Source organism: Antedon mediterranea, chromosome 10 (genome assembly GCF_964355755.1).
Source record: "Antedon mediterranea chromosome 10, ecAntMedi1.1, whole genome shotgun sequence".
NCBI classification, from domain to species: domain Eukaryota; kingdom Metazoa; phylum Echinodermata; class Crinoidea; order Comatulida; family Antedonidae; genus Antedon; species Antedon mediterranea.
Window position 1 is genome coordinate 22800644 of NC_092679.1, and position 135723 is coordinate 22936366.

General features: G+C 33.9%; 4 protein-coding genes across 4 annotated transcripts; all 4 read right to left on the reverse strand.

Moving 5' to 3' along the window:
• Positions 1-2124: 2124 nt before the first annotated feature.
• Positions 2125-4041, reverse strand: LOC140061056 (cystatin-POGU1-like). The gene is made up of 3 exons (XM_072107470.1): positions 3825-4041; positions 3335-3409; positions 2125-2914 (listed from the first exon to the last, which is right to left on the reverse strand). The coding sequence occupies exons 1-3, from the start codon at positions 4035-4037 to the stop codon at positions 2822-2824; spliced, it is 381 nt and encodes a 126-aa protein (XP_071963571.1). The 5' UTR covers positions 4038-4041; the 3' UTR covers positions 2125-2821.
• A 504-nt stretch (positions 4042-4545) lies between these two features.
• On the reverse strand, positions 4546-7326 carry LOC140060305 (uncharacterized). The gene is made up of 3 exons (XM_072106454.1): positions 6755-7326; positions 6505-6567; positions 4546-6048 (listed from the first exon to the last, which is right to left on the reverse strand). The coding sequence occupies exons 1-3, from the start codon at positions 6950-6952 to the stop codon at positions 5926-5928; spliced, it is 384 nt and encodes a 127-aa protein (XP_071962555.1). The 5' UTR covers positions 6953-7326; the 3' UTR covers positions 4546-5925.
• Positions 7327-14959: 7633 nt separating this feature from the next.
• On the reverse strand, positions 14960-75661 carry LOC140061324 (transmembrane protein 151B-like). Its single transcript, XM_072107834.1, has 2 exons — positions 74859-75661; positions 14960-16678 (listed from the first exon to the last, which is right to left on the reverse strand). Exons 1-2 carry the CDS (start codon positions 74883-74885, stop codon positions 14960-14962), a joined length of 1746 nt encoding a protein of 581 aa, XP_071963935.1. The 5' UTR covers positions 74886-75661.
• A 12002-nt stretch (positions 75662-87663) lies between these two features.
• On the reverse strand, positions 87664-133077 carry LOC140061189 (TOG array regulator of axonemal microtubules protein 1-like). The gene is made up of 20 exons (XM_072107680.1): positions 130975-133077; positions 126225-126378; positions 124104-124226; positions 120862-121035; positions 114631-114857; positions 114008-114222; positions 112974-113257; positions 112484-112594; positions 112014-112144; positions 110792-111227; positions 110200-110320; positions 108408-108539; positions 107765-107957; positions 106415-106563; positions 106002-106160; positions 105188-105314; positions 103324-103638; positions 102833-103049; positions 102193-102279; positions 87664-92082 (listed from the first exon to the last, which is right to left on the reverse strand). The coding sequence occupies exons 1-20, from the start codon at positions 132880-132882 to the stop codon at positions 91832-91834; spliced, it is 5514 nt and encodes a 1837-aa protein (XP_071963781.1). The 5' UTR covers positions 132883-133077; the 3' UTR covers positions 87664-91831.
• Positions 133078-135723: the final 2646 nt, after the last annotated feature.

Sequence of the window (135723 nt, forward strand, 5' to 3'; positions counted from 1 at the left end):
TGTCATCACAAATATTATTATAGATAATTAACAATATATATATATATAAATTCTATTTTTTTTTGTTAATTAAGTAAATTTGTACTATTAGTATTGATTGTAAAAACAGTTTACCATGGTCACTCACTTTATATAAATTTTAATAAACTATTGTTAATAACTAAATTAACCGTATCTGGAATCAAGGACAATAAACAATTAACAATAAATATTCAAATTACCTTCTCTTTTAATTAAATTTGTATTGTACGATAAACACACCTCGGTTTCATTATCATTAATTTATTGGCTGATTCAGTTTTACGTGCCGAAAATTATTTTGATCCACGATCGATGTTTTTACGTTTCCTTTGAATAATACGGGTCAAACATTGGATATATCTGTCTTTTTTTGCATAACTTATATCATCCATTGGCCTTGGTCGTCAAGCGGGTCGTGTTTAAATATGAACATCCTTGATTATGTATAACATAATAATAATAACAGGATTTTTATAGCGCACATACCACTCAAGAGTGCTCAAGGCGCATTCAAAAAAATGAAAACAAATCATACAAATGCCTGACAAAAAAATGCAATTTCTTTGGAGGGTCCCCATCCGTTCTCGTTCTGTCGCGGTCCCGGACCCCTACCTAGGTGACCAAACAAAGGAACAGGATACAAATTTGCCTTGCCACAGACGACCGGGTGCTCAGAGACAACAACCAAGACAGAGGCACCCCAAAGATAATGCTGGAAAAAGTATACTATACAATTCTAGAACTTTAAGAAACCTCATGATTTCCATATGCCTTAATGAATAAATGTTTTTTTAAATAATTTTTAAAAGTATCTGAAAGTAAGAGTATTTGTACACTCTCAGTAGGGTTTTATTTTTATCAGGAAATACTTTGTCAATCCTCCCCGACGGTGGAGGGGTGGCAGCTCTCCACGAGCCCTGCCCCCTCCCGTTGGCGCCACCAGTGTGAGAGTTCCGGTCAATTGGACAAATCTTTTTAGCACGCCGCGCCTTTGACCAATATTTTGTTTCGTTCAGATTACCTTATAATTACACTTTGAAGAATTATAGGTGATCTTTTTGATAAATGATACCTTTTCCAAAATTTAATGAAAACAAGTATTGTGTAATATTTCGCGCCCGAAGGCAATTATTAGCATCAGTAGGCTTAATATCACAGAGACCTGGCTAGAAGCCATTGACACTGGAAATTATATTGGGTTAGTAATGATAGACTTGAAAAAGGCTTTTGATACAGTAAATCACAGTATTCTTATCAACTAAGATCTTTCAATTTTCATTCAAATGTTATTCAGTGGTTTGAAAACTACCTGCATAATCGTGTACATATAACCAATGTAAATGGTGATTTTTCTGATGAAAGTCACATACAGTGTATGTGGAATTCCTCAGGGGTCCATCCTAGGACCATTAATGTTTCTCCTTTATGTTAATGACTTGCCTAATGCTGTAAATAAATGCTCTCTTTCTATGTATGCTGATGACACTGCCATATACTACACTTCCAATAATATTAATAACCTTACTGAAACAATAAATTCTGACTTATTGTGTCTTAAAAGATGGCTCATATGCAACAAACTTAGCCTAAATGTTAAAAAAACTGAATTTATGTTAATTGGAACAAGACAGAGGTTAAGTAAACTATCTGACTTACAAGTCAACATTAACATAGATGGAGAACCAATCTCTCGTGTAAATAAATGTAAACACCTTGGTGTGATATTAGATAATAATCACAAATCGATAATGTAAAATCTAAGGCTTTGCAGAGCTTGTACTACTTAAAAAAGACTAATAATATATTTCCAATAGAAATTCAATGCAAACTATACAAATCACTTATGGCTCCTCATCTTGAGTATTGCCATGTTGTTTGGGGACGTTCAAATATAACTCAAAGTAAAACACTACAAGTTCTTCAAAATCGCGCAGCAAAAGTTATTACAAACAAATCTCAAACCGACTCTAGTACTCAAGCTCTACAAAGTCTAAATTGGATGAACTTAGATGAAAGATTATATATAAATGAAGCTATTGTTATGTTTAAGATTATGAACAACCTTGTACCTCCATATTTATTAAGTAAGTTCAATATCAAAAACAATTACTATAATATTAGAACTAAGCCAAATTTAATAGTACCAAAACCAAAAACAAACTACAAAAAACGTAGCTTATCATAGAGGTGCCAAGGTTAAGAATGAGCTACATGAAGATATTAAAAATGTGAACCCTGTCTCTCTTTTTAAGAAACTGTTAACTGCTAATTTCATGTAGCTTTATTTAAATGTAGTGTATTATTTAATTTTATAGTTAGTAAGTGTATCCTTGTTTTTTTATCTGCTTTTGTTATTTTGCTTCTGTAATTGTTTTATTATTTGATTTGATATCTACTTTTTACATTTATTATTGTTAGTGTTTTCCTTTGAGCACGGTCTTACTGAAAAACAACTTTTAGTTGAGTTAAGTATCCGTGATTAAATAAAGCTTATTATTATTATTATTATTACTTATTACCAGTAGGAATTTAGCAGGATTGCAGTCGAAAGCTTGGATTGGACTATCCTGAATTGGTAGCGGGACCGAGTTCGGTATGCTAATGTAACAAGCTAAAGATGTTACAAATTAAAGTACGATTAAATTTAGCTGATTTAGAAGATTATTCACCGTCATAGAATTATGAGTTGTCGAAAAATGAGTAAAATAATGAAATTATTATGTAAATGACGAAATAATAAATGTTGGACACACCCACTAAGGAAAAACACGAACGTAGTAATTAAGGTATCATAATTTTACTAAAGAGGGCTGCAGTTGTATTCTTTGAGCACATTATCATTCGGAGGTGAAAGCCACATTCTCTTCCAAACAGTCACATTGCAAGTTTCCATCTGTAATACAAAATAAATTTTGTAAAATTATTAAAAAAAAGAAAACACAAAAGGTCATGTGAATGTAACTAGTAGTAAATAACTAGTTAATTAACTAGTAAATAGTTAATTTATGGAACTAATGGAATCAATTCAGTATATACAATTTAGGATTAATTAATAATCTGACCTGTATGCCGGATGCAAGTTGCCCTCTATAGGTTAGTGGAAATTTCATGAATATTGATCTTCCATACAGAAGCATAGTGGCCAAATCTAGCTATCTTACTATTATGATAGGCTTAATTTTAGGAAATCTAGCATACAAAAATAATTCTGAGGAATATTTCCCATTATTATGTTTTTTTTTTCCTTTCCCTTTTTTTGTTCTGGCCACAATGTACGGAAGTGGTGAACATTACAACAACGATTTCGACTTACAGGAACATTCCAATCACAGAGATTTTTAGTAATACACGCTTGAAACTCGATACAGTAAAGCATTCCTGTTACTACCTGGAAAACAATAATTTATTGGTTTTTGATAGCTGCGTGTTTTTTTAAAGTGTACGAACAAATACAAGTGTTGTCTATTATTACGCTTATCAAATCGCTTGTAATGTTACTAATTAGTTTATTATGAATTCGGTTGTGAAGTTACACTCAACATAACCGAATATACTTAGGCATATAGCAGGGAGTTGAAATTACAACTTTCTGCTTATAGTTATCGACCGAATTATTCTATGTGAATAGTTTATGAAACAATCAAAGAATTAAGAATCAATGCAAACAGAATTTTAGATGTCTACAAAATAATAAGCAATTCGTTCAAACGATTATCATTGTGTTGTATGTTTCTTAGACTGAATGGCAGTTAATCGATCTGCATTGCGCCTACACTTACGTCGTTGTTATGTTGTACCTTTACCTGTTTAGTGGCTGCGAATATTTCAACAACTTTATATTTCGCTGTGTCCAAAGACGATGCTTCCTTTAAATTGATTTCTTCAATTGCAAAGGCCATGGCTTCTTTAACGTCATTGTTATCGGCCGGCTGTACTTCTCCAATGCCCATTACTTCACTAACAGTAATAAACCCAAACGGAGTCACCAATAACAGAAGGAGCACCAAACGTGCCATATTCATCTAGCAATACTAATGAGCTAAAATGCCAACACTGGCATACTAAACAGACTGATTAATACAATAATTATTCTGATATTGTACCCTTTTGTTAACCAAATTATAGTTCTTGTTATTTGTGAATGTCAAACAGCTTACTAAGCCAAAATGATGAAATTAAAATAGTAGACATGGTTGACTAAAGAAGATTAAGTTGTATAGAATTTTAAATATTTATGACAATGATTAGAAAAAGTACATAAAGACGACCATGGATCTAGTGACAAAAAAGGACAAAAAGTGATTAATTTTAACAAACTTTTGAGAACAGAAAGAGTTTATGGCTCACGCAATGACAAATTAAGAGTCAAACTAAATATGCCATCACAGGTTTTCACTGCCGATATCAACGTATAACTTAGATATTCTAAATAACGGAATTCAAGCTAAAATACGTAATGTATGCAAACCGGGTTATCTCACGTACGACAAGAAAATTCACTTCAAACTTAGACTTGCTGTATTTATTGTCTTTTTAGTTAGTTAGTCCAACAGTCGACGTTTCAATTTTTGTCTGTAAATACAGCGCAAGTAGTATACGTATGAAACGCCATATGTGTAAAAAATATTTATCTTTTTACTAATATTAAGTCAAAACTCCCTCCATGGACTAACAAAACACATAATGAACAATAGGAACAAGTGTACACCGTATTTCCTTATAAGTATTCACACTTATAATACGAATAATTACACAGCGCCATCACAGAAATTGTATTTATTATAATAGACAAATGTTGTTTAAGTCAACGTCTGACTCCATTAAGCATTGCCGATATATTTTAAACCTAAGCTTGTGTGTTCCTTGTTTTGTATGCGTAGGTAAAGAACAAAATCAACGACTCATACATAAATGTAATGTAGCATTTTCTTTTCAATCTGATCACAGATCACAGGCTGAAAAATTACGTTTTTTTATTTTTACAGAAAGTGATAGCTGAAACAATATTTATTTACATTACCTTGGTGTGTATCTATTTTGAGACAAAATAGATACATTTTAACATTTTGTGTAGTAAGTTGGTTAAAAAGATGGTATAAATTATGTATGGTTTTTATTAAAAAACCTATCATGTTCTATGCTTAAATTTAAAGTGTTCAATTGGGTTGATGTTAATGAAAATTGTGCATAGTAATGGAACAATAGTTAATTAAGGAAGCTTCGAAGTTTCATTGAAATAAAACAATTAGAATACCCTTTTGCTAAGGCGTAAACTGTGTTACTTAACTTTAAAATCATTTCTTTAAACACTAATTGTAACAACCAAAACTTTAGACTGAGATATCTCTGGAAGTAGATATGGTATCAACATTTTTTTCAGCATTTTAAATCTTGGATTATGTAGTTTCAGTATTTGTGGAAATCTCAATTTTTGAAATTTCGACTTATGTCTGGTTTCCCTTGCATGTGCCACAAATGCGTCTTTTTACTACTTTACTGTAGAGCAGAGCGAAAAGTGCTATATAGTTCTAGCCAACTACCCCATCGCGCGGCTGGGGGCCACAATCTAATATCTCGCCGCACAGATTTTGAAAGTTTGAAATTATACTCTCCTGCGTCGTACGTATATAGGGCGCAAACATTTGTTTTTCAATTTTAATTCGTAATGTAAAAATATTATGACCTTACAACAGTTGGCTTATTTACGGTGCTTATATACATTAGTGGGGTATTTGACAATAACATTTTAGGTACCTAACTGGTCATAGGTTTAGGATACCATATTTGTGCAATAGAAACATATAATATTGTCTACTAGATAGACAAGATGAAAAAACAATTTCTTTATAATTACTGTTCACTCTGCCCATAATAGTACCCGTATTAACATCAAACAAACAAAGTCTAAGCTTTCTGGAAACTAAGCAAATAATCCAACAGCCTTCGAGCCATGCTTGGAGCGGGGCATTCACAGTCAATCAGTTGGCCTGTATGTCTGTCCCACACAGTCACATAGCAATCCGCTGTCTGTAATTGAAAATAATATATCAAAAGCGTACAGTAACAGGTATATGGGAATATGTTGGCATAAGAGTTCGACGTGAAACTTTTAGATCGCCCTGATAATTAAAAAATTAGAAAAGATTTGATGGTCGGACGTAATTTAACAAGTAAACCCCATAAGCGTAACGAAAGCAAGTTGACCAATGACAAGCGACAGTTCGAATAATCCAACATTTGTGATTGGTCAAATCACTTAAGCTTGGTTCTCATTAGGACGTAACGCAAGGACGTGACGCAACGCAAGCGAGTTGACCATTGACAAGCGACAGTTCATTGGTCTCAACTTGCTTGCGTAGCGTTTACTCCTTTCGTTGCTTTCTAGTAGCATCAACCCAACAACTCTCTCCCAAGGCTCAATCATTTCAATATCGACTGCACTTACTATATGGCTGTGTGTGAACGGCCGTTAAATAAACTTACCCTTGTGCACCCGTAATCTTGGTTCAAATCGAGATACAATTCGTAACGAGTTCCGTCTACAATCTATAAGCACAATACGGTCATTACTAAATTATATGAAAAAACTGTCATGGAAAAAACTTCGCAACAAAAGCTCCTTTAATCCATCCATATATAGATATCATTATTCTATCCAAACAAACCAGTACTCATTAAAAAATACTGTAATTAATATTATTTAACAACAAGGGATTCAACATAATCGACCTACCTGTTTAGTGGCCTTAGTGATGGCAGGTATGCAGGTCTCTCCTGCGTTTTCTGAATCAATCAAGCATTGGATTGCAGGTCCGTAGATTAAATAAATAGAGGGATCTTCTTGGGGATTAGACACGACTTCTTTTCCAGTTATTGGATTACAACTAGCCTGGAAAATAAACGACAACAGCAAACACCAAATAGTAGCCATCTTTCTCTTCTGTCACTTAGTAGCGCTTGCTCTATGTCACTTGGTAGTGTCGCTTTGCTCTACTGTCACTTGGTAGTATCGCTTTGCTCTACTGTCACTCGGTAGTGTTGCTTTTCTCTACTGTCACTTGGTAGTATCGCTTTTCTCTACTGTCACTTGGTAGTGTCGCTTTTCTCTACTGTCACTTGGTAGTATCGCTTTTCTCTACTGTCACTCGGTAGTGTCGCTTTTCTCTACTGTCACTTGGTAGTGTCGCTTTTCTCTACTGTCACTTGGTAGTATCGCTTTTCTCTACTGTCACTCGATAGTGTCGCTTTTCTCTACTGTCACTTGGTAGTGTCGCTTTTCTCTACTGTCACTTGGTAATATAGTGAGCAAACACAAGGTGACTTTAGTCAGTGATTTGGTTATCAATGGTAGAAATTACCATAAAAAAAACGTTTTATAAACCTTACAATGTTCTATAGAATTCTATAGAGCTCTATGCTATTCTAAAGTATAGCACCATTTCTATATAAGCATATTATTTCAAATTTATTTCAAATTTCAATTTCTATAGGATTTATTTTTGTCTGACTTGTTTCTTCTTTTCTATATAGAATCTATAAATTTATGAATTTAATTTGAATCTAATTAGTTAGGCCTATTATTTTTAAATAGATTTTCTTACCATTATGGGATGATCATGTAATGAATTGGATTGATAATTGTATTTTATTTTGCCATTAACAATAATACGTTTGCTTTTTAATCGTTTAAAACATTTTTGTGATAAGCAATTTTGAATTTAAAAGAATAGGATATTGCTATACCAGTTTATAGACTGCCAAATAAAAATCTGAAAAATATAGACAAAACCGTAAAAACAACGCAACACTATTAACATGAAATAATTATTTATACTGTATACGGTATTTGAATTATATAGACTAATTTTTTACTCTATATCATCGATTATTATCATTAAATGCAGTCTTCTCGGATAAGGACTATAAACCGCAGGTCCAGTGTACACAACTAGCTCGTGTGCACTTTAAAGAACCTAGTACATCTTTCGAGACGAGTAGGGGGTTACCCCGGTGTATTAGTACATCACAGCCACTGATCACCAACTGGGCCCTCTGGGAGATCAGTCTTTGACTGAAGAGGTCACCCAGTATAAAAATGAACAAACAAACAGGAAAAGCTGTTTTCATTTGTATGGTGGTTGATATCGCAATAATAGCTCAATTAAACAACGGGGTTATCCTTGTTAATCTTTTCATATCATTGAAAACAAAATCCGTTTTGGGTTGCCGTAACCTATGTAACCTACTTAAAACCATTCATTTAGCGACTATTTATTCTCACAACGGTTCTCACCTTTCCTTCTATTTATTTTTAAACTTGCAAAAATTTCTATGTGTATGTATACAGTATATTTATTTATATACTTTATTTAAAAAAAATAAAATAAATGTTACAACTTGTGGTCAATGGCCAGATTGCGTGTAATCCATAATACAGACTCTTAAAAATATAAAGAAACACCAATATACAAAATAGGCCTACATAAAAAGATGAAAAAGGAAAAAATACAATGGGATCAGGCATTAAGCAGGTGGATGAAATAGAGGATTGTGTCGTTCAAGTGGGCAGTTCTGGATGGTAATTTGAATATTTGGTTCCTATTACTGAGCAATCTTCTGTAACTCTATAATTATATACACGACAATTGGCCTGCGTTATGGCAGTCACGTGATTTCGATTGATATTTCGATTAGCAAATATCTGATAGATTCACAATGAAGATAGAAACTGGATACTCTTGTTTAGTTTTACTTCAATCAGTCGTGAACGTAATACACATTATTACTTAGGGTAGGCTACTAAAAGCCCTCTTGCAATGTCACAATGGTGTAATTGGTGAGCCGTCGTGAACCATGGAGCGAGTGAGCCACATCGAACCCTTGCCGATGTTATGGCTACGAAATTACGGTTCCACTGCTTTAACTGTTCGGGCCACTCAATCACTCACTCACTTATCAATTTCATGTATTTAATCAATGTACTTTTATCTGAGAAGAATGTTGGGAGGTTGTAAGATCTACATATTTCTCAATCTATTTTACCTGTTTCTCTTCATATCACTTTGTATTTTTGGTCGTACACAATAATATACAGTGCGCAACTGAAAGGGTCAGTTGGCATACAAAAAAAAACTACCTGAATAGGAAACATAAAAAAAGAACTAAAAAAGTACATCAATTAAAAATGACCGTCGGGCCACCGTAAGATTCATGGAAATGATTCTCGAACATAATTTCTACCAAAGACGAATAATGTACCAGATGATGTTGAAGATTAAGATGTTTTAGTGTTGGTATAAAATGCATTTTATTTCTAAAAAGCTGTTTATGTCATATTGCAACTACATTTTTTGGAAATTAGATAGTTATTGGTCAGAGGGAATTACTAATCGAATATTAGGCCTTGTCGTAAAAGATTATTCAGCTGATTATGATTTCTGCCCTAGTATTTTACTCCCACGGAATTTCATCATTGTTGGAAAATGAATGTTATGTTGTTAGCTTAATTGTTGGTACACGATTTGAACGATTTTCAAAACAAAAATATTTCATTGTAAAAATTGTAAGTGGAACACTACAAAAACACTCCTCCGCTTCAGCATACCATAAATACCTAATATTCAGACTACAATGTATCTTTATTAAGTTTTTCTATCAATCCATTTTCATATCACGCAATCCATTTTACAATTTAATAGTTGAATAGTGATGGATAAGTTACAGTGTTTAGAATTTCAATAAACAATCGTTAGGCCTAACTTTGCCGTCACACTTTTTCAATTTACTGAAAATCTAAACTGAACTTGCTGTCATAATAGTACAAAGACAGTTATTCAATCAAAGAAACGCTCTACTGCACATGAGAAATAGACATATTGTGATGTCGGTCGATAAACTTCTGACGACAAGTACAAAATAATCGGCTAAATGCATTCGTACTTGTACAGTATTTACAAAATCTCTGGCTTGTTACATTAGCATCGAATAAGCAGACAGCAGATACATTATAGATTAATAAAAGTTTAATTATTCATAATTCATCCGTATCGTAACTCATTCCAAAACACAGTTTTATTAGCCTAATTTCTCATTATAACTTAAACTAGCAGAAATATTGTTTGAGAAACATGTGCACATATATGTAATATGAAATTGTTAGTCATTAGCCTCGCAGTCCATATCGCCGATCTTTTCGACAATTGTTTCTCCCAAAGCGTCACCTCGCAAGTTTTCAACTGTATTACAAAAGAAAACACCAATATTTTAACAGTTTTTTTAAAAAAGTTTATATAAAATAGGATTTATAGTCACGATTAGCATTGAATGGAACAGTAAAGCAATGGCGTGACATTTGTGAACTAATAGCTTAATTATTCATTATTCGGGCCTTTTAACACCTCTGTACCAACATTAACATTTATTACCTAAGATGGTTGTAATCAATTCGTGCCTTGTTTAATGACTGAAATAATGAGTTGTCACCGACATACCGATGTTTACCATTATAGCTGCCAATGTGTATGTTTATTATAGCGCTCTCTATGGTCTGGTGTATTATTATAGCGCTCTCTATGGTCTGGTGTATTATTATAGCGCGCGCAAACGTTAACTTTACGCTATTTCCCAACATTCAACGCGCAAGCAGAATAATGTTAAGAAAGAAAAATAGCAGAAATTTAATTATTCTTCTATGTTTCGATACTCGTTTTCTCGACGCACATATAACTCAGTTTTTTGTAACATACTTGCGCACGCGCAAATCAATTTGTTTACAAAGTTAGCGGAGCTTCCGAGTTTTATGTTAGGGCTCATGTGAAACCTCCCTACTGATAATTATATTAATGATAATCTTGTTATATTATTTAAACCATCAGTCAAACACAGATAAACAAGATGATCTTAGTGGTAAGGATGGCGGTATATTGCTTATGATAGGCCTTAATAGCTCGATCGACACAAGTAATAGAAACGTATAATAAGCATATTGATGCAAAGATTCTTTAATCGATAAAACCCATTTTTGTTCATCCAAATAATGTTGGTTGATGGTATTTAGAGTAGCCATTATTAGGAAATATTTCCTAAGAATGCTCAAATACCATGCCTATATTCCCACAATCACGGGCCCTGAAATGGCCTACTGTTACTAAAATATCTCAATAAATTGTAGGCTACTGTAAAACTTAATAAACTTCAGAGGGATAGTTTATTTCGCCTATTCTGAATAGAAGAAACAATTTGAAGATAATACAGTAACACCACGGATATATAATTTCCTTTCCTATCACAATTGTCTAAAATGTCTAATATTCTCAACACCACCCCCACCCCCAACCCATTATTCGCATATATCAGTTCATAAATATGGTAGCTTCATATTTAACTAGGTATTTGCACCTCACTGAGGTGATGATGCAACCTTTCAGAAATGCATTCAATGCACCAAAGAACGGACTAGGCATATACGTATCCCACCATTCACGGGAAACCCCATTTATCTTGTGCCCGCACCTGGGCTCTTACGAAGTTTAACATTTTAAAACTTGCACTTACTGAGAAGGATTTGCTCGCTTTTTGTGCTAGGGTAAAAGTTACTTTCGATCGTCTGGGATGGAAGGACAGTGTCAATAAAAAAAGGCCAGTGCTTGGCTAGGCCTACCCTACATTAAGTGACAACAAACTGTGCGATTCAGTGATGACGGTACGGCCTACCATTTAAATGAATCTGCTACGGTTTTCTGATTAATAACTGTACCTATGTTTTCTTCTAAAGTGAGCGGGCCCACCTTGCGTTGAATAAGTAAATTTAACACTCAAGTGTATGTGTGCCATAATGGAGAGTTCAGTTTTCATTTTCACATGTTTTTACCATGTGACATGAATATAATACAACCATCATAAAGGAAGCCCAACTAAAAAATCAAGTAGCACTTCTTATTTTATAATATTTGTCCTTACATTCAATTAAGGACCTGCCTTATGCATTTATTATAATTATATAATATATTTGTTTCAATAGTATTTAAACAACTTTATCAAAAAAATGTAAAAATAAGGAAATAGTTCCTTCCCATAAAACCCAAATACGATCACATGAATTGACTCACTGGAACATAATAATGTTAAATACTATATACATTTACATTTTAACTGAAACTTATTAAAAACTGTAATTAAAGAATTTAAGGATGTTTATTAAAAGAAATCATATTGCACAGGAAGTAGTCTTAAACAATATTCAGTATAAATTATTTTTAAAAATACGTAAATTCCCAAACAAACTAAAAAATGTTGATTCTTTCATAGTTTTTTTATGTTAATACAAAAATGTGTTTATAGAATTCTATTAAAATTATTGATATTGCTAATCAACAAAATATCAATCAATACCAATGGATATCCATTATTTTTATTGATTACGATTGATCATCATAATTACTGATTTTCTATTAGATTATTTGTGTACACTGTCTAATCAAATTAAACTTTATTTCTACAATAATAACATAATGAAAGAGGTATCTGGAAATTCTCATCTCATTATTATATTAATATATTCGTTTGACAGTAACTATTTTTAAACTGCTGAACAATTGTTTTTGTAAGGTTTAATGCATAGTAATTAAGAAAAACAAACACATCAAACTATGGTAATGAATCAGGATGTACAATATTGAATTATCAACCAATTATAATAACCAATTATCTGGAAAACAGTCATAATCAAAACCGGAAACACATTATCAAAAGTCTTTGTACTGTGTTTACTTTTATACAATTGGCATATATTTATTTATTTTTCTTTCATTTTTTTAGTACGGTTCAAACATTTAAACTTTTATTAGTTTTACTGTGTCATTTATAAATAATAGTACATTTAAGTTTGTTATAACTCTAGATAATTCCTTCATTTCACTCTTGTTGTTCATAATTGTCCTTTGCAGCTTGTTCTAGTCAAGGTATTCGATCGACTTCAAGGTATAACGTATACTAAAACACCTTACAATTTCACTATAAGAATTCTTTACATCAATTGTAAATGTAAAATAATGCATACCGTTGTATTATTGCATGATGATTACAATGTAAATTGTTTATATTATGGTATACATTTCATCATATTCAGTATCTACATATTATGACACAACTCTACTTAACTGTTCTGTCCTTTGAAAATGTCCTCATACATGCATTATGTGTATGTAAATGTTAAATTATATGGGTATTCTCATATTTTCTTCTATGAGTTTAGTTTGGCCATGGACACAAGAGAGAAGGACTTACATTGGGCTTAGATGTTGCTATATTATTAACTAAAGCCTTCTTACCTGCTGCGCATGCGTCGTTGGATTGACGTAAATTTACTTTATGAATTTTGCGAAAAAATATGATTCAAATTTAAAAATTACATATTTTGATAATATTCTCAGTCGTCAGAAAATGAACTTTTCATTGTCCAATTTTGACCAAATAAAAATTGACAATGTATTTTCAATTCACATGCATGTCAATAAAGCAACTATACTTCCCAAATAAAGAAGCGACATGGTGTTCAAAGAGACTTGTTTGATTGGCTGAGAACAGTGCATTAGCATAGGCTAGCGGATCGGAATGATCTTTGATCTTACCGACGATGCACGTCCTCTACAATTACAACTTTTCATGACATCTGATTTTATAAAGTATAAAGCTTACATTTCGTCCTCAACCCATCTTTCCTCTTTCCACAAAAATAGTAATAATAATTTAGTTCAAAAATTAAAACTCTTTTTCTAATTTGTTAAGATATATTTGGGTAATGATACCGGAACAAACAAGAGAATGTGAACATGACACTGTACTAGCGACAGTTGAATACAGTCCCAGCGGCAGAAAGTTCATATTTTAAGTAAGTATACGTACAATACATTATTGAATCTAAAAAAATCAATCTCAATTCGAAAACTGCGTGGTAATGTCTAATTTACAGAGGATACAACAAGACACCATGCATAAATCAGCAATCGTGTCACTGAAAAGGACCACTAAGCTACATCATGGTTGACGCTAATGGAATACATGTTTTATAGCATTATAAGAGAAGATAGCAAGTCAAATTCTGAAATTATCTAGGCCTGAAGCGAAGTAGTATTAATAAAATGAAAATTGCTTCAGCCCGGCAACGAACTTCACGGCTTCACTACCTGTGCTTACGGGTAGGGAGACGTTGGCGATACCGTCTGAATTGGACTCATTTTTCATACAGATTTTAGTTTGGGTTTGAATGTAATTGCGCATGCTTGTGCTGGTAAGATCTGAAAGCTATCTAATATCTTTCCAAACATTTTCCAGCATGACTAATACCCCTTTCACACCAAAACTCCGGAGTGTCTCCGGAGACACCCCGGGGTTTATGACCATTCAAAACGTCGAGAAACTCCGGAGATACCCCTTTCACACCAACCTAGCAACACCGGGGTTTATAAAATAAAATTGTAAATGTCGCCCTCTATTTTGTTTGTTTACATCGTTGCAACGATCATTAGAATAATTTTAATTAACAATATTTTTAATTTAATAATTACTTTCAAAAGTCTCAGAAGTAATATAATATTTTATTGATACTACTTATTATTTTTTAAACCCGCTATATATTTTGTACAAATATTTAAAGTATTTAAATAAAACTAAAGCAATGAGTGATCGTGTGAGGATGACCTTTTGACCCGAAACACTCCGGAGTTTGATGTTGGTACCTTTCACACCAAAACACCGGGGTGTCCCCGCAGTTCGCTCTCCGGAGAATGTTCAGCTGTTCAACCCCGCAGTTTTAAACTCCGGAGTTGCTTGATTTTACCTTTCACACCAAACAGCGGGACGTCAACTCCGGGGTGTCTCCGGAGTGTTTTGCTTTTGGTGTGAAAGGGGTATAAGGAACAAACTACTGTGTTTACTGTTATTATAAAGTTGTTTCAACGTTGTTAGTACTATCCTTTGGATCATTATGTGAAAATGATGTAGAACCCGAAGCACCATCAGTAGAATCACTAGGAGACAATAACTCTCCAGTCGGCTGCAACATGTTCATAGCTACGTCGTAGCAAGGGGGTGGAGAAGCATGGATGACTGTTGGGAATTCTTGACTATCAATTGGAAGCGTTGTAGGACGGGCAATTGTTATCGACGGCGCGTTTTCACTATCAGTATTTAAATCTGTCGACAGCAATGAAAGACTCTCGTGGTGCTGGTTACGCTTATTTCCACGCCTTTTGGTCCGTACTGAATTGCGCTGCAACCTACGATCATTGTCGTCAATTGGAGAAGTTAATTTACATAGCTGCGTGTCAGAAAATGTCTTTCGCTTCACTTTGGAAAGCTTTCGTTTCCCTTCGTCATCGGTTGATATAAAAGCCCCGAGTGTGTTGTAAATGAAGGATGAAATGTCTCTAGTGAGACGCCTATTTGCGCTAATATCCTGACTCCCACCGTCATGTAAACTTAGATGCCCCTGTGAGGAGCGGAAGATTTGTCCATTCAATGTTGTGCTTCCGTAAGAGTTATTATTGCCCATAGCATACGCAGACGTTGATCGAACATTTCGTATAGACCGCGTTCGCCCATTGGCATTAGTGGCTCCACGGCCGCCGTTCACAGCTTCCATGAGCAAAGCCTCCGAGTAGCTAGGAATCACGTGTTTATTGTTTCTTATCGTCTGCTCCATACTAGTTTCGCTACTTACAGTAATATCGCGTGGTATAGTTCGGTTTCTTCCTGGTCTTAACCGATCATTTGGATAAGTAAAGGCAAAGTTAGTTCCAAAAATCTTCTCTACCTGGTAGTGCACATGCGCAATTTTGTATTCTATCCATACGCGATATGGCCAAGATAGTAATGTTAATGAAAGTACCCAATAAACGCAAAGGTTGAAATACCAAGGAAGCTTATCTGAATAAGCATACGAAACGGTTTCATCACTAAAATCAATATCTGTTAAACTTAATCCTTCTCTTGTTTCCATATATTCATCCCTTCCGTCATTATCATTAAAGAATCGGAATCTTTGAGAAAGGTACTCGTTTTCCGCCTGTACATTCGCGAAGATAAACGTTTTTGAAAATACAACCTGTGTCATACAATGTTCTTCCAAGCCCGCCAAATTTTTGGAAACATCTTTTACTCCAATATCGCTAAAATCAAACGCACTGGCCGCAGAGTGGGTGTTTATCCGTTCAATGTATTCTTGTGTGCTAGTGTACGAATCGCCATAGCGATACCGTGTAACATGGCGCGTGTGGCGGGCGTAGTGATACGAAATCGCCCGCCACCACACGACGGGATACGCTTCACGCATTTGAGTAATTCGTTCGTATACAACGTCGATCTTTTCGCGGTATTGTAATGCCATGCGTACGTCGCAATACCAGCACTCCACAAAATACACAAGGTATAAAAGAACCAGGAAAGCTATTGGTATGTAAAGATATCCGTCTTCACACGGGCTACCCCATTCATCATGAGGCCTTCCAGTGATCTCGTCTGTCATGATGTAGTTGACGAGTTTGGTTTCGCACCAGCCTACGACAGCAATGCTGCCGCCCATTAGAGCAGTCAGGATCAGACATTTCCAATGTGTCTCCCGTCTCAACGATGAACAACATCCGTTCTTAGAGGGAGATTGCTGAAAGACATAAAGTGGTATACAAACGTAACTATTCAATAGCTTTAAAACAATTTTTACCAGACAATAAACCAATAGCGGCTTAACAAACACAAAAACAAGATATCGACGATTATATAGAGCACTGCGCAAGATAGTTAACTGTTGCTAGGTCCGTCCCATTCTACAACACTATACGCTCCCTGCAACCATCTGGGTGTTTTGTCCACCCGAGTGGCGTCAAAGTTGTTTATCTTGGTTGTACCCAGTCATACTGATCGTTTGGCGGGAATACTAGTTGTCTGGTAGCATTTTATATAATGTTGTCAGGAAGAATAAAGGAAGGAACATCTACGGTATCATTTTTGTGAAAGAAACAAAATTGCATGCCTAAACTGAATACTGTATATTATACATTTTATGCCTACACTGAATATATTATACAGTTGCCTTAATAGGGCCTAATAGCTTTCTATGCAGCGATTAAATTTAATATTCAAATCTCACACAGTGAAAATGTAAATTACAACTATGGGAAAGAAAGTCAGAAAAGGGCAAATTAAAGTCAAATTATCAGTTTTGACAGATGCTTTGTTATTTTCCAATCAAGAGTACGATCAAAGTCCATCTTCGTTGATAACATTAGGATTACCATCTAGTTAGTCATGATTTCTAACAGCACGGTTGCTATGGGTTACTATACGCCTCTATCAAGCTTTTTTTTATGGTTTAATGATCTATTTATTTATAAATGCACTACATCAAACAAAAATACGAAGTGTTTAAATGAGGTTAAATTCTTAAATCTGTTCCTCTTAGCAATGATATATTAATCAGTGGCCATGGAGAATCACTACTTAATTTATGCCATTTTCAATTCAACTATTTCGGTTTATTGCTTTCTCGTTCTATTTTTTAAAATGTCTAATTAATTATAAGTGTCACGTGTTGTCATTTCTCCATAATGTATATACCGCAGATACATTTATTTTGCCGTGAATATATAATTAAAATTGACCCATAATGCATTGCTTAAATAAATTTATTTGGTAGAAACCACGCCGTTAGCAATCTTGTGACAAACGGAAGGGAGCCCTCTATAGGTAAAGAAAGAAATTGGGAAAGGGAATTGTTATTATTGCCTAACGAGTGAGGCTTGTGTCAAGCTAGCCAACAATAAGCCAGCCAACAATAAGCCAGCCCACTTTTATTTTTTCCAGCCAACAATAACTATGAAACGCCGTTTGTGCATTCTTTACATTTTCATTGTTACTTATGGCTTTTATGGTATTAGGAATTAAATATTTGTGAGAAAAACGGCGGATTGTTCCTGGGATTCACTAGGTGGGATTATACTAGGGTACCCCCTTAGTCGTCCAGTATAAGTTAGAGTGGGACCAATGGTCCCGTTTACTCAGCCCTCATCTTTAAAATTTGAGTGTAACTCAATTACAATTTTTAAAATATAGTTAAATTTGAAACTGTATTTGTGAGAAAATGGCGGATTGTTCCTGGGAGTCACTTGGTGGGATTATACTAGGGTACCCCCTTAGTCGTCCAGTATAAGTTAGAGTGCGACCACTGGTCCCGTTTACTCAGCCCTCATCTTTAAAATTTGAGTGTAACTCAATTACAATTTTTAAAATATAGTTAAATTTGAAACTGTATTGGTGAGAAAATGGCGGATTGTTCCTGGGAGTCACTTGGTGGGATTATACTAGGATACCTCCTTAGTCGTACACTATAAGTTAGAGTGGGACCACTGGTACCATTTACTCAGCCCTCATCTTTTAAATTTGAGTGTAACTCATTTACGATTTAAAAAATATAGTGAAATTTGATACTGTATTTGTGAGAAAATGGCGGATTGTTCCTGGGAGTCACTTGGTGGGATTATACTAGGGTACCTCCTTAGTTGTCCAGTATAAGTTAGAGTGGGACCACTGGTCCCGTTTACTCAGCCCTCATCTTTAACATTTGAGTGTAACTCATTTACGATTTTTAAAATATAGTGAAATTTGATACTGTATTTGTGAGAAAACGGCGGATTGTTCCTGAGAGTCACTTGGTGGGATTATACTAGGGTGCCTCCTTAGTAGTCCAGTATAAGTTAGAGTGGGACCACTGGTCCCGTTTACTCAGCCCTCATCTTTTAAATTTGAGTGTAACTCATTTACGATTTAAAAAATATAGTGAAATTAGATACTGTATTTGTGAGAAAACGGCGGATTGTTCCTGGGAGTCACATGGTGGCATTATACTAAGGTACGCCCTTAGTCGTCCAGTATAAGTTAGAGTGCGACCACTGGTTCCGTTTACTCAGCCCTCATCTTTTAAATTTGAGTGTAACTCAATTACGGTAAACATTTTTAAAATATAGTGAAAATTGATACTGTATTTGTGAGAAAATGGCGGATTTTTCCTTGGAGTCACTTGGTGGGATTATACTAGGGTACCTCCTTAGTTGTCCAGTAGAAGTTAGAGTGGGACCACTGGTCCCGTTTACTCAGCCCTCATCTTTAACGTTTGAGGGTAACTCAATTACGATTAATATTTTAAAATATAGTGAAATTTGATACTGTATTTGTGAGAAAATGGCGGATTGTTCCCGAGAGTCACTTGGTGGGATTATACTAGGGTACCTCCTTAGTTGTCCAGTTTAAGTTAGAGTGGGACCACTGGTCCCGTTTACTCAGCCCTTATCTTTAAAATTTGAGTGTAACTCATTTACGATTAATATTTTAAAATATAGTGAAATTTGATACTGTATTTGTGAGAAAATGGCGGATTGTTCCTGGGAGCCACTTGGTGGGATTATACTAGGGTACCTCCTTAGTTGTCCAGTATAAGTTAGAGTGGGACCACTGGTCCCGTTTACTCAGCCCTCATCTTTAAAATTTGAGTGTAACTCATTTACGATTTTAAAAATATAGTGAAATTTGATACTGTATTTGTGAGAAAACGGCGGATTGTTCCTGGGAGTCACATGGTGGCATTATACTAAGGTACGTCCTTAGTCGTCCAGTAGAAGTTAGAGTGGGACCACTGGTCCCGTTTACTCAGCCCTCATCTTTAACATTTGAGTGTAACTCAATTACGATTAATATTTTAAAATATAGTGAAATTTGATACTGTATTTGTGAGAAAATGGCGGATTGTTCCCGAGAGTCACTTGGTGGGATTATACTAGGGTACCTCCTTAGTTGTCCAGTTTAAGTTAGAGTGGGACCACTGGTCCCGTTTACTCCGCCCTTATCTTTAAAATTTGAGTGTAACTCAATTACGGTAAAACATTTTAAAATATAGTGAAAATTGATACTGTATTTGTGAGAAAATGGCGGATTGTTCCTGGGAGCCACTTGGTGAGATTTTACTAGGGTACCCCCTTAGTTGTGCAGTATAAGTTAGAGTGGGACCACGGGTCCCGTTTACTCAGCCCTCATCTTTAAAATTTGAGTGTAACTCATTTACGATTTTTAAAATATAGTAAAATTTGAAACTGTATTTGTGAGAAAACGGCGGATTGTTCCTGAGAGTCACTTGGTGGGATTATATTAGGGTACCTCCTTAGTTGTCCAGTATAAGTTAGAGTGGGACCACTGGTCCCGTTTGCTCAGCCCTCATATTTAAAATTTGAGTGTAACTCATTTACGATTTTAAAAATATAGTGAAATTTGATACTGTATTTGTGAGAAAACGGCGGATTGTTCCTGGGAGTCACATGGTGGCATTATACTAAGGTACGTCCTTAGTCGTCCAGTATAAGTTAGAGTGCGACCACTGGTTCCGTTTACTCAGCCCTCATGTTTTAAATTTGAGTGTAACTCAATTACTGTAAAAAATTTTAAAATATAGTGAAAATTGATACTGTATTTGTGAGAAAATGGCGGATTGTTCCTTGGATTCACTTGGTGGGATTATACTAAGGTACCTCCTTAGTTGTCCAGTAGAAGTTAGAGTGGGACCACTGGTCCCGTTTACTCAGCCCTCATCTTTAACGTTTGAGTGTAACTCAATTACGATTAATATTTTAAAATATAGTGAAATTTGATACTGTATTTGTGAGAAAATGGCGGATTGTTCCTGGGATTCACTTGGTGGGATTATACTAGGGTACCTCCTTAGTTGTCCAGTATAAGTTAGAGTGGGACCACTGGTCCCGTTTACTCAGCCCTCATCTTTAACATTTGAGTGTAACTCATTTACGATTTTTAAAATATAGTGAAATTTGATACTGTATTTGTGAGAAAACGGCGGATTGTTCCTGAGAGTCACTTGGTGGGATTATACTAGGGTGACTCCTTAGTAGTCCAGTATAAGTTAGAGTGGGACCACTGGTCCCGTTTACTCAGCCCTCATCTTTTAAATTTGAGTGTAACTCATTTACGATTTTAAAAATATAGTGAAATTAGATACTGTATTTGTGAGAAAACGGCGGATTGTTCCTGGGAGTCACATGGTGGCATTATACTAAGGTACGCCCTTAGTCGTCCAGTATAAGTTAGAGTGCGACCACTGGTTCCGTTTACTCAGCCCTCATCTTTTAAATTTGAGTGTAACTCAATTACGGTAAAAATTTTTAAAATATAGTGAAAATTGATACTGTATTTGTGAGAAAATGGCGGATTGTTCCTTGGAGTCACTTGGTGGGATTATACTAGGGTACCTCCTTAGTTGTCCAGTAGAAGTTAGAGTGGGACCACTGGTCCCGTTTACTCAGCCCTCATCTTTAACGTTTGAGGGTAACTCAATTACGATTAATATTTTAAAATATAGTGAAATTTGATACTGTATTTGTGAGAAAATGGCGGATTGTTCCCGAGAGTCACTTGGTGGGATTATACTAGGGTACCTCTTTAGTTGTCCAGTTTAAGTTAGAGTGGGACCACTGGTCCCGTTTACTCAGCCCTAATCTTTAAAATTTGAGTGTAACTCATTTACGATTAATATTTTAAAATATAGTGAAATTTGATACTGTATTTGTGAGAAAATGGCAGATTGTTCCTGGGAGCCAATTGGTGGGATTATACTAGGGTACCCCCTTAGTTGTGCAGTATAAGTTAGAGTGGGACCACTGGTTCCGTTTACTCAGGCCTCATCTTTAAAATTTGAGTGTAACTCATTTACGATTTTTAAAATATAGTAAAATTTGAAACTGTATTTGTGAGAAAACGGCGGATTGTTCCTGAGAGTCACTTGGTGGGATTATACTAAGGTACCTCCTTAGTTGTCCAGTATAAGTTAGAGTGGGACCACTGGTCCCGTTTACTCAGCCCTCATCCTTAAAATTTGAGTGTAACTCATTTACGATTTTAAAAATATAGTGAAATTTGATACTGTATTTGTGAGAAAACGGCGGATTGTTCCTGGGAGTCACATGGTGGAATTATACTAAGGTACGTCCTTAGTCGTCCAGTAGAAGTTAGAGTGGGACCACTGGTCCCGTTTACTCAGCCCTCATCTTTAACGTTTGAGTGTAACTCAATTACGATTAATATTTTAAAATATAGTGAAATTTGATACTGTATTTGTGAGAAAATGGCGGATTGTTCCCGAGAGTCACTTGGTGGGATTATACTAGGGTACCTCCTTAGTTGTCCAGTTTAAGTTAGAGTGGGACCACTGGTCCCGTTTACTCAGCCCTTATCTTTAAAATTTGAGTGTAACTCAATTACGGTAAAACATTTTAAAATATAGTGAAAAATGATACTGTATTTGTGAGAAAATGGCGGATTTTTCATTGGAGTCACTTGGTGGGATTATACTAGGGTACCTCCTTAGTTGTCCAGTAGAAGTTAGAGTAGGACCACTGGTCCCGTTTACTCAGCCCTCATCTTTAACGTTTGAGTGTAACTCAATTACGATTAATATTGTAAAATATAGTGAAATTTGATACTGTATTTGTGAGAAAATGGCGGATTGTTCCCGAGAGTCACTTGGTGGGATTATACTAAGGTACCTCCTTAGTTGTCCAGTAGAAGTTAGAGTGGGACCACTGGTCCCGTTTACTCAGCCCTCATCTTTAACGTTTGAGTGTAACTCAATTACGATTAATATTTTAAAATATAGTGAAATTTGATACTGTATTTGTGAGAAAATGGCGGATTGTTCCTGGGAGTCACTTGGTGGGATTATACTAGGGTACCTCCTTAGTTGTCCAGTATAAGTTAGAGTGGGACCACTGGTCCCGTTTACTCAGCCCTCATCTTTAACATTTGAGTGTAACTCATTTACGATTTTTAAAATATAGTGAAATTTGATACTGTATTTGTGAGAAAACGGCGGATTGTTCCTGAGAGTCACTTGGTGGGATTATACTAGGGTGACTCCTTAGTAGTCCAGTATAAGTTAGAGTGGGACCACTGGTCCCGTTTACTCAGCCCTCATCTTTTAAATTTGAGTGTAACTCATTTACGATTTTAAAAATATAGTGAAATTAGATACTGTATTTGTGAGAAAACGGCGGATTGTTCCTGGGAGTCACATGGTGGCATTATACTAAGGTACGCCCTTAGTCGTCCAGTATAAGTTAGAGTGTGACCACTGGTTCCGTTTACTCAGCCCTCATCTTTTAAATTTGAGTGTAACTCAATTACGGTAAAAAATTTTTTAAAATATAGTGAAAATTGATACTGTATTTGTGAGAAAATGGCGGATTTTTCCTTGGAGTCACTTGGTGGGATTATACTAGGGTACCTCCTTAGTTGTCCAGTAGAAGTTAGAGTGGGACCACTGGTCCCGTTTACTCAGCCCTCATCTTTAACGTTTGAGGGTAACTCAATTACGATTAATATTTTAAAATATAGTGAAATTTGATACTGTATTTGTGAGAAAATGGCGGATTGTTCCCGAGAGTCACTTGGTGGGATTATACTAGGGTACCTCTTTAGTTGTCCAGTTTAAGTTAGAGTGGGACCACTGGTCCCGTTTACTCAGCCCTAATCTTTAAAATTTGAGTGTAACTCATTTACGATTAATATTTTAAAATATAGTGAAATTTGATACTGTATTTGTGAGAAAATGGCAGATTGTTCCTGGGAGCCAATTGGTGGGATTATACTAGGGTACCCCCTTAGTTGTGCAGTATAAGTTAGAGTGGGACCACTGGTTCCGTTTACTCAGGCCTCATCTTTAAAATTTGAGTGTAACTCATTTACGATTTTTAAAATATAGTAAAATTTGAAACTGTATTTGTGAGAAAACGGCGGATTGTTCCTGAGAGTCACTTGGTGGGATTATACTAAGGTACCTCCTTAGTTGTCCAGTATAAGTTAGAGTGGGACCACTGGTCCCGTTTACTCAGCCCTCATCCTTAAAATTTGAGTGTAACTCATTTACGATTTTAAAAATATAGTGAAATTTGACACTGTATTTGTGAGAAAACGGTGGATTGTTCCTGGGAGTCACATGGTGGAATTATACTAAGGTACGTCCTTAGTCGTCCAGTAGAAGTTAGAGTGGGACCACTGGTCCCGTTTACTCAGCCCTCATCTTTAACGTTTGAGTGTAACTCAATTACGATTAATATTTTAAAATATAGTGAAATTTGATACTGTATTTGTGAGAAAATGGCGGATTGTTCCCGAGAGTCACTTGGTGGGATTATACTAGGGTACCTCCTTAGTTGTCCAGTTTAAGTTAGAGTGGGACCACTGGTCCCGTTTACTCAGCCCTTATCTTTAAAATTTGAGTGTAACTCAATTACGGTAAAACATTTTAAAATATAGTGAAAATTGATACTGTATTTGTGAGAAAATGGCGGATTTTTCCTTGGAGTCACTTGGTGGGATTATACTAGGGTACCTCCTTAGTTGTCCAGTAGAAGTTAGAGTAGGACCACTGGTCCCGTTTACTCAGCCCTCATCTTTAACGTTTGAGTGTAACTCAATTACGATTAATATTGTAAAATATAGTGAAATTTGATACTGTATTTGTGAGAAAATGGCGGATTGTTCCCGAGAGTCACTTGGTGGGATTATACTAAGGTACCTCCTTAGTTGTCCAGTTTAAGTTAGAGTGGGACCACTGGTTCCGTTTACTCAGCCCTTATCTTTAAAATTTGAGTGTAATTCATTTACGATTAATATTTTAAAATATAGTGAAATTTGATACTGTATTTGTGAGAAAATGGCGGATTGTTCCTGGGAGCCACTTGGTGAGATTATACTAGGGTACCCCCTTAGTTGTGCAGTATAAGTTAGAGTGGGACCACTGGTCCCGTTTACTCAGCCCTCATCTTTAAAATTTGAGTGTAACTCATTTACGATTTTTAAAATATAGTAAAATTTGAAACTGTATTTGTGAGAAAACGGCGGATTGTTCCTGAAAGTCACTTGGTGGGATTATACTAGGGTACCTCCTTAGTTGTCCAGTATAAGTTAGAGTGGGACCACTGGTCCCGTTTACTCAGCCCTCATCTTTAAAATTTGAGTGTAACTCATTTACGATTTTAAAAATATAGTGAAATTTGATACTGTATTTGTGAGAAAACGGCGGATTGTTCCTGGGAGTCACATGGTGGCATTATACTAGGGTACGTCCTTAGTCGTCCAGTATAAGTTAGAATGCGACCACTGGTTCCGTTTACTCAGCCCTCATGTTTTAAATTTGAGTGTAACTCAATTACTGTAAAAAATTTTAAAATATAGTGAAAATTGATACTGTATTTGTGAGAAAATGGCGGATTGTTCCTTGGATTCACTTGGTGGGATTATACTAAGGTACCTCCTTAGTTGTCCAGTAGAAGTTAGAGTGGGACCACTGGTCCCGTTTACTCAGCCCTCATCTTTAACGTTTGAGTGTAACTCAATTACGATTAATATTTTAAAATATAGTGAAATTTGATACTGTATTTGTGAGAAAATGGCGGATTGTTCCCGAGAGTCACTTGGTGGGATTATACTAGTGTACCTCCTTAGTTGTCCAGTTTAAGTTAGAGTGGGACCACTGGTCCTGTTTACGCAGCCCTTATCTTTAAAATTTGAGTGTAACTCATTTACGATTAATATTTTAAAATATAGTGAAATTTGATACTGTATTTGTGAGAAAATGGCGGATTGTTCCTGGGAGCCACTTGGTGGGATTATACTAGGGTACGCCCTTAGTTGTGCAGTATAAGTTAGAGTGGGACCACTGGTCCCGTTTACTCAGCCCTCATCTTTAAAATTTGAGTGTAACTCATTTACGATTTTTAAAATATAGTAAAATTTGAAACTGTATTTGTGAGAAAACGGCGGATTGTTCCTGAGAGTCACTTGGTGGGATTATAGTAGGGTACCTCCTTAGTTGTCCAGTATAAGTTAGAGTGGGACCACTGGTCCCGTTTACTCAGCCCTCATCTTTAAAATTTGAGTGTAACTCATTTACGATTTTTAAAATATAGTGAAATTTGATACTGTATTTGTGAGAAAACGGCGGATTGTTCCTGAAAGTCACTTGGTGGGATTATACTAGGGTACCCCCTTAGTCGTCCAGTATAAGTTAGAGTGGGACCACTGGTCCCGTTTACTCAGCCCTCATCTTTAAAATTTGAATGTAACTCATTTACGATTTTAAAATATAGTGAAAATTGATACTGTATTTGTGAGAAAATGGCGGATTGTTCCTTGGATTCACTTGGTGGGATTATACTAAGGTACCTCCTTAGTTGTCCAGTAGAAGTTAGAGTGGGACCACTGGTCCCGTTTACTCAGCCCTCATCTTTAACGTTTGAGTGTAACTCAATTACGATTAATATTTTAAAATATAGTGAAATTTGATACTGTATTTGTGAGAAAATGGCGGATTGTTCCCGAGAGTCACTTGGTGGGATTATACTAGTGTACCTCCTTAGTTGTCCAGTTTAAGTTAGAGTGGGACCACTGGTCCTGTTTACGCAGCCCTTATCTTTAAAATTTGAGTGTAACTCATTTACGATTAATATTTTAAAATATAGTGAAATTTGATACTGTATTTATGAGAAAATGGCGGATTGTTCCTGGGAGCCACTTGGTGGGATTATACTAGGGTACGCCCTTAGTTGTGCAGTATAAGTTATAGTGGGACCACTGGTCCCGTTTACTCAGCCCTCATCTTTAAAATTTGAGTGTAACTCATTTACGATTTTTAAAATATAGTAAAATTTGAAACTGTATTTGTGAGAAAACGGCGGATTGTTCCTGAGAGTCACTTGGTGGGATTATAGTAGGGTACCTCCTTAGTTGTCCAGTATAAGTTAGAGTGGGACCACTGGTCCCGTTTACTCAGCCCTCATCCTTAAAATTTGAGTGTAACTCATTTACGATTTTTAAAATATAGTGAAATTTGATACTGTATTTGTGAGAAAACGGCGGATTGTTCCTGAAAGTCACTTGGTGGGATTATACTAGGGTACCCCCTTAGTCGTCCAGTATAAGTTAGAGTGGGACCACTGGTCCCGTTTACTCAGCCCTCATCTTTAAAATTTGAGTGTAACTCATTTACGATTTTAAAAATATAGTGAAATTTGATACTGTATTTGTGAGAAAACGGCGGATTGTTCCTGGGAGTCACATGGTGGCATTATACTAAGGTACGTCCTTAGTCGTCCAGTAGAAGTTAGAGTGGGACCACTGGTCCCGTTTACTCAGCCATCATCTTTAACGTTTGAGTGTAACTCAATTACGAATAATATTTTAAAATATAGTGAAATTTGATACTGTATTTGTGAGAAAATGGCGGATTGTTCCCGAGAGTCACTTGGTGGGATTATACTAGGGTACCTCCTTAGTTGTCCAGTAGAAGTTAGAGGGGGACCACACTGGTCCCGTTTATTCAGCCCTCATCTTTAACGTTTGAGTGTAACTCAATTACGATTAATATTGTAAAATATAGTGAAATTTGATACTGTATTTGTGAGAAAATGGCGGATTGTTCCCGAGAGTCACTTGGTGGGATTATACTAGGGTACCTCCTTAGTGGTCCAGTTTAAGTTAGAGTGGGACCACTGGTCCCGTTTACTCAGCCCTTATCTTTAAAATTTGAGTGTAACTCATTTACGATTAATATTTTAAAATATAGTGAAATTTGATACTGTATTTGTGAGAAAATGGCGGATTGTTCCTGGGAGCCACTTGGTGGGATTATACTAGGGTACCCTCTTAGTTGTGCAGTATAAGTTAGAGTGGGACCACTGGTCCCGTTTACTCAGCCCTCATCTTTAAAATTTGAGTGTAACTCATTTACGATTTTTAGAATATAGTAAAATTTGAAACTGTATTTGTGAGAAAACGGCGGATTGTTCCTGAGAGTCACTTGGTGGGATTATACTAGGGTACCTCCTTAGTTGTCCAGTATAAGTTAGAGTGGGACCACTGGTCCCGTTTACTCAGCCCTCATCTTTAAAATTTGAGTGTAACTCATTTACGATTTTAAAAATATAGTGAAATTTGATACTGTATTTGTGAGAAAACGGCGGATTGTTCCTGGGAGTCAAATGGTGGCATTATACTAAGGTACGTCCTTAGTCGTCCAGTATAAGTTGGAGTGCGACCACTGGTTCCGTTTACTCAGCCCTCATCTTTTAAATTTGAGTGTAACTCAATTACGGTAAAAAAATTTAAAATATAGTGAAAATTGATACTGTATTTGTGAGAAAATGGCGGATTGTTCCTTGGAGTCACTTGGTGGAATTATACTAGGGTACCTCCTTAGTTGTCCAGTAGAAGTTAGAGTGGGACCACTGGTCCCGTTTACTCAGCCCTCATCTTTAAAATTTGAGTGTAACTCATTTACGATTTTTAAAATATAGTAAAATTTGAAACTGTATTTGTGAGAAAACGGCGGATTGTTCCTGAGAGTCACTTGGTGGGATTATAGTAGGGTACCTCCTTAGTTGTCCAGTATAAGTTAGAGTGGGACCACTGGTCCCGTTTACTCAGCCCTCATCTTTAAAATTTGAGTGTAACTCATTTACGATTTTTAAAATATAGTGAAATTTGATACTGTATTTGTGAGAAAACGGCGGATTGTTCCTGAAAGTCACTTGGTGGGATTATACTAGGGTACCCCCTTAGTCGTCCAGTATAAGTTAGAGTGGGACCACTGGTCCCGTTTACTCAGCCCTCATCTTTAAAATTTGAGTGTAACTCATTTACGATTTTTAAAATATAGTTTAGAGTGGGACCACTGGTACAAATTTCACTATATTTTATTTTTTTAATTTTTTTTATTTATTAATTTAAAAGATGAGGGCTGAGTAAACGGAACAAGTGGTACCACTCTAACTTTTACTGGACGACCAAGGAGGTACCCTAGTACAATCCCACCAAGTGACTCTCAGGAACAATCCGCCATTTTTTCACAAATACAGTTTCAAATTTCACTATATTTTAAAAATCGTAAATGAGTTACACTCAAATTTTAAAAATGAGGGCTGAGTAAACGGGACCAGTGGTCCCACTCTAACTTATACTGGACGACTAAGTGGGTACCCAAGTATAATCCCACCAAGTGACTCCCAGGAACAATCCGCCATTTTCTCACAAATACAGTATCAAATTTCACTATATTTTTAAAATCGTAAATGAGTTACACTCAAATTTTAAAGATGAGGGCTGAGTAAACCGGACCAGTGGTCCCACTCTAACTTATACTGGACGACTAAGGGGGTACCCTAGTATAATCCCACCAAGTGACTGCCAGGAACAATCCGCCATTTTCTCACAAATACAGTATCAAATTTCACTATATTTTAAAATATTAATCGTAATTGAGTTACACTCAAATTTTAAAGATAAGGGCTGAGTAAACGGGACCAGTGGTCCCACTCTAACTTAAACTGGACAACTAAGGAGGTACCCTAGTATAATCCCACCAAGTGACTCCCAGGAACAATCCGCCATTTTCTCACAAATACAGTATCAATTTTCACTATATTTTAAATTTTTTTATCGTAATTGAGTTACACTCAAATTTAAAAGATGAGGGCTTAGTAAACGGAACCAGTGGTCCCACTATAACTTATACTGGACGACTAATCCCACCAAGTGACTCTCAGGAACAATCCGCCGTTTTCTCACAAATACAGTTTCAAATTTCACTATAATTTAAAAATCGTAAATGAGTTACACTCAAATTTTAAAGATGAGGGCTGAGTAAACGGGACAAGTGGTCCCACTCTAACTTATACTGGACGACTAAGGGGGTACCCTAGTATAATCCCACCAAGTGACTCCAAGGAACAATCCGCCATTTTCTCACAAATACAGTATCAAATTTCACTATATTTTAAAAATCGTAAATGAGTTACACTCAAATTTTAAAGATGAGGGCTGAGTAAACCGGACCAGTGGTCCCACTCTAACTTATACTGGACGACTAAGGAGGTACCCTAGTATAATCCCACCAAGTGACTCCCAGGAACAATCCGCCATTTTCTCACAAATACAGTATCAATTTTCACTATATTTTAAATTTTTTTATCGTAATTGAGTTACACTCAAATTTAAAAGATGAGGGCTGAGTAAACGGAACCAGTGGTCGCACTCTAACTTATACTGGACGACTAAGGACGTACCTTAGTATAATCCCACCATGTGACTCCCAGGAAAAATCCGCCGTTTTCTCACAAATACAGTATCTAATTTCTCTATATTTTTAAAATCGTAAATGAGTTACACTCAAATTTAAAAGATGAGGGCTGAGTAAACGGGACCAGTGGTCCCACTCTAACTTCTACTGGACGACTAAGGAGGCACCCTAGTATAATCCCACCAAGTGACTCTCAGGAACAATCCGCCGTTTTCTCACAAATACAGTATCAAATTTTACTATATTTTAAAAATCGTAAATGAGTTACACTCAAATTTAAAAGATGAGGGCTGAGTAAACGGGACCAGTGGTCCCACTCTAACTTATACTGGACGACTAAGGGGGTACCCTAGTATAATCCCACCAAGTGACTCTAAGGAACAATCCGCCGTTTTCTCACAAATACAGTATCAAATTTCACTATATTTTAAAAATCGTAAATGAGTTACACTCAAATTTTAAAGATGAGGGCTGAGTAAACGGGACCAGTGGTCCCACTCTAACTTATACTGGATAACTAAGAAGGTACCCTAGTATAATCCCACAAAGTGACTCCCAGGAACAATCCGCCATTTTCTCACAAATACAGTATCAAATTTCACTATATTTTTTAAAATCGTAAATGAGTTACACTCAAATTTTAAAGATGAGGGCTTAGTAAACGGGACCAGTGGTCCCACTATAACTTATACTGGACGACTAAGGGTACGGTGTACCCTAGTATAATCCCACCAAGTGACTCTCAGGAACAATCCGCCGTTTTCTCACAAATACAGTTTCAAATTTCACTATATTTTAAAAATCGTAAATGAGTTACACTCAAATTTTAAAGATGAGGGCTTAGTAAACGGGACCAGTGGTCCCACTATAACTTATACTGGACGACTAAAGGGGTACCCTAGTATAATCCCACCAAGTGACTCCAAGGAACAATCCGCCATTTTCTCACAAATACAGTATCAAATTTCACTATATTTTAAAAATCGTAAATGAGTTACACTCAAATTTTAAAGATGAGGGCTGAGTAAACCGGACCAGTGGTCCCACTCTAACTAATACTGGACGACTAAGGAGGTACCCTAGTATAATCCCACCAAGTGACTCCCAGGAACAATCCGCCGTTTTCTCACAAATACAGTATCAAATTTCACTATATTTTAAAATATTAATCGTAATTGAGTTACACTAAAAAACTTTAAAGATGAGGGCTGAGTAAACGGAACCAGTGGTCGCACTCTAACTTATACTGGACGACTAAGGACGTACCCTAGTATAATCCCACCAAGTGACTCCCAGGAACAATCCGCCATTTTCTCACAAATACAGTATCAATTTTCACTATATTTTAAAAATGTTATCGTAATTGAGTTACACTCAAATTTAAAAGATGAGGGCTGAGTAAACGGGACCAGTGGTCCCACTCTAACTTATAGTGGACGGATATGGAGGTTCCCTAGTATAATCCCACCAAGTGACTTCCAGGAACAATCCGCCATTTTCTTACAAATACAGTATCAAATTTCACTATATTTTAAAATATTAATCGTAAGTGAGTTAAACTCAAATTTAAAAGATGAGGGCTGAGTAAACGGGACCAGTGGTCCAACTCTAACTTTACTGGACCACTAAGGAGGTACCCTAGTATAATCCCACCAAGTGACTCCCAGGAACAATCGGCCATTTTCTCACAAATACAGTATCAAATTTCACTATATTTTAAAATATTAATCGTAATTGAGTTACACTCAAATTTAAGAGATGACGGTTTAGTAAACGGGGCCAGTGGTCCCACTCTAACTTATACTGGACGACTAATGACGTACCCTAGTATAATCCCACCATGTGACTCCCAGAAACAATCCGCCGTTTTCTCACAAATACAGTATCAAATTTCACTATTTTTTAAAAATCGTAAATGAGTTACACTCAAATTTAAAAGATGAGGGCTTAGAGTAAACGGGACCAGTGGTCCCACTTTAACTTATACTGGACGACTAAGGGGGTACCCTAGTATAATCCCACCAAATGACTCTCAGGAACAATCCGCCGTTTTCTCACAAATACAGTATCAAATTTCACTATATTTTTAAAATCGTAAATGAGTTACACTCAAATTTTAAAGATGAGGGCTGAGTAAACGGGACCAGTGGTCCCACTCTAACTTATACTGGACAACTAAGGAGGTACCCTAGTATAATCCCACCAAGTGACTCCCAGGAACAATCCGCCATTTTTTCACAAATACAGTATCAAATTTCACTATATTTTTTAAATCGTAAATGAGTTACACTCAAATTTAAAAGATAAGGGCTGAGTAAACTATACCAGTGGTCCCACTCTAACTTTTCCTGTACGACTTAGGAGGCACCCTAGTATAATCCCACCAAGTGACTCTCAGGAACAATCCGCCATTTTCTCACCAATACAGTTTCAAATTTAACTATATTTTAGAAATTGTAATTGAGTTACACTCAAATTTTAAAGATGAGGGCTGAGTAAACGGGACCAGTGGTCGCACTCTAACTTATACTGGACGACTAAGGGGGTACCCTAGTATAATCCCACCAAGTGACTCCCAGGAACAATCCGCCATTTTCTCACAAATACAGTTTCAAATTTAACTATATTTTAAAAATCATAATTGAGTTACACTCAAATTTTAAAGATGAGGGCTGAGTAAACGGGACCATTGGTCCCACTCTAACTTATACTGGACGACTAAGGGGGTACCCTAGTATAATCCCACCAAGTGAATCCCAGGAACAATCTGCCGTTTTTCTCACAAATATTTAATTCCTAATACCATAAAAGCCATAGTAACAATGAAAATGTAAAGAATGCACAAACGGCGTTTCATAGTTATTGTTGGCTGGAAAAAATAAAAGTGGGCTGGCTTATTGTTGGCTGGCTTATTGTTGGCTAGCTTGACACAAGCACGAGTGAGCCCGTCAGTACAGCACGTGACAAAAGAGGTACAGTATGTATTTTATCATCGTATGCGACTAGTTAGGTCTATATTCATACAGAAAAACCATTTAGAAACTCGGCGTGCAATGTTACCACAAAGATGTAGAACCAGTGGAGACTTGGGAAATGCATTATGCCCTCTATAGTTTACTATTACCGATTCTGTATCTATAGGGGGCGCCAGATTCATCAATCTAAAACATAAGATTTTCTTGATTCACGTATAACAAAAAGATTGAATAAATTAATAATATAAATAAAAAAAATTATCTAATTCATGAAATATTCTCTCAATATACAACTCATTAACCATCCTTTTTTGTACACTATTGTTGGCCAACACACGCTGGCAAAGCCGGAAATAGTGTATCACGTTAAGAGATATGACATTTTTTCTTTTTCTTTTCTCTTAGTATTCTACAGTACACTCTAATCATCTAGCCTATCTAGAGAATTAAACTCAGCTATTACCGAATGATTTATTTTACCATTGTCAGTAAATAGTTAGCGCTGGCCTTCTGAAGTTATAACAGCTTAATTGTATATGACAGTTCGGTTCTCTGAATTTAAATTCATCATTATTTTCTGAATAATAAAACAATTAGGTGATGTCTTCATTCTCACAAAGCAGCTTTATCGGTTATATCACTCAACTTATTTATATGACACAGTTGTGCTTCTTAAAATTAATGATAATAATTTAATGAATAATAACACTGAAAACCATTACGATCGTGCAGTACATACAGAACTTGGAAGTTAATAGCAACTAGTATTATCAAAGGTGAATATTATGACTATGTATTACTCTAGAAATGTGTTCGTTTGTTTCCAGGCAAGAAATGTTTGACATTTATTTATAGGCAGGCTACTACAACAATATATCGTCGTTCAAAGTTACAGGCGCTAAAATATGGAATAACCTACCAACTGAAATTAAATTTTAAAAATTCCTCCAACAATTGCTCCCGTTTAAAGCTAGATATCGATTTCATTTTTCCCCAATTTGTTTGTATTTAAGACAGGACCACAATGCAAAACAGGTTTTCTTTTACTTTATTGTGTAATCATGTATAAAGATTTTGTTAAATAGATAAAAATATCGATAACGATGTTAAATTTAATTGTGATTGGTAATAATAATAATGATTTTGTGGGATATATTCCCGAATGATCATAACATCAAAACGGTACTGGGCATGACAAAACCGGTCAACGATCTGTGCAGCCACTAAAATATGGTAGCATGTATCCGAGACATGACTTTTAGTTCATGGAAAGCGCACATCTTAATTGAACAAGGCCAACAGCCATAAGTCGCGTGCTAAAACGCATAGTGATACCGGACCGACAGACAGACCGACCGACAAAGTGAACTATAGAGTCGCGTCCATGCGACTAAAAATGGCCTTTGATAGTACAGTAAACTACCAGCCTGCCTAGTCTAGTACTGGTAGGCCTACTACGTAATAGTAAATAACTATACCTAGGCCAGGCTGGAAAATTGGTTATCAACCTCTAATTAATCTACAGTAGCTTCACACCATTCACACGCAGGCAGGTTAGCTTGCTTGTTATCGTCATGAACATAGACGCTTTTTCCTGCTTTTACCAACTTACACCAAATCAAAATAAGGCATGTTGTATTGATTCTAAATCTCTATATAAACAAATTAAATCTGTAGTCCTGGAAAGTTCAAAGTTTGTGATATTATTCTCAAATATTAATTCGCAAGACTAAATATGAAAAGTACTGAAATTGTCACGATTGATCAGTAGCGATATAAAGACACGACAAACATATTGTGGATTGTCGCATTATGTTGTGTTGAATTGACACCCTTTGAAAGAATGCTGAATTAATATTGACGGATTATTAGCACTGTTTCGGAACTTGCATTCACGCGAGCCAATGCTTAATTTGGTTAGAAAGTTAACACTAAGGTATGATATGGAATTCAGAAGCTGACAAAATCACACCTCGATACATTTAAACGCTAACATCTCCATCAGAGTAAATAAAATCACAGCTAGGATTTTGTGACATAGTATTGCAGGCTAAGTTAGTCTACTGGCATTTATTTACAAGTTAAAGACTGCATAATAAGGTTTATCGCAAATAGCTTGAGATCGCAAGAAATGTCATTGCACAATGCATGGTGGGAAAGAATAGAAGCGCGTCACCCCCATTTCCTTCCCATTATGCGTCGCGCACGCTATTTGCGATATTTTTGGTTCGCGAATGTATGTTAGGTTCAAAAGTTACCAAAATTATTGTATTTTACTATTATAATTTACAAAACATTTGACTTGACTTTGACTAACAGTTTGTTTCATTATTGGTGCTTACTGTATTTTGTTTTCTTCCAGTTATTCGTCAAAACAATTTTAAATACGTGCAATTTAGGAAAAATTGTTTACAACAATTTATCACGTTAGCTATTATTTGTATTTACCATGCTTTTCGGTTAATATTCAAAATAATCACAAAGTATGTGTTACCTGGAAAAATGTTTACGACATAATAAGAACACCATAATTATCATCAAAAATGTTTTTATAGCAATTCGGATAAGATGTATAAGTCTGATATATTGAAATTGCTAATTTCTCCGTCATACTTAATTCAGGCCAATCTTATAATGATTGCAAACTAAGAATGCCGAAAGCACATTTGACACTGTTCTTCTCATACGCTACCAATTAATATGTATTCATTTTGACTAATAATTATTCGCGTTGTTTTTGTCAGTAGAGAAAAATGATGTATTATTTCACATAACATACGATGTTGGTAATTAGTCTTTACTAACTGGCCGATGTTGGCGTCTATGACAGATTATGACGTATGAGGAATAACTTTCCTCCTGTCTTTAGGATATTGACCACACTACTTCAGTGTAATCAGTATAGTAAAAGTGATCTTTAAAAGAAAAATTCATTTGCCCGAACAAATTTACAGACATCACTAAATATTAAAAAAAACTGTTATCGTAATAATGATATGCACACGCAAAGAAAAGATAGGTTGATTAGTTGGAATTACCGATATGTATTTATTTCTAAACAATTAGGGAATTACATGACGTCATCAACGACATTTTAGAATAAACATGGCTTCTAAAAACAGTAGATAATACACAAACTATAAATACATAAGATATACAAGCGGGTATATGTTATATAATTTATCTTTTTATATTATTGTAAATATGAAATAATTGTAAATATTATTATAAAACATTCATAAATCAGCAATTTATTGGACATTATAATTTGTAATTTTGCTTGTTTGAATAAAATATTACATTTCTACTTATTTATGCCTAAGTATTACATGGTTCATATATCATTTAAGAACTTAAATTCACTTAAGTAAAATTCTAAATTGAATTGAAAAGTTCCAATTTCAACATCATACTTCTATTTCAATTTGGCTGTCAAATCAAATTGTTTCTCATATCGCACGCATCGAATACTGGAGGCACTTGTTCAACTTTGACATAGAAATACGGTACATCTATACAGAATACAAATCAATGTCTCGACAGAAAAAAAAATGCTTACTCTATAAATAGGGCCTTAAGTGATTTACATCATTACTATAATCACAGCAAAGAAATCATAGTCATTCGTAAGTTCGTCGAGCCGATCAGAAGTACAAAAAGACATTATGAAATAGAAAAATGCTATCCGCTGCAACAACATCTATTCCGAAGGTGATTACTAATATCCGTATCACCTGGTGATGCAGTATGCAAATGCTATAGGCATATCCGTGTTGGATTATTATATCTTCGTTTCTGCTATTGATGGGGTGTGACGTGGGTCATGCTATGACATTTCAAAAGCCCATTTTCACCGCTCTGTGATTCTAAGATATAGGCTTAAATACAAAACGAAGTTAGTTTAGTATGAGAAAATAGTAATAACTGCAATTTTAGCCTATAATGTTCCTGTAAACAAATTAATGCACACGGATTACTCCATGCCCCGCCCGCGATTTTTTTTTTCGTACATAAGTTGGGGACCCCTTCATGAAACGTCACAAAATAAACATGAATAATTCATCAGTTAAATTTTCTTGTTCCATGTGCACCCAAGCGTATAGCAACAAGAAGTGATTACACAATACATTACAACTGCGACACGATTCTAGGCCTATCTCCGCTGTGGTTGCGGCGTGCGATTTCATAGAAGAATAGCGTCGTTTTGTGTGGATTGTCGAAATAATCAGCCTTTGGTTTATGGTGTTTTTAATATAATTTATTAATAAAAAAATTACGTTATAAAATTATAGTTTCTATTAATACTATTAGGCCTAATTATTAAATATTAGTCTCTAAACCCATTTCTATTCTAGGCCTAGTAGTAGCTGTGTGGTGTGTGTGACGTGTGTGTGTTAGGTATGACACAGTCCCAGTAATAAGTCAGCAAAATTAAACAATAAACATTACACAAAAATACATTTTTTATTCTCGTGAGTCTAATCTTCCCATCTCATGTGTTCATATTATACGCGCATTTTTAAAAGTTCCTTTGAGTACATGCATATTGTTTGATAATAAAATAGCAGAATTAAAAAATTACAGTACACAAATTATATACATTTTTTATTCTTGTGGGTCTAAGCTTTCTTTGGGCTATGTCCAATTAACTACAGTACTTAGTTTAATATCTTGCCTAGCTGTCGATTAGCCTCGACACATTTTGCATAGTGGTGTGTGTGTGAAGATTAAGAAGAGTGCGCGAAGGCAATCACGTGAATTGACCTAGAATCCTGGGCCTACTGTAGAAAGAATCGTATCGCAGTTTAGTTGTGCGTGTAATCACTTCTTGTTGCTATACGCTTGGGTGCACACGGAACAACAAATTTAACTGATGAATTATTCATGTTTATTTTGTGACGTTTCATGAGGGGGTCCCCAACTTATGTACGAAAAAAAAAATCGCGCCCCGCCCCGTTTCAGTCCTGATTTTAGAAATTTCAATTTAGCAACGAAATAGTAAATAATGATCACTGATCCTCAGTACAAGAAAATAAAAAACAATGTTTTAATTTCCATGATGCAAAGTAAATCATAGCGTCAAAACACATACAATTCCGTGACAAGTAAGTTTAAATTGTTTTAATGAAAGCACAGTGCTCACTTAATTGAAAATAAAGTGCTGCATAGAAAAACATCTGTAATTTGGCCATTTTCCGTAAAGTTGTGAATTTACGTCAAAAAATCTCTTTGTTTATATTATGTACACGCGAACTTGAATGTTATATCTATGTTGTCGGTAATGTTTGTAGTGTGAATTGTTGGAGATTTTCACTTTTGTCATCCGATAAAACACGCAAAACAAACGCCTAATACGAGATGAACGTGAATGTGTACACCGTCGTGGATCATAAACTCCTTACTATGCTCTCCATCCTGGAAATTGTTCTAATCTATTCTCAATTACTATAATAATTGACACTAATTTTCCTGTTGGGACTAATTCGCTGTCGTCTGCTGCTTCACTTATAACCGAACTTTAATGATCTGTACACTGATTCTGTTTAGACAGACTAAGAAATAAAATAATTTTAGAACAACATTTACTAATTAAAATAAGTTTATAAAATATTTATATCTTTATGTTTCGGAAACATCATGGAGCATTTGAACAAATAAGTAAATTATACAAAGTAAACATCGAAACGTTGTTCTTGCTGTCGTTATATTTTATATTAAACTTAGTATTTACTAAATATATTATCAAACAAACGCATATATAATGAATCATGAAATGGTTGTTGACGAAATAAGCACAATGTTGACGCAAAAAGCACGATGTTGACGCAATAAGCACGAACGCATGATACTCTTCTAATATTTATACTGAAAACGATTGATTCATAATTGATAAGACTTTGGCTCACATTATACTAAGTCAATTGAATCATTGCTGGTTGATAGACGACAAGTAGTGCTATATCGTATATCAGAATCCATTAGTGCTACTTCCATATTAACTATAAATTAGTAAAAAATCCGTGCTTAGAGTGATATTATATACACTATTGTAAATGTCTTGTTTTATAACGATTCATCTTGCCAAATACTATCTTAAGTAAAAACAATATTCGGTCTGTCATCAGCATGTAATACATATCTGTCACGCGTCAACAAAATAATTACGTTTGTTTCTAGTTGTCAGTATGTCTAAAAGCAAGTGAATGTATCCAATGATTGTATATTATAAGAATAACATTCGAAAACAATCGAATTCAAAGTCTAGTATTTCAGTCATGTTGTTGGTTTCAGATGATATCATTTCCAGAAATTAGGCTATTATTTCAAAAATCTACAAGAAGTATTAATGTAAGATATATTTTTTTAAAAAACAACTAAACATTATCTTCTAAAAATATAATTATGGGGAATTTGCAGAATATCTTTGATAGAGAGGAGTAAGGACGTGCTTACCTGTATATTCAATTTGTTACCATATTATTTAATTTAAATATAATTATAAACCTGTAATTTATTATGAATAGTGGTTAATAAGAATAACAAATTAAGCGCTTTGAGCTAAAAAAAAACAGAGGGCGTGTTATTTCATATTTCGGCCTATATTGATGATAAAGATAACTCGAGATTTTAAAAAGCATTTTTGAAGTTACCAATATATCGATTTTTTCATAGGCCTGGTATGCAAGTATAATTATTTACACGAATAAATTCAGGACAATTAAAAAAATTGTGGACGCTATTGCACAAACAAACATGTCAAGCAAGTACGTTGTGAAAAGTTATTTACGCATGCGTACACAATTATGATATCGGTGCGTGTGTGTACGCATGCTTCAACTTGTAAGCATAAATCTATGTCGTTATTTACATTCATAAACAATCTTGTTACTTCTAATCCCTCCGACAGATCCAATCACATTTGCTTAAATTTGAATACGTCTTTTCAAACCGTTACAACCCATATAACGGCATAAATATTTCTTAGAGACTATCAATAATGTTTGTGAGAACTCCACGGTTCATTAACGTCAAATTGTCATTAAGATTGAGATATCAGAATTTACTGTTTCTGACAGACTGACAGATCTGAATAGATCATGTTGCACTGCCTGGGGCACACGTTATTTCCATAACTATACCTTTGTATAGTTCAAAGAATAGCCGGCATCAGGTGATTATCAATTTGGTTATTATTTTTTACATGTAACTAGATATTTGCCAGTCTGTAATCGATTTGTAAATTAGTTGATATAGCGTTTACTAATTTTAAATCCCTAGAATAATGACTAAACACAAACCAATTTGTTTGATTATTATAAAGATAAAATTATTACCAACACATAATTATTAACAATTAAACATCCAACATATATAATATATTTTTTAATTGTCGATGTTAACATACAAATACTGTAATTGTTTACAATTTTTACATTTTTGAATATTGTTTTATATATTTTCAAAAATAGCCTACAGCTTTTAAGACAAATAAAGTAAAAACATATATTTAAAGTAACCATAAATTATTTTTTGTTACACAATGAATGAATTATTCTTGGCATTTGATTGCTTGAATTTGCATCACATTTTACACTGTCGACTGGGAAGTAACATTTTTAGAGAATTGTGTGCATTGGAAGCTGTTTCTATACCTAAATGTTATCTAAATTATTACGAGGTTTTTTTAATTTGTTAAATTTTCAATTTTCTTGATATTTGTTCACACTATCAACATATGCTCGTCCAAAAGAATATGTCTATTGAGTTTATATCATTGATACGTGCGGTTGTCTCTGGTGGTTTTTGTAATTATTTTGTTAACTTTGACAGCAAATCATTATAATTGAAAGCGACAAATTCAGTTAATTGACGAGATTATTTATATCAACCAAATTAATTCGAACCGTCATTCCAATCACTAATTAGGTCATTAATTTTTTTATGAGATCCTAATGATTCGCCAACTAAAGATATGTTAGCTGTTGTTAATAATAAATTTACTATACGGATATTTAATTCATTAAGTTGTTGAGTTTTCCAGATTTAACGTTTTCATCACTTTGGTACAAGAGAGAAATTAATGATATAGAAGTTAAATTGAGATATTATTATTCTATACTGACACCTGTCGATAATAGATAAATACCGAATGCAGAACACATCTACTGTTCTAGAGTAAATTTGTTTTTCAATTAGTCAGCCGATTCCATCTTGAATCGAATGTCGAAGGCTAGGCGTTTGGATTTTTGCCACGGGAGCAGATTTATTATAGACGGCGCACTCTACAGATGGGGTTTCCATCGCGCGCAATATTCAAGCCTATCGCACTGCATATAAATTGAAATGTTTTAAACTAGAAGTAGCGGTCTACAAAGTAGGTATACTAATCGTTAAAAATGGAAAGTACTGCACATCACGTGATTGAATCAACCAATCAGATGACAAAGTACAATGACGTGGTTTATAACAAATCATTACATTGATTGATTGATAACTGAAATAGACATGAGTCTAAATCTCTTTGGATAAAGATGATGTGAGGTGTACAGGGCAACAAGGAGTTGGCTAAATCTACTTAATTTAACGTAACAGACTGTTTTATAACAGGCTTACTATGTCTTCTTTAAATTGATTCAAAGAGAACTTTTTATTCACAATTTTCTACGAACTATGGTACATTTATACAAATAATAAACATATACATTAATAGGGAGAATGATTAGAATATTCTATTAAATAATGTGGAGCTGAGTTGAATAACGCACCTAAACAGTTCTAAAGCAAACTTGCAGTCAACTGATTCATTGCTTCCATTTTAATCAATGTTGAAGGCACACAGTCAATTCAATACATTTTGTATATCATTTCTGATAAAATAATGACTAAATAACGCCGTAGTTGGCAGCACCAATAATAATAATAATAATAATAATAAATAATATATTTATACAGGATAAAACAATCAGATAACAGTGTATCTGTTTTACATTGTGGTCCTGTCTTAATCAAAATATACAAAAGAGAAACTTAATTAAATATAATACATGTCAGTTTTTTATGAAAAGAAATGAGATTTGTATCTAGCCTTAAAGGACGTAATTGTTGGTGCCGATTTAATATTAATTGGTAAATTGTTCCATATTTTTGCGCCTGCAACTTTAAAGGACGAATTCATTTTACTAAGGGTGTATTTAGGTATTGTTACATTCAAATTTTCTACTCCACGTGTTAAGTGGGTGTGAATATCGCGAATCAATTCAATTTCATTTACTAATCTAATTGGTGCAAGGCCGTAAACACATTTATACATTAGACATGCTAGGGAGAAATCTCGTTTCTCTTCAATATGACGTGACACTTAGGGCAGAAACATATAGTTGAAAAGTGTAACATCGAAGTCCACAGCAAATAGGGGCGACATTGTTTGTGTATGCGCTAAACAAATACATTAACATTATGTTGCACTTACAGAACTTTATTTTAAAAATCGGATGTATATGTTGGGTAGAGGATAGAGATTAAGGAAATTGATTCTTGTAGACTCAATAAGGAAAGTTAAGCAGATGTTCATCTCTCATAAACGAAGATATAGCGACAACATTTCAATGATAATAGTTACCGCTTACCGTTGTTCATACAACTCAACAGCTACAATTCAATCCGAATTGAGAGAGTGAGATCAGCAAAACAATAAAATGTATTGTCCTCCACACCCCATTTTTAGTTATTCATTTCCATATTCACTTCCAAAGAAAAAAAAGATTTCACTTATTATGAAAAGACAAAATAATCCGGTAACTTTAACAAAAAACCTATTGTCTGGACAACTGGACTATTGTTTTTTTGAACAAGTTTCTTAATTTCTCAAATCGAATATACAGAATAAAACTTCTCCTCACCATTTTTTTAAAGAATATATGTATTTATTTTTTCAAAAAAAGATATACATAATAGAGAGGGCGTAGTTGATTCGTGAACAAATAAATCTCTGCTCTTTCGTCTCTTTAAAGAAAACCAAAGAAACTAAATCTATTTTCAATCGCAGAATTTATATTTGTTGTAAATTTTAGAAACAATGATACATTGAAATAAATAAGAATTGTTTTTATTATCCAATTCCAAGCGAATTCCATTAGAAGTCCCGAAATAAAAAGTTTCTTTTTGTCACTTTAAGATATTGAAAATATATTACAATATCAGGTGAATGATAAAAATGATGTATAGTACGAATAATTAGAATTACACTTAACTTGCAGAATTCGGCCCAAGGGGCTTAAAACAGATTGATCATACTCTTACCAATTACATTCGGATCTTATTTCGTCAATTTAAATATACTTGTTTGCTCTGTATTGTATAGTGTTGAAGAGCTATTTTGCACATTGTTTGAAACTACCAATAATAAAGGAAGATTTAAATTTAGAAAAATGTATTTAAGAGCGTATAGATCTATTTTTAGATTATATAGAACATGCTATTATTATACAGTACTATAATATTAACTAAGAGTAAAGCTCTGTCTACACTATACAACTTTATGTGATAAAAAAATGTGGTGTGCCCATATATGGACATACCATTATATTTGGGCACATCACATTTTTTTGTCAAATTAATTTGATAGTGTAGACAGTGTAGACAGAGCTTTAGTTTACTATAGACATTTTATGAGCGGGTGTGTCTGTTATTCATACCACTACCATATTTGGGTACATCACACTTTTTTGTCACATACAGTTTGATAGAGCAGACTGAGCTTAATAGAATGAGGACAAATCTACTTGTAAGAAAATCCCGTTTGCATTTTCTTCTCAGTATTTACCCTAAAAGAATGTTCCTTATTTTGTTACATTTTCAGAAATGTACGTTTAAATATGAAATGTGCCAAAGGGGTGTTTTATCTACGAATATAGGCCGATTTAACTTTTCACTACAAATAAGACTGAAATGTCCTGTTAATACTAGAAAGTTCTAAATATTACAGAACAGCGACTGGAGTATTACTAAAAACGTCACAAAACAATTAAAATGCCCTTTACTACAGGAAAATAGCAAAATCAGAATAGCTGCTAAATATCTACTACTGATGGAAAATGCGGCAAGAGCTACATGTTACTAGGGCTACTAAGGTGGAAAGAGTGTAGCACAGCCAAGTATCATGTCACTCAATTATATAGAATGTCGCAAAACAGCTAGATAGGCTTAAAACAAACAAGGCGGCAACTAATGGACAACGTGGTAATGGTTCAGAAGATCAAAATATTAGAAATGTCAAATAAACCAAGAAAGGGTAAAATTACTCTTATTTCACTCTTCCCTGAATAAACCAATTATCCCGCCACTGCCGCTACCGCTGCCACCACTACATGCCAAATGGGACTGCTGACTGTTGTAGTTACAGTAATCGTATTACTTTAGCAGTCCCTGACTAATTTCATCTTTGTACATTGTATATTATTTTTTGTTGGTCAAATAAATAAATGAAATGAAATGTCACAGGAATGCAGATCAGAGAAGATCCTGCTATTAGACTAGAAAATCAATCCAGATGAACTAACTTTACATTGCCACTAATACTACAACATGTCGCATAACTTCAGAACACATAATCTTGCATCTACTTATCCTATAAACTGGAGCCAAACTTTTACATTGCCCTAAGATGAACATGTATAGTGGGTATCAATCGACTGCAAAATACTCTACAATGGCTGATATTATACTTGGATTTTGACGTTTGATTTACGCATTTGTCTAACATACACGAATCTGAATCTAACCATGGTTTTATTTTCATCTTTATGGGCACGTATTTATTATACCTCGAATATCAAATTCCATAGCGTTATTAGCAATGGCGGATATGAATCAATGTATTGTTATATTATCATTATTAAATCATCGTAATGTTTTACAGTTTAACAACACATGGTGGTAATATATTTTCATAATTACAAATTAGGACGTTTTCTACATACCTTTTACATATTTTACGTTAAAAAAAATACAGTTTGCTAATGAAAATTTCGACCTGGTATTTTGTATCAAAAAGCTAACGTTACGAGAATCTAGGGTTATTTTACCCATTAGAGACAGGCATATAGAATTAATGGCAAACGATATGAACGTTTTTCCAGCGATCAAGTTGCGAATATTCTAAAGTTAAATATGCATATAAAAAGCGACACATTTTTTCAAATAAAGCTGGTCAGTTGAAACATTGATGTTTGCTGCATGTCTCTGATAAGAGCTACTATTTTTAGCTATCGTCAATATACGCTTTGGAAATGTTTAACTGATAAAAGTTATTACTAAAATTCTGCACGATAGTAATTCATCATGTGATATTTCAAGCTTTCGAGATGTGAGAGCAAAATACAAAGTAGTTCGTCTATGTGTGTGAGTTTGTTTTAATAAGCAATTGCAATTAACGAAGTAATACGTTACGTTTGACGGTATAATGAAGGAGAGTCTTAGCTAGGCTGTTCTCGTCGAATAAACATAGTTTTTAATTGGGAACACCGTATATTAAACACGATTTTGGTAATTGCGAACATATTGGCTTTTGTAACGTATTATTCTTGATACTGTACATGGTTACTTTTTCTGTACAAGATAGTTATCTTAGAGGGTTCAGTACACACATAGGCCAATTATTTACAAAACACGAGACAATCTCCTAATCATTTCGAATAGTATATACCAAGTTCGTTAGCTTGTGCCGTATATGATCAATGTATATACACGGGACATCCAGTCCCCGAAGTTTCCCGTTAGTATTAAATACATAAATGTGCCGCTTTCTCTTGATGGATTTGTGTATTTTTCCATTTTATTTCACCCACCGATTGTTCGTAGACCTACTGTTTTAAATTTGTTTCTTTAAAAGCAAGTTCCATGATATAGCTTCGCACACCATCTCAATGTATTAGAGATTTGCCTATCACAAGATAGACCGGGAGAATCGGACATTTTACGGCAACAGAAACGCCCAACTTTTTCTCCATGCAGAATTCACCGATTTAACGTGATAGATTAGAAATGTTACCCTTTAGCAACAGTGGTGGCGCCAGCGGGGGGGCTACGGGGGCTGTATCCCCCTCGTCGGGGAGCCTAGCCCCCACGTCGGGGAACGCGAGTACTTTTCGTCGGGGAATATAATATAAAGTATTTTTTGCAAGAATTACAAAGTAATCAGTGGAATGATGTGCTATTCTCAAATAATGCGAATGTTGCTTATCAAAATTTTACAAACACTTTAAATAAAACAATTGATAATTGTTTCCCTTTAAAACGAATTAGAAATAAGGCGAACAAGTTAAAATCTCCTTGGATCACAGCTGAAATTGCCAGAGCTATCTCTCAAAAACATAAATTATATAAAAAGTACAAACAAAATAACACCACTACTAATAAAAGTACGTACATACATTTTAGAAACAAGTTAACCACTACTATTAGAAATCGGAAAAAAGAATATTATATGGTCCAGTTTGAACGAAATAAACAAGATATTAAAAAAACGTGGACAATCCTAAATGATATAATGGGTAGGAAAAAGACTACCAATTTGCCTACAAAAATAAAATTGGGTACTGAGACTTTCTCTGATAATGATGAGAAAGCTGATGCATTCAACTCTTTTTTTATTAATATTGGAGAAAAACTAAATAATAAATTTAGGCATGAATCTCAAAATGAAGAAATCACCCACAGAACTTTCTTAAAGGGAAATTTTACCTCTTCAATGTTTTTTAAGCCTGTTACTGAACATGAACTTAACCACTATATTAAAAACACAAAGAATACTTCTCCTGGCCATGATGGTATAAGTGCCCAACTCATAAAATCTGCTTCCCCGTTTATTTTAAAACCTTTATTGCATATTATTAATACGTCATTATCATCGGGCTGTGTCCCGGCTGATATAAAAATTGCTAAAGTTATCCCGGTATTTAAGAATGGTGACATCTCCGATATAAATAATTATCGGCCTATTTCCATTTTACCCCTTTTTTCCAAAATATTTGAGAGGATTGTGTATGATCAAACGATTTGTTACCTCTCAAAATATAACGTACTGAGTAAAACACAGTATGGATTTAGACAACACCATTCAACTAGTCATGCTTTAATACAATCGATTGAAAAAATCACAAACGCTATTGAGAATAAAGAGTTCACACTAGGAGTTTTCCTTGATTTATCAAAAGCGTTTGATACAATCGATCATGATATATTATTAGATAAGTTAAGATTTTATGGTATAAGAGGAGTTCCGCTAAACTGGTTCTCAAACTATCTTAAAAAAAGACTACAATACACATTTATTGTTAATACTGCATCTAGTAAAATGAGAGTAAACACTGGAGTTCCTCAGGGATCCATATTGGGTCCATTATTATTTCTTATATTCATTAATGATATTAGTCTAGCATGTAACCATGTAGACATGATTATGTATGCAGATGACACAAATGTGTTTTATAGTCACAATGATATTACTCAAGCTTTTGATACAATGAACCAGGAGTTATCTATACTTTCGGACTGGTTTATTGCTAACAAATTAACGCTAAATGTAAACAAATCAAAATATGTTATATTTAAGGCTAGAAATAAGTCAGCTGACACTACCTCACTAGAATTGAGGATGGGAAATGAATGTATAGTAAAAGCTACTGAAGTTAAATTTCTAGGCTTATTTCTGGATGAAACTTTATCGTTTAATTTTCATGTAAATGAGGTAGCAAACAGTATTTCTAGAATAATTGGTGTCTTAAACAAAGTGAAGTCTATGTTATCAAGTAAAATCTTGTTAACGGTATACAATGCACTTATATTACCTAGAATAACGTATGCTATCACAGTATGGGGTGCTACTTCTGCTACAAACTTAAACCGTATACATATTCTCCAGAAAAAAGCACTTAGAAATATTTGTCATGTTCATTTTATGCATCCTTCTCATCCACTTTTTATTTCAACCCAAACATTAAATATTTTTGACCTTTATACAAAACACACTGCTATATTTATGTATCAATATAAACATAATCTATTACCTGAATCATTTAATAACTTATTTAGTACATCTGCCTCATTCCATAATTACTCAACTAGAAACAGGTCAAACTACTGTCCACAACTAAAACGCACCAAAGTCGGACAGCAATGTATTTCCTACCAAGGAACACATATTTGGAACAATTTAACAGACTATATAAAACAATCCCCCACTTTAAGTTTGTTTAAACAGAGATTAAAGCAATATTATAACAATAGAAATATTTAAGTTAAGTAAATAACATTATGTTATTTTGGTTTGTTCTTTTTGTTTGTACTAATTGTTTGATTTTTTTGTTAGGGTTACATGCTTAAAGCACTTGTGCTTATTTTGTATCCCATTCCATTATCTTATTATTTGTATTGTATTTGTATATGTTTTTATTTTGATTATGGAATAAAAATGTCGATGAAATTGAAATTGAATTGAAAGTAAAAATAATTCGCGTTCACTTCGTAGCTTCAGCACTAGAAAACTGCGAAGTTCCATATTTGTTAAGTACGTCGGAGGGCTATTACACTTTATTATGCATGCATTATTGCCAGCGATCTAATAAACAATAGGATGCACTTGTCTGGCGGTGTCCCTTTGTACGAATCGTTTAACATTAGGCCCGGCCCATTGCGGCTTACGCGTGATATCACGTTCCACCCAGGGACCAGAATGTGTACTGTAGTTACTTTCCAGGCGAAGTTTACTGACGCGTTACGTCGTGTACTGTGTATCGACAGCAAAAGGGTACGAATTATCTTCGCGATCTATTTTATTGTTCGTATTTTCAATTTTTTAATTTACGATTACCGTGGGGTACCTGAACCTGAAATAGACGTTTTTTACTGTAGGCTCGGCCTACATTACTAAACAAAAAACATGCCATTTTCGTTTTAGCCAACATCTTATTATAGCTAAGTTATTACATTTCTAATGTCCTGTATGTCATGAACTGCTCGTACATCGAAATTCCAGATTCACATCTGGGAAATAAACTGATTTCCCCGACGGAAAATGGTCTACGCTTGTGGACGCATTCCCCTCCAAATAAAAGGTAAAAAGGGTAACTTGTTTAGGCCTCTATGTGTATAGGTGTAATTTTTGAAGACCTGCATCTCTAGTTTTTTTTAAATTGTCTTAGCTCAACCGTCCCCAATTATAGAGCTGGTCATGTATACTTACCGTACATTTTGTTTAATATTTCGATGTACAATGTACAGTCAGTGCATTGAACCTACAGCTCTATTTTTTCAATTTTTTTTATATCCATGGTAGGGCTGGTTCTGGAGATGTACCGGTATATATCTTGTTTTATGCTTCGAAGTATAGATAAGTTAAATTTCCGGGATCTAGCAACTCTATTTTTCAGAATGTTCTTAGCTCCACCCCAACCATGGTGGGCTGGACCTATAATTTCGTTTCATATTTCAATGTTTTACAGGGACCTAGCAGCTCTATTTTTGACAATTTTCTTAGCTCTGGTTCTGTAGACTTATAATTTCGTTTCATTTATCAATATGATGGGCCTATATAAGTGCAATTTCCAGGTACCCAGGTCTATTTTTCACAATTTTCTTAGCAGCTCAACCCTAATGGTAGGGCTGGTCCTGGAGCCTTATATATTTTGTTTCTTTTTTCGAAATACATTACTATAATCCAATATCCGGGGACCTAACAACTCTAGTTGTTTAAATGTCCTTAGCTCCATCTCAACCACGATGGGCTTGTTCTCTGATAGACTTGTAATTTAGTTTTATATATCAATGTATAATTGCAATTTCCGGGGACCTAGCAGCTATATTTTCCAAAATTTTCTTACAGATCAGACCCTGGATATCTCGCGCATTTACAATTTTCGTACCCCCAGACAGCAACCTGCCTACGTCTCTGCGATTATAACGATATACCTCTTGGCCCGTGGGTAGGTTTTACGTTCACGTATATTTTCTATGATAGGCATATTGAACTTAAAACTTCATTTTTAAATTTGAAAGAATGGATTTACACAGTCATCGTACCGGACCTCTTGCAATGTGTTTTTCACACAGTATATTGTATTTATGTACCATACAAAATTGAAAAAATTGGCTACCCTAAATCTGATTAAAACGGCCTCAAATTACGCTATAACGCGTTGCTTCCGGGGGATTCCCCCACCTGGACCCCCACCAGGGGCCCTTGGCGGCCCCCTGGCCCCCAGCCAAGTGATGCTCGCTTCACTCGCATAGCACCCCCCCCCCCCCGTCGGGGAATTTAGCCCCCGCGTCGGAAAGATCCTGGCGCCACCCCTGTTTAGCAATCGTTTGCAAACATTCCCTATTGCCAATGCAAACAGTTGCCGTGGAGAAGCTATGAAAAACAGCGCCGATGGGTGTGTGTGGACATGCGCAGACGATCGTAATGATCTGTTGCTTCGTCATCGTATCTCTTTCTGATAACCCGCTGAATCAACACGTTTTTCCGGTAATTGCTTTTGATAAAACGGTCAACAAATAAAATAAAAGAAATGAAATTATATTATAACATGCAAAATACTAAACTATGTTTTGGTGGTCCACTTTGTGTGTTTCTTATCAAATAGTACACACGCGTCATACGAAATGAAATAGCCATTGATTCACCATAATTCTGTGTAGGCCCTACTGTATCTTCCCATTATGGCATTATTGGGCCTACAGAGTACATTCTGTAATGACTGTATGTGTGGTGCCTGTATTATGTTAAGGTTAGGCTTATGGTCTATGATACAGGGGTCACATGTGATAAATACAGTATATGACACTGTGTTATAGAAGTTGCATGTGTTATAACTGGCGTTGTAAGAAATGATGTCGAAAAACGAAATTATGATTGTAGACATTGCATAGTATTAATCTACCTAGACCGCCGATAATGCCATTCTCTCTTAATCAGTCCACGTACGCATTTTGTTCGTCGATATATGCACAGCGAATGAATAACATAATCACACTGTTTGAATTACATTATGCATATCTAATATTTCACACTTTCATTAATCAACGATCCATGTTTCTAAATGACATTACGGATAGAGACAATACATTATGTAGGCTAATGTTATTACAAACTCATCGTTCGGCTGATGGTCACTTTGACATGCCATCCGCTTTGTATTTTGTCATTGATTGAGTGACACTTTCAAACACTGTCAAAACGGCGCGAAACGACGAGCGCTTTATAATATTGTCAGTATAAACGACGCGCGCATTCAAAAACGACGTTGACGCACGCGCACTAAAGTAATTTTTTTTTCAACGTTTGAAAGTGTTAATTGATGTATCATAATATCAATGTTTGATCGCGCGCGTCATATACCGACAGTATTTGAACGCGCGCGTCGTTTATGCTGACAATATTTGAACGTGCGCGTCGTTCATACTGACATTATCTAAAGTACACGTTACAGTATACGATACAGTGTATCACAAACTAGCAGTTCTTGACAATACGCGTCGGTGAGTTTGGTCTAGAGGGAAACATCTTAATGACAACTTTAATTTGAATATCATTTTGAATGTTCAATTATTATCAATGTTTGAATAAATGCAGATATTAAATTAGAGTTTATTCCTAAATGTGTCTTAAAATCGAGCTATGCGATTCCCTTTTAAATTGATTTTTACGAGTAGAATTATAATTACTTTGTTTCGTGTTGTCTACAGAGCCGATTGTGTATCTAAACATTCTGTATTTATATAATTATATAAATATATTTAAATATTATGTAGTACTATGTCCCATGTGACACTGTATTTACCATCAATGCCTGATAGGCTACCACTGGTTACATAAATGTTCGTATTATAGACAGATCCTCCTTGTTTGTGTGTGTGTATTTTGTGGGAGGTCGTCCATGCAATTCAGTACAGACCACGTCGTTATAATTATGTACTGTATATAAAGTTACGACTATTTAAACATGCATGATCTTTTTGTTTTCTATCATGTTAAAATAACACGTGGAAATTATGATGGTACAGAAATGTGTACATGTATGAACATAATAAGATCATTTATTTTGATAAATGGTGTCATATTCTTCCATTTAAAATTGTATAAATAAAATTTAAATCGAATAAACATGACAAGACTAAAACTATTATTGTTTTTTTTATAATGGGCTTCGGAAGTCGCGTGTATGGATGGGAGTTGCTACCTTATAATTACTAATTTTTTAACTCTTACTTGACTACAGTATTCTTGTTAAAACGTTCATATACGTTCTTACTGACGACGCAAATGATGATTTGATAAACATAAATAATGGAACATTACTTATATCAATTAATGGTAACATTCGTTGATATCTAATACGTGATACAATTAATGGTATATAGAAAATATATTAATACAATGCAATACAAGAATACATTAATGTTAAAGTACATGAGAATGTTATTTACACAGAAATCGAATTGAGAACTCTAATGACAATTTTTTAAATTACACCGAGTGGACGTGTAATCAATTACGGGGCGCCTCATGTGCATAAATCAATTAATCAATCATTTATTCTTGCAATTGAAAAGATAACACACAAAAATGAAGATTAATAATGAAAAATAAATAGGCTTACAATTAAAAAGTCAAAAGTCAAACAGTATGTCATTATTTTGATAAAATAAAAATGTCTCAAACTGAGTTCCGTAATTAATAAAAACTCAATCTACATTTAATGGATGTTTAAAAAAATGTCATGTGTTTCATGATTCAGTTATTTTAAAAGGGTTAACCTTCAATGCAATAGCCTTGATATGATAAAAAGAATAAATGTTGGATGAAATTAATTTTTAGCTTTCAACATATCCGATCGAATTTTTGAAATGATGAAATAAAATTCGAGTATGAAGAAGAACTCTTCATGGAACCGTAATCAGCAATGTGTTTTTTTTGTTAACCAATGTTTTACAAAGTTTACCCAATATATAGAGACACCTTGACATGTGACCACTAAATTGTCCTGGTTTGTTCAGATCAAATCGAATATCAACTATTCAAAAAATATTTGCTATATTGTGTTGCTGTTTGAAACGAATTGCTTAAAACGTACAACAATAACATTCTTATATTATTCTCGAACTACACATTGATCTTCAAAAGCCATCTACATAATTAAACACAAGAACAATAATGAAACGTGAGCAGGTTTATGAAGATTACCGTAAAAACGTCAGTAGCAATTCTTCGACAGTTTTACTTATGGTTTAATATCAGTGCATTGTACTATACCATCGCATTACAAATAATGATTACACAGTGAGTAGGATTAATCTGTGAAATCCGAACGATTAATATTATTGATATGAAAAGATTTGTAGTGCAATCAATCAATACAACAATGAATAAATCAATCAATCAATAACAATCAATAACAATCAATCAGTCACAAACAGTCAATCAATCAAACAATTGACTGATAATACCAGTTTATGATATCAGTTATGGTACCATTAAACAATTCATTCAAGAAATGTATAAACTGAGTAAATGTTGGATAAGGGCCTCTACAAACCAACGTCAGCCACGGTGCAGAGCCTACCGGTACCCACACTCACACCAGGAGATGATCCCTCACTATTTTCGAAAATAGTTTCAATTCATTCAATACAAATCTTTAAGTGGTCAAAAACAATCATGAAGAACCCGTTTATTCAACCAATGTTTACAATTTTTTTTTCAAGTCAATCAATCAAAAATCTAATAATCTAACACTTGGTATTTTTTATTTAAAATAGACACACTATCAATTATTTTGATTAGTAGGAATCTGATTTCACTATAGTGGGTTTCTATGGTAACACTAATTCAAGGAAGACATATCCGATTAACCAATGAATAATGAAATTATTGAATGAAAGTAACTTCTTAAGAATAGAACAGACCGACTTGCTCATAAAAATTACTATAGCAAACTAAAGCTCTGTCTACACTATCAAGTTTGAAAAAAAAAGGTGTTGATGTGCCAAAATATGTAGCAGTAGCATTGGAAAAGCGAGAGAGGGGGAGGTGGTTGGGGTGGATGGAGAAACATACGTTTGTCTACACTATCAAAAAACGTGTGATGTGTCCAAATATGTAGAAATAGCATTGGAAAAGCGAGAGAGGGGGAGGTGGTTGCGGTGGATGGAGAGACATACGTTTGTCTACACTATCAAAAAACGTGTGATGTGCCCAAATATGTAGCAGTAGCATTGGAAAAGCGAGAGAGGGGGAAGTGGTTGGGCTGGATGGAGAGACATATTTTTTACATGTTTGTCTACACTATCAAAAAACGTGTGATGTGCTCAAATATGGTAGTGATATCATGTCATCATGTCCATATATGGGCACATCACATTTTTTCACATAAATTTTGATAGTGTTAATAAATGTTTATCTTTTAATGTGAAGTTTGTTGTAACGTTTTTTAAATATATTTCTGTCTTGTTTCCTGGTTTTTGGTACTATTTATTTTTGTATTGAAATGAATTGTCAATACCCAATCTTATTTTTTTGTATATACTGATATTAGGCCCTGTGACCAACAGACAGACAAAAGTCAACTACGCGATTTATGGTACGAAATGTCCAAACACCTTTCTGATTAAGACATCACCCCCTCAACACCTACAAAATGAAAACATTATTAAACATTCATAAGGTTACCGATTACTATGTATTTCTTCATATGCAAACCGACACACGAATCATTATATTGGCATACGACATAATTGACATAAACATTGTAATGATTGTCTAACTAACGAAAGCAACGGTCCGGTAAATAGGATAGCTTTGTGCGGAAGGAGCGGTATTTTTTTTAAATCGCTGCCGCCGCATTCTCTTCGTGTTTAGAATAGAAGGTAAGCATGATTGATGTCAACGTATATTTATGATGGCTGACTTCTCCAGAAATCTCCTCATAATCCTCGCGCTTTCAAATATGTAAAATACAAGTAAAAGTAATCATTTATCGTTTCCTGCTTATGTCGGGTACATAATCATGACATTTTCCAGTGACGTAACGGCAATGAGCGGTCACTGGCTAAACCCAGGGACCTTAAAAAGTGCCCAGAGGAAAATCAGACATTCATATATGTCAAAAAGGGCTAAAAACGGCCAAAGCCTCAAGCGTTGGAGGGTCACTTATGGTTCCTAAAACATTTCAACATTACCTAAATCATTATCATGATTAAGTCAGTACATAATCATTACGTGTATATATAATCATGATGTGTGCAAAATCACGACGTATTCATGATTAAAAGGTACACATGCCTAATCATGATGTATTCATGGTTAATTCGGTATGTTTGAATCAGTACCGTAATAATGACGTATTTCATGATAAATTGATACCTAATAATGACGTATTCATGACTCGATACATAATCATGACGTAGGTCTAAATTGTTCATGATTAAATTGGTAATAATCATCATAATCATCCCGCATACACAATCATTACGTATTCATGATTAAGTCAGTACATAATCATGATTACGTCAATACATAATCTTGACGTATTTATGATTAAGTCGGTACATAATAACGACGTATTCATGATTAGGTCGACACATAATAACAACGTATTCATGATTCGGTCGACACATAATAACGACGTATTCATGATTAGGTCGACACATAATCATGTAATGAACGATAGCAGTACAGCAAATTATAATTTATCCCACGTACGTCTACATGAATATAAAACCTCCAAGTGGTGTAAAAGTATCGATTAATCGTTTCCTACATGGTATGTTATCACATTGTGTATCTACTCCTCCTATGGCATCAATACTAATCTAGCATAACAGTATTTTGTACGTTGGCCCAATAATTAAGCTATTTTCACGAATGTACTCCAAACTGCTAACCTTACTCTTAATAGCCTACAACCAAGGTTTACCTACTTATTATCTAGCAGTAACTACTACAGTATTTGTAATTACGTTTGCCAAATTAGGCTATTTTCACAAATGTACTCCAAACTATTAGACATTCTTCCTAATAGCATACATCCAAGCTGTACCTACTCAGTATCTAGCCTATAACGATTATATTTGTAATTACGTTGGCCTAAATAATACTATTTGTACGTGTGTATATTCCCAACCATTAGCCCTAGCCCTTCCTCCTTTTTAGCCTGCAACCATGATTTGCTCGTTCGCAGCCTGCGTTGGTATGAGCCAAATACCAGTGACAAAAAAGATAATTCTTTAGAAAAAAAACCCCTTATGTATGTTTAAATTTATATATTTAATGTTATATTAAAGTTGACTTTGGCAAAATGAATGAACGATACTAATAAACTTTACTTCAAAAAATGCCGACATTGAGGCAACATTTAGTAAAATAATTCACTAAGCAATGAAGGAATGTAATAATATGTATATGGGTTAAAATTATTATTAATATGAGATGTAAAAGCCCAACGGAGCCTAAGCGAGATTACCAACACGTGTGTCGGGGTGTTAGTAATACACCTTTGCGACATGTAATAATTATAACAAAACGCATCGATGCTTTAAATTATATCGTGTGTATCTTTGCCATACAAATTATGCTTAATTTTGAAATAGGTGGTGGACACAATGCAAAAAAAAACATTTGTAGAAATAACCGTATCGGCTAACTACTTAGTTGTCTCAAATATTCCACAAAACACAACTTTGATTTGAATCTAAACTTGCTTAAGTAGTTATTTCGAGGTTTTTCTTTTATTTTTTTTATCTGAGTTTACAAGCTCAAGTAGTATACGTATGAAACACCATATGTGCAAAAATATTTATCTTAAAATATTAAGTCAAAACAATATCCGGAACCCAGACTAATTTTAACCCATTTGTAGCTTGTAGCCATGTTTTATTTTAGTGCGAACAAATGAAGGGTTTTCGGTAGCAACATTTCGTTGTTAGCTTTTCACACAGAGAAACGCATTAAAATTCAATTTCGGACTATTACCACATTCACTTCACGCATCACATCCAAAAATGTTACAAGCAACAACTTCCGAGGTTCAAATTTACCCAAGGCATTATTACAGTTTTCGAAAACCATACGTGTACATTTTACTCGATGGACTCTCGAGGCACGCGATACTCTACATAAAATATCTTTCGGAATATTTTGTGACCATAAACTGAACAGTATTCGGGGTAGAGATTGTGAAAAATGTATCTTATGTTTGTCGAATTATGTTTAAGTGTCTGTCGACACTATCAAACTTTAAGTGACAAAAACATGTGATGTGCCCATATATGGACATAATGATGTAATCATTACCATATTTGAGCATATAACTACCATATTTGGGCACATCACATTGTTTTTGTCAAACTAGTTTGATAGTGTAAACAGAGCTTTACATGTGATTTGAAGAGTTTGCTTAGTAAGGACTGGAAGGTAGATCTAAGAGGAATTCCTCTGATGTTCTATTTGTCGCGAATTACGCCCGCCATAATGTTTCTACGTGATATGATATGGAAGAAGGAAATATTTTATCGTCTGCTCTCTTAGTACCGCGTCACAAGATCCTAGAAGGTAGCACGACATATCGGATCCAGAAAGAATTATTCTGATCCCATTAGTCAAAATGCATAACGTTTGAACGTGATATGAAAAATGAAGGATGGACAGTTTTAATACTTGTACACAAATTAGAAAAATGGTAAAATTCATTAAAAAATAAAACTTTAAATTTCATATTAAAGGACTTTGGTACCAAATATTGCTTATATTATTTTCGGATCGCTTAGAGGAGGCAAAGAGGAAGGAGAACAGGAGAAATCATTCCGATATCCTATTTTATCACTCCTCCACGAGTTGAACAGTTTGTCAAACACAAAGGTTTAACTTCATATACTCAAAAATGTATTTTCATTATTGTATTAGACTATGATAATTGGATCAGGTTTTCAATAAATGATTATGATATTTAAAAGCTAAACACTCTATTTACCTAAACACTGGTTTATTAAATTCTATGAAAATAAACTGTACCTATATAATTACAATAAAAATCAAGGGGCGTATAACTCAGTTTGATTATCATTAGTTTCTCGAAAGAAATCTGGAATTATCGCTTATTGAAATAAATGGATTGGTTTAATAAAATGCATTTCAATTTCAATTCAAAATAAATGTATTTCTCAAAATAAAGACAGTGAAATCTTCTTCAATAATAATAACAATACTTAACACCTTGAAGAAAAGGTACCACACTGTAAGCAAAGATGTATTTGTGGAAACCACGATAAATTGTTAAAAAGTAGACAGTGCAGTATCAAATTCATTGAAAAAATTTACAAAAATAAAATATAAACTGTAGTTAAATTAACTTGTACATTATTTCTTTTGACTTAACCAATAATTGTAGAAAGAAAGTATACATCTAATTTGAAATTGAAACTTCTAAAGCGATTCATAACATTTAGTTCGTCAGGAAAGGCATTTTATAATTTGAGATCCTGGAAACTTATTATGTTTGTCAACCGCTGTATTTAAACATAATCAGATTTGGTAGTATAGGCTAATTATGAAATGAACTAACAGTTTGAAAATAATGATCAATAACCATGTTTGAAATTAACATAAACAAAGCAAAAATTTGTAGACTTTAATTAAAAAGTTTTTTTTAATTATAAATAATGACCACAGCAAACAACGTGGACATAACAAATAGTATATATACCAGTTAAGTTTCACAGTTTTAAATGTATGCACACTATAACTCGTATAGTTTGGACATAATCTATATTTATGATAAATAAATCTATATGTAGCCTGGCCCTTTACTGAATGCCTAATTTTGACTAAAATAAATGCATGACAGCGTGCGTCTGTCATGCAACAGCTAACCAACGCTACTCAGCTACTCACACAACCAATTTATCAGGAATTTTCTGAACAAATAGGTCAACAAGCTGCGTTTTTCCATTAGAATTTGAATTAAAATCTCTAGAAAATGACAAACTTTTTCCCATTTATGTTATTAATCAGCTCTTTTTCTATATATTGGTATGCTGATGGCTTCGATCGTGCATTCCGTACGTCATCTGCTCCACTAGAAGCAAGCTAATGATCTGAGAATTCTGTTTCCTCTGAGTTCCCCCGAGGAAAAAAGAAAATGTGCGATGTATACTTTACTTGTGTAGGTCTCAAGTATAGTGTGATTAAAGCAACCGCACGGCTAACGCGGTAATCATATGTTATATATTATTCTTCTTACAATTCTGTTCTGTTAACATGAAACATGAATGGTGTGTAATTTATATTCAAAATGTATGTATTTTGATAATAGATTGTAAACACTGTATTTTAAAGCTCTGTCTACACTACCATACAAAAACATGTGATGTGTCCAAATATGGTAGTGATATGACATCATCATGTCAATTTAATGGGCACATTACATAAAGTTTGATAGTGTAGACAGAATATACAAGTGATCAAATTTCAATTTATGTTCAATATCATCATTTACAGAATACCCTTTAATATATCAACCTCAAACTTACATCTGACTGCTACAAAACTGTTACCCAGAATTCCACTTTAAGAATCGAACTCGAACCATGTCCATTTGAACACATACTCTTCACCACATAATTATGACCGCTTCCAAACTTTTAAACCTTTTAATATCTAACTCAAACTCTTTAGGCCTTAATTCAAGGGGAATTCTGAGTAAAAGTTTTGTAGCATCAAATATGGGTTGAGTTAGATGCTTAAAATCCTGGTTAGGAATTATGTAAAAGATTTGAGTTACAAAATGTTTACCCAGAATTCCTCTTTAAACATTCAACTCAAACCACATCAACTGATATCTGGTAGACTGGCAATTCAGTCTTCCACATCTTCTGACAGCCACAGAATCGGGTGGCTATATAAACGAAATACGTTTCCTGTCATTTACATTGAACAATGTACAATACTGAATACAACCACTATTGATACTGTCTAGAGTTCAGCCCGCCAGACCCACATTCTATCATTGTATGTATTCATTGATTTTAGCATCTAGCGCTATTGTCATTCACCTGTCTGTTGGTGAGAAGTAGGCCTAGTGTAACTTACTTCTGCTTACTTAGTGATTTGCGTCTCCGTACGACGTGATTTCCGTTCCATTTAACTCATCATTGGGCTCGATATACGGTACCTGAGTAACATGACTTTACGCATGCGCAATTAATATAATACATTAGATTGTTATACTGCGAGATGGATCCGAGCTGAGTTGACTAAATCGTACCAGTGCACGGGCAATGTGCATGAATTAGGCCTACTGTTTTATCCATCAATGATATTAAAAAACATAATTAGGATCTGCCGAACTGCAGAACGTTGTAGTTGTATCTTTTATCGTGATTTCTTTACATTCATAGTTTTAAATAAGAAAAATTTTAATTATAATTTTTGACAAAAGGCAGTTTGCTTCTTGGAAGAGTATTCGGTTTATGAAAAGAAATCATTATCGATTTTTTAAGCGCTCTTTACGAATTCGTCATATTTCCGCGAAAGGCCCAAGGCTTTTTTTCAACAGAGAAAAAACATTTATTTCTCAACTTATATTTACATACAGACAATTACATCATGAATATCTATCAGAATATAAATAATAGGATCGTGACTACAACATAATCAACAACAATTTCTGATCACACATCACACTATTTCCTTTACCAGCAAAAAAGAGAAAAAAGAAAGAAAAAGGCTTAATTCTACATATATATTTTCCATTGCTTTTTTCTCATCTCTTTTTATTCTTTCAAAACGTTATTTGTTGTTATTTCAATACCCAACATTTTCACCAGACTATATAAAACAGGTAAGAAAGAAAATTTACAGTGCTAATAATTACGTCGATTTTCATAAAAATATAATAATTATTATACTATAGATCATTGTAAACTGTACAAGATCATAATCAACGCATATTGTTGTTTACATATTAAAGTCTTTCATCTAAAAAGAAGGTTTGAAAAGACGGTCTTTACAGTGTTTACATTTCTTCTCTTCGTTTTTAGGAAGCTAATAACACACGTACTTAATGTATATTTTGTTTAGTTAGATCTGAAGTAACGTCATACTTCAGTTAGTTATTATTAGTTGTTTATTTAGATTTCTAATTATAGCAGACTTAATTTGTATTCAGACGAACACTCAGTACACATACTTGATATTTGAGTAGCTTCTAATGGCATTGTTTTAAATACAGTTCAAAATAGGAGTGTGAAGTAGCAATTTCTTATTTATGAGATATGCACCCGATTCTCATAGACTTGTCCCACAGTTACAGTTATTGCATTTTTTTCATGTTAGTCCACCAGTCGGCGTTTTGATTGAAAATATACGTATGAAACGCTATATGTGCCAAAATATTTATCTTTTTACTAATAAGTCAAAATTCCGTCTAGAACCAATTTTCTCGGTACTGTATATCGAATTCTTTAGTTTCATAGGAATATTTGGTAATACAGCATCATATGCAATGAGTTCAGAATAAACGCATGTTACATATACGACATAAGTTGTATGTAAAAACGTGGACTTCTTTACTTCTATCGTGTGAACTAGCATCTAACACTCAGTGTGTAATATATATGCCTAATTTCATCTAAATGGTAATAAAATAAATCTTAAAGAATGTAATAAAAAACAAAATGTTTAAGACAATGTAAAATAAATCTACAAACAAGCTGATACTACAAAATGTTTTTAAAACTAAAAAATACGTTCGCTGATGAATCTTCCGCTTATGACATTGGACTCTGTTGCTATTAAGGTCATCTTTACAATTCTACAAGAATGGCTAATGTCTTCTGAAGAGAACGCTTTGTAGATCGTTTAAATCCATTATTATAATCACACACACATTTCGTCTATTGGCATTTGTCTGTTTGGAATGATATCTGGCGACATGGGGAGAGAGTTAGATTAGACGAGAATTTGAACAGATCTATTATACGGTTCAATAAACAGACATCAATGGACAAAAGTTAATCATTTAGTTGATGGCGGAATCCATCAAAAAGAACTGACCATTACTGCTCATTTGAACACGCATCTTCAGTATTATAGAGCAACTTTTGGAAAGTCCAGTTGTAGTAGTAAAACCAGTACTGGAATTTAAAGACGTATTTCCAACGTGTACAAACAGATTATGATGAATAAATAATCTTTATCTCATCACAAAGGCATTATTCTTATAAAATATTTATTGATATTGAATTGATTCTTTTTGTCTCTTTTTATTTTTTGTTTCTGTTCGTATAAAATATAAAAAATATTATCAGAAAGGCTAATGTCTCTATAGTATTTTACAAGATATAAAGCAAAGATGCAAATATATAGCCTATATGAAAAATATGAAAAAAGCACCTAAACAAGAAAACATACCTGGTGCCCATAATTAACTCGAGCGGAATATTATTGATAAGCGCCCTCTCTAATTTAATAATTCTCTGAATCGTAACAACATGCTAATTTCAGTGAAACAAGAAGGACTTTGGACATATTTATATATTTTGTGTATATTAACAAAATCAAACTAAGGACTATACGTATATTAACCATGTTGCCAATACGAATATTTTAAGAATTTATTTGTTCAAAAATGGAGACTCAAAACGTTTTTTTAAATTGATATCCACCGGTTTCTTTATAAATGTAGTTGTTAGATTTCAAAATAGCTGAAAGCGGAATTACAGATTGGTACGACGTACGTATGAACAAATTTCACCTAGCATCTACATAATTATCGCCTGATACGCGGTAATTCGTCATGACAACGCAGTGTCAGATTAATTTTCAAGATTTGGAAATTCATGTATATTTTGTTACAGATTAAAAGAAATTAGAATTTCAAGCAATATTAGTAATAGTTCTGTAATATAAATTTCTTTGGCCCATGGGAAACGATCAAGTTCGATAACAAACAGCGTGAAATGGAAAGCCGATGACCTCAACAATTCAAGAGATGCGCAGTTCTGTTATCACCAGGAGAAAAGAGTACATACTCGATAGTGTACAGGTTTTAAATCAATTAATGATCTTTGAAAATTTGTTAAAAATTCCAAAAATGAAAATATCTGTCAAAACTATAATTCCAATCATATTATGTAACATTAATTCATCATATACTCATACAGGATTTGAACTCTATTTTAATGGTTATATTTGAAGGCGAGCACAACTGAATCGTTTACTGGAGAAATTAATTGTGAAGATTTAAATCCCCCTAATAATTTCACGACTGTAACTTGCGTTTGAAATGTTTTTAAAGTCAACGTCCTCAAGAATGCTGCTGTAATAAAGTTTACCAATCTAAGTATATAGGCCCATGAGTGACATCAAACATCAAACAACATTTGTATAATATTAACTAGTAGTAGAATCAAGAGGATGGAGCAGGAAACATTATGTCAACATATTGTTGACAACAGCCGTGTCATTAATAGTTACATTTCTATAGTATATACTTTACTGTGAGAAATAAACGTTGTGCAACAGGAGTTATTATTAACACAAAATAGGATTTTTTATGTAACAAGCCTACTATAGACAAGGCAATATATTACTCTAACGTCGTCAATTGTGCGCATTACGTTTGATTCTACAGTTGAGTACTAGTCGTGTGGCACGTGAGTGGGTTGACCAATCACAAACGACAATTCTGGGGATCAATGTGTATCTGTGACTGCGACACGATCAGTTCCACGCCCCTTAAAACACACCACGCGCCGCGGTGTATATGTACATAGTACAGTACTTGGTGTTTGTCGCAGCCAGATATAAATTATATCAAAAGACTGTTACGATAACCTATCTTGGCAAGGCGAGCTCAGTGTCCTGTTGTTAGATTGCCTTGTTACGACCGACGTAGTACGTCAGTAAAGCGTGGCTCCCACTAGCGACGCAACGCAAGGACGTAACGCAACGCAAGTGAATTGACCAATCACAAGCGATGGCTTATTCGCTTGTGATTGCTAACTGTCTATAACTTCGCTTGTCATTGGTTAAAACGCTTGCGTTGCGTTTACGTCCTTGCGTTACGTTCTAGTGGGAACCACGCTTGACTGCACAAATACATCACCGCGGTAAACTATGAAAATAATATACAGTATAACGATTCTTACACTTGTTATACGCATCTCTTGGGTATTTGCATTTAGTGTCTTTATTGAATTTTGTTTGCAATTTGGAAGTAGAGGTCGTTTGCATTAAGTACAAATCGATCAAGTCGCTCACATCCTTATATTTTTCAACAGCTTCCTAGATATAAAAGACCAAAGCTAGATTTCGATCTAATTTTTTTCAAAAAATAAACATTTTTGTCCTGTTTTTGTGTATTCAAGACAGGACCACAATGCAAACGGGTTTTCTTTTACATGACTGTGTAATCCTGTAAAAGATGTTGTTAAATAAATAAATAAAAAACAATCCCAAGTCAGGTTTCAAACTATGCTTCCGGAATTAACAAAAGGAAATATTTACTGATTCACTGATCTACAGAAAAACAACAGATTTATTTGGTATGTAAATCGTGGCATCAGATTTTGATTTAAAAACACTTTATTTAAAAAAAATGATCACATCATCAATCGATCAAGATTTTCATGTCGATCATTTTAGGATGTATTTAAAGTATATACTAATTCATCATTATTATTGTTATATAATATTTTACCAAATCATTATATAAACCTCCACGATCATTCATTCGTTCACCAAGGTTAAGTAGGCCCTACAAATCCATGTCTCATTACGTAACACGTAAAAACAAATCTACTTAAAAATAGATTATAAAAAAACATTAAAACAAATTATCTAAAGAAGCTTTTAGAGAAATTAAACTCGTAAGATTTAGATTTAGATGCATTGCTGATAAAAAAATAACACTTCGAATTAAACTAAATTAATTGTCCTGTTGAGTAAATCCGTTTTAATAAAGTGAATTTATTTGTTTTTTACAAAAGACTTACCCGGTAATGGATTTTGAAAGTAGTGTAGTGTTAATAAATTTATACTGATTTTGGGAAAAGAAAATACAATAGTGTGTCAATATTACTTTTGAAAGAATTACTTCTGAATTGAGTTGGCGGTTCGTTTCAGATGTTAGATGTAATTTTTTACGGTTCGTGATGTCGACATGCGTAAACAATAATTAAAAGATGGTCAATACAATTAAGTTAGGAAGTCGTAGAGAAAATACTATTTTTTTGAAAATAAGAAACAGATTTTTTTTCTGTACGAAGACCGTATCGAAGGTATAATGTGAGCGCAAGAGGAAGGCAATTGGGAAAATGAGTGATGACGTCAAAAAAGTGGATAAGTGAATATGTAGAAGCAGAGAACGTGGTTGTCGTAGATGACGACGACGGCGGTGAAGGTGACGACGACGGCGGTGAAGGTGACGACGACGACGGTGAAGGTGACGATGTGATGACGACGGCGGTGAAGGTGACGATGACGATGTGATGACGATGATGACAATGGGGAAGAACATTATTGGATGAACAATAGAACCATCTGACAACAAAGAACAGAGAGGATTCAACAGATCTACATGGAAACGGACTGATGAAACGAAATGAAACGAAATCAATGGAAACACGCATAACCAGGATTCTGAGATCCGGAGATCAAAGTGTTGATCTGTGGCTGCGACACGACAGAATATGTACATTGTACCATTGTACAACAGCAGTGTTGGTATTTGTCACGACCAGACATACGATTAAAGGACTGTTACGAGTTCCTATTTTGGTAAGGCGAGCTTAATGTCATGTCCTGATGTTAGATTGCCATGGTAAGGTTAGAGTTTGATACAAGTTTCATAAGCTGTATCACGGAATTTCCCTACGACACAACTACAAATTTAGATACAGTAAAAAAATACCTGTAGGTTAATTATGCTGTTTACCAAAAAAAATAGAAAATGCAAGATAATGTACATAGAGAAGCGGTAACGTTATCAATAAATACGTTGGCGCCCAATTCGGTAGTTCAAACGCGCGTTCAAATTACTTTAAGTTTTATAAGTATACTTGATGTACAGATTACTACATAATAAGTGTACGTGCGAATGTACACAAACCGACTAGTACAAACTCTAATTTACCATTACTAATAAATCCCGCATTTACTCGAGTGAGTAATATCATCATTTCAAATACTTGTTACTTAATTGATCATTGTAATTAGGATGTCGAATAATGTGACCTTAAAGATGGCTTAATTATATCTTGTTTATCTGAATATTCTGGCATACGAGAAAACATTGACAGAAAGTAGTCAATTAATTCAACATTAATTTGTCAAAAATTACTTTCTTGGTGACGTCACGGCAGACAGAATATTATTACTATGGGAACACTCTGGCAACGGTTTAGGACAGGTTTAGGACAGGTTTTTGATGGCGATAGACTCTCTGGAATCTAAAAGGCAATCCTACATATTATAAATGGGTGTACTTGACAATTAGTGTAGATTGTTAAGCACGTATACTTTTTTTCTTTCGGAGTTAAGTGCGCCTACATTCCTTAATGAGTTTATGATGTGCGTTCAGACGTGTGTGGTAACGTTCCATTGGATATACCTCTTTATATCGGAGTTGACGACACGGAGGTATAAGAGAGAGAACTGGTCACACAGGCGCTTAAGTCGGTTTTAAAACCTAGGATATGATTTCGATCAGCTTAAATCCGGTTTTTCTAAGTGTAATGTATTATTTCCCCAAAACAGTATAAATGTAGATTAATAAGATCAGACTTTCAAAAGGCAATTTTAATAAAGCAGCAAAATAAAACACAATAAAACCGATTATATGCACTTAAAAAGACAAAAAAATTTTTTTTTTTAAATCATGTCTTCTTCCGATAGACAATTTGAATATTTTTTGCCTTAAATTACAGTTTCTCAAGATTATAATGTTTTTTTTCGATCCAATTTTTGGTCAAAGTGAATAACTATATGACATCAGAATGACATATTCAACAAAAGTCTTTTTTTTTTAGGGGAAATATAACTTTACAATGTTTAAATACAAGAACATTACAGTCAATATTGTTTTTGTGAAAGCCAGTTTAGTTTACAAAATAATTCTGACTTGGGTAATGATTTAGTATAGAGTAAAGTAAAAGCGATTCATTTACATGTAGAGTTCGACAACTCCTATAATGCAGGGCTTCAGTTGACAATGGATGAATTATCTATTTGTCTGACAGGCAAGGAGCAAGTCTAATTGCAAGGTTATCCATTGGTCAGTCTCCTGAATATAAGCTTATCGACTTCATAAAGAATAAAGCCAATTTTTACTAGCCGAGAGGCTTGTCGATGGACGGAATTAGTAAGAATTTAACCACAGAAATCTAATAATTAGAATGAATTTTAAAAATATGCAAAAATATTCAAAATGTCAAACCGTCACCTGGATGGCTAAGTATGTTATTTTTTTTAATGAAAAAAAGTGTTTACTGCACAAATTAGAACATTGCTGATGATCTAAGACAACAATTCAGACATGTGCATACCTACTTTTGATTTGGTTCTATCATAGAGAGATTTTTTCACAAGATTGACGGAGCCGAGTAGAATAAACATTCAACGAATGAAATTATTCTCACTTTCAACGAATAAAAAATTGTTTTATAAAACTCTTTTAAAGTAAACTTTATTTAGTTAATCCAATAATCTTAAGTAGTTTAAAAAGGAGGTCTTGAGATTGTTCTACATAGTATAGCAAAACTCACAATCCTTATTTTACGCAGTACAAAATTCTCAGCATTTGAACATAAAAATCTAGCAGTAATCACAGTAATTCATGAATAATTCAGTGCACGTGATACAAAATCAACCAATCAAAAATACACTTAGGTGTGTGTGATAACATTTATCGGAAATACAGTTTTAGGAAGTATTGAAGATGATAATGTTGTGTAGAATGTATAACGGTTTTCAGTTTGAATCTACTATTATAAAAATGTATACATCGTCAACATGTAAATTAAATGAGATCCGTATGCAATGTCTTGTTTTTAAAGTGAGAGCATGAATTTAAAATGAAATAAACGGCAAAAGGTCAAATTGCAATCTTTTATTCAACACAAGTATTATTTTGTGAAATTGAAATAAAAATTTGGAAACGAAGGAAACTCAATCGTAACCAGTCCCCTCAGGAAATTGCTTTTCTTTTACAATGAAAAAAACGAGAACTGATAGCGATACAGATAAAATGAATAAAATAAGTGATTCATAGATACGATATATCTTTCAGTATACCTAAACATAATAGATAGTGAATTGATAAAAAATCTCCGCGAGGGTGACACGAGAGTGGCATTGGGTAAATTAAACTATTAAGCTAAATAAATCTCTACGTGCGACCCTACTGAGAGATAACACAACTACTTTAAATACTACTCTGGGAGACTTTCAATAGTCGGTTAAGATCTACCTGGCAGCTGCAGAATCGAGTGTCTGTAGTACAGGTCATCTCTGAAAACGAGGGAGGATCAGAAATTGCTAAAACCAGATAGTCACGTCATGGTTTTGATACACAAAATCCATGAGAGAGAGAGAGCATATAATAATCTTGCTCTAAAGCTCAGCTCAAAATTAATACGGTTTTCATCATAATTATACAAATTATAAATGACACAATAAACCAGTGAATTATATATAATGAACTCTGAATTGATTTTTAATATAAAATTCTAGAAAGTTCAACGAACCAAAAATCCCCATGAGAATGGATGTACTAGAAGAGTTAATAAAGCAGAACATAGCGGATTTTTGTTTGATCAATAGAGCCTAACCACTTATTTAAGTTGCATCAACATTGTCACACTGTACTGCACCAATAAGCTTCTGCTTATAAAACATCTCAAAAGGCACCTTGTCTAAAATATAAGCTATTTGCTTGACAAATATATTCATGTTAAATTTATTGTGTAGACAAAGTAATAATGATTTCTTAAAACAAAAATAATTGCTGGTGCATGAAATTGTTATTGCATCTTCAGCGCATTTACTTACTTGGGTAACAGTCCGTATCTTACAAAATCCAACTGGTAAAATCATATTGCATTTTTAAATGATTAAAATTGAACTTTCATCATTTTTTTTTTATTCCAAAAAAAATCACAGATTGAGCACTTGATTTTTTGTTATCGTGTCCATATTTTGGGCACATCACACATTTTTTTATAAACTAGTTTTATAGTGTAGGTCAGAGCTTTAGTTTTTGTTGGCGCTGGCAGTATAAATAAACTAATTTAAGTCATACAAAAATACGTATTACGTCGTCGGTACAAGCAGCATCAGCATACAAATTACATTGAATATTTCAGGGATTGCTTCTATTTTTCACGAAGATTTGTACAAATGCAAATGTTGTTTATACAAATCCTTAAAGCGAGCACGTGGTATATACTAGTTTTATAGTGTAGGTCAGAGCTTTAGTTTTGGTTTGCGCTGGCAGTATAAATAAACTAATTTAAGTCGTACAAAAATACGTATTACGTCGTCGGTACAAGCAGCATCAGTATAAAACTCGGATTACATTGAATATTTCAGGGATTGTTTCTATTTTTCACGAAGATTTGTACAAATGCAAATGTTGTTTATACAAATCCTTAAAGCGAGCACGTGGTATATACACGAGGGTAGACAAGATTTATAGTTTAGATTATATTAACGTTTGTAATGATAGTAGTTCGAAACGCTTACAATACGAGTAAGCGTTAATGTTATCTCAGCGATTAGGCACGTTAATGTAATGTATATATAACGTTGATAGCGAATAAATAATATTCTAATTCGTACAAACTATGCCTAATTAATAACTAGGCAAAAATTATTGAAGGTTTTCCTCAAATTATTATTCAATTCACACCTAGGTGTATCCTTGGCATTTGGTTGGTTAATGTATCATGTGCCGATGGTTATTGTGGTCTATTCTATATTACAACTAACGTTCTGTGGTACAGTAAACGTTCTATTGCACGGCCAGTCATGTGCGACGCGGTATAGGCTTGGTGATGCACGATTGCAAAACCAACCTAGTATCGCCGTCTGTAACCGCTCTAATTCGCAGCTAAAATCCGGTTACCAGCTTTTCAAATGGCCTAGCCTTCGACATTCGATTCAAGATGGAAGCGGCCGGAGGATTAATTTAATAACAGTTTACTTTAAAACAGCAGATGTGTTATAAACACATGATGAATGTTTGTTTCTCGTTGAAACTCTAATCTCAGTCCCGCCGCCTTAGTCATTGAATAGAACAGTGAAAATATTCTGTACCAATCAACCGATGTACATTTGTAGGTCTCATTGCCTCGGTCCATTTGTTATAATAATAAACAAGTAAATAACATGCAGAAGGTCTCATTGTGGTGATGTCATAATTGCATTGAGCATAGCTGATTAGCTGAGCAATATCATTTGTATTTTGCTGTATTGTTTCTTTGCATAATATCATATACGGTACATTATACTCATTGACAATATTTTCTTTAGATATATTGTTGATTAGGCCTATAGTGTGTAATTCACATGTCTGTACCAACGCTTAGCACAACAAACTATATCAAGGCGAAGGCGAATTTATTCGCGCGAGATGGAAAATGGTTACGCATGTGCATAACCGACGCTCTTAATTCGTGTGATTAAACTCGTCTAGTTGAAAACAGGTCCCTTTTTTTGTTATTTTATTTTTATGAGATGGTTATTGTATGACAAATATTCCAGTACACCCCCTCACATCCGCCTCGATTCACAATAATTATAATAGTACAGTGTACGCTTTTAAATATTATGTAGGTTATATGCGTATAACTGCTACAACAAACGAACAAGGATCAGTGTGGCTTTCTTCTTCATTATCACCACTACATTATACTCAAAATTAATCTTTAATTTTAATAAGTAGCCATGACCGATGGATCTTGTATCGCATTCATCCATCTTCGCATTTATATCTACGATTTTGTATAATTCCCACCATTTGTCTATCTACAGGCGAGCCGTATCGACTTATGCAAATGCCAAACATGATAACACAATAAAGTAAAATAAAAATATCATTATAAATTGTCATTATGAATTTATCATTACATCCATCAAACAATCAGTGTTTGGAGACAATAAAAATGCATATTATGATGAAAATTAATATCTTGATGGCTTTCAAATATGATATATAAATTGATAGTAAATGTATATGAATAATAATAATAGAAAGGGAAAACATATACCGACTTTATTATGTTTTTATTCGCATGTCATGATTTATATTAATAAGAGATAAGAAGTGTATATATCCAAGGCTATTGAACAAATAGCAAATGTATTTCTTTTCAAAATATAATATTTACATTTTTAACATATTTAATTAATAATAATCTTAATATAAGATGTTAAGATTTTAATCTAAACTTCAAAAATATGTCACAAAATGATAAGTTTATATTTATTATGGGTGCAAATGATCCCGATATCATCAAGCCAGTTATGAAGTATGTATGTTCGGCGTTTGACTATTCAAGCCCCCCACCTGATACTGAGCGACCTTTATGCAACATACATGCTCATTGAATGCTTTTATTATTGCTTTTTCTTTTATATCTTTGTTTATCTTGGTAAATGTTGTTGTTAATCATACCTTGATGTTAAGGTGAATGTTAATAAATTTGAATTTATATAACCATCTAAGATTTTACCTCAGTATATAATAATATACATCTTTATTTTGTCTTTTTAAGTGAAATCATTAGGCCTATATTTGTTTGCTGTATTAAAATGTCTATTCTCTATTCATCTTCGTTTTTCATATTTTTGGGTGACAATAATCTTTAATTATGCCTAAATTTGAATTTTATTGTATTCACGATCCATAATTTAGGCTATTTTAAGTCAATTAAATAACACTATTATATTGAAAAATTTTGAATATTCACTTTTCCAGTTAAATTACAAAATATCTAAACATTACATTGTCAGTATATTATATGCTATATATATATATATATATATAGGTATCGCCATTATTGGAAGGAAGAGTAAAAAATGGTTGTTATTAGTCAATAATATACAAAATAATTAATTTTGATATTTTAGTATTTCACTATTGGAAACAACCTTATTACATTCACTTACTGAAAATAATAAAGCAATTCATTTTGAACATTGATATTAAATACATTACATATGTTACGATTCATTTTATCTCCTTAATACAATTTAATTGTATCATCCATTAAAGTCAATTTCTTGCAGACCACTAAATTATATCATAATCAATGTAGGCCTATTATTCAAATTCTTTATGGAATATGCTATGATTCAGTATTCTCTTTATGTTATATTTAGGTACAATCGATCTTTTACAGCAAACTAAATAATCTTACAATCAGCCTAAGTATAATCTTTCAAGTAACTGATATGACTACTGTATATGATTGAAGGAAACAACACAAATAACAATGAAGAAAGACGCGCGCGTTTAAACGTTGACAAATGCAAACGCGTTTTAACGTTGATTGATACGCGCATTTTCAAACGTTGATTGATACGCGCGTGTTTATTGATAGTTTGATACGCGCATGTTTAAACATTAATAATTTGGTGATACGCGCGCGTAAACATTGATAGTTTGGTGATACGCGCGTGTTTAAACATTGATAGTTTGATACCCGCGTTTAAACGTTGATAGTCTTGATACGCGCGCGTTTAAATGTTGATAATTATGGTACGCACGCGTCAACTTGACTAACATATTGATAATTATTTGCTATATTATACAATGAATATCTGATTTTATTTATTGAGTATTCACTAAAGATGTTGTTTGTATTACGCATACAAAATATTATTCTCTAATATAATACAATACTACAATACATTCATATAATATATTGGTAAATTATGATCACGTAAAAGGTACAATATTCCACGCCTTGGAGTACAGTATATACACATAGCGGTACTTAATAGTAACCGCTGTAACTCGTATATTTCAAATCATGTAAAACAACTGCTGTAATTATATATGTTTTGGATTAATGTAGGCCTACACTAGACAAGCTTAAAAATGCGCTTACGCCAAATTCAGCGAACACCATGTAAACAATAGGCCTATAATATAGAAACTATGTATCACTATATCTGTAAAACTTTATCGTTTCTCTTGAAATGAAAAGGACCGAATCCTGACAAATAATTTGTAATCACCATGTACATCCATAACCTCGTTAGCCAAGTATGGAATTCACAAATTAGGCAACGGGCGATTCAACTATATTAAATCAACTATTCATCACTATCAATTCCTAGATATGTACAGTTAGGATACGAGGCAGGCTACATAAACTCAATACACTAAGAAATCAATGAACCCAATTAGTGATGCCGTTAAAACTCCAGCCGACTGAAAAACCCAGGAGAGTTAAAATGGTACACTTAATTAAACAGTTTGCCTAGCTGGGATACGACGTATATCCACGCTTTCTGATTCATTATTCTAGCATTAAAAACTCTCAAATGTAGATAATGTCGTTACGCCTAATACTATTACAGGCTTCTCAGATACATAGAATGACATGGTGCGTCCATAGGCTTTATTACGCGCGCGTTTGATGTTACCCAATGGAAGAGTGAAATTCACTCTTTCTTAGCCTAATCTAAATTACCGTAATATCACTCTTCTCTGATAATAATATGTAATTCATGTAGTACTATGGTTACAGTGTCTAGGCCTATATTGTATCCAGTATCAAATTCTTAATACAATGTATCCTATGTGACGCCTGTATCATAGACCATAAGTCCCCAACCTCAACATGGTTCAAACATATCATTGTAGGCCTATATAATGTTGATATAATATTAAAGTACAGAGAATCGGCTTCCAAATCCATATTAAATCAGGGTTGTTCACACGTAGTATCCAGACCTACACAACATAGTAAGACCCTATTGACGTCAATTGTAAGAAGGAATCACATGAAAATTATATGTATAGGCCTAGGCCTATAACCGTTAAAAACCTTAGAAATAGAACAGGTGGGTTCACACGATGCAATTCAGAACACATAAGACATATTTACACGATTATTAATGTCAAACATGCAATGTAATATCTGACGAAAATCAGAAATACGTATTAAATAGAAAGGCGTGTTCAGAAAAACAGAAAAAGACCTCCGTTTACACATATGACAATCGTAACATATAATCCTACCAACACGTGGTAGTTTACCACCAAACTTCAATTCATCATAGGCCTAATACTATTATGTAGAAAGGTTCACACGCTTACTACCGAAGCGCTGTCCGTCTGAATTAGGCCTACACTGGCAATTCAAACCGGCAGGAATATTTTAACGTATCAAAATGCTAAATTCTGCTGCACATTTATAAATAGCAAAAATACAGCACACAAACCATGTTTCCCACTCAGAAGATCGATTATTACTTTCAAATGTAAATCTTCACTGTCCACCGTTTATTTTCAGACAAAACGCATAGCAACGGTTGACGCAAACGCATGGAAAATGATACAGTGTGAAAACGTGCTTCTAAAAGATATTAGAGATAAAATATATAAAATACTCACTGTCTCCTCGTCATCTTGCACCACCATTGTTCATCTCGAGTAGTACCATGAATTTTACTTTACCCTGGTTCCCTGGATTGATTTGTTTTTTCTAATATGTTAATATCTGTGACTGTTATAAGTATACCCGCCGTAAGTGTTGGTGGAATATTGATTCTCCAAAGCGCTCAATAACACCAGTCAAGAAGAAAATATTTCTATTGAATTTAACTTAAAATAATAAATTCTCTTTAGTAATCAGAATACTCGCTGCTTACACACTTGCTTTCTAACGTGTTCTATTCTGTAGGCCGCGGCTCATCCATTAGCAAAATATCTCCAAAGCATGCGTGAGCTAATGAAAACGATTCCTGTCTGCTTTGTGCATTTTAAAAGTACTACTCGTAGCTGGGATTTAATCGTATGTGAATGATTTATATAGACGAGTATTAAGTCGTGGCGTTCAAGCCTGCTTCAACATCGGAGCGCGAATGACCCTTTGGAGATCTATCTCATCTACAACCGTGATTGTACATTGTCTGCTCGTAGCGATATAAGGCGGCAGTATTCAAGAGGCGTAGTTACTAATATACAAAGTCATTTGTCGTTGAAATCACAAAAGTCAGGCTTGGAAATAACCAGAGGGTACTTTGGCGCTCTCGTCAAAAGCTGCTTAACTCTTAGTGTTCCCACTCCAAAATATCGTCTGCTATTAGCGCGCGCGTAAACCGTCGGCTAAGTATCGATCCAACTTAAGCACACATCAAGTAACGTAAAACAAACCAGGTTCCTTGTAAACACAATTTTAGATAAATTGATCGGTCATTGGGTGACCGCCTCTGGTTTTCTCGCACCCTAATTGGCGTGCGTGAAGGAAACACAGCGACGATACATTAGATTCCGGCCGCTCAAGTGGAATTTTCTCCACCAATTCAAATCACGAAACTCAGATGCATAATCATTGAAATGCAGTTTAAATTATTCCTTTAACGTGTTGGCAAATATTTGATATGTAAATGTTCAACACACAGGTAACATTTAACAAGTGATGAACATTTAAATTTACCCCTTTAAAATACCACAGAGACTCATAAATATTAATGAGAACTTTACGCTAAGCCGTGTTTCTGCAGCAAAATGATGAGAGGAACGCTACATCGAAACCTAAGAGAATTTGAACGAATTGCAAGCATTAGTAGCTACGGTATACACTAAGTCTCCGCGCAGGCAATAAAAATCCGTTTACTAGTTATTTCGCTTAATGTTTAAACATTCCAAATGCATAGACAATTCTACATAAACGGCTGCTGACATATCGCAAAACGTGGCCTCAAGCATTTTCTCTCATAGCAGACTTTTCCACGTCAGTTTCTCATGTTTAAACTGCTAATCCTTGGCTACAGTCTTTCCCGAGATAGCGAATATATTTAATATGTCGCGAATCTTGAGTAATTATGTCTTTATACAGTGATATACCATTACAAAAGGTCATACAGCAGCGACTATGTCAAAACATATTCGTTGCTTTTGACTTAATATTTATTACAATATTTCATAATATAAATCAATTAATACGCCACTCTTTATACATTTCAGTTGGTATTATATATAAATCAATATCCAAAATCTATGTGCTTACGGATTGCTCATTGATGACTTTATATTACAAAAAAACTCATTTAATTACATAGGCTTAATTACTGTACATGCAGCATTTTAGATTATGTATATATTATATGATAAACGTCTTCATTATAGAGTTGACCTATTGTTGCATAAGTCATAGTATTTAGATGTGTATTATGAATTTTAATACAAGCGTCGATTCTGAATGAAGGACAAATTAATCATACAATATTATATTTCCAATATTTTTTATAACTTTAAAATAAACATAATATAGTCAATGTTGACGTCATTCTTCTTTACACGGATAAAACGAAAATAGCCGTTGCTCTTCCGAGGGAGAGATACGATAATATTCATTGAGCACCCCTAATATAATAATGGACTAATCCGGAAAGATCTGCGTTTCTTCGTACGTATACTGTAATATTACTGTAATAACTTGTATGTGTCGTATATTGGACATTACGTTTTAGATCAGTATTTTGATATACTTTGAATAATTATATCGTTCAGAAAAACCTAATTAATATTATGCAATTAACTTACTATTATTCAGCAGAATGCCGACCTTAATATTGTCATTATGTGACTTAATCACGTCAAATAAGCACGATAATAAATTGATTGATTGTGATACGATTACGTTAATTAAAGTCAATTGTATCGTTGTGTACAATCAATTATGGCATCATTACTCCAGATAATAATTTATAACAGAGACGTGCATGGTATCTGTTTTGGAGGAGGCGGTGGTGAAAACTGCATCTACAGTTCATTCAAATAGCATTTCTAATTCTCATTTTCAATATCTCCAAAATTGAAGCATATTAATATGAAATATGAATTAATTTTAACATGTGAGGCACATTGGACGCAGTATCAAGAAAATTGCCTAGATACAGATTTAAAAAACAATTGAAGGAAGGGTACAGGGCCACACGTGAGGCACATTGGACGCAGTATCGATTGAAACCAAAACATTTGAATCGTTCATGTAAAAAAAAGATTATGAAGTTAAAATTCGACGAAATCGAGATAAAAAAAAGCTAATTTCATTTTTGTTATGACAGTACATACATAATAATTTATATTTATATTTTTATTTTAAATTTGTCCGTGTGAATAATTATGAAAAATAATTTCACATCTATCAGTGTTTTTCCTGTTAAAATGCTTATGACATGTAAAGAGTCAAATTCGAGCGTAATTTTGCAAATACTGTACAGAACATAATGTGTGTTTCGTTCGTTAATAAAGTCAATTATAATTATTAACAATATCAGTTTAATCTGTTTTGCAGACCTAAGAAGCGAAAGTACAATCTGATATGTTTTCAGTCAATTTGGTAGTAGGTTGTAGTGCCATGAGCCTCAATATCCTATCCGGTGTCATTTTAAGTAGGCCTACGATATACGACACACTGTCCTTTAGCATCGCTATGATGTTGGACAAAAATCTTCTGACGACAAAAGTACAAAATAACGACAATTCGTTCGTACAGGACTTTTATTTACAACATTTACTTGTTATAATAGCCGTATACTAATCTCCCGTATACCCGCAACGCAGTACTAATCGTTCTCCGTATTTTTGCTGTTTATACATTAAGTCATTCTATCACGTCATTAATCATGCATAACGGATTGTAACTAGCGCCATCACAAAATATTAAATGATTATAAAATAGGTACGTAATAAGTGTTTTGTGGTTTTATTTTCGAGCTATATCAAAAATATACCCCCGTATATCTACTGTACGTGAAGCATTTTTTTTTTGCAGTTTAATTCACTTCTAGGGAGTCAATATGGTAACATGATCGGTTTGAGACTACCTAGCTAATAAAAAAATTGTATATACTGAGGCAGAATTTGGCCTAATTCTGTATTTGACCGTTTAGTAGAAATTCGCGATTTTTATCGTCATTTCTATAACACATCTTGTAAACTAAACCAAGTAGTATATCTCAAATTCATGCCTGTAGCTGAGCTTTAAGTTTTCAGCCAGCAATCCCGGCAATTATTAACATAATATTCCACTTAAACTAGATAGAGAAGCGCAAGCATAACATTTGTATAAATCTTGAAACATGAGAAATACTTTTTGTTTGCGCTAATCTACTGCAATACGTCAATGTTCTTTGACACTAACGACTAGCTTAGCTATAGTAATTGTATTCATGACTGCCCTGAATTCTCAGCCACGGAAACACGAACTCTTAAGCGATCTTTAGAGCAGTTAAATATACCTACCCCGGAGGACAATAAAAACACAACAGAAATTAACATTTACAAATGTTGCTACGATATTACAAAAATTCGATTTTGCAACCGGCTATGTCGTCAGTTAAGTTTATACGTAATGTAGCAAACTTTACTTCGAGCCGCACCGAAAAACGATACAATGTTTGATGCGTGTAAATGCACTAATTCAAATTGTACGCATGTATGTCCATGAAAAGATACACACTAAATGTAAATTGTACGCATGCGTCAACTTATGTTTGAACCAGTTCAAAAGTTCCTCAAACACTAACATGCGCATGCGCGTTTAACTTGTTTACAAAGATAACGTTATGGAAAAAAGTTAATTACGGGATCGTCAAAAACTCCCACATACTGTATCTAAATAAACCATTGAAATTGATATGAACATATACTATGATTAAAAGTGATTTGTATACGATACAGCGGTAGGAATGATGGTGAGTAATAACGCGCCATATCAAGGAATTAATGTTTTTGCCCAATAGCCACCAAATAGAGGCTCTACCCGCGTAGTAAAAATTATATAATAGTTATAAACAAATATGTAGTGGTGAACGAAAGGTCATTTATACATTATACGCACTCATTTAAAGTAATATAAAACACATAACGATACTTTAAATATAACCTGTTCTATTAGTTTAACACTCTGATTTCAAACATCATCTGTACAAATAGCGCTCTCGAAAAGTTTTCTTTAAGCCGTCTTTGAAGTCTGCACTTAGGCCTATCGAGAAGTGCTATTAATGACCATCCATTTAGATAATTCTCGAGCGGAGATTGTGTTTGTGTACAAAATGCTATTCATTATTACATTAGTTTCATAACTACAAACATAACACTACTTAAAATAGTGGTGTCGATAGATACCTCACACGTCGGTAAACATGAACACACAGATAATTCATTTATTTAAAAACATACACATTAAAATATATGAGAATGAACAACTGCATTCAATTCGGCGGTTGTTTACAGGCTTCGGGCTCATACGACAATTTGCCGAAACGCACGTTTTCTACTCTCGATTTTATTTGACATATAGACTTTAATACGTAATTAAAAACAAAAACCAATTTGATTTATATATCAATAGATAGAACGCTGTAGAAACGCCATAAAACTAAGTAAAATAGTGACGTAACGTAGTGTAGGGACAGATTTTGACGCACAGACTGAGAATTAAATGGAAAGTTACTCGTTTTCTCGTCATATTTACGTCAATAACTAGTATATTAGTGTCTACACTTCCTAGAGTTTCTCTAGTATTAGTAAACTATCATTTAATTGTATTTTTTTAAATTAGTTTGAAGGTTAATGTTGTGCATCGCAATTGATTACGTCAGGCCTACGTTACGTCTAGAAAACTTACCGCTCGGCCCTTCATCATCTCATCGTTCAAAAAAGTCAGTCGTATAAATCCTACAAAAAAACGCATTTACTTTGCATAAATCCAATAGATTCTAGCGTATTGTACGAGTTACTTCAAGATCCAAGGGTACTGCAAGCAGGGCTAAGTTTACGTCTCCTGCGTGTTTCACGGTACACTAACCCTAACCGCTTACCACCCAAGACCGTCACAACATCGTTGGTTGTATGTTGTTGTCAATAAACAGGGGGCCTAGCCGTAAAAATCCTGCAAAATCGCATCACCTGGTCATGCTTTTCCTGTATAAAATTGATAAAAGTGTTCTGGTTGTATAAAATATTAAACATCCTAGATTACTGTACGAGATAACAGAGATTTTATGGTACTTTTCAAGATTCAAATTTACCGGCTCTAAACAGTAACACGGCTACGTCACGCCCTCAATATTTTAAAATCAATACAGTCTTTTTTATAATCGACCACATGATAATTGGACCAAAAAAAACTATTTTTATTTTTAACATGAGTTAAACCGCTGTCATAAAATCTACTTAACCAAAAACATGCCAACAGAGAACAACTACTTGTTGACAACACATACAGATAGGAAAACAGATATTGTGCAAATTAAAAAAGGGTGATGAGCACAAATATTATGGTAGTGATATGACGTCATCGTCGTTTGGTCACATAAAGTTTTTGATAGTGTAGACAGATGTTTACGAAGCAGTGGGAGGCAATTAGCACTCATATTGCAGATGAATTTATAAACTATAACCATGCATATTTTTTAATTTAAAAATAACAAATGGCATTTCGCTAGCTGAAAATCTATAAAATGACGAATAGTTGTGTTTATATGTCCGTTATGACCATTGCTGCTGGCCGTTCTCAGTGACGATCCGCCACCGACGTCTTCCCCAAGCCAACTAATGCAGTTGAAATGAGCGCCAATGTACGTTACAGTTCAGACTAATTTCATTTTAATTGTCCCTTGCTAGTCATTGAGATCGTGCAAAAAATACAATTAACTATATCCATCCCTTTCGGGGTACTTATAGACAGTAATAAATATAAGATGTAATTGAGATGAAGTGGATTATTTTGTTCATAAAGATTCAACCGTTTGCACTCTTTGCAGAAGACGAATGGTAACATTTCTTAGTTCTAAGTATGCTTATTACAGTCGTTGTGTTTACATGATCATACTATAAAGCTCTGTTATTATAAAGAATACCATAAATGCCTGCGAATTTTCTTGTTTTCTTTTTCTGGTTGTACGAAAGAAAGAAGTGTTTTTTTTTCTCTCACTAAATTAAATATATATTTATTTATCTGGAGGACTAAACTTAAAGCCTTGGCTTAATGCGCCCTCCTCACACAATTATATTCATTAATTTATGTTCTGTATATTGTATATTGTATTGTGTGAAACAATAAACTTGAAACTTGAAACGTTTGTTGATATGGATGAAATTATCGAAATAAAAGAAATTAAAAGGTTCATCGACCAATGAACTGCTACTGATGAATCAACGTTCGAATTTAAAGGACCAATGAATTGTATACCACCTTATCATACTTGTGTCTTTATTATACAGTATGATAATGAGTAATAATAATAAGTATATGATAAACCGACCAAGAGAACTTCTCGCAAAGTTGATATCAATGTAAAACAAAAATGTGGGATTATTTCCAAATAAGATTTTTACTTTCACGTAAAAAATATGGCGTTGCGAATTTCAATGTCTTAACTTTGTTGTGTGCTATAGTATGATCTAGGTAACTGAGGTTACAATTTCAATCTCAAACTTGGAAAATTGAAAATTCGTAGAAAAACGAATACATCAGACTTAACGATTTAAAAATTGAATTAAAATTTTTGTCCATTTTCCAAAGTTCATTCCTTTTAGTTGAGACAGGAACTAAATGATTCACCTCATGTATACAAGACCACAATACTTTGCGGTGTATTGTGGTTATAATCAGACTCATCATAATACAGGATAATTCGTGTTTCCAAAACAATAAACTATGCTAAGCGATAGAGGGCAGTCTATTTCCGGTTTTGCGTTGGTTTACAATTGTTGGTATTATTATATTATTATTTTTATGGTAGAAGATTTTTAGACGGTTAATATCAAAGAAAAGAGCATAATTGATTTCTAAACAAACCGAAATATAGAAATCCACATCAGACTCATGTCTTGTTTTGTAATGTAATGTTCTATAATTACGCAAACTGTTTTGAGAATAAAATGCACCGAAAATGTTTGCTTCAATCAGAAGGAAACATAAACAAGAGATAAATTGAATTCTGTAGAAAGACACATTTATCAAACTTAAACATTCGATGAGAAAATTTAGCACGACAAGCATTAGACTTGAGTTAAGGCGAAGCATATTGTAAATCAAAAGAATATTATACGTCCAGGAGGCATGGCAGACGACATTGGACTCGCAGACGACATTCGGTCAAACATTCACCGAGTAGGCTAGGTATAGAAGCGGATTTACGTCAAAGAAATAAACGATCCGATTATAAATTTGTACGGGGATTTTTTTCACAAACGATATTGCAATAATGGATGCTATTGTGTTATTACTGTGCGTTTCAATTAAAGATAATGTCAGAGATATAAAACACTCGTTGATGACGTCATTGATATAAACACGCGAAGATGTAATCTGATATTTTTTTTATACAAATTGAAACATTACAGCTACAAAAATATTTGTTGAAAGTACAAAAATACTTGATAAAGAAAGCATTAAAGAAAGTGTACACAAAATGATCAAAGCACCGCGATTTGCAACATGTTGAGGTTCGATTTCAACGCTGATCAGTCAACAACTTTGCATTAACAGAAAATTTTAACATTTATAAGTAATGTGATGGCGCTGCGCAATCACTTTTTGTTATGCATGATTTAGTTATGCTTGGTTCCCACTAGAGACGCAACACAACGACGTAACGCATCGATTGAACAATCACAGGCAATGGATTTATTCGACTGTCGCTTGTCATTGGTCAACTCGTTTGCGTTGGGTCTACGTCCTTGCATTGCGTCCTAGTGGAAACCAAGCTCAAGAAACCAGTAGTACGTAATGGAAACCAGTAGTACGTAATGGAAACCAGTAGTACGTAATGCATACGATTGGTAACTTCTTGGCATCTATTCTTCACTGTGATTAAATTCTGAAGTACTGAGATATAGAACGGTTACTGTACTTAATTAACCAATAAAATGGCAAGGATTCACTCAGGTGACATATAAAAATATAACAAACATATATCAGTTTGTAAATCAAGCAACATTAGTTTGTTTAGAAATAAACTTCATCTTTTTTATGATCAATTCATTATGTTTAAGGTGTTTTGAATATATAGTATTTCTCATGAGTGATATATAAATACACAGCGTTAACGAATACATTGCATTGTTTCTTACACAGTCTAGTTAAAATAACAAAAAGAACATTTTTTAATCATCTCGAATGTCACGATTGACGCATGTGTTATAATGTTCTATATAGTCGTAAATCTAAAGAAAACAAAACAAAGGTGAAATTTAGTTTTTTGCTGTTCAATTGTAAATTGTTATCATCAATCATCAAGAGGGGATTATTTTGAAAATTCAAGAAACAAAACCATCTCAATATTTCATCAAATACAGTTTTTATTGTTCGTTCTTTTTTCCTTTCTTTTGTGCGCTTACATAATATATCTAGTAGCTATCAATAGAGTGAGTGAGTGGCCGAGCGGTTAAGACAGTGGAACCGTAATTACGTAGCCATAACATCGGCAGGGGTTCGATGCTCACTCACTCCATGGTTCTGGTGGTAGAACGAGTCTTCTCGGATAAGGACTATAAACCGTAGGTCCCCAGTGTACACATCTAGCTCGTGTGCACTTTAAAGAACCTAGTACATCTTTCGAGACGAGTAGGGGGTTACCCCGGTGTATTAGTACATCACAGCCACTGATCACCAACTGGGCCCTCTGGGAGACCAGTCTTTGACTGAAGAGGTTACCCAGTATAAATATAAATTTCAATTCAATTCAATATCTTATTGCTTCATTATTTATTTACTCTAAAATGTAAATCGACCAAATACTTATTTTTACTAATGAATTTTCATGTAACATGCTGTGGTCTTTGGCTAGCTACTGCTGTTACGCGCAGTTGTAGAATACATCGCTACTGCAGCTGTTTTTTTTCTAATAGATGCTAAAACTCTCATAGCCTGCTACAGTTGCTTTCAAATGCTACAAACTACAGTCCTAGTGGTGTTGCTACTTAGGTCTAACATTGCTATCAAATGCTACAACTTCGCGGCGCTTGTACACACACATCTTGCTGCAATGCATAATACTGCAGCTGCTAAAGTGATAATAATGCTACTCTCTACCTACAAATAGCCTACTACAGTGCTAGTGATGTTTCTACTTAGGTCTAACGTTGCTATCAAATGCTACAACTGCGGCGCTTGTACACACACATCGTGCTGCAATGCATAATACTGCAGCTGCTACAGTGGTAATAATGCTACTCTCTACCTATAAATAGCCTACTGCAGTGCTATTGATGTTGCTACTCAAATGCTACATTTGCGGATGTACACACATCGTGCTGCAATGCGTAATACTGCAGCTGCTACAGTGGTAATAATGCTACTCTCTATCTACAAATAGCCTACTGCAGTGCTAGTGATGTTTATTTTAACATCAGTAACCTAGAAAATGCTACAATCTTAATTTGCACATCATGTTATCGTATCGTTATCATGTTCTTTAATGTCGTTGAGTATAAGTTGAAACTTGATACTAACGTAACGTTTTCAATAATGTGGATATTATCTTAGTGTATGAAATATTTGTTTTGCGAATCCTGAAATCTTCAGATCATGTTTTACAAAACGATAGTCTTTTTCGAGACAAATCCCTCTTGTATAAACATATAATGATATTCTGTAAGTTATTACATGCTATCTCTCTCTCGGGAGAAGTTTCTAACATGAGTTGATATACACATTTATAATAGAGATTTAAATCCAATTTCTATCTTCATTTATCTTCGATATAACAACATCACTAAGACTGTAACATGTTTTTTTGGTGAACTATAAAAAAAGCATTATTAAGCTGTCTATTAATTAGTGTGCAAACTAAGGCCTCATTCATTAATAGGTCGGTTTCAATCCGACTTGCAATGGAACAAAATATATCGAAAAGCAAAAAAATAAAATTGAAAAAAATTAATTTAAAAAAAATTAATATAAAAAATAAATTTAAAAAGAACTAAGTGTGTGTAACGAAAAACTAGAAGAAATCAAAAGTAGGAATGGATGGATGTGTATCTATATTATTATATCTGAAGGAATGGCGTATCCAAAGAAATGGGTGTGTAGTGAATTCTCCATGGCGAAACCAGGAATATGTCTCCCTGGTGAAACCTGGGAAAAATGCGTAGGCCTATTGAAAATCTAGGAATAAATTTTGATAAATGAAGGAGCATATGCTAATATTGATAAATGATGTTGAATTGGCGTAGGCCTAACGCGATGAGAAATCGACGAAGGTCTGGATGTATCGACCTAGAAAATAAATCTAGGAAATGGAGGAAGTATCCAGAATAGTAGACTTGATCTAGGAAGGCGTTTATTTCTTTATATTTTATAATATAGTCTTCATCATTATTTCCTCCCACTTTACAATGTCGTCATCACAGAGAGTTCACCATTATTGTTTAATTTAAACTCATCAAATAGTCATCTCCGCTTACTTCTCTCTGTGTGTTCTTAAAGAATGTATTATCTTTCAATGAAGGAAATTAGTTGAAATTTCAGTATTTGTTTTTTTTTTTATATAAATCGATTAGAAGTCTTTAAAAGGAAACCGACAGCATCAGATAATCGGTAGTAATAATACTAATCTAAAACTATTTAGTTTAATATCTACCTTCAGAAAGTAGAAATTTAATTCAAATCGTTCCTGTTATATTACACTATCATTAACTTTAGACCTATCATGGCTTCTTCTTTAAAATATTCATGCCCTTGTTAAGTAAAGTAAATTTGTCTATACGTTCTTTTCAAAAGTAAACTACATAACTATGTTACTACTTTTTCTCCAGTTTATCAATTTCTTTTAGATCTGTTGTATTGTCTATAAATCGTAATTAAGTTGTTTTTATTTTGTTGTTCTGGGTTGACCAACTAGCATACACAGTTTAGCACCTGTTTGGTCTTTCTTTAACCTTTATATTGTTTTGTATATAATATCCATATTTTTCTTATTGTATTTAAATTGGAACATCAAGCAATTATTATTATTATTATAATAATATACAGTGAAATTGGTTTTGTATTTGAGGCACCATGATAAACATATTTACTATGAATTTAAATATATTCTCTAGGAGCAATAATATCTATAATGTGCATTTTTGTATTTAATTTGAAACATAAAATAATAATTAATATCCATAACAGTTTGCATACTTCATTTGAAAACAGTGTATGTGAATTTGGTTTGAATTTGGCGCGCCATAGAGAAAATAAATGACGGCACATTAAAATAAAATATATACTTTATGTACGTTTTGAAAAAAAACACTGTAGTTTCAACACATCTATCATAAAATATTGGAGATTAAACATTGCGTACCAATATCGTATATCCATCGAATTTAAATTATCTTTAGTGACAGTTATAAAGTTTACTGTACATTTGCTATTGGCTGCTACTTGCAATAATTTAATCAATCAAGTTTTACCGTATTATTTTATTAAACCTACAATTTCAATTTCTTAGGTTCTAATATGATCAAACGATTACTATACTCGCATTTCAAATAGATTGTATAAATACGGTCTGAGAAATTGCAATCTTCGACAAAAAGTTTCTAAAAACACGGCTGCCGTATCTGCTAAACCTAGATTGTAGATTTACGGTGTGAGAAATTGCAATCTTCAACAAAAGTTTCTAATAACACGGCTGCCGTATTAATATGTCTAGAATAGGAATGTTCGATACACAGCTTTCTATTATCATAAGAAAATTAGACAGTCCGAATTGTGCCAAATTCGTTGATTTGCTTCTCTCGCTACACTTTGCATTTACAGTATTCAAAGTCATTGGGCTTTTCGAAGTTACTAATAATTGAGGTCTTCCAAGAAATGAAAACGTCTGGGTGTTCTAATAAAAAAATGGCTGGTCATTTTTTTTTAAAACAAAACAGTGGTACGGTATGACCATGCGCTGTTGGACACATTGTTGTGAGAAATGTATTGACATTTTCCACCAAATTCTCTGTACTTTCGATGACGTTACAGGTGTTATATTGTTGGTTGGTCACGTGTGTATATATATCACATTTGACGCCTGTATTATGTTAATAACGTTAGGTTAGGCTTATAGCCCGATACAGACCTCACATATGACCGTGTTTCACAGATTTTAATATAGGATGCTGCCAAATGTGCACATATGTTTGACGAATCGTGAAAATAAACGATGCAAATACAATTGACAAACGACTTCCATGTTTGCGGATGTTTTATTCAATACTTACAATTCCATTCTAACATCAGCATTAACTTGTTTCACATGAAAGGTAATATACATACTCTTTGATCAATTCCAATACACAGCAAACGGCTTATAATATATACAATAATAATAATATAACTATATAATTTACTTTTATACAATTCAATAGTTTATACACACAACATTCTGTATTCTGTAAACACTATCTATAGGCAACACATTGTGTACAACGTGCGGGCATAACAACATCTTTATTTTTTTACGGGGCTAACATTAAAGTTAGGGAATATTATATATAACTCACAGCTACAGTTATCGACAACATTACATAATGTATAGATATGTATGAACCAATTGTTCAAGCAATCGGACCTGAATGCCCACGCAATTAACCTATGCCCACGCGTCAACCCTAGATGTTGACGCAATAACTCCCGCGGTACGTTTAATAATATTCTAGTACCTGTGCTGTGTCTTCATGGATTCACAAGTAAAACTGATTAATAAACATTAGAATATACACAAGGTCGATGACGAACACATCTTGTTATTGCTCAGAACGATTACCTTATATAATGTGATCTGTTTAAAGATGTATTTTCCCCAAAAATATGAAAAATTAAGATTAATTAAATAAGTTAATCACTTCCGTAGAAAAAAACCCCAATGTTTTCACTTATAAAATAACACAATAATTCAATCAAAAAACCATTTTTTGCTTTAAATTACAGTTTTTTTAGGTAAATAAATTTTGTTTCGATCCAAATTTTGGTCAAAGTTATTATGAGACATTAAAATGGCATATTCAACAACAATTTTTTAAAGAAATATTTTTCAGGGCGACAATACATCTTTAAGCCTCAAACATACTAATGATGAATACATTTAAAACATTGATACAGTTTAATTTGACTAATGCACTGCGTTACATATGGTACATCGTTTAAAAAATAATAATATATTCCTAAACTGTATATTAACATCAAGGTTTCGTGGATTGGATTGTTTTATTTAATACTGTTCACATTTTATAACACACATTTACATAAAAAATAGTTGGATTAGGCTATGTATAGAAGTTAAGTTTCTAATCTAAAATCAAGGATGATATTTTATCAAGGTTTTTTTTTTTGTGGAATTATAATTCATCATACCATAGCACACGAATTCATAATGATGATCTATTATCCAATATTCTACATTTATGTTATTAGGTTAATACGCTTGCGTTTGGTTATGGCAATTTTTGTCAAGTCATCGGAACCAATGTGGTCGATTTTTTAGAGTACGTATATAGAGATGGTTTATGTTATCGTATAATATACATGTGCATTTGTAAACTTTTTGGGTGTGCGGTCATTGGAAAGTTGAACAAATTTTCTAGCAAATTTTAAAGATCCTTATTATAAGTATATAAATATCTCAAAAGGAATTTACAGAGATAAAACCTGGGTCCTAAAGGCTGAACAAGGCTCTATTGTATTTCATAACAATAACATAATCTTTTTACAAACATGTTCGGAGAATGTTTGAAACCATAAATATTGTGTTTAGTACATTATGTATCGTAAAAAATACCCCTCTCACGTCTAGCGTAGCAAACTCTGGAGTTTATCACAAATACAAAAACCGTTGGCGGTGTTCCCACGTTGTATGTATACTCCGTTTTTGCTAGGCGATTTTGAAACTATAAACTTCACATTTAATTTTTATATAGGAATTTTTTTATTAATATATTGGAAGCATTACGGATGAATTATGTTTATAAATTAAAGTTATCAATTGCATTCTATTTACTGACTAAATCTAATTTGAATTCGATATTAATTCGTCACTTTGACGGAGGTGATCTTTGTGATAATTTCCAGACATTCAATTTTTTTTTTAAACCTGCGAAAACGCAAAAAGTACGTACGTTAAAATATGAGTGCAAAAAGTTGATACATGTCATCGTATAATCTCTATATTATAATTAAGTATCACATTATATTAATACATAACCGACCATTTTAAGATGTTTTCTGTACTATTATTCTTATTACCATGAATAACAAATGTCAAAAAAAAAACTGTATCTCGTCTAGCGACAATAAACACTTAGCAGTATCGTGTCTGCCGACGGAAACAAGTCTATACCATAGCACATAACTTATTGACTTAACCTAAGACACATAAGTTGCTAGTCTTTCTCGCGTACGCGAAGGAAGAGTATGTCAACTTCAGTCAATGACGGACTGATGTTCTCAATCGAGAACGGCAACCAAACAAGAACAGTAGGTGGACACAAAAGTGTTATATGAACTCTTTTGAAGAAGAGGCTACCGATGTCAGGAGGAGAGCCTACAGTATCCCAATTGAGATGACGGTTGATGCAGTGGCGTAACGCAGAGGCCTGACGCCCCTGGTTTAGGAACCCTCAGAAGAAATCAGCGTTTTAGCCTTTTTCGAAATATTTAAATGTCTTGTTTCCTCTGGGCACTGTTCAGGGCCTCCATAAGATCCAGGGCCTGTTGGTTTAGCCAGTATAGCACTCATAGCCGTTACGCCAATGGGTAGCTATCAGAACATACTGCTTGCCGCTTATATTGCTAGAAAAGATACCGCTCGTGTATTTGGTGGGATTTTGTTGTTGGTAAAAGTTCATTTCTAATTATATCTTAGATGAAAAAAATGATGAAAAGAAGAAAATCCCATTTCAATAAAGAAATCAATTTCAATTGAATTACAGCATCATAAAATGGTACATTACCATGGCATAATATAATTCTATTAGACTATAATTAATTTTAAGACTACTGCACTTTTGTAAAAAAAAAACCTTGAATGGGAATCAACTGTAAACGTTAATGTAATTAGGGGATAAAAACACCAACAAGTTGTTTCCAATTTTTTTAAACAGTAATGGGGAAAAGGGAGGGTATTGAAGTAACTCCTAATAAGTCATTATGGTTGTTGAAGCAGTCTCTTACTTTCTCTTCTCAACTCTTTCTCATTTACTAAACCAAAATAAATGTAGAGTTCACCAAAATGAAACATTTTAGAAAGTTGTAACTCAAATGACCAAACTTCTGTATCGGAGTGCTTCAAAAACATGTAATCTGCTTCTCTAATGTAACTGACTTGTGCTAATTTAATTTTTCAATATGGCAATGTCAAGAAAAAATTGTACCTTACACAAACCTATTTCAAACGCTCAATACAAAACTAACTTATTCAAGGTGACTGCATCTACTTGAATTTTTCAATATGACAAAGAAGAAATATAAAAATAAATATAAAGAAGAAGACTTGCTAATCTGAGGTCACTTATTACTAATTACCTAATGATTTTACTAACATTTATAGATGGGTTAAAAGAAAACAACAGCTGCATAAAAAAAAAAAAAATTATTCAATTGAAAAGACAAACACAAATGTATAAAGCTAAAAATAACATTGGACAGAAAATGCAATTTACAAAAATATTACCAGAATTATTGATAACTCTAAAGGAATAACAATTATATTATATACATTTTTTAAAGACTAGCATACATACAGATACTGTATGTAATTGCACAGCTGTGGCTACCTGTACAATAATGTAGCATTTCTGAATTTTAGTCCATTGCACACATCTATGTGAAAGATTCAGTTTTTAAAAACTTTGGACGTATTAATTTTAATAAATTGGATTTTTTAACAAAATAAAAGGATTGACAACAAAATTTGTCACTGTGCGGACAGGCATTAAGTACATCCCATAACAAACAACGAAATCTCACCTCAACCCATCATGTTTCTATCCAGATCCAACTGGACGCACATCAATGCACAGGCTTAGCACCTGGCTTCAGGATTGTGAGATTTTGTTGCAATTGAATTAGCAATAACTATTATGTAAACTTTATCAAATGAATTGTGCCGTTTATCAACGTATTCAAATTGCGCTACCTTATGGGAGCATGGGAGTCGCAATTAATGAGTGTGTTCAAACGGCACAAACATTTTTATTTTACCAATGTTAATTCCACATGTACACAACGGTTACATCAAAATACCTACAGTACTGTATACACCATGAATACCACAAGAGTATCACAGGCGTACCACAAACAAGCAGCATTTTCCTCTGGTAGTAACATACTTGATCATTACAGTATTACCGTTACTTTAAATCTACTTTAGCCAACTTCAACTGTCATTAACAAGATCTCTGAGAGCTTTCTGTTGTCTTGGCGGCAAACTTGTGGAGTGTTGGAACAAGCTATCCCCCATTAGTGAGTACAGAGTCTTAGCTAAGGTGTTGGTCGCTTCTCGGATATTACCTGTGCCACCGTGAACAGCGCCTGAACCAGACATGTTGCTGAGCAAATGTCCGAGAATGGGCACGATGAAGCGGATGACAGGCTGCTGTTTCCTAGGCCACACCATAGAGCTCAAATCTACAAGATAAAAATATGTAATTTATTATGAGTAGGGTTGACTCAGTTTAAACTCTTCTACTGTAGATAAGTTTAACCTAGTTTTAACCGTAGCAAAACAGAAATTAAAACAATTTGATGTAAAGAACCGTGACTTAAAGCTTGTAGATACATTATATAAAAGTTCAGGGTTTTAACTTTTATAGCATGTCATCGCGACCTAACTTGGAAGTCATGGTGGCTGTGGTACTCAATAACTTATTTATGCATTCAAAAACTCTTACTGTATACTTTTAAATTAATTAGAACATCTTCAATAACTTGCTACATGATTAAAATTAATTCATCTTTAATATTAGGTAGTATTAGTATATATTGTTTGGTGTTTGTCTTTGTAAATTTCATTTTTATTATTAGTACAGTAGAGCCTCTATTAAGGGGACACTTTTTTGACCAAAAAAGGGCATACTGTATGACCCCTTAATAGCGGTTTCCATAATGACAAAATCAATATTTTCCCTTTGTTGGATTCACTGGAAATGGTCTATGAATAGAGATGTCCCAACGGAGGGAATCTACTGTATCAGATATTGTGTAAATCTTAGTAAAATCTCCGGTACAAAATAACTCTTTAGATAATTTTAGGTCAATCTCATGGGAAAAATTCCCTTTAAATGGGTGTTCCCTGTATAGAGATAGGTGTCCCCAGTATAGAGATAGGTGTCCCCTGAATAGAGGTCCTCCAACCAAGGAGATCTACTGTATATGTATTGTACAGAGCTTGTGTAAATCTTAGTAAAATCTCCAGTACCAACTAACTCTTTAGATAAGTTTAGGTCAATCTCATGGGAAAAATTCCCTTTAAAAGGGTGTTCCCTGTATAGAGATAGGTGTCCCCAGTATAGAGATAGGTGTCCCCAGTATAGAGATTAGGTGTCCCCAGTATAGAGATAGGTGTCCCCAGTATAGAGATAGGTGTCCCCAGTATAGAGATTAGGTGTCCCCAGTATAGAGATTAGGTGTCCCCAGTATAGAGATAGGTGTCCCCAGTATAGAGATAGGTGTCCCCAGTATAGAGATTAGGTGTCCCCAGTATAGAGATTAGGTGTCCCCAGTATAGAGATTAGGTGTCCCCAGTATAGAGATAGGTGTCCCCAGTATAGAGATAAGTGTCCCCAGTATAGAGATTAGGTGTCCCCAGTATAGAGATTAGGTGTCTCCAGTATAGAGATTAGGTGTCCCCAGTATAGAGATAGGTGTCCCCAGTAAAGAGATAGGTGTCCCCAGTATAGAGATAGGTGTCCCCAGTATAGAGATAGGTGTTCCCAGTATAGAGATAGGTGTCCCCAGTATAGAGATAGGTGTCCCCTGAATAGAGGTCCTCCAACCAAGGAGATCTACAGTATATGTATTGTACAGAGCTTGTGTAAATCTTAGTAAATCTTCAATCCCACTCTTATGATCATCCACAGTCACACAACAATTGCTTTTGTAAAATAAATCTGAGACTGGACAATTTGAAAAAACAAACTGTTATACGCTACTTAAAATATTAGGTGATATACTTAAAATATTAGGTGATATACCTTAAAAAACAAGTCTACTTTTAAAACAAACACATAATGAGTAAGATTATAGTGTTGTATTCCCATATGATGTAGTGTACATTTTTTTCTATTTGTCAGACGGTATCAATGTCGGCTTCTGTACACAATACGTCTTCGTATTCCCTTTACAAACTCACGTCTCTCAACCTTCGCATAATTCATTAAAGCGTAATATCGCTATTTTGCCAGACAAGTTATTCATTGAGAACTCAACAACAACGTATCAGCATATTTCAATCATAGTAACGAACTCTTACTTAGTGTGTATTCGCATTAGCACACAAGATATCACATATCATATGATCAATTTGCTGTATACAGAATCAACATACACTTAGCGTTCGTCCACACACACAAACGTGAAACACAATAACAATAAGCCAACCATGATGGAAACCTAACTATTCGTTAAAACCGATAATAAACATTCAGATTTCATACTAAATGACACATTCTTTTACGACGACGATCACCCATGTGTTTAATATTCGTACACTACGGTCAATCGCGCAGTTGTAAATGCGTTAAATATTTATAGTTGTAGAAGTAGTATTTGAAAAGCTTTGTCAATTCAGCTGCTGCCTTTTCATGATTCATGCTATAAAGTAAAGCTACAATTAACTATGTGAACAGTAAAATAATCTTCAATTACAACATACACTCTTTTACAACAAGGATTTGCAATGACATATCGAAAGCTATCTATCATGTTTCATGTTTGAATTAACAACATCAGCAAGAATATTATCCTTACTATAGTTGGACCTCTAATTAATGACCACATTACAATCAGGTGGTATACAGTAGAACCTCTAATAAAAGGACACTTTTAAAAGTAGATAATCTGCAATGCAACATACATTCTTTTACAATAAGAATTTGCAATGACATATCAAGAGCTATCCATCATGTTTCATGTTTGAATTTACCAACATCATCAAGAATTTCTAACCTGCTCTAATTACTGACCACATTACAGCCATTCATTACTACAGTTAAACCTCTAATTATTGATCACATTAAAATGAGTTAAAGATTACATTAAACCCTCTATTAGGGGAAACTTTCAGGATCTAACAAAGTAACCACTCAATAGAGGTGTTGCTCAAATATGGGTTGGCTGTAGTGTTGTTGAAAAAAATTGCCCAACAGAATTTCTGAGATGTCGTTCAAAGGTTTAAGATTTTGCAAGAAAAATACTGTACTATATCAATTCTAATATATATTTATGCTATGAATTAAAGAATAATAGTTTAAAAAATAGTTATTTCTGTTTTTCTATATTGGTTTAATTATCTTTAATAAAATGAAAAGTGGGGGATGGATTGGCGGAGGGAACTTTTTAAGTCTCTGAGCAGCCAGTCAGATTAACTGGCTGGTCATTGTTACTGGAAGAAGTGCTTTTTGTAACTTCCATGACTATACGGTTATTTTTGTGCTCCGGAAGAATGACTTCGCTGGTTTTACCAAGCCGGAAAGTCTAATGAAAGGTAAGTCGGTGAGTATACAGTAGATAGTGCATTTCATTATATTCCCTGTTTTTATCAAGTTCTTATCAATATCTTTATAGATATCCTAAACTGTATTACGATGTCAACATGTTATACATAAGGTAAATTGATGAGACTTATCCCTCTTCTGCAGCGAGCACACTAATGAAATCCACATGACATCAATCATGTCTAGCATACTGTATGTACCAATAACTTAGCAGAATTATCATTTTTCAAGGTAACATTTATAAAATATATATTTGGTATTGAGGTTTTCAGAAAATGACTGTGTTACCATATATTTCATTCACACTCACAGGCAACATTCCATACATATGCCAAAACTTAGCAGAATTATCATTTTTTAAGATATACATAATTTGTATTAATTTATATTTTGGTATTTGGGTTTTCAGAAAATGATTGCATACATTTCATTCACAAGCAACATTTACATTCCATACACGTTCCAAAAACTCAGAATTATCATTTTTTAAGGCCAATTTTTACAAAATATATATTTGGTATTTAGGTTATAATTAAATATCTGTGTTACCAAACACAGCTCATATTCATAAACAACATTCACATTCCATTGCATTGCACTCAATATCGGCCAACATATGGAATATTCCACAGGGAAGGAATGGATGTGTTTAATTCCAATAATTTCTCCGCTGACTGGGATAATCAGGTGAACTACCTAGGGGTTTTATACCCTAATGTTGTCAGCAATAGAACACTATAATTATACCGTCAACATGTCTGGAGTATTTACAGTGATTGTCCCAATGCCACAGCAATGTTATTAATACTCTCTAGAGATATTTATTCAGAAATACAATTATCTTTTCTACACTATGAATGATACTCTATATTGGATTTGTCTATAATAATTTGTTTATTATTAATGTTGTGTGCTATATAATACAAAAAAAATGGCTTTCTGTACTGCAAATAAAAGTTATGGAAACTTTGTAAAAGAAAAAGTTTTTTTCCAAATGTGGTTTGGTTTAGTTCTTCTATTATTTAATATAGACAATAATAACTAAATATTAACATGTTGCCTAGAATTTAGACATTTATTAGACAAGTTCTGACATATAGAACATTGTGACTTATTTATCATGATCTATCATCATACTAAATTCAGCTTGATAGAGAGAAACCGTATCATATGATCTATGCTAATGAGATGTTTTAATGCATAAAGCTGGGCCAATAGGGTTACACGCAAAATCAATCAAATGCTGATTGGTTGATTCTATCTCATTAATTAATTAATTAATCACGTTAAACTAGGTTAACCAAGTTTCTGCAGCGTGCTTCACTAGATCACGTTAGGGTAGGCTGATCATGTTTGATAATTTTACGTTCACATGATCAGTGGAATCATCACCACCAGTGAATGTGAACCTACCTATTGAGTTTTGTATCAAAAAAATTGTGTACTTCTAATGCAATTAGATATGCTAAGTATAGAAACGCTCTTTATTGGCTGCCATTCTTCAAACATTAAAAAAACGAGTCTAACAATTTGATTATTTTTCAATATTACTCCTCCTGCTCATTTCTATATAATTATCTTCTCTTACAGCTTCTTAGAATGACCCTTAATTTTGTGTACTGTACGTTTTTTTATGAAAGCCAATGAGTTGTAGATAGGAATATTTTGTAATTGCCAAGAAAACATAACTGAAATTTTATTCCACTAGGATCTAATTCTAATCAAAATATTTCCCCTTCAACGAACTATACTCCCCAACGGAATCATAAAAAAAGTAACAAATATCAATCTATCATCACCAAGCTACTAACGTCCTGCGCTCTTACATCAATTCACATTAATTCGGTAAGTCATTGAAATGTAAAAAAATCAATGACCGCTCAACACACCACACGACTAACAAGTCTACACAGAAAATCAACCAATAAACCAATCATCTCAAAGTTACGCAAAAAAAAATAAAACTTGTCGGAATGAATTTTTTAAAAGTCAATTTCATCAGGCAAATTTACAAAAAAAAAATGGTTACTTTGCCGAGTATTTTCAATTTCTACTTATCTTAATGCTTGGTTTCATTCAACTCAAATTCCTCTCATCAAGGTTTTCAATTCAAAGAAAGCTTTTGGGAATTATCAAAGTGATGCCTGGACCTTTTAATCATTCTTGGTTACAGATCTTGAAAGCATTGCAAAAAAATGATGCTGATTAGGCAGGTTTTTTAACGGAATGAAAAATAGTAATTTTGGCATGTTTTTAAGAAAGAACTAGGTCAAATAAGAGAGACGTATGTAAATTACAAGTTTTGGCTTTTTAGACTTTAAAATTTAGAAACAAAATTGCAAGTTTTTCTACTTTCTATTCAATGACTTGGTAATATAAATTGTATATATTTTGTATTTTAAAAGTGAACCATTAATATCAGATCCATTCTATGTCTACTGGTTATTTTCTCTATCAAAGATAAATATAGTATTCTTGCTAGGGCGCTACATATCACACGACTGCTCAAATAATCCATCGCTTGTGATTGGTCAAATTAATTTGCGATATATTACGTCTTGCGTTGCGCCCTAGTGGGAATCAAGCTTTAGAGGATTGCTTAACACTGTCTGTGTGAAAACAGCTTTAAAAATAAAATAATTTTTAATACCATGCATGCTGTATTGTTCAAAGGCTTCAGAGTGTGGAAGAAAAATATGTGTTTTGTTTATTTAATGAATTGCCCATTTATGTATATTTGTTATGTTTTAAGTGCCATGTAAAACAATCTAATTCATTAATTGGTAAAAGCTAAAATAAATCACAAAATGTAAAATACAAAAATTTGAAACAATAATAATAAAAAGAGGCCATAACAAATTAAGGTATAAAAGCATTTATTACAATATTATATAAATTTTGATTAAAAGGCCTTCAAGGAGAAACTCTGAGAAGCTTTCTACATTAAATACTTTTAGCAAACTTTGCACGTAGACAAACCTATTTATTTAATCAACGAGGGAAAAATCAAACAAATTGCACAGAATCTAAAATTTTGTGCAAAAAAGAGAAACAAATTTATAGAAAGACAACTGTTTTTGTTATAAAGGTTTTATGGTAATGTACAGTACCTATAGAGGAAATGGCAAACAGACGTCTCTGATTGTAATGGGTAGAATCTTAATAACTGTTGGGGCTGCTAATTTTCCTATGGTAAATGTACACAGAGAAAATGGGGTGTTCTCAATGTTTTTATATTGAAAGATTTGTTATAATTATTGTCTTACTAGCTCCAAAGAAAGAATATAGTGTTCTTGAAAGTTTAGTATTATTCTATTCGTTTACTTTCTTCATTTAAAAAAAATGTTGTATTTATTTATTTGTGTATGTTTGTTCAGATGAAGCCATCCCTACTAAATACTTTACGCATGAAATGAACAAAGGGTAATATCTATTTTATTTATTTTAGCCTCCCCCTTCTATATTAAGGGTTTAGCCTCCTCCCCCCATAACCACCCCCCCCCCCCCTTCTTCTATATTAAGGGTACTACTGGGTTATAAAGTTGTCTCCTTAAAAAAACGGCCAACCCTATTCAGGCGACACCCATATAAAAGGAAACCTTTGACACATACATATAGGATTATTCATGTTCAAAGTTTAAAAAATGCGTTGCTGACTGTCCAAGAAAATCATATTTCAATTTGTCTTACTTTACATTACAATCACTTAAATTAAGTAACTGCTTTAAAACAAGCGGTAAGTGATTTTCTAATGAATTCAAAACTATATAACAGAAGTGAATTTGTTTGATTTGATAACGTGTCCACATTAACAGCTTTTAGAACGTCTTCAAAAACGTAATTAAGTTAGAACCACACTTCTCAATTTGAAATTTATTGAATTCTAATTGATTATAATTAAACATGAAAATCTTCTCCTTGTCAATTAACAGAGACGTGTATACATAGTTAAAATTTTAACTACTAGCCATGATGGAGCCTTTGTAATACTGCTATTGAGAGAGACGGATAGATTTATTAAGGATTCTATACTACGGGTTTGAGATTTAATTTACCCTTTACTCAGACTGACCAAGTGGCCATTTTCACCAATGTAGAGAAATATTACAAACAAATCTCTTTTCTAAATGGATACCTTTTAGGAAAATATTAAAATATTTATTAATTTTAAACAATCACAGCACTGAAAAAAATTAGTGTCACCTTAATAAAGTGTTTCCTTAATATTTTTTTCATGAGAAAGTGTCCTTTTAATAAAAGGTGCATTTTAATAAGGTTTGGCCGGTAGAGTTAAAACATTGAACTCTGTTGGTTACACAGACCAATTTGAGCCTGAATAGGGTCTCTCGAAGGAAGGGATACTGCAGTATATTTTTCTAAAGCTCTGTCTACACTATCAAACTAGTTTGACAAAAAGTGTGATGTGACCAAGTATGGTAGTGATATGCCTAAATATGGTGGTGATACTAGCCTTTATATGGTGTCTTGTGTGGGCTCTACTGCAGTATAGACAAAAGTTTTTAAACAAAGCCAGTATTAAAGTAAAACAATATAAAAGAAAAAAATAGAAAAAATAGTTATACAGATAAAGTGGTCATTCAAAAAGGGAACCTTATGAGAATTGGTCAGAAGCAAACATCAATTTGTCATCTATTACTTTTCTAATTGGAAATCTAAAATAGCTATAAATACTACATAGAAAGCGTTGTAAAATGCTTCTTGCATTTTGAATGTCAGCAATGTTTTTCTGAAGCGTCTTAAAACGAACCGCTCTCCCTATAGTCTCCTAATGTTGAACCGGTAGCTTACGTTCATTTAAATTAAACAGTTGAGTTAAAAAATAAAACAAGAGAACTCTACAATGTCCGCGGTTGTAGTTATACAGTACATACAGTACTAGGCATATAGTTTGTATGTTAAATACAAGAGCTTAAAATCATAAATTTAACAGACTACTTGAATAAAATATAAAAAAAAGAATTTTACAATATCTGCCTTTGTAACTATTTTTAGGCCTACAGTACCAGTTGAAAGTTAAATAAAACAACAGCTTTAATCATCTTAATTTGGAAATTTAAAATAAAATATAATACCCCTTTTACACCGCCGAGCTTATAACAAAACCGTGTCGTGTCCGGATAAATTTCCTTTTCACACCTGATTCATAACACGGGAATGACACGGGTTGCGTGTATTTACACTGCAAAATACCAACCCGTGTAAATGTTCTATATCAATCTAAATATCGCCCTCTCACGCATGAAGAGACACCAGAGTAACGGTCTGCTCATTATACCTCCCACAATTTTGTTTTATGGCAATACACACACAAATTAAGTCTACTCGGGAAGAATAATATCTTGAAATAAAAATGAATAATAAATAACCATACGTTTTATTTATTAAATAAGCAAAGAAACAAAATCAATCTTATCTTAATTCTATGTAAATTAAATACTATAGTGAGCGAGGATAGTAAACAAACGGGTAAAGAAACGCTGAGCGTTTTACACCGCAAACACGGGTCGATCCCGGGTGCGTCCCAGGTTGACTTGACGCTGAATACATTCTGTATCACTTACCCGGGTGGTTCAGCGACCCAGGGTAACTTTTTACGTCGTTTACACTGGCCTACATTTCCGCATTTTTGCATCCCGGGTACGACTAGGGTTATACAATTCCGGATCAACTCCGCATTTTTACTGGCGGTGTAAAAGGGGTATAAAACAAAAGAAATATACGATTTCTTTTGTTTTATACCCCTTGGCCAATAATTTGGAAAGTTAGATGACCTTGTAAAGCAACATAGCAGTGGTCTAGTACTAGTAGTTAAGATACTATGTAAAAGACATTTTCAGTTTTTTAATTTTTTTCAAAATAGAATTATACATTGCTATGTTTTAATTTAAAAACAGATTGCCTCAGGAGTGATTATTAAAAAAAAATGTCAAATTGTCAGACAATGGGTATTTGGTCAAATCTAACCATTTATCTAAATTCATCATTATTTATTACGGAAGTGAAAAATGTTATTAAAACTACAAAATGTCCTATTCAAAGTCTGATTTTATCTTCATTGTTCATTGATGGAAAATATTTGATTGTATGCAAATGACACTCTGTTAGAAAATCAAATATTGAAGCAAAAAAAAAAAATCCATTATAAAGTATTATGCGCAAGTTTATGTATGTCAAAGCCTTTTATACAAATATATCCACATCATTAGCTTTTAGAAATCGAGATTGAAGTTTACATTACATATGAAACCGCCCGAGGTTTTAAAACCAACGACCAATTGAATTTAAAAGAGTTTTTCGGAATATGAAATGCATAATGTTGCAATGAAAGATGCTTTAAATCATAACCTTGGCCTATAAATCATAATAAAAATATGTACATAAGATTCATAGTTTATTTATTCCAATATTTCATACAAATGTAGGTTTTTAACTACTGTAAAACCTCGAAAAAAAGCCCATGGAATGAGATTACTTTTGCAAACCACAGAGGGGGGCTTCTTTTAGAAATGGGCTTATTTTTTAGGTTTTTACAAAATACTAATATCTTAGGAGGAAATTCTAGTTTACACACTGTAAATACCAGGAACCAAAATATTACACATTGTAAACTGATTTTAACTGGTACCTGTTGACTGGAAAGTTGTCAATACCAGTTTAAACCAGTTAAAACAAGAACAAAATTAAAATCATTTTTAAATAGTTTTTGGTTGTATATTTTGACCCGTTAAAGTTGTATCATTGATGGCAGAAAAGAGCATACAGCGTTGGGGACAGAAACCATAGCCATGAAATCGGTATAGGTTCAAGGTTATCCTTAACCACAGATAAATAAGTCTTCTCAAATACAGACTAAAAACATATCACCCAGTAAATTTTTACAGCGGTGTACTGATCCATCTAAGCCCCTTTCAATCAGTGGTACAATAGGTACTAAACTGCCATGGTCTCTGGAAGACCTAACCTAAATTTCCTCAGGTGAGGATGAATAAAACGAACAACTTACCACTAAGTTTTTTGATCATAGGTGGTTTGACACGAGTATTGCCGTACTCAGTTGCATTACAAAATGGTTGAACTAACACAGGTGGATCTAAGTAAAACAATTAAAGTTTAATAATGATTAAACATTCACATTTAAATCAAACACCTATAACCCAAGTAATCCAAGTCTTTGTCTTTATGCCTCAAGAAAAATTGGAAATTATTCCATCGCAAGCTATAAAGACAAGTAGGATCACTGTTCCATGTGGTTGCCCTTTATTTACATAATAAGATGTCCCTTTAATAGTGTTCTACTGTATACTGGAGACCACACAATGCATTGGTAACTTCTTCATTATATAATGCATGCAATTTAAATTAAACACAATGTATATTTTTTGTGTTTTCCCTGATTGTGTATGTCTGTTTTTAGTCGTGTGGACGCGACTCTATAGTTCACTATGTCGGTCGGTCGGTCGGTCTGTCGGTCGGTCCGGTATCACTATGCGTTTTAGCACGCGACTTATGGCTGTTGGCCTTGTTAATGATAGCTTTTACATATTTATATCGACATGTATAATTGTTAAACTTCAATTTGTTAAATCATGTTGAAATAAAGAATATGATATGAGATGTAGTAGATATAGTATAATAGTACTAACCCATATACTTCATAAGTAGATCTAAGATTTCTGAGCTGGTTTTTGCTATGCTGCTATTCTTGGATGCTAAGTTACTTGCCAACGCTGGGGCTACTCTTTGGATCACTGCCGGAAGATATTCAGCCAGTCTGGGAACGATCTCCTCCATCGTCTGGAGAGCTTGGACGTTCACTTTACTATTGGGGTCTTGTAAACGAAGTACAAAGGCATCAAATACCTAAAAAAAAAAAAAAAATCATTAAAGACCATTAAAAGGCAGTTTTGAGATCGTGTTATCTGCTATTGAATAATAATTTTGTATTTATCTACCAGTTTTAGCATCTTTTAATCACCAACCACAGTGCAGTAGCCACAAGAAAAAAAGTGGGGTTTGTAAGATGATAAAATTTACCCTGATATAAAGGCACATTAGGGTGAGTGGTCCATTATATTTGTACTTGGATATAAAAATGGTGGTGTGGAAGACACTGTGGAGCCTGTATGATAATTACCTTCACAATATTGGACGTGATAATATCAGGATTTTCAACGCATAAGTCCTGCAACGTCTGAATTCCTTTCAGTCGGACCATCCACTCCGTAGATGACAAGTTTTTATGTAACATCTTTATACTTTCAGCATATTGCTCCTCGACCTTTCCTGACCTCCGGCCCTTCTTGACAGAGGATGACGGAGGTGTGGTTTGAACGTCTGATGAAGCGGAAGAGACCTTTTCTCGACTGTTTGAACTTGAGTTTAAGCGGCTGTTTGATACGCCCCTCTTGGCTCGCGCTGACGGAGTGTCTGACGGTTTATCTCCCATACCCTATAGAAAAAAAAAATTAACACAATATTTTATATACCAAAATATCACTTTAATGGTTGCTACAAAGTTTGGTTTGTTTATATCAATATGCATCAGAACTAAGAAAAAGAACAATAAATGTTTGTAGTATATTTTTAAGTATTTTGAAATGTACAAAATATATGGTACACACACCAGCATTGGCCAAAACACTGACTATGACAACTATTAATCATCTGACCTCACAATAAACCAATTTCAGCGATAAAATTTTAACATACTACCTTGAGAGGAGGACACATGGAACATTGGATGAGTTTAAATATTCTTTATGTACAATAATTCAAAAAACTTATAAAAAAAATTATAATTGTTTCCAACTTCACAATAAAGATAGTATGATGCAAAAAACAAAGTAATCCTAACTATTGCCAAAATGTATGTCAGAGAGGTATTCCTAATACGACAACAGTTACACAATATGGAACGCAGCCAAGTTAATTATTTCGCTAAGCCTTGCTAAAAATTTAAATTACCCCAGACACCATGCTACTAATCACGCTTTAATTTTATCAACCTCTTTATTATTATTACAATGTTTATAATGGAACCTGTAATGATGTTTGGATTATAATAATGTTCCTGTCGGCTTAACGCGAGAGAAAGAATTGGTTAGAAGAATATTAATACTTCACCAAGACTAAACATTCTATGCGCTTAACCTAATATATAGAAGCATAGGAGTCTACGGGGAGTAGTATTATTTTAGCTGTTCTTTTTCTTTTAAGCTAGGAGATGTATGCGGAGTAGAAAGAGTTGAAAAAACAAGGCCAATACAGTTAGAACGTTTGAGAAGTTTAAATGTCAAATTGTTTTGAACAACATAAAAAGTATATCAAATAAAGCCACAAGAAACAAGATTTCTAGAACCAACTTTCTAAAATAACTTCCTGAATGATAAACATTTCAACTACTAGCTAACATGAACGTAAATAAAGCCTTTATTAAAAGGTCTTCTTTAACCGGAATCTGGCGAAACTTAGGAACACAACAGAGCTGTACAACATGTTCCAACACACCAGAAGTGCAAAAAGTTTTTCATATTCATGTTAATGTTTTATCAAACAAAACTTAATGCCATAAGTAAATGTACTTTTTGTTGTTCATATTATAAGTTTAATTTTGTTTATGATAAAATGTTCTTATTTATTTTATAAGTTTAATTTCTTCATTTTATATTTAACTTGTACATTTTATATAAGTCTGATTTATTAAATTTTGTCAAGTTATTAATAATCACTCTGTACAGCCTCGATGGCCAAACATTTTTTGAGCGCTCAATCATGTTAGGTGTTTAAGGTTTTTGGTTCTGACCCCAAATAAATGTTACATTTTTGTTTTAGTAGAAAAGTTATGTTTGCGGTACAACATATGATTCTAAAAGGAATACATTATGGTTTGGATTGTCTCAACGTTTTAGTTATATGCTACAACCATTTTCTTGAGACATTGTGTACTGTAATTTAACATCACAGTACACAACTAAAGTGTATACCTGAACGTAACTCACTTTAGTCCTAATGTTTTCCAAGATGTCTCGTAAAGACGTAAGATCCTTTGCATTCACATGTTTCTTAAGTAGCCTATCAAAATCCTCATGGTGTATCAGAGCATGAAATATTTTACGACCATAGTACCTAGAAAAACAAAATGAAGATGATAAACAAAAACCATAAAATAGTACATTTTCGGCTAATGTAAAACAGTCTTAATGTCAAGTAATGTACCCCACTGCTGCTTGGGAGAAACGATCAAAGATAAAATTATAAAGCGCTTAAGGTTGTGAAACCTCTGTACATATATTATTATACCAGAGGAAGGTTTGGATAAAACATTTATGGAACAGTACTCTCATAATGCAGCCAGTAACCAGCACAAGTTGTGTCTTGACCTTATAAGGTATCCATTTGTACACCAGGGTGGAGAGAGGCAAATGTAAGTGCCTTGCCAAAGGATACAAGCAATGTGACGAGCGTTGGATTCATCCAATTTCCAAAGCACTGTGAGTTTATTATTTTAATCCTGCTTTTATAACTTTTATTTTATATACTTATACTGTTCATGCTGTGTTCATACATTAACATTTTTTCCGAGTGTAATTATAGCCTCATGAATGATTCACCATATAGAGGGTCCATGTTATATGATGCATCAATTGGCCAATCAGATATGCCAGTTGAAGACACGCCCCTACTCAGTCAGTCATTCTTTACAATTATTGTATGCTAAAATTGAAGACATTATTTTATTGACATTACCAATAAGTTAACATTAAGTTGTATCACTGAATACACTTTAACCTTGAATACGACCTTTGACATTACCTAGTTTCTTGTGATGCATCTAGCGTAAATTTAGCAGCTGCCACCAGGACTGCATCAGTCACATCTTTTATACCGCTCAGTATACGTCCGGGACCCATTCTATCAACAATTCTACCAACATTTAATGCGGTAGATTTTGTGACATTTCCGTTTCGGCTACTGTATATCGGAAAACAAAGTTAAACAAATTGAGTAAAATCAGGAAATACTATCTTAAAAACTGATTTTGTTTTAATGTCTATTTTATACTGGATGTCTTCAGAAAAGAGGTTCCATTAAATTCAATCAAGATATAAAGAACACCCGTTTGTTATATGTTTGTATGTCTTTTTAAATAGAAATTGCTGTAAACATCAAACATTTCTTTTATGAAGAAAAATAAATTTTCTTTATCTTGTATGCAAAGTCATTACCTGCTTCCCCCTTGAAGGACACTTGTAAGTGCTTTCTGTAACGTAACATTCTCTACCATATTCTGCATTGTCTTTTCTGTAGCATCCCGTATAAACCCACTTGCTTCTCCATTCTTTGGTAATAAAGTTTTACAGATCTTATCTAGATCCTTAAATCAAAAGAATAAAACAATTTAAAATCTTCTAGTAATAAAATAATGTGTACTAAGTAGCCTAGTCTAATGCTCTGTCTGCACTATCAAACTAGTTTGACAAAAAAGTGTGATGTGCCCAAATATGGTAGTGATATGCCCAAATATGACATCATTGTGTCAATATAAGGGCACATCACATATTTTTGTCACATAAAGTTTGATAGTGTAGACATATTTTAACACTAGCAAACCTTATTTTACAAACTCCAGAGTTTGTGCTTGGAGAAGTTTTGGTTTTCTGTCTAGACTAGGTACTGGAGGCTTTCATTTTGACTATTGAATTGAAATTTATATTTATACTGGGTAACCTCTTCAGTCAATGACTGGTCTCCCAGAGGGCCCAGTTGGTGATCAGTGGCTGTGATGTACTAATACACCGGGGTAACCCCCTACTCGTCTCGAAAGATGTACTAGGTTCTTTAAAGTGCACACGAGCTAGATGTGTACACTGGACCTACGGTTTATAGTCCTTATCCGAGAAGACTCGTTCTACCACCAGAACCATGGAGTGAGTGAGCCTCGAACCCCTGCCGATGTTATGGCTACGTAATTACGGTTCCACTGTCTTAACCGCTCGGCCACTCACTATTCTGGACGATCACATGATCGTGAAGCACCCAAAGACTGTCACTTGAATTCACAAATTAATTTGTCAAGAAGGCATGCATAGCATAATTATTTTACTGCAGCATGTCAAAGTTTTTCAACAAACTGGCAAACTTTGAAAATCTTTTTTTACCAAACTTGGAGTTTGCTCGAGTACACAAACTAAAGTTTGTGTAGACTCGGCTAAATATGCAAAACTATTTTGATCTCTTAAAATTTCTCTTGACATATGATGACTAAATATCATCTTTGACATTATATGCTACTTCTATTTATATATATCATTTGTATACTGCCTTGTATTTTATATAATTGATTAGAGTACGCATCATCCATGTTTGTGTGGACATAAGGATCAACTGAAATTGAATAAAGACCTGCTACTGTTCGCATCAAGTTGAGAGTGAACAGTCCGTTCTCTCTGTACATTTATACTTTAACGAAATATATATCTTCAAATAAACTCAAAATCAATTTGTAAATTGAACACTTCCATCAACAATGACAACTTAAACTGCATGAATAATTCAAAGTGATCACAATTAAGTACCTTATCCATGCCAGACTTCATGCTCACGAACAAATCTCCAAAAGTCTTGATTGCCATCAGACTGACCTGTGACCTGAGATTCTTGACTTCTGCCAAGACAGCTATATTGACTGTGTGTAATTGCGATGAGAGTACGTTGCTATGATACGCCGACAACCGTCGCACATAGTTCATCCCATCAACCTTCATTTCCCTGGATAGGTGTAGTTAAAAAGTTTGCAAATAAAGTAAACCGACAAATGGATAGATAATAATATCCTGGATTTATAAAGCTCCTAATGTTGTGAAACCTCAACACACTGTAAATATATTACTCCAATCATTTTTGTTATCAAACATGTATAGAAACATTCAACTTCATTAGGTTTAGTTAGTTAGTTTTTCTCAGATTCTATGCAAAGTGCTTAGAGGTTTCATGACATTAAGGCCAGATGAGCGGTAACTGTAAGTGTATGTAGAATTTGCATCTATCCTGAACGGAAACCGCCTGTCCACTCTGCGTTGTGTGTAAATGGGAATAAGGAATAACATCAATTCTATATTTCTATTACCACCATTAAATTGGCCTTTAGGCACTTCTAAACAAAATCTACTCTATTGTAGAAGATTTGCATTTCTCACTCTCACACTCTACTCTACTTACCAATCATCATTTGCTAAATAAGACAAAGCATCTCTTAGTGCATTATCAGGGTTATTAAACGGTTTCATCTCGCTACTGTCTTCTTGGGCTTCTTCTCTCATTGTGCTAGGTGGCGACTTCAATTCTGGAGGCCTGTTACCGAAAATGGACACAAACAAGAACATAATTTATTTATTACTGAATAATCAATATTATTATAATACAATAAAGAAAATTGAATAAAACATGATTCAATAATCAATCAATAAATGTGGACTTGCATTTTTATGACAGATCTTTTGCAGAAAGTGATGATTATACAGTGTTAGTGTTTGTCATCATTACGCACAATGTTTTACATTTATTGTGCCTGACAAGTGTCAATTGGAGTAGTCCAAGTGATGTATAACTTATAGGGCTCTATTCTCTTCTCTTTTTTTTGCATATTTCTAGAATTTTATATGTTTATTTTGAATCAAAAGTATATTAATTATATATTTAATACTTAATTTTATTTTGTCAAATGTTAATGTTATTGTTGAAAGAAGAAATAAATGTTGACATGAAATGACATCATGTATAATAACTTTGTTGTCAATTTGTTTCATAGTTGATTTATTTTCCGTTTCCTTTAAATAAACGTTGTATACATGTTTCCCATTCATATTTTAGTGGTGAATTCATAACGAACAAAATCTGCAATCCCTTCGGTGAGTATAAAATACATAAAATGAATGCATTCATTTAATTTTGTATTTTTATAGAGAACAATCATTTATAAACAATTATTAGTGATGAGTACAGTATTTCTCGTCAATGTATCAGCTTCTTAGAGTTAATTATGTAGCATCATACAGCGATTGTTTGCGGATCGAATAACGGGTTGTATCATAGTCAAAAATGAGTTGATTTAAAAGGTCAAATTATGTAAATGCAAACATCTAGGCTGGTCACCTGTTAAATCAGAAATTCATTCTGTGCATACCTTTCTTAAGTTTAGAAAAAAAAATGTGATATCCATAGTAATTACGCAAGTTATACATTACACCTAATGGAAACAGTAATTCACGAGGTATAGAAATTGTCATTTCTAAAGGCTAATACGTCTACTGTTTAACTTTCATATTATAGATCAAGTAACTAAATAATAGTAGGCTAGAAGCAATGTTATTAAATATTATCAATATAAAGATAAATTTGTTTCAGTATCAATTTTCTTTTAGAATTTCAATGGATTGTAATTTATTTGGGTTTCAGGTAAATTACTACAAGTAATGTGATCATAGCTTTAGTGAGAGCTTATGAATAAGCAATATTGATTGCTTATGCAAGGTAAAGTATTAATAATAGAAGTCATATTTCATATCAAATATGGTTCTTGTGACATCGTTATTGCCATCTGGAAAATGTGGTATTACAGTATACTAGCAAACCAATGGACAAGAGCCGCCGAGACTAGAGACCAGAATTATGGAATATAAGAAAGGCATGTTAACCACCATGACAGTCCAAATGCATTGTGGGAAAGATATCTTACACATATACTATTACAATTTATATAATTATAGTATTACACATTTTGAGTATTGATGTGGTCAGTCCAGTAAAAAAAGAAAAGGAAAAGAAAATTGTGAATTTAAACCAAAAAAAACAAAGAAAATGTAAGTTGGATTTAGCCCAGAAAAATAGTCTTGCAGAATATCAATGGGGATAAAGAAATTAAGTTATGGCCATGAAAAATGCATAGTTCATGACATGCCAAAGTGAAGAAAAGAATAACAAATAGTTCTTGTATTGTTTGTAAAGTGCTTACATTTTTGGTTTTGTTCTAGAAACTGGTGGTTTATATGTAATCGTCAATGGCGTTGAGAATTCCGTTGGTGAAACCGAATTATCATTGGTTTTAGGTGAAAGTCGTGGAGTTATTGGAGTAGCTGAAAGAAAAATGGAGTTTCATTAGGACCAATAATCTTCTGTCTAGTGAATGCATCATCACCTTTGACCTTGTTATTCTATGTATTTTTCTCATTTGGAACTAAATAATGTAGCGTTGCCCCATGTCTATCATAACCTCAGTATGCAAACTTTGATCAATAATATACTATTAATAACTTCATTACTTAGTTTGTTTTTTTTAAATGGCTGTGGAAATTCAAAGCATTTTTTTTGACTGACATTTTTTATTCATGTTAGGTTATCAGTGGTAATAGTAGTAGTGGCAATCAATTTTTAGCCTACTCTTTATCTGTATGTTTTATATCTGTAAAGGTCACTAATTGTATTGTAATTTTTTGTTAATTGTTTTTGTAATGTACTATTGAAATGAAAGATAAAAAAAAATTATATATATTTTGCCTACTATTTCATAAATTATATCTTTTTATTTTTTATTTTTTAGAAATTACCATCAATGACAAATGAATCAATTTCTTTTAATTTCTTCCTCTGATTTGCAATCTTTTCTTTTCTTTCCTCCTCAGCTTTCTGTCTTGCTTCCTTTTTCTTTTTACCCTCAATTTCCAACGCTCTTTTTCTCGCCTCACGTTCGTCGTTCATAGCTGTTTTTCTCGCATCACGCTCGCGCTGCCGCTGTTCACGTTCAAGACGTAGCTTCTCTTCCCGTTCTTTCTGCTTCGCTTCTCGTTGTCGTTGTTTTTCAATCTGTTCTTTTCTGTGTTCCTCAAACTGGAATTGTCTCTCTTCAATCTCTTGCTCTTTTAGTAATCTTTCTAACTCTTCTCTTTCTTGGTCTTTTTGTGCACGTTTTAATTCCATTTCTTTATTTTTCTGCTTTACTTTTTCAATTGTTGATTTTGAAAAGGTCCCATGCAATGGAATATCCTACAAAATAAAGATGAAAAGTGTTAATCTAATCTAATTTACATACGAATTTACATATGAAAATCATCTAAAAAGAGAAAATCACAACATTTTTGAAAATTTATTTTAAAATATTCAATACTACATAATTTTGTTAAAGATGTATTGTCCCTTTGACTAATTCCAAAAAAATAAAAAAATTAAGATTTCGAAAAAAAGTGGGTCATTTTGAAGTATCATAATAGTTATTAACTTTCACCAAAAATTAGTCGAAAAAAAAAAAAATTTAACTGAAATACAAACGTTTTTTTTTCCAAAAATAACTTTGACTTCCAGTCAAAGTTTTCGATCAAAACATATCTCATAATACAACGCGCTTGTTTGGCTACTCTGTATACATAATCATAAAACTTCCTCGCGATCTGTGTGAAAACACCTTCTCAACCGTGATGAGTTGTAAACAATACTAATTAGCATCATGCATAATGTATACTCGTGGTTTGAAATCTTTGTTTACTTTCGCTCGCGACGATTTTCCAGACGAAATGTAATCAAATTAATTTACCTGTTAATTACGTAAACATGTTGTTTTTGGCTCGAATTTTCGACTTAAAGTGAATAACTTTAATATTACTTTGATGTGGCCAATTTAAATTTAGAATACTTTGACCTTCATTTTTTGTGTTTCAAGGGATAATACATCTTTAAATAAAATTAATAATCATTATTTAGAAAAAATTTTAATATATTGTATTAATCATTTTGCATATTGCTTCATATGCTTCATAAAAAAAAATTTTTGTATACCTCTTCATCACTATCCTCGAAAGATGGTGAATATGCTACATTTGATGAACTGCCCTTTGAGCCTGTGGAAGTGTGGCTGATTTTTCTTACGGGTCCATCTAAGTTACTATCACTGCCTTGTCCAAACACACCTATAAGAAAATATCTTAGTAATACATAGTTTGGATGAAATGACACAGGTCCCTCCTAAAGAAAAAGTGAATGTCCATAGTAGAATGCTTCTCATTGGATAACAAAAACGTCCCTGGACTACGCAGTATACAAAAGTTGCTTGCAATAATTGATTTCACCCGCAGAGATGACAGAGCCTAGGTTGTCTTAGGCCAATGTTTTTTAGACAAACAATGACCTTTAGGATCTTACAAGCAATGAAGCGTGAATCTTACAGCAACTGGATTTTGTGTTGAAGAACCGAATCAGAATGTTCAATAAAGAAACCAAGGCCTATATACAAATTGTTGTTTCTTTACCTTTGCCAACAACAACTCCTATGTCTCTATGATTTGACGGCTGTCCATCATCTGTCAGGTCTATGCCACCTATATGATTGACAGACGCCATTGACAACGGTGTTGTTTGTGCTAAAGTATAAAAAAGAAAAATTTATGTTAGAAGACATCATAGATAAAAACTGACATTTAAAAGACTGTAAAATTACAGATATCCAGTTTGAAACTCGCCAATGATTACATTAGATTGTCAACTCCAAATACAATCATAGCTCAAAAAGCTAGCCAAATATGGTTGCAACAATCGGCCAATCAGATACGCAGGTTGAATTCACATCCTCTACTGAGCAATTTGATAGCATCATCACTAGCACATACTGTATTCAATCCTTGTATGTACAAATTATTCATTTAAACAATAAAGATTATTCTATCGTGTTCTGATTTTGCATTTCAAAGTCAGTTGTTTCTTTTTTTTAAATACTATTTTTTAAATATAAGGTAGTATTACCTTGACGCCGTCTTTCCCGTGCAGTCTTTTTAGCGTTAGCGATAGTCGGGACAGGCGGTGAGTTGCTTCGAGTATAACCATTATCGTTTTTCCCATACGCACGTCCAATTACGCTGACATTTGCTGTTTGTTTCGTTTGAAATGTAGCACCACTTGTTGGTTTGTACTCGAATGGATTTGGTTCGGTGTCTGGCGACGTCCGTCGTCCATTTTTCGCCGACATGCCTCGTGCCATTACAGGTTTTCCAGTGAAGGGAGAGTCGGCGGTGTTAGTTTTCTTTCCCCTTAAAAATAAAAATTTAAAAACAAATATCAATTACAATTTTAATAAATAAAAAATGTATGAGAATTTAGGGATCACATCAAAATTAATCTACTGCTGTTACTGCAGTAACTAAATATTTTTACTTCAAATATTATGAATTTAGGTTTTCAATGTAGAAGTTGCAATACCTGTAAATATGACTAAATAATTGCACAACAGGTTAAAGAGCAAACAACAAACATAGTTACTGCAGTAGCTGCAGTAGAATAAATGTTGTCATGGTCCCTTGTATATGTACATACATTTTCTGACATACTTCTAATGAGAAGTAGCTGCAATTTCTAGAATATATTTGCTCTTAAATATTATAAATATATATTAATAACAATGGAATAGATGAATAGAAATGTAGTTCATGGCTGAAATAAATTCTATTGTATACCAGTCTAACAAAGGTTGATAATAATTGGAATCTTATAAAATTGACAAATTGGAAATAAGTATGCATTTTTCAATGTTGCTAAATTCTATCCTCAACTTAATTGAATGTATGACTTAAGTACGGACAGAATGTATGACTTAAGTACGGACAACTGAAAACCTGCTGATATTTATCTATCTATCTAGAATAATGCTGTGTGTATGATGTGGCATTCAAATTCAAATAATCTTGATTAAATCCTTCCAGAAATTCATTTAAATATAAATTAAATAATATATATGAATAATAGATGAGCTCTACAGTACTGGAAAATTCAAAAGTTTTTACCCTTTCTTTTTAGGCGATGATTTGCTCTCTGTTGTTGAATACGTATTAAACGTTGAAGTCATACTGTATATTCCGCTCTCTCCAAGGTCCGAAGACGGCGAGAGGGACTTATCACTGCTATATCCATTTCGTTCAATGTAATCGCTTTTCACGGCCTGATGTTTCTTTTTTCTTTTATCGGCACTAGCTCGTAAACGCTGCAGTGAAGTTTCCATCTATGTAAACAACAAACAAATATTTTAAGCATTTCAATTGTTCAGCACTACGGCAATTATAAATAAACGTTTGTAATTTTATATAAATACATTGTATGTGAAACATACACATTGATAAAATTGCATACAATACAAAATGATATTATTGTATGAACTGAACAAATACATGTTAATATGTGATGTTTACAGTAAATATTATAGCTAATAAAAAATATATCATACACAAATAATGAATACTAATTAAATGTCTGCACAAGAACCTGTGATGTCATTGAGAAATCGTGCAGAAAGTACACATAGTTGTTATGCATGATCCGCCAATTGAATGCAGAACAATGAGGATATTAAAATTTGCGCAAGTGTTCACACGGCATTATAGCGAAACTAAACATTTGAAAAGGAGCTTACCAAGTCTTCATCATCAGATTTCATTGTCCCGTACGACTGGTCCCAATCGTCCACGTCCTCTCTCGGGCTCTTGTCTAATGGTGATAAACGACCGTTTCGTTTCCCTTCTGATCTATTGACTTTTCCCACCAACGCAGGTTTCAGTGGAATCGGTGACATTGTCGGTTTGGATTTCTTCGGACTTGTATTGCGGTAGAAATCTCCGGGATGATATGTCGATAGAGGATCTACAGTATGGTAAAAATGAAAATATATAATAGTTATTACATGCGCCTCTGAATAAAACTCCATGGAAACTAAGTTGACATAACGTTTTATTGAATTCATCAAACTAGGTATTTAATTTCCCTATCAATTCGGTACCATCTCCTAGCTTTTCTTTTACATTTATTTATATTATACTAATAGTCGTAGTAGTTGGTTTTTGAAAATAAAAAAAAAGGCTTATCAATCAATCAATCGTTTGATTTATATAGCGCCATTCCAACATTCATTGCTCATGGCGCTGTAGAAAAAAAAATCAGAAAAGGTGAGTTTTGAGTAGTGACTTAAAGTGACTCGATAACGATGTGTGTTTAATGTTCAAGGGTAGGTGGTTCCAGAGCCTAGGTTCAGCAACACTGAAAGTCCGATCTCCCCAACTATGTTTGCTCCTTGGAATGTCCAGTAGCACCTGATGACTAGATCTTAGTTCTCGCTTTCCCTTCTTGACTGTCAACAATTCTGAGAGATATTTTGGAGGGCAACTATTTAGGCATCGGAACACCAGCAGCAGGATCTTAAATTTAACACGTGACTCCATGGGTAGCCAATTTAACTCTTTGAACAATGGTGTGACGTGATCATACTTCTTGGCACACATCACCAAGCGAGCTGCCCAATTTTGCACCTTCTGGAGTGTCCGCAACTGCTTCTTTGGCAGACCATACAGCAGGGAATTTCCCATATCAAGCCGACTGGTAACAAAAGCATGTACAATCTACTCTGTTGCAAAATGGTTCAAGTAACGTCTGATCTTGGCGATGTTACATAAATGGAAAATAGCAGATCGGCAGATTTTGTTGATATGCGATTCCATGGTCATTTTACAATCAAGTTGTACACCAAGGTTACGAACTTCAGTTGATGGATTGACTAGCACGCCACCAATATGTAGGCCATCAAACCGGATCTTTTTTCTCTGCTGAACAGAACCAAATAGGATCACCTCGGTCTTTTTATCATTTAGCTTGAGGAAGTTGGAGCCCATCCATTTTCTAATCTCAGCAGTGCATGCTTCTAACCGTTTTACGGCGGACAGAAACTTGGTCTGGCAAGGCTTGACAGAAACGTAGATTTGTATATCATCTGCATAGAAATGATGACATAATCCGTGTCTTCGTATTATTTCAGCAACTGGTGCAACATAGATGGAAAACAGCTGTGGTCCAAGCACCGAACCTTGTGGGACGCCACATAATAGAGGAAGGTCATCCGATGAAACATCACCAATGCAGACGGCCTGGGTTCTGTTCCTTAGATATGATGTAAACCAAGACAATGCTTGATCTCTTACCCCGATATCATGTGACAATCTATGAAGAAGCAGTGAGTGATCTACTGTGTCAAAAGCAGCCGATAAGTCTAGTAAAACTAGAATAACAAGTTCTTGATTATCTATTGATGTCAAAACGTCATTCTGAACACGTAGAAGCGCTGTCTCCACACTGTGGTTAGCTTTGTATGCTGATTGGTAAAGTTTCATGGAGGTTGTGATTTGACATATGGTTAGAGAGTCTAACTGCAACAACACGCTCAATAAGCTTCGAAACAAAGGATAAATTTGAAACTGGTCTATAATTTTTAAGAACTTCTCAGTTGAGGCCAGTCTTCTTCAGCAAAGGCCGTACAAGTGCTTTCTTTAAATTCTGCGGTACTGTGGATGTGATAAGTGAAAGATTAACTAATTTCATTAGCACTGGAACTATTGCAGGAGCGCAATCCCTTAAAAGCCAAGTTGGAATAGGATCTAGCTCACAAGATTTTATCGGGGATGCCTTGATCAATTTCTCGATCTCCTCATCTGTGGTTGGTTCAAGAATAGACAGTTGACAGCTTAAAGGAGCCCTTGTACTAAATGTATGCGCATCTTGGAGAACAGATTGAGGAAATCCTGATCGAATTTTAATGATCTTTTCATTAAAAAACTCTGAGAAACGTTCAGCAATACTGGTTGATTTACAGGTAGGTAAGGGTGTCTTATTTCCTCTTTGCAGTAAAGCGTTTACAATTTTGAATAATTGCTTCTGGTCGCCTACAGCATTATTTACTAGAACTGAGTGATACTCCAACTTTGCAGTATGAATATGTGATGATACACATTGGCGTTGATGTGTGTAAGCCTTCCAATCAGTTTCAAGACCTGTCTTACGCCATTTCCTCTCCAGCTGCCTTCTTACTTTTTTCTGTTTTCGTATCTCATCAGTATACCATGGAGTTTGCGGTCGAATAGTCACCAGACGTGACTTACAGTACTGGTCAGAGGACTTTCGACATTCCCGCTCGTGTTTTTCTGCTGTTTTTCTAGAGTGTTTGTGGAGCGTTTATCGAGGGATCGAGCGATCGAGTGCTGACCTCGACCAGCGAAGCGTGAACGTTTTACAACAACAATAGAAATCAATCATACGTACATAATATATGAGCCCTTTTTATCTTTAGATTACCGACTTTGTTTATCTTCAACAAATAATACAAAGTATATATTAATTAACATAATAAAAAAACAGTAAAATATACGTTTAAAATTCACATGAACAGCTTTAAAATCATGGTAAAATTCATATCTTCAAATTCCGAGTCAACAACACCAAGATGATAGCTATCGCTCGCTCACTTCTCGCATAGACGCGCATCTACGATCTTTGTTATGTTGGTGGTCATCAACCCTAGATTTACGAAACTTTGGGCGATGTGACGTCACGCCGCAAGCACATGGTTTTCTCATCAGCTCTCCGTTGTTTCTGTTGATTTTTTCCAGGGCATACAAAAACGATCGTTTTGATGCAGTTTATTTATTTTGTTTATTTATACTGTTCATTAGATATACATAATAATTATATCGGTGATGATTACATACAGTACATAGGCTATGCTACGGTAATTAATTGAAAATAAATGTAATTTCTTAACGTATGATTTTATTTTTCTTTCTGCACAACATTCAAACTAAGCCATGTGCGAGTTGCGGCACCACGGCTGCAGACCATGTGTTTACTGACTGAACTATGAGATCAATCACATGGTTCAATTAACAGTGGAAGAGTACAGTGTAGTAAATGGGGTAATGATTTTGTGGAAAAAACAACATCCTTAAGTATCGTTTTTTTTTTAATAGATAAAAACTGTTATAATATACTCGTACTGTTATTAAAATTATTATTTTTGAAATTCTGATTTCACACGAACCTTGCCTATGTCAATTACGTGATAATAAAATATGGACACCCCTCAAGTGGATTGTACCATTTACCAAACGTTGTTGTTTATAGTGTACATCACACGAGAGACAAATGTCGGAAAATAATTTGTTTGTACTTTGTTGGTTTCTCGTAGAATATTCAATTCAACAACTTATTAAGTGGTCTAATAAATGAAGAATTTATAAAGCAAGTATTCAATCTAAATATGTTATGTAGAAATATACCAAAGCATTTTAAGTGACATTTTGTTTACATTATGCTCTACCGTGCACTTTCTCCCCGCAGCAAGAGTTGAGTCTGACATATAAATACTAAGCCTAATAAAGTAAGCCTAACATTATTAAATGATTTTTATTATATTAAACATCTAAAGAGCCCCCAAAAATGACATGGTATGCCTTTGAAATAAATAACAATAGAATCAATTACTGACATTTCAGGCGGTACAATTTTTAATCAACATGGTGTCCTGAAATACCCTGAAAACGCTATGTTATTTTTGTTTGTTACACTCGGCTGGTCACGACTGAGCGAACGAAAATCGTCTATTATAAGCTTGGTTAAAGTGTTAATCACTGACTTGTTGATTGTTGATTGACATTTGCTATTTCTAAAATAAATTATTATCGCCGACAACGGCCTAGTTTTTCACGCTAATAACGAAAGACAATGACATCGGGATAAACTGCTCGCCGGAAATCCCTGCTCGATAAAACCGTTCATGCGTGGATTGTGACCTTAATGTATTATTCGAGGATAGCGACGCTCGTGAATATCGCTAGCAATACTCGAACAACGCTCGGTAAACACTCGAGGAATGTCGAAAGTGCTCTGACCAGTACTGTAGTTGGAGCAAGTTTATCAATGATTGAACGCAATGTAGAGTTGTACATACATATAGCATCATCAATGTCACATGGAAGAGATACAGTCAGTGTTAGTGGTAGTAACTCACTGACAACAGAGTCAGCACAGAGATTCTTGTAGTTACGACTAGAAACTATTTTCTGAGTTGGCGGCGGTTTATTTAACTGTAACTTACAATGTACGGCTGAGTGGTCAGATATATGTGGGATGCCCACATTGACATCAGTTAGAAAAGTGTCAGTTGATTTGGTAATAAGCAGGTCAAGAGTATGACCTGCCTCATGGGTTGGTTGGTGAACATGTTGATTAAGATCATAAACTTTAAGAAGGCTCATAAACTGCATAACCTCCCTATTCTCGGATTTGTCAAGGTGAAAGTTGAAATCCCCGGCAATGAGCAAGTCGGAATGTACTAATGCAATGGTATCAAGCATGTTAGAGAACTCATTGAAGAAATGTGAGACGGTGAAACCATTTTTCTTGCTAGAAAGAGGACGAAAGATAACTATGATTCGCAGTGTTCGAATTCCGTTACTAAATTGAATTCCCAACGATTCAAAAGTACTACAGTCAGGTAAGTCCAGAGAGCGTGTTTGTAGACCAGCTTTGTACATGAGGGCAACTCCCCCATGACGACCATATGTTCTAGGAACATGGTTAAACATGTAACCATCTGCAAGCAAATATATTTAAGCCATTGTACGACCATCTGTGGTCATAATTGTAAAATTTTTCCAAACAGAAAGGGGATTCCCATCATTCATATAACCACAATGCGATAACGCTTGTCACGGCACACCCCAAGCTCCTTAAAACCTCTCTTGGTTTTGATAATAAATAGAGGACGTTGACAAAAAAAAACATGTTCCGTTTTTTTAACTTCAGATGTTGGCATGTACAGTATGAAATAGTGGAAATGAGGAAACCTGTTTTTAAAACATTTTTATGGCATGTGACAGAAAAACAGAAATAGAAATAATAGAGATATTCAAATATAATGAATTGATTCTGTCTTAAATCTTTAATCTTACAATTACTTTACGAAACGACAACGATTAGGACATTCACTACAAAGGAAAATGTACTCTAATAAAAATACAACATTACCTACCACCTTAACTCTTTATTCTTACAATACTTTTTTTTTTTTTTTTTTTTTATTTATTGATTTTTTTATTTTTTTTTTATTTTTTTTTTTTTTATTGCGAACGATGACAACGATTATGCATGAATAATGGCTTTAATACATTCACAACAAAGCAAAATGTACCCTAATAAAAAATACAACATTACCTAGCAGCTTAACTAAATACCTAGGGAAATCTCATGCATCATATTCCATTGTATAATGTTATCGTGAAGATTATAAAACTACAATGCAGTCTGTCAACACACTTCGCAATACAATAGCCTACTCTAGTTGCTATAGAATCAGTAAACTAACTTGCTTCGTTATTAAAATCAGATCAACGATTTACAGAAAAATGGACATCATTGTACAGTGACATTAAGATGAATCTACTTAAAGATACTAGGAAAAATATCTATTTATAGTTTTGTTGTGAGAAATAAGCAGACTAGGCTTAAAAGATGTTTTCTATCATTCTATATTAGTTTTTGTGGAAGAGATAGTTTTATTTTGTTAACGAGCGTCAAAGATTTAATCCAGACTATTCTATTTTATATTGAAAAAAACAAGTGACACTGACAGTTGGTGTAATTTGTTGTGTTTTAAAAACAAAAAATTGACCAAAAGAAAGTTATAATTAACTAGATACTAATAATAGTCTACACCGCATTGTAGATTGATTTTTTACTTAAATTACTGTGTATGGATAGCCCTCAAATATGATGCATCATGACTGTTGAAAACAAATTTGAAAATATAATCTAATAATAAACAAACCTGTTCGGGAATCCTCCTTTTTCTTGCTTCTAATTGGATCATCATTAAATGCTGAATCCGGCCACGAGCTTGATAAACTTGCCACATTCTTCGTTTTCCTTTCCGATTCTCGATCATTCTTCGCAAATGACGGTACATACTTGTGATTATTGGACATATCCAGTGTGTTTGATTCTGTAAAAAAGAAAAATTCAAATGAACTTTACATTTGAATTCAGTCAATATGTAATCAACAAAACATGCATTATTTATCAAATAAAAAAAAAATTTGATATTCATAGATGTTAGCAAATCACCCAGAGCATCGTCTGAAAGGCATTGTGGGATAGAATAGTGCCAATGGATGTTCCATTTTTAACCAATTGAGAAACGTTCCATCAATTAGAAAAGTAAAAGCCTAACTATAATTTAAAAGAGGTAGGATCATTAGAATCTAAGACATTTTGCATATTGACATCGTCGTTCACGACAGGCGTCGGCCGTACTAAAAGGAACTTGCTACTGGTATTAGAAAAGCGTATGGGGACAGTTGTCCTCATCATAGCAGGTACTGCACTGTGGCTGCAACGTAAGGTTCTCATCCAAATTTCCTCAGTTTCCAGTTAATCTGAGGTCGATTACTTTTACATAATATTAATAGTGAACTCTGCCTGCCTAATTGTCCCTGTGTAATAAAATGTTTCCTATTTATCATTATCAACACAAATGTCATTGACGTTTTCATCCGGATACATTATTTATGTAATTATTTTATGCTGTGAATGAACTATTATGCATTAACTTATTCATAACTACATACCATGTGTAGGTTTAAATAGAGTGTGTACTTCTTCCTGTTGTACATAATTATAACTATTGTGGTAGGAATTTGTACCAGACTTTTTAGGCCTGAACAAGTAAGACATACTGTACATCTACATCTAGACTTGGAGGTTGAGTCAGTGAGAGGGCCCTAATTATAGGCATACAGTAGAACTCCTATTAAGGGGACAACTTTGGATCCAATAGAGTGTCTCTCAATAGGGGTGTCTAATTAATAAGGGTTGACCGTAGTAAAAACATATAATACAGTATTTCCCTATGTTTCAGGGAAACCTTTTAGTGGTGTACCCTAAATAGAGGTCTCCCAAAGGATGAGTTCTACTGTAATTGAACATACTACTAGTAGACAAACAAGATCAAGGTATTTCTATAATTGTTACTAACATTTATTATGTAAATAATAGCCTACAGCACATGCATGTTTTTAATGATAACAAGGTCATTGTAAACAAATCCTTGCAAAGTGATTATCAATATTATGTAATGGAAGACTGACCTTTAAGTCAACCACTACTACACTGTGTGTGTTAACATTTTTGTTTTTTTTGCAATCAACAAAATATTGAAGCTGTGTAAAGATCTAATTGAGGAGAATGGTAAACTGCGATGACATCACTAAACATTTCCAGGTTGGGTATAAAAATTGTAAACAAAGCAGATCTCCCTATGTTTTTGTATAATGTGGTATATTTTCCTAGTGTTCACTGTTAATGCCGGTAAATTAATCTCTGAGAAAGCATATCACCATCTACAATCAAATCCCTCCTGTCGACTACAATTTGACAGAAAATAAAAGACTTCCAGTCAGGGATTAGAGTTTACAAAGATGGTCCGTCATAACCATAGCATCCATCGTTATCATACAGAATGTGTTGTATGGCACACTGTACATGCATATCAAGAAATTAGGGCAAGAGTAAATTAATGCAAAATATCGAGGTAACAATATTACTATTAAATAACACAACAAACAAAAACCTAATGCAATTATAGATAATCAATACCGTACATCTATATTTATACATGGAGTATTAAACATATATGGTAAACACAGTATTGTCAAGACTAGAAATGCATAGACCGGATATTACAAATAGAACGCAGTCAATATATAGCAACGTTACATTATTGACCTGATCAGAAAATTTATATCACAAAAGGAAGGAAGGGTCGTAAGGACAAATATGGATAGCTAGGCTCACACTAGCCGTTCGCCAAGTCGGCAATTGCGATTGTGGATTCAATTTGGCGGAAAAAAATGCAGAGTGGCGAGTGTATTTTACCTGTGCTGAGGAGTAAAAAAAGACGTATAGTAATATTACATAAATGTACTGGAACTATAGATGCTTGGTGGTTAAACATGCTTGCCTTCCAATTCCAAAACTAGTGTCACAACTCTTTCTACTTTTAGACTTTTTTTTTAATGTTTATAATATAAGAATGATAATTATAGTTTATCCATCCTGTAATTGGCAAATTTCTCGCTGTTTGATAAATATAAAACAAAATCCAAGTCCCTACTGCATCATTCTTCAACAATTTTGTTGATACTAATTTTAGTTTAATGGAAAAATCTTTTTTCAGGAAATTTTTTTTAAAAAATGTGATGAATTCTGACATTGAAATTATCATTTTTGCGTCTGTCGAAAAAATAAAATAAATAGCTTATTCTTTAGTTTTTTTTTTAAATATTGATTTTTCGATTTTTTTTTTTAAGATCATAACATTCACGTGAAGATTAAACAGCTTATACAAACAAGTCTATCCATCATTTTGACGTTCAATAACATAAAACATTTTAATTGCACACGTACCTGTCCTTAATATCCATCAAAACATTTTCCCAATAGATTTAGTAAGTATTTATTAGTTATATAACATCCGATTAGATTCTTGCAATTTGGTTGGACAATACAGGGTCATGTGACATCGTTATTTGGTAATTAGCACACAAGTGCATCCTTGCCATTGATTTGGTTAATTTTGTATCACGTGCCATGCTTTATTTTAACGATTGAAGGTACTTCAGCATGCTCAACTTTTCGCAAAAATTGTGAGAATTTTACGTGCTTTTGAATGATGAGTGATCGATCCAACTCACAAACTAGCATACATTCAGCAAACGCTTTCTATATCTATTTTAAATTTAATTGCTTAACAATTTTAAACTTACTTTAATTAATAAACAATTAACATAATAGTAAATACAGTCAACTATCCAAATACCGGACACCTTTGGGCTAGCCAAATATGTCTGTCCAGAAAGTCTGGTATTTGGGATGTGTTTTTAATGGTAAAAATGAATTTGGGACTGATTGGATTTCAAGAAAAGTCTGGTTTTGGGAGAATTTCTGGTTTTCAGAGAATCCGGTATTGGGATAGTTGACTGTAATGTTATAATAATCGCTAGTTTTAAATACCTCGTTCAGTTGGTGGCGCACTTTGACTTTGACCGTAACCCATTGGTGGTTTGAATGAGTTGGTATTCCCTGAAAGCGAAGCACGTTTCAACATGTCTAAATGCATTTGACGATAGGATCCACCTAAAAAGAATTTTAAAAAATATAAACATAAAACCCCATAATATTAAGATATAAACAAAAATTGATTGCAAATAAAATCTCAAGTTCAAGTTCAAGTTAAAGTTTATTGTCAAATACAAAGTAAATGAAATTTGCCTTCAAAGGTTCAAATTACAATAAAAATAACAACAGTCAAAAACATACAGTACTATACAATGGATAAGATAATATACAGATATTGACTGCTTAGAGGTTAAATATAAGATTTGACATCCCCGAGGGAATGATATTAAGTTTGAGGGAATATATATTTCCCGAAGCGCCACCGAGGGGATGTCAAATCTTATATTTAACCGATATAAAAGGCAATATCTGTTATATTATATACTGTAGCCAAGAACAAGTCTGCTGGGTTGGGTGAAGCTAGGCTAGGCCTCCTATAGTATTTGTATTGTATTGTATTTAAACAAGTCAGCCTGCCTAGACACCTTACCTTGCGAAGAATAATATACAGATAATTACTAATTAATGATTCCTTGGCAATAAAATATTCACTTAGGCCTAGGATAGGTCGTTTAAATTAACAGAAGAATTTCCATCAATAAGCCTATTAAAAATAATAATATTATAATCAGGTAGGCCGAATAAACAATTCGTCTTCTTCTCAATCTTCGAGGAGCCGAATCACCGGATGTTCAGCGCGTACTAGTTACTAGGTTACTACCGTGAGTATTGACCAATCACAAACGGTGTTTCATCACATTTAGGGTGGACTTATAACAAATGAGGGCGCTATGTATGCATAGTTTAAAAATAGTTTAGATGATTAATTTCTTCAAGCAACTTCCGTGGCGCAGCGGTTGAAGCGTTGTCTTGCAATGGAGTGACAATTCCACCCGAGTTCAAGATCGAGTAGATGACTTTTGTTTATTTATCGGCAACGTGAGTGTTGGCACACGAAAATTACACAGTATATTATATTTCTTATATTGCACAGGGAACATATTCATCCGCCACAACACAACTGCTGATCAATTTTAGTAGAAAATCTAGTTTTTGGACTACTTTTTTATGTTTTATAATGTAGTATACCATGATAAATAAATAAAGAATGACCCTATTAAATACCAGGTTCTGAATCAATTTGTTTTCATCGTTTTTTTGTTTGTTTGTTTTTTTTTTTTGGGGGGGGGGGGGGTTGGAATGTTGTCTCATTTCTTTAAAACCACAGTCAATATAATTTAACAGTTCAGTAAAACTGTCTTATTCATTGTCTCTTTATAATTGATATGAAGTTGTCAACATTTGACAACTACTCAATTTCGTGTTCAGTCAGCGTCTTATTACAAATATTCCTGATGAATGACAAGAGACTATAATTTATTATTATTATTATTAACCTATTACAGACCTGTGAAATCAATACAATGAAATTTATATTGCAACTTGACAAAGGTGTCTATAAAGTGAAGTTGTGTTAAATAGGTTAATATCAGAAAATTGTAAAGCGCTTTTAAAATAAGTAATATTAATATAAAAAAATGTTATGTCATACATGAGATGATGGCTGACCGCTTGGTCACTCATATAAAAAATGTATTTTTTATCAGAATGCTTGGTAAATTGTAGATCATATCAATAAATAAATTCTACTACAAGTAATATGATGCATGTGGCGGGCGTTTAATCAAGGAGGGCGGGGGAGGCATTTATTCCAAATGATGTTCTATGGGGAGGGGGGGCGTTCAAGGGAGGCGTTTATTCAAATATGATATATTAATACTGTACTAATGATGTTGTTGGATGATGGGTCAGCTCAATTATAAACAATATGATAGCTGACCGCTGACCTCACTCTCCAAATATCTTATTTACCAATGTTTGCTGACCATTGGGTATCTCACTCACTAATATACCATGTTGGTGGATCACTGGGACACCTCACTAATGTACAATACCACCAGTACCAGCTGATCCTGTAAAATAAACTACGGTAGATTTTTAAACAATTTACATTACCTGTGTCAGGTGGCCTGTCGGCAGAGTTTACATTTTTATCCTTAGACCCGTGCCTTCGCCTGCCGGGTGCTGCCAACTCTGTCAGTCCGTGCGCATCAGTATCGATACTTCCCCACGTGTGACGTGTACGGTATGCATGCTTACCATCATCTTTCTGTGTAAGCAAGAAAACAAACATTTTTTGTGAAATACAGTTAAATTTGTTATAGTTATCATTCATCCATGACATTTTTCAAAGATTAAAAAATAATATTAACAGTAAAAAAACAGATTTATACTGCAGATTGTTATACTACAGTACACCACACACAATGAATGCAGAACAGTGGTAGTGCCACAATAAAAACAAGGATTTTTATCTTTATCATTTTCATGTACTCTTAAAAATGTCTAATAATAACACCGGAGCTTCCAACCCCCATGGTAACAAATGGATGCTAGCGTTGCACACATGCAAATACAGTACATATGACCACATCAGGCAAATTCTGGCACTCCACTCATGCAGATTATTACAAGATTATTATTTTCATTCCTCGCCTGTTTTTCCTGAATATGCTAATGATGATTTGTCCAGGTATGTAGGTAGACAGATAAAGAAAAAAACTCTCATATTCCTTCTGTACAATTCCTTAACCTACATTAATCCATTTACAAACCGATTACATCAATTATTCATCAAGTTATTGATTAAAGTAGATTGTCCACTCATGCTAAAGAAGGGAATGCAGCCTTCTGTTTACAAACTATCTAAATTAATGCAGGCCTGTCTATCTAGGCATTTCATTTTTAGCAAAGATCTTATTAGCCAATTAGGTAGATGGGGTTGGAGAAACCACCCTAATTATTCAAAGCTCAAAAGGCTGCTGATCGGTTAATTAGATGCTTCTTTTGGGGCAATAAGGGACAGAGGTGTCAAGAGAGTGAAAGCAATTCAGATGCACCCCTACTGTTCAATACCATTACCCAACAACACACAATTTACACACAAATGTTATTGTTAATCCATGTTTCAACCCTGTAGAAAATAACAAAAATTCATATTTTTAAAACCAATAAATTGTTTATGTTTTTGAGGAACAGACTCAATAAAACGTTTTTCAAAATTCTGCATTTATCAAACTTTAAGTATGAGTAATTTGTTTAATATGGGTTGCTTAGTGATTAAAAACCTCAACAACACAATTTTGTAATCTCAGTTTTAAAAAATCAATATAAATCAATAGTTAAGCAATAAAAGCTAGTCTATGGCTTCTTCCAATGAACTTGTAGTTGGCTTAATTAGGATTCATTTTTAGGCCATACAAAGCAATGTAAAACATGTGACGCTTGTATGTTGTTAAAGGTTAGAGGTCTCCAGTTCCAAGAATGGCTGTTAATGATACTGTATAACAGACTTCACAGAGTACCATATGAACAGACTTCACAGAGTACCATATGAACAGACTTCACAGAGTACCATATGAACAGACTTCACAGAGTACCATATGAACAGACTTCACAGAGTACCATATGAACAGACTTCACAGAGTACAATATGAACAGACTTCACAGAGTACCATATGAACAGACTTCTTCACAGAGTACCATATGAACAGACTTCACAGAGTACCATATGAACAGACTTCACAGAGTACCATATGAACAGACTTCACAGAGTACAATATGAACAGACTTCACAGAGTACAATATGAACAGACTTCACAGAGTACAATATGAACAGACTTCACAGAGTACCATATGAACAGACTTCACAGAGTACAATATGAACAGACTTCACAGAGTACAATATAAACAGACTTCACAGAGTACAATATGAACAGACTTCACAGAGTACAATATGAACAGACTTCACAGAGTACCATATGAACAGACTTCAAAGAGTACAATATGAACAGACTTCACAGAGTACAATATGAACAGACTTCACAGAGTACAATATGAACAGACTTCACAGAGTACAATATGAACAGACTTCACAGAGTACCACATGAACAGACTTCACAGAGTACAATATGAACAGACTTCACAGAGTACAATATAAACAGACTTCACAGAGTACAATATGAACAGACTTCACAGAGTACAATATGAACAGACTTCACAGAGTACCATATGAACAGACTTCAAAGAGTACAATATGAACAGACTTCACAGAGTACCATATGAACAATATGTTTTTCATTTCTTCTGAAAATTGTTTGGCAATGCATACAGTACTGTAACAAATTTTCCCAAAAAATTTATTGGGCTTTTATTTATTTGGAGCTGTTATTATTATGGTTACAGTATTTATTAGTAAATTAAGTGCCCACTTGATTTTGTCTTTGTTAAAATTTACAGGATATTAAGTAAAGTAAACAATACTCAAGATTTCACTTGAATCACATACAAAAGCTACCTCCAAGCTGTTACCGTTTAAACAATGAATGAAATTTCCTTGAGAAATATGAATGCACAGTACAAACGGGCCGGATACCTTTGACTTTCTTTGATTTTCTGATGCGGATAATTTAAAATGTGTCTCTATACAGTATGTGGTTATGATACTCTGTATCTTAAAGATGTATTGTCACCCTTTCACATAATAGTTAACCACTTTGAACAAAAAGTGAATCGAAAAAAAAAAAATTATTTACCTGAAAAATGTTTAATTTAAAGCAAAAAATAATCAAATTGGCTGCCAGCCAATGGATTTTTTAATTTTTTTTTTTTTTATTTTATAATAATAATTAGTTTTTACGGAAGTGATTAACTTTAAAACTGAACAAATCAACATCCACAATTGAATTAAGATAAATTTCAATGTACTCTGGTAAGCTACGGTACTGTAGAATGGTCATTACAGTATGTTGTATGTTATTTCCATCACCACTATACAACTAACTGTGTCAGTAAACTGTTTATCGATTTTAAATATAAAAGAAACCGACATACGGAGCCATCTATTTGGGTCAATACGGCAAGGATACATTGTTCAGTTTAATTATTATCGCATAAATTAACACGGTAATTAACTAGATTTAATAGAGCAATTAGGCCTGGTCTTTGACAGTCTAATAATGTTCTGACAGACACTTTTTTCTTTAAGAATTAATTCATAATTATTAATTACTAATTACATGCAATTTCTAATGATGAGTCCATGACTTTTCAATTCCTTTAATATAAAAGCGATCTGAAATAATAAAAGATCGATACAGTGGTACAGTAGGTAAACAATAAATTGTAGTAGAAATGATGTTTTTCTTCTTTTTGTTTAAAGATAAATATGTAACTACAGGAAAGAAAGATTTATATTCTTCAATGTTTTCATCTTTCTTTCCATGACATTTTAATGAAAAGTCACATTTTCTATGACTTTCCAGGCCTGGAAAATATTCTGGAAAAATGTCAGATTTTCACTAGCCCAATCGAAAATTGCATATTTAAATTGATTGGTTCTTAAACTGTTTGTCGCATGTTGATTGTGGATGATTTACAGGTAATAACATCTTTGGCAAATCATGAAAATCAGTAATTGGAATTGTGCGTGTATTATATTTTCTAAATTAAAGTACATCAATTTAAGTGTCGTGCAAAATCAACTCCTGTGCACCAACCTGAGAAAAATGGTAATTATAGAAAACATCACCTGATCATGGATATAAAGACAGATAGTGTGAATAATATTATTTAAACGCTTTGTACAACAAGGACAAAAAATAAATTACAGCCTTCAAATTTCAAATTTACTGTTTATTCAGGGAAAATTTCATTTAAAAATTTTGTTTAGCAATATTGCTAATCAAACTGATTTGTAAGTCGAGAAACATAGTTTTGTATTGTTTTTTTTGCTACACAATATTAGAAATGTGTAGCGCAAAGGTTGTTTTGTATAGGTTTTTGCTATGCTACACTGGCGAAAATGTTTCTGTAATGTTTTTGGGCTACATACAGGTTTTTACAACTCCAAATATCTTATGAGTTTTGTAGACAAAAATGTACACCTATATAGTAAATAAAGAGAATTAAACAGGTTGTTTATGCTGAAGAATTCTGCTGCCATGGATATGGTAATTTATTCGCACAATATTGTAACTGGCTATTTGCTTGTTGGATATCATTATACAAAAAACATAAACTGTTAGACAACATGTTAGTTAGGGATCATGTTGTAATCTACTACAGCAGTAATACTCACTGCTGTAACTGTTCTTTGTATCTTTGTAATGTATTAAAAATTAATTTGATGAGGCAGTCACTGCAATAAACATTGATTTAAATTACATAAACAGGTAAAGAGTTACTGTAGTAAGTTTGACTGTAAAATGTAGTTACTGCAGTAAAGTGCAGTAAAATAATTTTGATATGGTTCCTTAATGAAAGTATTTGATTGCCGAATGTATTAAATAACTAAATAAAAAGAACTGCAGTATTGTCTATCATAATACAAAAAAGAAAATTTTCAGGTATATTTGGTCATGTTCAATCTGCATTTTAAAGCATGTTTTCTCCAGGAGTATTAATAGCACAAAGGAAGCCAGCAGACACCAGTAAAAACATGGATTTGTTTAAGCCAAACATGGTATGGTATTATTTCACCTACTGTACTGTACACACACTATTATAATATCTCTATAGGCGCATAAAGACCTATGGTGATCATCGAGCATTTGCTTTGGGACAACCGGTTGATTGTTTTAAAAAAGCGCTATATAAATTTGACATCATTAACATTACCGTACACTATAGATGAATAAAGCCTTACCTGGTGACTTGGTGCACTATTTGCGTGCGTTCTGTCGCTTTGACTTCCATTCACAAGAGGGTTCTTATTATCATTTTCATCTTGCCATAGTAACTTGTCCCTTCCTTTACCTGCACTAGAGAAGCGTACCAGAGGAGCCTCCGACAGTTCAGCTAATTCCAATGGGTGATCAAACGTTCGTTCTCTAGTAGGAGTCTGCGTGGTCCCGCCAGCAGCTTTCATTATCCATAAAATATCATAACTACACGACGACGTTGCTCTCGTCGTCGCTGATACTGGCATTATCGGAGCGTATTCGACCAATCCGTCATCCCGTAGTTTGGGCAGTTGTCGGCGAGCAAGTCTCGACTGAACAGCTCGCATAACCCCATCCTCATCCATTTGTAATTCCACTTGATCGACAGCCGTAATAAGTGGAGCGATTCTGGATGGACCCATCGCGGATGCTAGCACAGCGCATACTTCCAAAGATGGCTGCCGTACTCTTCGCTTTGAATCACTAAGTGTTGGCGCGATCTCTCTAGATAGTTCGCCAAGATCAAATTCGTTACTTGGAAATTTCAAAAGCGCTGCGATCGTTATATTCAATACGCCCTCACGAATGCTAGACTTCTTGTTCTGTAAGCTTTCGAAAAGCACGACTAGAACGGGTTGCGGTGAAAGTATTTGCATCAATTGCATCATGATTTGCATTATAGTTTGTCGAACAACAACCATTGCGTCGCCAAATTTTTTACTTAACGCATTTATTAGTAATTTCAAGAACGGTTTAATATCCATTTTTAATTTGTTCACCAACACTTGGAAAATATCTAACGCGCCCTGAACAACTTTGAAATTAGTATCGTCTAAGAGATTACAAATAAAGCCGACAATAGTTTGAAATTCTTGCATAATCCTGGTGTTGTCGGGAAAGTCCTGCAATACAGAGCGGAGTTCCCCTACTCCTTTGAAGCGAACCTTCCATTCTTCATCTGATAATTGTCTTGTCAGTGCGTCGGTCAGAATCACTACATCATGATTGAATTTATTTGATTGTCTGACCAAAACACGAATTCGTTTAGATGAATCTGCTGATGGCGGTACGGAATTTGAAATATCAATTTCTGAAATATCACTACGTGCACTTGATATACTCGCTCTACTTGACTTACGATAGTACGCCTGCCGCACTGGCGGCGTAAATTTATCTACGTATGAACAGAACTCATCTTCGCCAACCAAATTTTGTACGCGTTCTAAAGTACATCTTACAATTTCTGAATTTTCTCTATTATTGTCTGACAATTTACGAGCTAATGAATGAGAAACGCTCGACAAGTCTTCTTTTGCGAACTCGGGAGTTAATAACATTGGTAGTAGTTTAGTAGTTTCGGTTCTAATATTAGGATCTTCACTCTCCAGTCCATAAATTACAACTGCGTTCAAAATTTGCCGTACATTTTGCGTATTTTTCATGTAAACATGAATAGTTTGAATTACCGATTTTCTTACTGTAACTTTAGTATCGCCAAGATTGCTGATTAACTGTGGTAAAACGTAGGCCATGCATTTATCGAGCTCACTATTCAAATGAGGTATTACGTCCGAAATAAGTTGTATACTTTCATGTCTGACATCCCAGTCAGAGTCAACAAGAATGGTCTGTAATCGTTTGAAAAATATTGAGCAGTCCTGAAAAGGTAATTGTCCATCATTACTGTGTATGCTGCTACGTAATGAATTTAAAACCTCAGTTTTGTGAAATGAATTGTTATCTTCTAACCGATGAAGAATCTCATTCTCTTCCATGCTTTGAGAAGATTTTAAATCACCTATCATTTGTCGATGATCGCCTCGATGGTCCTCACGAAGAACATCACGGTCGCCGAGATTGTGTACGTTTGGCCTGGCAACCGTTCCGGCCATCAAACAGTCATTCAATTAAGCTTTAAACAGCAACATTGAAACATTTAACATTAGATAATTTCCATGTTTACTCCAATATTTAATGCTCACACTATAAACTCGTCCTAGAAAGACGTTAATAATATATAATTTAGATATTTAGATCAACAAAAACCGAGTTTGGTTGCGTTGTGTCAGTTTACATGGTGAAAATGGCTGCCGTGGTCACGTGACTTAAAGTGGTTGACACAAAGGTCAACACTTCTTCCGATCCCAATACAAACTGAGATGTCACTTTTCATTCAATGTGATTACACAGACGTTTAATTGTGTTAGAATAATAAGACTAATTTAATTAATGATTGACAAGCTAATAATAACTATGGAAGGATCATAGTAGTCTTTAATCAACTCTTGAATCAAAGTAACTTATTTGAAAATAGATTAGTGTATCCATGGTATCATTATATGTGTAGGCCTATTTATTGTTTTTACATTATTTATCATATTTTTTTCTATTCCATATTTTGGAACACTGATTTTATTAGGTCTATTTATTGTACACTCACTAAACTATTAATTACTGTAAAGATGCATTGTGCCACAAACAAGAAATAAAGAACTTTATAATTGTATGCCTATCAGTGTCACGGCGTTTTAATTTTTGCCACAAACAATTATTATTTTTAAAGAAATAAAATAAACAGTTAAATTCAACCAAAATACCAATGACTTCCAGACCAACGGGCTTCCAGTTGACCCGATTTCTTTAAATTAGGTTTATCAGCTGGTAATTGTTTGTTTCGATCTAATCTTTGGTGAAAGTGAATAAATTATGCATACTTTTTAAAGAGAGGCAATGATATAATAATAATAATAACGTTAAGTTGGTATCGTTATCGCCGGTATGAAGCTAGCCTATATAATAATTAATATACATATTAAATATTAATACTGTACTAATAATAAAATGACAACTCCGTGGATGATTGGCAGTTCATCACCAATTATCAGTTTACGGTAGGCCTACAAATCCCTTGTCATAAGCATTACCAATTTAAAGGTAAATGAAACTAATCTTTGATTGAATTGATTATCTCACACGATCTCACCTATTTATATACGGGCCGCTTGTAGTTGCCAAGCAACTTGTCTAAAACACGACAGATTCGTGTTTGTGTCACTTTCGAGTATGACAAACACTGGAAGTAGTAACACATGAGGATGTGTCCATAATAATACAAGAGAAAGTTACGTAATATGATCAGAGTTCAGTTTATGTTTTCTGAAATCTGTAATATATTGAAAAATAAATATAATGGCATATAGTTTACTTAAAATTTAACTTTTAAATTTCATTTTGTGGCGTGTTCACCGCGAATGACTAACAATACCACCCTTCCCATTACACCTGCACAAACTAATTTGCATTAACAACCCACACGGATACCAAACTGTTATAATGACAACTTCACTTCGCCGAATAATCCCCTCTTCTTGTACAACTTAATTCGGTTGTTTTAATAGTTACACGACAATGTCACACAATAGTCACTAATTGACAACAACAAATATTTATATACATTTGTTTTCTTCAAATAAACTAGATTATGTTGGGGACAATCATCTCATATGTATGTTGAAAACGGCCCAAAAGATTAAAAATTAAAATTGTATCTTTTATTTATTTTATTTTATTTAACCCCATTCAAGAATGGAGACAAACTATCTGCTTAAAACATGTTTATTTGATCTGGGACGGTGCGGCCGGCCATACACGCCAACTACCATAAACTTTTATTCATAACATATTAGTAGGCCTACAATACAATATCTTGCATGAAACGGATATTTAAAAAATACAGTACAGTGTGGAACGGTAGAATTATAATGTTAATGTAAAAGATTAACAAAATAAAAATTGAACAGTGTAGTGTGTTGATCGCGAATGACAATACCATCTACCCCATAGCACATGTGCACACTCATTTGCATAACAACGAACGGCATACCAACGATGAGATATAAATTCTCTTCTAAAGACGTAAGAAGAGAATTCCTTTTTATTAAACATTAAATTAAATTGAGGGCGCTAAACATAAAATTTAAGCCATCAAAGCAGTTGGCGAGAGCCAAAAAAAAAAGATGGTAAATGTGCTCTCCCTGCCTCAGCACTAAGGCCCTGCCACAGCCTTTTGGGGTCGTTCCCACCACATCACCAGATGCATTGATGTTGTCGCCTCATGATGTGTGGTGGAAAGGGGGACGTATGATCTGTGAACCCCAAACACAGTGGCTCGCATAGCCTTAACTCTATTCCACCGACCAGCGTGGGAATCGAACCCACGACCTACGTGTTGTTAACACGACGCTCAGACAACTGAGCTAACTGATCATATTGGTTTTAGCACGGTTAATAGGATATTAATGACGTAATGATGAATTACGTAATACACGTATAAATAGACCATTATCAGCTGTTCCGTCATCAAGATCTTTATGGCCTAACGGGTAATGCCCAGTTTTGAGTGCTAGCAGCTGGCATTCGTACCTCTACGGATATTTTTTTTAATGATTTTTTTTTTTTTTTTTGAAAGAGAGATATTTTAAACAAAGGTGTATATCATTCATTTTTCCATTAAATAGACACCATAAAACCCCGAAAATAGTCCATGTGTTCCTCATTTTTTAGTAGGCCTACTCTTGGTGTGCTTCTTTTCAACGGATAATACACGTACACTATTATCAGCTGTTCAGTCATGTTTCAGTTCGTGGCGCAACAGATAATGCTCAGTTTTGAGTGCTATCAGCTGGGGGGTTCGAACCTTTACGGAAGTTTTTTTTTTTTAATATTGTATTTTT

Excerpts from the sequence above, each read along its gene's own strand:
- LOC140061189 (XM_072107680.1), bottom strand. The coding sequence starts at position 132,882 with ATGGCCGGAACGGTTGCCAGGCCAAACGTACACAATCTCGGCGACCGT. Across the intron at positions 124,227-126,224 it reads CGACAGGCCACCTGACACAG|GTGGATCCTATCGTCAAATG; the intron begins GTAATGTAAATT and ends AATTCTTTTTAG. Across the intron at positions 114,858-120,861 it reads AAAGGAGGATTCCCGAACAG|ATCCTCTATCGACATATCAT; the intron begins GTTTGTTTATTA and ends ACCATACTGTAG.
- LOC140061056 (XM_072107470.1), bottom strand. The coding sequence starts at position 4,037 with ATGGCACGTTTGGTGCTCCTTCTGTTATTGGTGACTCCGTTTGGGTTT. Across the intron at positions 3,410-3,824 it reads TATTCGCAGCCACTAAACAG|GTAGTAACAGGAATGCTTTA; the intron begins GTAAAGGTACAA and ends ATTGTTTTCCAG. Across the intron at positions 2,915-3,334 it reads TCTGTGATTGGAATGTTCCT|ATGGAAACTTGCAATGTGAC; the intron begins GTAAGTCGAAAT and ends TTTGTATTACAG.
- LOC140061324 (XM_072107834.1), bottom strand. The coding sequence starts at position 74,885 with ATGGTGGTGCAAGATGACGAGGAGACA. Across the intron at positions 16,679-74,858 it reads TGCAAGATGACGAGGAGACA|CAATCTCCCTCTAAGAACGG; the intron begins GTGAGTATTTTA and ends TATGTCTTTCAG.
- LOC140060305 (XM_072106454.1), bottom strand. The coding sequence starts at position 6,952 with ATGGCTACTATTTGGTGTTTGCTGTTGTCGTTTATTTTCCAGGCTAGT. Across the intron at positions 6,568-6,754 it reads TCACTAAGGCCACTAAACAG|ATTGTAGACGGAACTCGTTA; the intron begins GTAGGTCGATTA and ends TTGTGCTTATAG. Across the intron at positions 6,049-6,504 it reads AAGATTACGGGTGCACAAGG|ACAGCGGATTGCTATGTGAC; the intron begins GTAAGTTTATTT and ends TTTCAATTACAG.